General features: G+C 36.4%; 5 protein-coding genes and 5 long non-coding RNA genes across 24 annotated transcripts; 5 read left to right on the top strand and 5 right to left on the bottom strand.

Annotated features, from left to right (window-relative positions):
- Positions 1-33,764: 33,764 nt before the first annotated feature.
- LOC110906195 lies at positions 33,765-34,306 on the top strand. The gene is made up of 3 exons (XR_002573737.2): positions 33,765-33,822; positions 33,946-34,120; positions 34,227-34,306. It is a non-coding gene; the product is annotated as an uncharacterized LOC110906195 (long non-coding RNA).
- A 22,990-nt stretch (positions 34,307-57,296) lies between these two features.
- On the top strand, positions 57,297-59,140 carry LOC110906196. Its single transcript, XR_002573738.2, has 3 exons — positions 57,297-57,439; positions 58,067-58,154; positions 58,819-59,140. It is a non-coding gene; the product is annotated as an uncharacterized LOC110906196 (long non-coding RNA).
- Positions 59,141-62,382: 3,242 nt separating this feature from the next.
- LOC110904694 (disease resistance protein RUN1) lies at positions 62,383-72,951 on the bottom strand. Of its 6 annotated transcripts, none has more exons than XM_022150537.2 (8): positions 72,704-72,951; positions 67,855-68,567; positions 66,564-67,665; positions 66,166-66,468; positions 64,805-66,042; positions 64,082-64,155; positions 63,861-63,970; positions 62,383-62,597 (listed from the first exon to the last, which is right to left on the bottom strand). In XM_022150537.2, the coding sequence occupies exons 2-5, from the start codon at positions 68,334-68,336 to the stop codon at positions 65,014-65,016; spliced, it is 2,916 nt and encodes a 971-aa protein (XP_022006229.1). In that variant the 5' UTR covers positions 68,337-68,567; positions 72,704-72,951; the 3' UTR covers positions 62,383-62,597; positions 63,861-63,970; positions 64,082-64,155; positions 64,805-65,013. The 6 variants fall into 6 exon arrangements, with proteins under 6 accessions (XP_022006229.1, XP_035840748.1, XP_035840747.1 ...); XM_035984855.1 differs by lacking the exon at positions 62,383-62,597 and adding an exon at positions 63,395-63,659; XM_035984854.1 differs by lacking the exon at positions 62,383-62,597 and adding an exon at positions 68,684-68,813 and having other exon boundaries at positions 63,692-63,970.
- Positions 72,952-74,006: 1,055 nt separating this feature from the next.
- LOC110904696 lies at positions 74,007-76,217 on the bottom strand. Of its 2 annotated transcripts, XR_002572717.2 has the most exons (3): positions 75,385-76,217; positions 74,776-74,858; positions 74,007-74,322 (listed from the first exon to the last, which is right to left on the bottom strand). It is a non-coding gene; the product is annotated as an uncharacterized LOC110904696 (long non-coding RNA). The 2 variants fall into 2 exon arrangements; XR_004882923.1 differs by having other exon boundaries at positions 74,007-74,858.
- A 6,943-nt stretch (positions 76,218-83,160) lies between these two features.
- Positions 83,161-85,217, bottom strand: LOC110904697. 2 transcript variants are annotated; one of them, XR_002572721.2, is made up of 4 exons: positions 84,850-85,217; positions 84,612-84,754; positions 83,796-83,962; positions 83,161-83,589 (listed from the first exon to the last, which is right to left on the bottom strand). It is a non-coding gene; the product is annotated as an uncharacterized LOC110904697 (long non-coding RNA). The 2 variants fall into 2 exon arrangements; XR_004882922.1 differs by having other exon boundaries at positions 84,612-84,697.
- An 8,053-nt stretch (positions 85,218-93,270) lies between these two features.
- LOC110904693 (vacuolar sorting protein 3) lies at positions 93,271-104,584 on the top strand. Of its 2 annotated transcripts, none has more exons than XR_002572716.2 (14): positions 93,271-94,598; positions 95,658-95,933; positions 96,713-96,909; positions 96,995-97,136; positions 98,347-98,619; positions 98,696-98,768; positions 100,885-100,933; positions 101,028-101,292; positions 102,134-102,189; positions 102,845-102,917; positions 103,123-103,234; positions 103,420-103,509; positions 103,686-103,856; positions 104,138-104,584. XR_002572716.2 is itself a non-coding variant. In XM_022150535.2 (14 exons), the coding sequence occupies exons 1-14, from the start codon at positions 93,480-93,482 to the stop codon at positions 104,228-104,230; spliced, it is 2,985 nt and encodes a 994-aa protein (XP_022006227.1). In that variant the 5' UTR covers positions 93,274-93,479; the 3' UTR covers positions 104,231-104,584. The 2 variants fall into 2 exon arrangements, 1 of the variants encoding a protein (XP_022006227.1); XM_022150535.2 differs by having other exon boundaries at positions 93,274-94,598; positions 102,845-102,913.
- A 1,166-nt stretch (positions 104,585-105,750) lies between these two features.
- On the bottom strand, positions 105,751-109,682 carry LOC110907734 (disease resistance protein RPV1). Its single transcript, XM_022152670.2, has 4 exons — positions 109,097-109,682; positions 107,829-108,978; positions 107,447-107,737; positions 105,751-107,323 (listed from the first exon to the last, which is right to left on the bottom strand). The coding sequence occupies exons 1-4, from the start codon at positions 109,642-109,644 to the stop codon at positions 106,433-106,435; spliced, it is 2,880 nt and encodes a 959-aa protein (XP_022008362.1). The 5' UTR covers positions 109,645-109,682; the 3' UTR covers positions 105,751-106,432.
- Positions 109,683-112,492: 2,810 nt separating this feature from the next.
- LOC110906198 lies at positions 112,493-113,368 on the top strand. 2 transcript variants are annotated; one of them, XR_002573740.1, is made up of 4 exons: positions 112,493-112,539; positions 112,672-112,780; positions 113,048-113,115; positions 113,205-113,368. It is a non-coding gene; the product is annotated as an uncharacterized LOC110906198 (long non-coding RNA). The 2 variants fall into 2 exon arrangements; XR_002573739.2 differs by lacking the exon at positions 112,493-112,539 and having other exon boundaries at positions 112,550-112,780.
- Positions 113,369-131,644: 18,276 nt separating this feature from the next.
- Positions 131,645-137,603, top strand: LOC110904699 (pentatricopeptide repeat-containing protein At1g63330). Its single transcript, XM_022150541.2, has 3 exons — positions 131,645-134,559; positions 135,467-135,580; positions 137,175-137,603. The coding sequence occupies exon 1, from the start codon at positions 131,777-131,779 to the stop codon at positions 134,480-134,482; it is 2,706 nt and encodes a 901-aa protein (XP_022006233.1). The 5' UTR covers positions 131,645-131,776; the 3' UTR covers positions 134,483-134,559; positions 135,467-135,580; positions 137,175-137,603.
- LOC110904700 (probable serine/threonine-protein kinase PBL19) lies at positions 135,565-139,308 on the bottom strand. 6 transcript variants are annotated; one of them, XM_035984851.1, is made up of 6 exons: positions 139,042-139,308; positions 138,692-138,853; positions 137,888-138,352; positions 137,151-137,411; positions 136,497-136,619; positions 135,565-136,395 (listed from the first exon to the last, which is right to left on the bottom strand). In XM_035984851.1, exons 3-6 carry the CDS (start codon positions 138,281-138,283, stop codon positions 135,841-135,843), a joined length of 1,335 nt encoding a protein of 444 aa, XP_035840744.1. In that variant the 5' UTR covers positions 138,284-138,352; positions 138,692-138,853; positions 139,042-139,308; the 3' UTR covers positions 135,565-135,840. The 6 variants fall into 6 exon arrangements, with proteins under 6 accessions (XP_035840744.1, XP_022006236.1, XP_035840746.1 ...); XM_022150544.2 differs by having other exon boundaries at positions 138,723-138,853; XM_035984853.1 differs by lacking the exon at positions 139,042-139,308 and adding an exon at positions 138,939-138,986 and having other exon boundaries at positions 138,723-138,853.
- Positions 139,309-144,179: the final 4,871 nt, after the last annotated feature.

Below are 144,179 nucleotides of genomic sequence, written 5' to 3'. Positions count from 1 at the left end.
GATTGGGACACAGGACGGGTCACATCCTGTTGCATTCATTCTTTGTGCATACTTGCTGCATTGTGCTTTCTTGATTCTGTTTGTCTATTGTTAGGTGAATTGTGCCTTTTATGTATTCTGTATCTAGGTTAAAAGACTTCTACAATAAGGCTTGCGGGGGCACCTTTGAGTGATGAACCCCTGATATGGTCCCTGTTGTAGTTTCGTCATGTGTGATTACTTTTTTGGTTAACTGGTCTAGGTTTTCTATCTGTTGTTGTCTCCTGTGTTGTCCAGTTGTGTGTTTTTGTGTAAACTTGTTGTTTGCTTTTTGTAACTGTGCTTTAAAATGGGAGATACAGGTGGTCCTAGTGAAACCTTAATTACCAAGTTAGAACCTGATAGTCCTTGTGATGTCTGTCACCGAGCTAAGCAACATCGAGAACCTTTTCCACTAAGTGAACATAAAAGTTCACAATTAGGTGAACTTGTTCACTTAGATGTTTGGGGTCCTTATAGGGTTGCAAGTTATGTGATATAGAGCTTTGGTAGAAAAGGTTGTGTTTACATTGATACAGGACATGCCTTTATATAGGCCTTTACAAGATGGAGCAAAAGCATAATTAGAGGAAGCATAATTACAGGAGAAGATTAAGGTACAATTAAAGCTATACATTGACTAAATAATTTAGATCCTAAGTTTGAGCATTTTCCTTAATACGCCCCCGCAAGATGGAGGATCCATCGGAGACTCCAATCTTGGAGCGATTGTGCAGAAACGGGGACCGTGATAAAGGCTTGGTTAACATATCAGCAAGGTGATCTTTGGAATTGATGTGAAGGACACGGAGATGGCCATTTGTAACTTGTTCCCGTGCAAAATGATAGTCAAGAGCAACATGCTTCATTCGTGAGTGATAAACTGGGTTTGCACAAAGATAAGTGGCACCTGTGTTGTCGCAAAACAGAGTCGGTGTTTCAGTGATGGTTATGCCAAGTTCCTTCAGTAGGTGTTTGAGCCAGGTAAGTTCAGCAGCAGCATTGGCTAGCGCCTTGGACTCAGCCTCGGTGGATGACCTAGATACCGTCTTTTGTCGGGTGGACCTCCATGAGACGGTATTAGTGCCGAGGTATAGAAGATAAGCTGTGGTAGAGCGACCTGCGTCATTTGTACCCCCCCCCCCAATCAGAATCTGAGAAAGCCGAGAGTGTGAGAGGAGAATCACGGTTGAGAAAAAGGCCATGATGAATGGTGCCTTTGAGATAGCGAAAGACACGTTTGAGGGCTTGCCAATGGGCTTGGCGTGGGTTGTGCATGAATTGAGATAACTTGTTAATTGCAAAAGAGATGTCGGGACGGGTGAAGGCTAAATATTGGAGAGAACCAACGAGCTTGCGATACGGAGTAGCATCAACCGACGGAGAGGGATCATTTGCGCACAAAGGGTCGGATGTACTAAGAGGAGTTGTGACATCTTTTGCGCCATCCATGTGGAATTGGTGCAAGATGTCCTGAATGTATCGGTGTTGAGATAGAAAGAGCCCTTTGGGAGTGGGAATGACTTCTACACCTAAGAAATGGTGGAGCATCCCAAGGTCTTTGACCGAAAATTTGTTGCTCAAGGATCAGACGAATTGATCAAGAAACTTGGGTTGATTTCCTGTGAGCACAATGTCATCTACATAGACCATGAAATAGCAAATAGTACCATGGTGATTGTAGATAAATAAAGATGCATCGGATAAGGATTTTTGAAATCCAAGGTGAAGAAGGAAGTTTGTAAGCTCGTTGTACCAAGCTCGCGGGGCTTGTTTTAGACCGTAGAGAGATTTTTTGAGTTTGCAAACATGGTTGGGGAATTGAGGATGAACATAACCTGGTAGTTGAGACATAAAGACCTCCTCATGAAGAGTGCCATGTAGGAAGGCGTTGTTGACATCTAGTTGGCGTAGAGGCCAATTTTTCGATAAGGCAATCGAAAGGATGGTGTGAATGGTGACAGGTTTCGTGACGGGGCTAAAGGTTTCAAAGTAGTCTTTCCCGTATTGTTGATGGAACCCTTTGGCAACTAAGCGAGCTTTGTATTTGTCAATAGAGCCATCGGGATTCCTTTTGATTCGAAAGACCCATTTGCAACCGATCAGGTTTTGAGATGTATTTGGAACGAGTTCACATGTCCCATTGTGAAGGAGTGCATTAAATTCATTATCCATGGCCACCTGTCACTTTTGATCCTTGAGAGCTTGGGTGTGAGAGGTAGGTTCAAGAGTTGGTTGTAATGGGTGGATAGTGGTGGAGTTGATAATTTTGGATTGAAGTACTTGGAGTTGGGTTTGCGGTTTCTTTGTGGGCGAGTGGTGGTAGGTACGGCAGCGGGATGCGAGGTAGATTGGGTCGAGGAAGGAATTGAGGAGGAGGCTGGTGTGGGTGATGAAGTTGGTACGGTTGGGGAGGTGGTGGGAGAAGAGGGAGCGGTGTTATCGGTGGATTGTGGTATGGGAGTAGATTGAGTGGTGGAGTTATTAGAGAAGGATCGGCTAGAAGGAATTGGTGATTGGTTTGTGGTGGAGGGCACATGGGGAGGATGAGAAGGTGATGGAGTGATTGGAGTAGGCAAGTTAGAAGGTGTTGGTTGGATATGTGGAGAGGAGATATTGGGAAGGTTAGGAGAGGGTGTTGAGAGAAACGTTGTGACTGAGGGAAGGGTGGTCATGGTCATGGATGGTTGCTTAAAGGGGAAGACATGTTCAATAAATTCCACATGTCGAGAGTGATAGAGACGATGAGACATGGGATCATAGCATTTATAAGCGGATTTGGAGGCAGAGTAACCGAGAAAAATGCAATTGATGGATCGAGGATGAAGTTTGGAAGAGGCATAGGGTCGTAGCCATGGAAAGCATAGACAACCGAATGGTTTTAATTTTGTGTAAGTGGGAGGTGTGTTGTAGAGTTGATCAAGGGAGATTGATGATCGAGGATTGGTGTGGGAAGTCGATTGATGAGGTAGACGGCAGTTTGAAAAGCATGGGTCCAAAAGGAGAGAGGTAGATTGGCATGATGGAGAAGGGATAAACCGGTTTCAACAATGTGACGATGGCGTCGTTCGGCAACACCATTTTGCTCAGGAGTGTGTGGAGGGGTGGTGAAGTATGAGATTCCATTTTGTTGAAGGTATGGAATAAGAGCTGTGTATTCGCCTCCATTATCCGAAAAGAGTGAAATAAGAGGAGTGCGAAAAAACTTTTCAACCAATGTTTTAAATTGTGGGAAAAGCGTGGAAACGTCCGATTTTCGTTTCATTGGGTACAACCATGTATATTTTGAAAAATAGTCAACGAATATTATATAGTATTTGTAACCATCATTTGATTGTTGAACCGGGCCCCAAACGTCGGAATAAACTAGTTCTAAAGGTTTAGAGACTTTGAACGAGTTTGCACCAAAGGGCATTTTGTGGCTTTTATTTAGAGAACAAGAAACACAATGAAAAGGAGCATTTGACATTTTATTACAATCAAGTCCTAAATAATTGAGTAAGCGTTTTAGAACTTTGATTGAGGGGTGGCCCAACTTGTGATGCCAGGAAAGAAGCGACTCGGGTTGTTTGATACTTGAATTGATTTGCTTGGGATTGTGAGGAACGAAGCTAGGAACGTAGTACACGTCATTGATGTTCACTCCCCGCATTAGACGCGCCCCCGTGCGAAGATCCTTAACAAAAAATGGAAAGGAAAAAATTCAACCGAAACATTATTAGTTTTGCATAGCTTGGCAACGGAAACAAGATTATTACGTAGATGAGGAACAAGTAAAACATCTTGAAGTGTTAACGGACGGGTATTAGTGGGAATGGATGTGTGTCCGACATGGGAGATAGAGAGAGTATTACCGTTTCCTAACACAATTTCGTCAGGCCCGCCATATTCTGAGTGGGTGTGTAAAAATGACTGGTCATATGAAGCATGATTTGACGCCCCACTGTCAAACATTGAATGCGACGAGCTTGCCATTCAGGAGTTGATTGTCGGGTTGGCATTTGATTGCGCTGAGGCAGAGATATTGTGGTCCTGTAAGAACTGGGTGAGTTTTCTGCAATCTTTAGTGTCATGACCTGCAATGTTACAAAAATGACAAAAATAATTGTTTCTGTTAGTTCTGTGAGATGAATTATTGCTGTTGTGTTGTTGGTAGCGATTGGGTCTGGGCCCAAATGAGTTGGGCCGAAAGGAATTGCGGGCTTCAGTGGGTCCATCACGAGCAAAGTAATTTGACCTATTATAAGATGCCCTTCCCTGTTGTCTATGAGTCTGATTCACAGTGGAAATCAGGGCAGGTGGTTTCTCCTTAAGCATGGTTCGTTCATGGTCTACTAGCTTTTCGAACAAGTCAGAGAAGGAGATCAGGCTGTCTCTCATCTTCACCGCGGCTGCTACCTGTTTGTAGTCATCTCCCAGATGGGTTATGATGTGAACGATTAGGTCATCGTCATCAACAGGTTTCTATGCAAGGGCTAGCTCGTCAGCGATTGCTTTCATTTCACGAAGATAATCTGCAACATGTTTGCTTCCTTTGGTGGTTGTTGCGAGTTTGGAACGGAGTGAAATAATACGGGATCGAGACACTCCAGCGAAGCTTTCGGTGAGACGTTTGAATAGCTCGAGCGAGGTGTCAGCAGAGGACACGATGGGTAAAATGGTGGCTGAGCAACTACCGAGCAAAGCTCCCAGAAGAATCTGGTCTTGCCGGAACCATAGCCGGTAGGTGGGATTGGTTTTTCCGTCAAGGGTTTTCGGTGGAGGTTCGGTTCGGCCATCTACAACCTGTTCCAGTTCGAGGCCGGTAAGGGTTGACAGGACCTGCTTTCGCCAGGCCGTAAAATTGTCGGAGGTGAGTTGGATTGGAAAGTGGGTATGGGTAGACAGGGTAGTCACGGAAGTGGCCATGGCTAATCGGAAGTTAGGAGGTGTGGATCGGAGACGAACTCGGAGGAGCCTTTGTTAGGGCTCTGATACCATATGTGATATAGAGCTTTGGTAGAAAAGATTGTGTTTACATTGATACATAACATGCCTTTATATAGGCCTTTACAAGATGGAGCAAAAGCATAATTACAGGAAGCATAATTACAGGAGAAGATTAAGGTACAATTAAAGCTATACATTGACTAAATAATTTAGATCCTAAGTTTGAGCATTTTCCTTAATAGCAAGTAGGGAAGGGCATAAGTACTTCCTTACAATTGTTGATGACTATTCGAGGGCTGTTTGGATATGCCTAATTAAAAATAAAACAGAAGTGTTTGAAAACATACAAGATTTTGTAAATATAATTCAAACTCGGTTTAAAAAGGTGGTTAAGTGTTTCAGAAGTGATAATGGATCTGAGTTTGTTAATTCTCAAATGAATTTGTTTTGTAAGTCAAAAGGAATTATTCATCAAACTTCATGTGCTTATACCCCTCAACAAAATGGTATTGTTGAGAGGAAGCATAGACATTTATTAAATGTTACTAGGGCTTTGTTGTTTCAAAGTAATTTACCTGTTAGGTTTTGGCATGAATGTGTTCTAACCGCTGCATATCTTATTAATAGGACTCCCTCGTCTGTTCTTGCTGGAAAAACACCTTATGAGCTTGTATATGGTTTTAAACCCTTCTTGTCCCATTTAAGAGTGTTTGGGTGTCTGTGTTTTTGTACTGTGTTGAATGAAAGTGATAAGCTTAACAGTAGAGCAGAAAAGTGTGTTTTTATAGGTTATTCCCTTGAGAAGAAAGGTTATAAATTGTTTAGTCTTGACTCTAAAACAGTTATTTTTTTCAAGAGATGTTAAATCTTATGAATCTTTCTTTCCTTTCAAGGAACAATCTGTTTTTGAAACTTATGATGCTAATTTTGATAAAACTGTTAATGCTTTAAATTTTTTTGATTTGTATGAAAATGCAGTATCCAAACACCAAAATGTGAGTGATCCCGATGATGATCGAAGGGTTACAGGTGAAGTTGATGTGGGAACGCATGTAACTCAGCAACCTGGGATACATGATACACCGACTGTCATGGCTGATGTACATCAGACAAGTGAAACTCATGTATCCTCAGATAGGGCAGAGCATGTGACTACCGCAAATGAAACTACTAACACTTCTGAGGGGGACACAGTGGATACTGAAGTGTCTGATTTTCCTAGAAGGTCTTCTAGACAATCTGTATTTCCTAGAAAACTTGATGATTTTGTTGTTAATACTAAGGTCAAATATGGAATTGACAAAGTGATAAATTTTTCAAAATTGTCTAGTGATTCTAAATGCTTTGCTTCTACTTTAACTAAAAGTTTTGAACCTGACTCTTATAAAAAGGCTGCCATTGATCCTAAGTGGGTTGATGCTATGAATAATGAAGTAGAAGCACTGCATAGGAATAATACGTGGGAGGTTGTTGATAGACCTAAAGATAGAAGTGTGGTAGGTTGTAAATGGATTTTTAAGATTAAGTACAAGTCTAATGGTGAGATAGAAAGGTATAAGGCTAGACTTGTTGCAAAAGGGTATAGCCAGAAAGAGGGAATATACTATGAAGATACCTTTTCACCTGTTGTTAAGCTTGTCACTATAAGATGTGTTGTGCCCTTAGCTGTTCAAAATAATTGGACTTTATATCAGTTGGATGTGAACAATGCTTTTTATATGGGGATTTAAATGGAGATGTGTATATGAATTTACCTGAAGGATATGGTACATCTGATAGTTCTAAAGTGTGCAAACTAAAAAAGTCTTTGTACGGGCTTAAGCAAGCTCCAAGAATGTTGAATGAGAAATTAGTGAATGCTTTACTTGAATTTGGATTTGTGCAAAGTAAATGTGATACATCTTTGTTTGTCAAAAATGTTAAGGATGTTTTGTTGTGTTGTTGGTCTATGTCGATGACATAGTGTTAACTGGTAATTCATTGGCTGAAATTGACAAAGTCAAAGAATGCTTTAAATCCAAATTCATGATTAAAGATCTTGGCGTTTTACAATATTTTTTGGGTATTGAAGTTTTAGTAGTGATAAAGGTATTTGTATGTCTCAAAGAAAGTATTGCACTAATCTATTGGCTAAGTATGGAATGTTAGCTTGTAAGCCTGTTAGTTGCCCAATAGAACAGAGTCACAGTGTAAATGATGTTCTTAATAGTAATAATGGTCCGTTAGAAAATGTTACAGGATATCAACAGTTAATAGGAAAATTGATATATTTATCTCATACTAGACCAGACATTGCTTATGCAGTACATTTTTTGAGTCAATACATGCATAGCCCGACTGAAGGTCACTTAAAAATTGCCTTTCATTTGCTAAGGTATCTTAAATCTGCACCTGGTAAAGGAATTTTATTTACCAAGTCAAATGTGTTAGTTTTAACAGCCTATGTTGATGCTGACTGGGCTAAATGTTTGAGTACCAGGAGGTCTATTACTGGGTTTTGTGTATTTCTTGGTGATTGTCTTGTATCCTGGAAAAGTAAAAAACAGCCCATAGTGTCCAGATCATCAGCTGAGGCTGAATATCGGGCTATGTGTGCTGCAGCGTGTGAGGTCATCTGGTTAAAAAATTTACTAAATGAACTTAATATTGTTGTCAATGTTCCTATAAAACTGTACTGTGATAACACGGCTGCACTTTCAATTGCAGCAAATCCTGTATTCCATGATCGGACCAAACATTTCGAAATAGATTTGTTTTTCTTACGAGACTGTATAACTAAGGGAATAGTTAAGTGTTTGGGTATAGAATCTGTAAATCAACTTGCAGATATATTTACCAAAGGTCTGTTAATAAAAACACATGTTGAGTTGTGTAAAAGGTTAAAATTGTTTGATTTGATCAAATAATGAAATTGTGAGGGGGTGTTAAAAATATAAATAAATACAATTTCATTATTTGTAATTTATGTTTGTTTCTATTTTACTTGTTTTATATTTGTTGTCATACAGGTGGGCCAGAAATGGACTGAGAAGATACTGGACTAATGGGCTAAGGTGTATGGGCTGAAGACACTGGACTGAGAAGTTTTTTGCATTGCTGGGCTGTGAAGATGGTTGTTATAACAAACCGGGTAACCCGCATGTGCTTGGTATATATAGACCTAGATCTCATATCAGTCAGTGGTAGATATTTTTCCTCTCGTTTGTTCTCTCATTGGCGATCTAGGGTTTCGTTCAATCATTCTCTTCAATTTGCTGTCAAGTGTTCGATTCTTGTGTTCGTTTTGTGTTGATCATCTTGTTGATGATCATCTGAGAGTTCGAGAGTGTATCTCGGTTTAGTTTCTGAGTTGTATTTCTGAATATTCATCTTTCTAAGGTTTTTTTATAAACTTCTTGATTTGGGTATCTTGTGTTTTTATTGTCGATGCCATTATTTTTGACAGTTTTTGCTTTTAGAAATAGTAACACACATGTTTCGCTTTCTTTGTTTTTTTCCTTCAAAATTAAACAAGTCAATGTTTTTTATAATAAAATTACCTTTGATCATATTTTATTTTCTCTTGTAACTTTTTACCGTATTATATTTGTGAATATTTGAGTATGTTGTTATGTCGTTCTTATTTTTATCTATGTCTGTATATAAATTTTACTCAAAACCGACTTGTAAACTTATACGTCATCAAATTGTCTCAGAAGTTTAGATTTTTTATATATAGATTGACGTCATTTACTCTTTTCGTTATTTTAATAATATAGTTAAATATTTTATAAATTTCTAAATATAGCATTGCGACGTGCTTTCTTTTATTAATTAGGTTGGATAAAAAATTTTGTTTCTTTGTTCTTTATCGTTATGAACCGAATCGACAACGTCGGTGTCATCACAAACGAAACTGCATTTTGGCCGAATAACATCAGTGAGCGTATCTTTTTAAGGACTTTCGATTGTTGTAAAATATGTGCATATTATATCTTTTTGAATTGTTATCCGAGTGTTGTTATCATACATATGCTGTAATAAATCAAAACGATACCGACTAAATATCCGCTGAAATGCGCAACGAATCCTCCTAGTTACTTTAAACTTATATGATGATTTTTATAAGAAATGATTACAAACTAGCAAAAGTTATAAAAAGTGGTCACTAAATAAAAAAAAAAACAAACCTTATTCACCCATAGCTATTTACACATTTGGTAATTTTTTTACTCATAAAAAAGTTGAGTTGGATTCTCGAACTCAAACCTAATTTTTGGGTTGTTGATTAGATCATTAGTGGAACATCTAATACTAAAAAAGTTGCATGAAAACATATTACCAATAAAATCATTAAAATGTATAAAAGTATTATGACGAAAAAACATATTAAATATGTTAAAGGTGGTGGCTGCCAATATAGAACAAATGTAATATTTAGAATAAAATGCAATAAAAAATATAAAGGGTTTTATATAGAAATATGTTAAAGGTGGTGGCTGCCAATATAGGCCAAAATGTAATTATTATTCCATATATAAGTTTACAACTTTTTTGTGCATCATCACTTGTACATTGTGCTTTGGATGTTTTTCAAAAAAAAAAACTTGCTTTTTTACTTTTAACCCAAATGTTTTTATCTTTTACAATTTTAACCCTGCATAATTTGTTTTTTAACTTTAACCCAAAACTTTTCGTTATTTGCAATTTTACTTCACAACTTTTGTCACTTATACTTTTCATCTTTCGCAAATTTTCGTTTTACGTATAGTTCTAAATTTTTCGAGTTCATACGACGCAACGTGCATGTGTGGTTCAACGTTTTTGCCTCTATTTTTCCATGTTTGACAGGTTCGTCGCAACACGCATATCCTAGGTCGAGTCAGTGTTGGTGGTCGATGGCGGTTGTGTGATATTAGTACTATTTGACACCGTTTTACACCCCGCTACAACGCGAGGTGTGCTTTGGGGGTTTTTCAAAGAAAAAATGGTTATGCATATGATTGTCGTAACGTTGGCTTTGGGGGTTTTCCAAAAAAAAAAATATTTTTTTTTACTTTTCACCGAAAAGTATTTTATAAATTACTTTTAACCCAAAACTATTTGTTTTTTTACTTTTAACCCAAAACTTATTATCTTTTGCAGTCTATCCTCATAACTTTTTTTACTTTCAACTTTTGTCCTTTATAGTTTTCATTTTCCGCAAATTTTTCGCTTTATGCTTGGTTCTAAATTTTGTGACTTAACACATCGCAACGTGTGTCTTTGGCTTAACGTTTTTACGTTTCGTTCTAAATTTTGCGAGTTAACACGATGCAACGTGCGTGTGTGGGTGAACGTTTTTACATCATCTATTTTTTCCCCGTTTGACAGGTTTTACATAACGTGCAGGTACTAGATCGACTTAATTATAACTAAAGAATCCCCGCCGCATTACGGCAGGTCGCAATCCTAGTTTAGAATAAAATGCAATAAAAAAATATAAAGGGTTTTTTATAGAGTGGTTATTGAGTTGAAAAAATTTGTTAGGTACTTATCAACCTAGTTGAATGAATCATCAACCGGTCACATGACATGATGACGCTTGAGATGACTCACGTCCACATAATGAGGAATTTATTATTACCTACTTATTACTCACACCGGTGAGATTTTAATTTTGTTAACACATTAATACTTTCTTAGTTTGTTGAGTGGTAGGGAGATTTATATCTTTTTATGTTAAATGTATACATTTTAGTCCATCACCACTTTGGTGGGGTGGTAGAGGCTTTGTGCCTCTTGGAGAGAGACCAGGGTTCAAATCCTGGCATGGGGTAGATTTGATTTAATTTAGTAGGGGTGTGTAATCTTTGCCGTTCAAAAAAAAATATATATACATTTTAGGGTCGAATGCTTTTATCTTTTATTTGTTAATTAACATTCGATTAGTAACCTATATTTTTCAATCTATATATATTAATAAATGAGATGATGTGGGCTATGTGTCCTTGAGTGGTGAAGCCATTTTGATGATGTGGCAACCATTGGTTTAGTGGAGTTTGATTTTGGGAGGGAATTGATGTAATTCTCTATAAACAAACCAAGTTTCACAAAACACAAACCAAAAAACCAAAGATACGCGGGATCCGGAATTGAATGGGCCGGTTTTCGGGTAATCCAAATATTGAATTCGGATCCTTTAAATTGATTTCACTCAATTATTTTGCATAACATTCTTCTTGAATCATCTTCTTTCTCTCTCTGTTCTCTCTCTTCTACATACCATATTTGATTACAAACCCTAAATCAACATACCATCTCCGATCATCAAAATACTATAGCCGATCATCATCTTAGGTGACGAATCTTTCAAGAATTACAGGTAAATGTACTTCATCAAACCTATCAGTTCCACAAAATCTCACCTACCGACAATCATCTTCTATCATTTTAACCTAATGGTGTTCTTGATTCTTTGAAACATTCGACAGAGATCCAAGGTTGCAACTGTTTTATATGTTATTTAGATGTTTCTGAATCTTTCTTTTATTCGCTACTAATTATTTTGTTATTAACTTCATCTACGATTATTTTCTTTCAGATCCGAACATAAAAATTGCAGGTATGTTGTTTATTCAGATGAGAGTACAGGATGTTGATTATTTTCTTAATCAAAACGAGATTTGTTCTATTACTCTTCATTCATTCGATTTCCTTTTTTCAAACAGAACCCTAATCTACCGCCACCATAGCCATCATCAACATGGTATTCTCAATTGTTCATTGATCCAGAATTCACCATGTACGAATTAACTCTTTCAGTTTTGGTTTTTTGATTGTTAAAGTTTTGTAGGTGATAAAGGAATCCTTTTTTTTATTTCGATTCAATCTCATTTGGGAGGATTTTTTTGTTTCCTCGATTATACAAGATATTACAGTTTTGACTGTTCTTTGTTTTAGATTATCTATTCATATGTGTACCATTCTGTAATTCGATGTGGATTCGTACTATGGCGATTTGAAAATTTCTGTTTGGTTTTGGTTTCTGTTGTGCAGGAATTTTATTTTTCATTTTCATCTGGACCATCCAATTTTTATTTGCAACGATTACTTTCTAGGGTTTGAATTGACAAATCTGAATTTGGTTATCTGATTAGTTAGGGTCTAAATACTCTGTTAGGGTTTCAATGATTTTTATTCCATTATTATTTCTTTTTTTATGGATATCCGCATGTAGTTTTTTGTACGTGGGAAGATCCTTCAACAAGATATAATCAAGGTTATAGTTTTGGCATTTTCGTATCATTTTTTAATATTTTTTTGCTTATGTTGAATTATGAAGATTTCTATACTATTCGAGGATAATACTGATGCTTTTTGTTGCTTTGAGATGTTTCTAGGAAGGTGGATACGATTGAAGATCTGATTCTCTGCATACATTTTCTTTGTTCTTCAGTGATATATCCATTGTTAACACATGTATGCTCTTCCTTTTTGACGTTTGTTGTTTTCGGGTTTTGTTATGTGGTAGATCTTTGATTATTTTTTTCTGTTGTTTTCGGGTATTGTTCATCCGCTAATTATTCGACAATGATTCGCAATGGCAGCGCCATTGTCTCATCAGAGTGGGCGGTTGAAGAAGATTTTGCCAGGATTGCGTGCAAATTTAGAAGATTCAAAGCAGGCTGAGTTGTTGACGCAATTATTTTGGATGCTTTCGTGTGACACCTGTGTCACCGCGACCATCAAACAAATACCAAGCCGACGAAATATTGTATTTCATACTTGGGATCTTGTATAAATATGTGTATCTTTTGCACATATCAATTCTTGTTCAATTTCAAACTCTACATCGCTTTCTGGAGAATTATACGCAAACTGGTGCGTAAACGTACTCAGTTTAAATGCGAAAAATACTCCGGAACATCAACATAAACTCAACATACCTCAAATAACCTTTACATAACTTAGAAATAAGTTTTGAAGGCTTTGGTATTGCAAAAACAAGTTAATTCGCTTACAGGGACTAAACTTGACAAACTGCGAAAGTATGCCAATTTGAACTGTAATGAACATTCCGGAACATGTCCATAAGTTAAACATACCCTAAATATCCTTTACATAGCTTAGAAATAGGCTTTGAGGGGTTTGGTATGCTAAAATAAACTTTTGGATCATTCAGGGGCTAAAACCGTCAAAAGGTGCATAAGTTTGCACTTTCGCGCATAACTTACGTTCTGAATACATCCGGACATCCAAAAATTTATGTAAGCATCCTTATATTATGCCTTAGTGTTTGGCATGAGAAAAATCCGTTCGTCGCGTCATTTGGATCGTCTTTCGCGCTTATGCGCATTTCGTCGTAACTAAGCGAACATCGCGATCGTACGGCCAAACGAACCAACACCCGGCACATTTTTGAGCATGTTTCATGTCCACAATGTTTAGGCATCATTTTAGGGCCTTAAAGTTGGCTTTACGGGCCTTAGAAGTGTCGAAAATGGCTTAAATACGCAACAGGGACCAAAACTGCCATTTCTGAAAGTATGTGCAGATCAGACAGGCCCAGGCGGCCCGCCTGAGTTTGTGCATATCCTGATGCGGGCTGCATGGCCCCTTTAGTAACAGAAATTCTGTTTTCTAGCTAAGATTGGCCTTTCAAACACACCAAATGGCAATGCCCTTTCACAATCTCAGGAGCTAAGGGTCAAGATAAGGCACCACAACTTTGTGACAAGTGTACGCATAAGATCGTGGCACGATATTCAAGAAACGATCCTAGCGGCTTTACTTTTCCTATAAATACCCCCCCTTTTGGTGAAAACCCACAAAAATCTGATCAAAAGCTCTAAGTTGGAACCTTTGTTTCATACCTGAGCCATTTTGATCTAGATTAGCATTCGGGGACCCTTCGTAAGTGTTCTTTCGTTCTTTTATTCTCTTTTCGAGTCTGAAAGTCAATGTTTTGTTGACTTTCTACATTGACCAGCCTATGGTCAACACGAAGTTCATTGGAACTTTATAACGTGAGCGTGATCACGATGGTTATAGTCCATGGCGACTATACCTACTGATTACCACGTTATCTAGGCTCAGTGACGAGTCGTAGTTTCGACCAAAATGCGCATTCTTGCGTATTTTGTAACCAAACTACTCGTGAGCATCAAAGCCATTTGTTTTGATGCCAAACCTGTTTTCTAAATGTCACACCCCGATTTCCACGTGTATCACCGGTGGGCCCGGTGGGGGATTACCGTGACGTTGTTGGCAACAATATAGTCAAACCACACAATTATATAAATGCACAGCGGAAGCATAAAGATAAATATAATTCAACCTTTTGAATGTAATATCAAGTGTATTACAGAAGTCGAATTGTATCCACAGGGGATCATAAATAAAATAAAGTATTGTTCAGTCAGATACAACATCAAGTTTGCAAGACTATTCGTGATGCTAGGAAGCTATTACCAGCCAAATTTCGTGTAGTACCTGCACTTAATCTTTTGGGGAAAATACGTCAGTTTACACTGGTAAATACGTTCAACTGACACATTTGAAAATGTTTATTAAAATTGATTTGAATGCACGAGGCACAAACTCTTTTATAACTTGGGAAAATTATTAAAATCTTGTGAACGAATTACATGTCCTTTTATGCGTTCAGTAGCCCGGATCCTGTCCGGGTTAAAGATTAATAGACACACCACATTGCGTAAAACCATGGTGTAAAAACCAACGGCTACGTCTTTTAATAATAATAATGTCTACATAATATACCGGGTGTACGCCTACACCGGGATGTCGAGGTCGTGGCCATTTCGTAAAATGATGCCAAGGATATCCAGGACAACGGTCATTAACCCCCCAAAGGCTTTTAAGTAACAAGACTGTTTAAATGAGCCGATCACATTATTCAATTAACCACCTAAGCGATGGAAGATATGATGCTCAATCAAGCGGTATTTTATATACCGTAACCCAAGCCCGTATAAGGGAAAATAAGTTAAAAGTATTTACCTTTGCAAGTATATTCCTTAATGGATTACGTCACAGATAGCTTTTACTGGGGCTCCTATTCTGGAACGAAGGTTTTAATTAACCTATTAGAATCCTAACGGATCTTTATATTGGCCGTAGCCTAGACCGGTTGGTTCCGAATTATAAATACGGTTTAATCGCGCGAAAAGGCGAAAATCGGGAATGGAGTGTGATTCTGACCTAACAAGTTCAGAGACTTGTTTTATATGGGTTTAAAGTTCACACTCTGGATTTTAGGGTCAAAATAATATGGTTTGTCCCATATCGGCTAATTTATGAAAACTAGTTCCATAAGCCGAACCGTGCGCGAAATAGGCGAAACGGTTAACCATGAGAGTCCTACGCTTGTTTCTTAAGTCAATATGCCTTAAAGAGGTTGTGGTATCAGTAGGATACCTTCCGTGATGCCCGTAACGAGTTTTAGTTAATATATCGCCCCGTAGGGGTTTTTCGGTCATTTTAAAGACTTTTAAAGAGCTTTTCGAGTTCTACAGGAAATCTGAGTTTCCCGAACAGTTTATAGAGTCTAAAATACTTTATTTATTATTTAAAATCAGTAGCAACTGGAATCGGGTCAAAAGACCTTGTAGAACTCAAGTTTCTGCCAAAAGGGCATATTCGGTATTTACCGAACCGTAGCCATAACCGCAGGTTATGAGCAAGGTAAAAATTATTAAAAATCTTTAAAATTCCAAAAATATTATTTTACAATAGTGGGTAAAAGTTTTGGTGACGAAATCTTGGTTTAGATAGGCGTTATGCTAATTGCGCCGTTTATTACAAAAGTTTACTTTAATTGCGCTATTTAGCATAACTCCCATTCTAGACCTCGGATTGACGTGAAACTTTAAGGACATGCTTATATTTTAGTAAGCAAGGTTATGGTCCGTTCACGTGTCCGAAATACTCGTTTTATTTTAAAAAGGGCGTTACGGTCAACTTTTAGGCGTTTAACGGAAATGCGTAAAAGACTCGGAAAACAATGAACCGGTCACAGAGGGTTATACCATCATCTAACCTGGTCCTAAGAGAGTCCTAAGGCATATCTATACCTCACTAAAACGGGTCAGAACTGAAGTCAAAGCAAAAGTCAAACTTTTGCGACATTCGGCTCCGAACCGGTTCAATATAGCAAATGGTCGATTCAAACGAGCGTAAACAAGTTTATATACTTAATATCATGTTTTATGAGTGTCTAAACAGGTTGCATATCATTTATATCACAGATTATGCAAGAATCGCAAAAATAGCTTTCTGTTGACTTTTTAAGCATTCGTTTGACTCGACATTTGAGCTAGTTAGAGTGGTGATCAGAGGGAACCCTTTTAGAGGTTTATTACCCACATAAATACCAACTCATAACCACTTTTGATCCGTCATAAGACTGAGCCATTACGGATTTATTTTGAAGTCAAACCGTAGTTACGACGGTTTGGTTTTTAGCTACATTACTAAGTAAAATTGAACCACAAAGGATCTAAACGACTTACAGAAGCTTAGGCTTGCTTAGAGAACAAAGAAGAACACTTGGGAGCTTTTGAAGTGACCAGAGAAGTGTTTTTGAGTTGTGATGAACTTATGCACACAATGTGCTTATTTATAGTGAAGAAATGCTTCTAAGATCATCACACATTGGTCTATAACTGATCATGGATGATGGGCAGGTGTCCCATGGTGCTATGGGTAGAGTAGGGGGCGCCCATGACTCTGGAAGACCCATCATTTATTGTTTTGCCGCTTAAAAGTGCCAACAGCCATTTTTCTGTCGCTGGGCATCGCTTACGGACCGTATGGCTTAGGCCTTGCGGTCCGTAAGCCATAGGCGGATCACCAGCAATCATTCCCCCCCTTACGGTCCGTAAGGCATACCCTTTACGGTCCGTAAGGGGTTAAAATTGTATCTTTTTGAAATGATTACTAAATCTTAGTAATTAATATCGAATCTTTGGTAATTAATAACCTGACCCTTCGGGTTTGAAGGGGTAACTTTGCGATATGGCCCTTGATTAATTACAGTTAAGGACCTCGCGTTATTTACCCGTATCGTTAAGCCCCCGGTTAATTTATTTATTATCCGGAAAGTCTTAAATTATATTATTGACGCTTTTAACCCTTCTCATACGAATTTGATCATAACTTTCTCGTTTTAAAACGGAACTTCGCGGAATTTATACAGTATATTCTGGTGAGCGTATAATACTGTTACAAAGCCTCGGGAACGTTAAAGGGTCACTCAGAGGTATAATTTAAACATGTTGACACGGTTAACCCCTGTAGCTCGTAATCTCTCACTTTCTTCCGCGTTTCGCTTCCGTACGATCCATGATTTATTCGTTTGAAGGTACGAGCATCATTTAGGGTTACTATGCAGTATATTTACCCTTTGTTGACATTTATAACCCTCGAATTTACGTACTTTCAAGGCTTGTCAAAATTAGTCCTTTATTTAATATCAATGCCACGTGTAATCAAATGACACGTGTTAACACATCATTGGACACAAAAATTCGAGGTGTTACATCCTCACCCCCTTAAAATAAATCTCGACCCGAGATTTACTCAAATAAATAGGGGTACTTTTCTTTCATCGTGGCTTCGACTTCCCACGTGTATTCGGGACCTCTACGAGCATCCCATTTGACCTTCACAATTGGTACGTGCTTTCTTCGAAGCTTTTTCACCTGTCGATCTTCAATCGACAAAGGCTTCTCTACAAACTTTAAGCTCTCATCTATATGCACATCTGTGTGTGGGATCACCAATGATTCATCGGCGAAGCACTTCTTGAGATTGCAGATGTGGAACACATTGTGAATTCCATTGAGCTCTTCAGGCAAGTTCAACTTATAGGCAACTGACCCGACACGTTCTGTGACCTCAAAAGGTCCTATGTATCTCGGACTCAGCTTGCCCTTTTTGCCGAAACGCATCACCCCCTTCCAGGGTGACACTTTAAGCAACACCTTTTCACCTACTTCGAAGTGAAAGTCCTTACGCTTTGGATCAGCGTAGCTCTTCTGCCTATCGCGGGCAGCCTTGAGACGTTCCCGAATCTGAACAATCTTGTCTGTTGTCTGGAAAACTATCTCTGGTCCTGATAATTGGACCTCTCCTACTTCCGCCCAACAAACAGGCGATCTACACTTCCTACCGTATAATGCCTCGAAAGGCGCAGCCTTTATGCTGGTATGGTAGCTGTTATTGTAGGAGAATTCGATTAGGGGTAGATTCTTATCCCAGTTACCACCTAAATCGATCGCACATGCACGAAGCATGTTTTCTAGCGTTTGAATGGTACGCTCACTCTGACCGTCCGTCTGTGGATGGTAAGCCGTACTGAAGTTCAAACGCGTGCCCAAAGATTGCTGGAAACTTTTCCAGAAATGAGACGTGTACCTAGTATCCCTGTCGGAGATAATAGACACAGGTATGCCGTGTAAGGCTACAATCTTATCAACATAAAGTTGGGCTAACATATCGGAGCTATACGTCTCCTTGATGGGTAGGAAATGAGCTGATTTAGTCAGCCTATCGACTATGACCCATATTGTGTCGTTTCCTTTCCTTGTTTTGGGTAACTTGGTAATGAAATCCATAGTTACACACTCCCACTTCCATTCGGGAAGTTCAGGATGTTGTAGCAAGCCAGACGGCTTTTGGTGCTCAGCTTTGACTTGAGCACAAGTTAAGCACTTTGCTACATGGGCGGCTACAGACTTTTTCAAGCCTATCCACCAATAATTTGCCTTTAAGTCCTGATACATTTTGTCTGCTCCAGGATGGACAGAATATTTGGAACTATGGGCTTCCTGGAGGATAACATCCCGTAGTCCTCCATAAATCGGAACCCATATTCGTCCGTTCAATCTAAGGATTCCATCCTTGCTAAGAGTTAACTGCTCTTCGGTTACTCCTAACTTTTCCTTAGGATAATTAGCTTCCAACACAGCCTCTCGCTGTGCAGCTAAGATCCTTTCAATCAAGTTATTCCTGACTTCAATGCTCTTGGCATTGATCCGAATAGGTTTCACCCTTTCCTTTCTGCTCAGGGCATCAGCGACTACATTCGCTTTGCCGGGATGGTACCTGATCTCACAATCATAATCATTCAAGGTTTCCATCCAACGGCGTTGCCTCATGTTCAACTCCTTCTGGTTGAACAGATGTTGAAGGCTTTTGTGATCAGAATAAATCACAAATTTAATACCATAGAGGTAATGCCTCCACAATTTTAGTGCAAATACAACGGCACCCAATTCCAAGTCGTGGGTGGTGTAATTCTTCTCGTGCACCTTTAATTGTCTTGAAGCATAGGCAATCACCTTGCCTTTCTGCATAAGTACACACCCCATGCCAGTGTGTGACGCATCGCAGTAAACTACGAATTCTTCTGTACCTTCCGGTAGTGTCAACACAGGTGCGTTGCTTAGCTTCTGCTTCAGAATTTCGAAAGATTCTTGCTGCTTTGGGCCCCAAATGAACTTTTCTTTCTTCTTGGTTAGGGAAGTCAAGGGCGCAGCAATCCTTGAAAAATTCTCAATAAATCTCCTGTAGTATCCTGCTAACCCCAGGAAACTACGAATTTCGGTAGGCGTCTTTGGCTCTTGCCAGTTCATGACTGCCTCTACCTTAGCGGGATCCACCTAGATACCACGCTCACTTACAACGTGACCCAAAAATTGAACCTCTCGTAGCCAAAATTCGCATTTAGAGAATTTGGCGTAGAGTTTCTCACGCTGTAGCAATTCGAGAATACAACGGAGGTGTTTCTCGTGGTCAGCTTGGTTCTTTGAATATATAAGGATATCGTCGATGAAGACGATGACAAATTTGTCCAAGTACGGCTTGCAGACGCGATTCATGAGATCCATGAACGCAGCCGGTGCATTCGTGAGCCCAAAAGGCATCACTAGGAACTCATAGTGACCGTAGCGAGTCCTAAATGCTGTCTTATGCACATCTTCATCTCTGACCTTTAGCTGATGATAGCCCGACCTCAAGTCGATCTTTGAGAAGTAGCTCGCTCCTTGCAGCTGATCGAACAGGTCGTCGATCCTTGGCAAAGGATATCTATTCTTTATGGTAACTTTGTTCAGCTCACGATAATCGATGCACAAGCGCATCGATCCATCCTTCTTCTTCGCAAATGGGACAGGTGCTCCCCAGGGAGACGAACTAGGTCTGATAAAACCTTTTGCCAACAGTTCATCCAACTGGGTCCTTAATTCCTTCATTTCAGTCGGAGCTAGCCTGTAGGGCGCTCTAGCTATGGGAGCTGCTCCAGGAATGATATCTATTCTGAATTCCACTTGCCTATCTGGGGGTAACCCAGGTAGTTCTTCAGGGAAAACCTCGGGATATTCAGAAATGACAGGAAGATCTTCTATCTTCGGCTTGGGCTCTTCAATTATCACCTGAGCCATGTAAATGACACAGCCCCTTTTTAAACATCTAGAAGCCTTGAGCATAGATACGTCCTCGGGTAATCCATACGGCGTATCTCCTCGAATGGTAAGCGATTCACCACTCGGAGTCTTTAGCACTATATGCCTTTTGTTGCAAATGATTTGGGCCTGATTACGGGATAACCAGTCCATGCCTAGAACTATGTCGAAACCCGCTAGTTTGAAAGGAAGTAGAGATAGAGGAAAAGAATGGTTCTTAATGGACATTTCACATCCCTCTAGAACAGTGGAGACGGTTTCTATCGTGCCGTCTGCTAACTCTACCTCGTATTTTACGTCTAGGGTTTTGATAGGCATATTCAATAATTTGCAAAATTTTTGGTCTACAAAGGATTTATCAGCGCCTGAATCGAAAAGTACTCTTGCAAATATATTATTTACGAGAAAAGTACCTGTAAGTACATTGTCATTCAGCACAGCCTCCTTTGCATCCATACGGAAGACTCTCGCATTCGTCTTCTTGTTCTCTTCTGGTTTCCTGGCATTCTTGGGACAGTTACTCTTGATATGCCCCTTTTCATTGCAACCATAGCATGTTGCATCCTTGATTTTCTTGCAGTCCACCGTCTTATGGTCCTTGGACTTGCATAGTCCACAGGCAAAAGACTTTGGCTGGGACTGTGAATTTGACTCAAACCTGCATTTTCCAGAGTGGGGTTTCTGGCAGATTTTGCACTTGGGTCTCTCTCCTGACTGTTGCCCGTCTTTCTTTGCTTCAGCCCCTCTCTTGCCATCACCGTTTCCACGGTGTTTCTTTCCTGACCTTCGTGAGGTATCATCCTCACGTTTCCTCTTCTCTGCCTCCTTGCTCCTTAGCGTCCTCAGATGGACAGCATCTAAAGTGAGAGACAAGGAGAGGTAAATCACTGACCTGAAGGTCGTCGGCCGAGAGGCCTTCACACTAGCCTTTATCGCGGGTTCTAATCCCCCAATGAAACAAGCGATTCTTCTGGACTCTGGCGTCACAAGGTACGGAACCAGGCGAGACATCGTATTGAAGCTCGTCAAGTAGGCCTGGCAGTCCAGGTTTGTCATTACCAATGACACAAAATCAAACTCGATGTTCTCAACCTCGTGCTGAGGACAGTAGTTTTCTTTAATGAGAGAAATAAATTCCTCCCATGTCATCTTGTATAGAGCAGACTTACCTGACGCTTGTACCAACGCTCTCCACCATGCTAGGGCCTCGCCCTTAAACGACTGTGACACAAACTTCACCACATCCTTCTCCGCACACCCACTGATGTCCACAATAGTGTCCATCTCATCCAGCCAGGTGATACAATCAGCAGCACCCTTTTCCCCTGTGAATTCTCGGGGTTTACAAGACACGAAGTACTTGTAGGTGCAGCCCTTGGCACCGGATGCATCAGTATATTCTCGATCACGACGAATACTATTCTCAGCGGACGAGTGATTATCGTCATCTTTCTTGGGTTTGGAGAGTGGTTTGGATTGTGACTTTGGTTTGGAGGGTGGTTTTGATACGGTTCTGCTATGAGACTCGGTGTATTGACGATCAAGAGCTGCCTGAACAGCGTTGTCAATCAGAGCCTTTAACTGTGCGCCTGTCAGATGCACTTACGCATTATCGTAGTCATCTTCGTTTGTATGGCTGTTTTCTCCGTTGGGATCCGCCATTGTAACTTCAAGACGTTCAACTCGGCTAAGCCATCAAAGTTTTCTGGGTCTCAAGGAGCGACTACACTTCTGCAATGGTTCGAGAGTTTAGAGAACACCTTCAGACATGTCCAGTGTCCAAACGGGCGAAAGGTAGAATTCGCATCTAGCGTCTTTGAGAAACGAGCTTTGACATGGTGGAATGGTGTGATGAGAGATAGGGGTGCCGATGTGGCACTGGCTCAAACATGGCAAGAGCTTCGAGCTCTGATGATGAAGGAATTCTGTCCTCGTCACGAGATCAGGGCCTTGGAAACGGAGTTCGACAATCTTAAGCAAGTTAGCGGTGAGCATCGAGCCTACACGGATCGTTATGAGGAGCTAAGTTTGTTATGCCCGTATATGGTTACACCTTTGGATAAAGCAATCGAAAAGTACATTGATGGCCTCCCTGACTCAATACAAGACATTGTGACTGGTAGCAACCCTACTACAGTTAGACAGGCCATTGAGCTATCTGCAACCTTGACTGAATCAAAGATCAGGAAAGGTAAACTTTTCCGAAAAGGTGACAAGAAACCGGTAGGGGATTCGAACCCAATCGAGGAATCAAAGACCATGGATGAACAGACTGAATCCCCTAAGAAGTCAAAGAAGCGGAAGGCTTCTCAGAACTTCGCCGTGGTCGCTCACAATGGTCAAGCCGTCCCCAACCAACCAGCTCAACCCCCTGTTAGAAAACCATACAATGGAACTGCACCCTTGTGCAACCAATGTAGCCTCCATCATCACGCCAATGTACAGTGCCACAAATGCCAAACTTGTGGGCTTATAGGCCACACCGCAAGAGTCTGCCCAACTGCAGCTACGCCAAACCAAGCTGCTCTAGGTTGTTTTCTACCAGGCTCTTGTTTCAACTGCGACGAGATGGGTCATTTCCGAAGAAATTGCCCAAGGCTTGCTAATGCAAATCCAGCACAGGGATAAGCACCTGACTGACTAGAAGACAACATCGTTTAGAAATAATCACGTCTTATGTATTATTTCCTTTTGTTGTCAAGGTCCAAGAAACAGTTATTACCGTTGTTTTTAAATAAGTCTTTTATTTACATTGCAATATATTTCTGTGATTGCATGTATAAACGACATATCCCTTACAATACCGACAATCAAAGAAACCGTATTCCTTGAAGAGCAAACTACCCCCAAAATTCTCCCATTCTATGATCTCTTGCGTCTTCCACGAAATTCCTAAGTACCCGTTTCTTCTAAAGAAAGCGAAGTACAAGGCGCAAGTTACAACACATGACGAATACCCAAAGTACCACTATAAATCCTTGATAGGGTACCTAAGGATTTCCCGTAAGTCCTTAATTGTGTATGCCTTAATTCGAATGTGGTGATTCCTTGTAAACAAAAATCAAATTTTGGGAGATCTTCCTACCTTCTCAGATAGATCCCAGTGGACATTGTAGCCCATCGACTGGTTTCCATATCCGTATTCAATCAATAACAAGGTAATAACAAATTATGATCAAGTTAAACAATTATGTGACTTTGTGCTTATGTGTTCCCTTATGTGTTGTTGTGTGATCCAAATTATGTTATCCAAATCTTCGTAGAGTCTTACATATCCTTGTACAAGAGATTTATAGTAGGATACCCAAAGGTATTACTTAAAATCCTCAATGGACTTCTATGTTATAGTTAAGTCCCTTGGATTATTAAGTACTACTTCAAAATTAGACCCCTTGAGTGGTCTAGTTAAGCAGATTGATCCAAAAATCTGGTTAGGGATATCATGTGATGATAAAGCTGAAAGGACTCCTTGGTGGCCTAACTAAGAAGATCCCCTGTCGATCTAATTAAAAGGACCCGATGGAAGTCACCCTCATCACAAGTTTGATATCCTTCCCCAAAACATTACAAAACAAACTGTGCGGACTGTGCAAGGGATTACGTAATTATGGATGCATACATAATTATGGAATTTAGTGCACAGAAACCACAGCAAGTGATGTCATGTGTCTAGAGTTAACCCTATTCATTTCCAACTCTGATGAAGCAACCGTTGAAAATGACTCCGTTAGTTCATTTTCGTTTCTGAAGATTTACCCGTTGAGGAAATGAATATCCGTTGTGTAATCCTTCATTTCCAACTCTGATGAAGCAACCGTTGAAAATGACTCCGTTAGTGCATTTTCATTTCTGAAGATTATCCGTTGGGGAAAATGAATATCCGTGGTGTAATCTTTCATTTCCAACTCTGATGAAGCAACCGTTGAAAATGACTCCGTTAGTGCATTTTCGTTTCTGAAGATTATCCGTTGGGGAAATGAATATCCGTTGTGTAATCCTTCATTTCCAACTCTGAGGAAGCAACCGTTGAAAATGACTCCGTTAGTTCATTTTCGTTTCTGACGATTTATCCGTTGGGGAAATGAATATCCGTTGTGTAATCCTTCATTTCCAACTCTGATGAAGCAACCGTTGAAAATGACTCCGTTAGTTCATTTTCGTTTCTGACGATTTATCCGTTGGGGAAATGAATATACGTTGTGTAATCCTTCATTTCCAACTCTGATGAAGCAACCGCTGAAAATGACTCCGTTAGTTCATTTTCGTTTCTGACGATTTATCCATTGGGAAAATGAATATCCGTTGTGTAATCCTTCATTTCCAACTCTGATGAAGCAACCGTTGAAAATGACTCTATTAGTTCATTTTCGTTTCTGGCGATTTATCCGTTGGGGAAATGAATATCCGTTGTGTAATCCTTCATTTCCAACTCTGATGAAGCAACCGTTGAAAATGACTCCGTTAGTTCATTTTCGTTTCTGACGATTTATCCGTTAGGGAAATGAATATCCGTTGTGTAATCCTTCATTTCCAACTCTGATGAAGCAACCGTTGAAAATAACTCCGTTAGTTCATTTTCGTTTATGAGGATTTATCCGTTGAGGAAATCAATATCCGTTGTGTAATCCCTCATTTCCATTTCTGAAGAATACTCGCTGAGGAAAATGACTCCGTCTGTTCATTTTTCATTTCTGAAGATTTGTCCGTTGAGGAAATGAACATCCGTTTGCTAACGTCATTTCCATTTCTAAAGAATACTCGTTGAGGAAAATGATTCTGTCTGTTCATTTTCGTTTCTGAAGAATGACTGTTAAGGAAATGACAGGATATTGCCTTGCATATCGCTGGTGGGTATTTGGCAAAGTCACAAATAGACTCCTACGAATAAATTTCGGGACGAAATTTCCTAAAGTAGGGGAGACTGTGACACCTGTGTCACCGCGACCATCAAACAAATACCAAGCCGACGAAATATTGTATTTCATACTTGGGATCTTGTATAAATATGTGTATCTTTTGCACATATCAATTCTTGTTCAATTTCAAACTCTACATCGCTTTCTGGAGAATTATACGCAAACTGGTGCGTAAACGTACTCAGTTTAAATGCGACAAATACTTCGGAACATCAACATAAACTCAACATACCTCAAATAACCTTTACATAACTTAGAAATAAGTTTGGAAGGCTTTGGTATGGCAAAAACAAGTTAATTCGCTTACAGGGACTAAACTTGACAAACCGCGAAAGTATGCCAATTTGAACTGTAACGAACATTCCGGAACATGTCCATAAGTTAAACATACCCTAAATATCCTTTACATAGCTTAGAAATAGGCTTTGAGGGGTTTGGTATGCTAAAATAAACTTTTGGATCATTCAGGGGCTAAAACCGTCAAAAGGTGCATAAGTTTGCACTTTCGCGCATAACTTACGTTCTGAATACATCCGGACATCCAAAAATTTATGTAAGCATCCTTATATTATGCCTTAGTGTTTGGCATGAGAAAAATCCGTTCGTCGCGTCATTTGGATCGTCTTTCGCGCTTATGCGCATTTCGTCGTAACTAAGCGAACATCGCGATCGTACGGCCAAACGAACCAACATCCGGCACATTTTTGAGCATGTTTCATGTCCACAATGTTTAGGCATCATTTTAGGGCCTTAAAGTTGGCTTTACGGGCCTTAGAAGTGTCGGAAATGGCTTAAATACGCAACAGGGACCAAAACTGCCATTTCTGAAAGTATGTGCAGATCAGACAGGCCCAGGCGGCCCGCCTGAGTTTGTGCATATCCTGATGTGGGCCGCATGGCCCCTTCAGTAACAGAAATTTTGTTTTCTAGCTAAGATTGGCCTTTCAAACACACCAAAGGGCAATGCCCTTTCACAATCTCAGGAGCTAAGGGTCAAGATAAGGCACCACAACTTTGTGACAAGTGTACGCATAAGATCGTGGCACGATATTCAAGAAACGATCCTAACGGCTTTACTTTTCCTATAAATACCCCCCCCCTTTTGGTGAAAACCCACAAAAATCTGATCAAAAGCTCTAAGTTGGAACCTTTGTTTCATACCTGAGCCATTTTGATCTAGATTAGCATTCGGGGACCCTTCGTAAGTGTTCTTTCGTTTTTTTATTCGCTTTTTGAGTCCGAAAGTCAACGTTTTGTTGACTTTCTGCATTGACCAGCCTATGGTCAACACGAAGTTCATTGGAACTTCATAACGTGAGCGTGATCACGATGGTTATAGTCCATGGCGACTATACCTACTGATTACCACGTTATCTAGGCTCAGTGACGACTCGTAGTTTTGGCCAAAATGCGCATTCTTGCGTATTTTGTAACCAAACTACTCGTGAGCATCAAAGCCATTTGTTTTGATGCCAAACCTGTTTTCTAAACTTAGTTAAGCATGTCCTAACATGCTTAGCTCGTCACTTTTAGTTTAGTGCATATATAGGGTCGTAAGTTAAGCGATCTAAACAATCGCTTATACTTTCGAACCCGACCCATTTGGTCGATCATTAGGATCCGACCAAACACATTAGGTGACCATAGCTGTAACCTTCCGAGGTTATACCTTGTGGTCACGATGTTAGGCGTTCCAAACGCGTTCTACGCGAATGACGCGTTAAGGTAGCATAATGTCACGGAGTTAGTCTTTCAACTCGCGTGCGGCCTTAGAACACGGTCTAAGTAAGCCTAGCCGACTTAGTGTCGTTGGGTTTTGGTTATGAAAGTTGCAAAAAGGGAACGTTGGATCGCAAGAAAGTTGCTTGTAATACTTGAACACAAGTATACAAGAGAAATGCTTTGTATTATACAAAGGAAGCTTACAAGAGTGTGATGTTTACAAGTGTTTGGGGATGTCTCAAATGAGACCCCAAATCAGCTATTTATACTACATTGGGGCCTATCTAGAGTGTTCTTGTTCTAGATTATTCTTTACAAAATATCATGCCTAAATATCTAAGATATTTGTTACTAAATATCATGATATTATGTTGGATTCTAGAAAGTTCTTTGGGCAGATTTTTATGGCTGTTTTGACCAGCTTTCTCCAGCGTTTTCTAGACCCTTCTTGGCTGTATTTTGGTCCTCATAGTATCCCCATGTTGCTGGAAAAATACGGGCTGTTCCGGAACCTTCCGGGCAGCTCCAAACGCGACTAGATGGCCCTGGAAATGTCTAGAATGTTGAAATTTTGGGCTGAATTTATGCGGGGCGTGACATCCTCCCCCACCTAAATTCGCAACGTCCTCGTTGCGATGCCCGAATGCCTCATGTGTTTTCATGAGTTGTATTGTGGATAACGTTTTGCCTCGGTTCCTTGTGTTGGACTCCAAGGGTGTGGCATACACTTTATCTCCTTTGAGGATGTAAAGTGTATTTAGAAATGGTGCTGGGAAGGCATTTTCTTTCTCAAAGAAATCCAACCCGAGTATGATGTCGTAGTTGTCAATTGGTACAATCGAGAAGTGTAACTTGCCTGCCCATTCCCCAATCTTGGCCTTTACACCCCATGCAATACCTTCGATCAGTATGGGTTCTCCATCAGCGGCTTTAATCCAACCTTCTTGTGGGGTGATCCTTAAGCCGAGTCTTTTTGCTTCGCTTAGTGACATAATGTTGTGGCTGGCACCGGTGTCCACCAACGCCTTAAGGGTTTCTCCTTTTATTTCTATGCTCACAAAGCGAAGACCTTGTCTCTTTGTGTTGCCCTCGATGGTTGTCGGGTTAGTTTGTTTTGCCATCTCCAAGGGTTTTCCCGTTAGTTGGGTTAATGCATTGAGAACTTGAAGTTGCATTGCGCCTAGGCGAACCTCTTCGGTTTCCTCAGGTTCATCATCGCCGGTCCTTATAAGGGCCGTTAGTCTGGCTTTCCTTGGGCAGTCTCGTGCATCATGAGGCCCATCGCAAAGGAAGCAGCCTTTGTTTACGGCTTTTCCTTTGTTATATAATGTTAATGCTCGGTCATCATTCTTCCGGTATTGATTTTGGTTGGTGGATTTTGCTCCCCCACCTTTTGCATCGCCAGTCTCTGTAGTTGCTGATCTTGTCGAACGGTTTTCATTACGGTCGTGCAAGTTTTCAGCAACAGAGATTGCTGAGATAAGTCTTGAACATTTCGTCGTTCAAGTTCAGTTTTGGCCCATTGTTGCAAGCCATCTACAAAGTATATGAGAGCATCCTTGGGCGACAAGTCCGGAATCTCAAGCACAAGGGTAGTGAATTCATTGATATAATCTTTGATGCTACCCCTTTGCCTTAGGTTTCGTAGCCGAATCTTTGCATCGTGTTCGGCATTTTCCGGATAGAATTGCTTTTTAATTTCTTTTACAAAATCAGCCCAAGTGTTGATGGTGCGCATACCTTTTTCGATCTCCATGTGCTTCCGTCGCCACCATAGAGCCGCGGTTTCCTTTAAGTATAAGGTCACCGTCTTGATTTTCTTGCCATCGTCAACGATGTCTATAGCTTCAAAGTACTGCTCGATCTCCCAAATGAAGTCGTCAACGGCTCGTGCCTCCTGTTTTCCAACAAACGGAGATGGCTTTGGGACTTCAGTCTTTGAAGTAGTGATGGTGTCGCCTCGGTTTGCTAGTGCTTGTTTGCAAATGTTTAGTTCCATTTGCAATTCCTTGAATTTTTCAGCAAACTTGCTCTCTATATTGCTTTGTACCTGCCCCAGCTCCTTCATAAACATCTGTTTTAATTCAGCTTGCATGACTTGCATAGCAAGTTTGATGTCGTCTCTTAACTCGCCGAGCTCGCTACCTATTTGTTCCAGCGACTCGTTAGTGTTTGTCTGGAAGATATCGACTTCGGCCTTGAATTCTTCAACTTGTGTCTTGAATTCAGCTATCGATGTCTCCACGTCTTCCACACGTTTGTCTAAGCTTGCGACCAAATCCTTGGACATGTCTCGATTCTTTCTTCCTCCTTTGCGAGTGTCATCGCGCCCACGGGTCTCTTCTCCACCAGCCGTGGTTATAAGTTGAGTCTTATCATCAGCCATCTTAGATGGATCGAAACGTCGCTCTGATACCACTTGTCACGGAGTTAGTCTTTCAACTCGCGTGCAGCCTTAGAACACGGTCTAAGTAAGCCTAGCCGACTTAGTGTCGTTGGGTTTTGGTTATGAAAGTTGCAAAAAGGGAACGTTGGATCGCAAGAAAGTTGCTTGTAATACTTGAACACAAGTATACAAGAGAAATGCTTTGTATTATACAAAGGAAGCTTACAAGAGTGTGATGTTTACAAGTGTTTGGGGATGTCTCAAATGAGACCCCAAATCAGCTATTTATACTACATTGGGGCCTATCTAGAGTGTTCTTGTTCTAGATTATTCTTTACAAAATATCATGCCTAAATATCTAAGATATTTGTTACTAAATATCATGATATTATGTTGGATTCTAGAAAGTTCTTTGGGCAGATTTTTATGGCTGTTTTGACCAGCTTTCTCCAGCGTTTTCTAGACCCTTCTTGGCTGTATTTTGGTCCTCATAGTATCCCCATGTTGCTGGAAAAATACGGGCTGTTCCGGAACCTTCCGGGCAGCTCCAAACGCGACTAGATGGCCTTGGAAATGTCTAGAATGTTGAAATTTTGGGCTGAATTTATGCGGGGCGTGACAATAAGCTACCTAAAGGGTCGTAATGGGCCGTAAGCACTTAGGTTAGGTTTCATTTTAGTATGTAGGCTTTGTTAAACCATATTACACGAGTCTCCATACTCGTTTGGTTTACGAACCCGCATACTATCCGATCCTTCCGATTTTGGTCTGGTATATTAATATAGCTACCTATTAGGTGCCGTTTGATATCCCGTGATCTCTAGCATTGTGTGATTATTGCACAAGGAACTACAAAGCAATCTCAGGTGAGTACATTGAACCCCTCTTTTACTGTTTTCCAAACTGTTTTGGGGTGAAACACATGTGCCTACTTGTTACTTTCATGCTTTCCATGTTTTCACATCATATACCTGCTATGTTCGTTAGTACATTATAGTACATGATTACATTACATTTCATGCTTTGTAAGCCCATTGTGTGCGTACATAGTACATGGTTTTACATTACATTTCATGCTATGTATGCCCATTGTGTGCGTACTTAGTACATTGTTTTACATTACATTTCATGCTATGTATGCCCATTGTGTGCGTACTTAGTACATTGTTTCACATTACATTTCATGCTATTTTTTCCCATTGTGTGCATACTTAGTACATCACTTTACAATACATTCTATGCTATGTATGCCCATTGTGTGCGTACTTAGTACATCGTCTTACATTACATTCTATGCTATGTATGCCCATTGTGTGCGCACTTAGTACATTGTTATACATTACATTTCATGCTATATATGCCCATTGTGTGCATACTTAGTACATGGTTTTACATTGCATTTCTATTGCATATGCTCATCCAGCATATGAACACATTATGCTACATTTTGAACCGTTGTAACCATTTGACTATGTGAACCGTCTTACCCCTTTGATTACACGAACCGTCTGTAACCATTGAACCGTGTGAACCAGTTGTATCTGTTGACATGATTTACATTTGACAATAGACATTTGACTATACATGAACATTTCTACAATTGTTAAACACTTGATCTTGATGGTTTGGTTTGAGTAAGTGATTAAGTAACGAGGCGTGTGTAATATGATACAAGCATGGTGGATACGCCGCTGGTACTTCCTATATATAAGTGTTTGTATGGTATTACATATCGTAGCGTTATTTGAATCATTTCAATTTGAGACATATGACATTTTATACAAATAACACACTTTTCACGAGACATTGTTTTACAAACGACTTATCTTATAGAAACTCATTTTACATGGTTATCCGTTTAACCATACAGTGTTCTCTTATTTATACATATCATCTGATCTTATCGTTTTTCAAATGATTTACAAGACAAAGCAAATTACAAGGTTCATGACTAAACATTTTCTCAAACATAAGTCATGAATTCCGTTTTCACAAAACCAATGTATCTCACAGGCATTTTTATGCTGACGTACCTATTTTCACATGTGTTTTCAGGAGATGATGCATAGGACTTATCAAGACATACTTAGGCGGACTTGTGCCTTAGTGACTTAAAACGAGACAAGAACTAGTTAAATTATGTTATGTACTCTTTGGTTCTTGTATAAAACAATGTACACTTTCATATTTGATTAATAAAACGAAACTTCATTTGCCATGGATTTGAAACAATTGATTCTGTTACAACACTCCCCGACGTTTCCGCCACGTTTTGTATGTTCTACGTGGTCGGGGTGTGACATTTCGATTGAATGGAAAATTCACTAAGTTCCTTTTGGTTACATTTGCGTTCCTTTGCTTATCTCATGTATGGTATATCCGACTGATTTTTTAGATTTTGTTTTACCAAAAGGGATGTACTTTGATTTATATGCTCAAATCTTGAATATTAGTTTGTAATTGCTGGTGTCAAAAGAGTGTAGAATGGCCACTTTTTATTATTGTTTTCAAATGATGCATTTTATTGTTGCAAATAGCTTATCTCTTACAAAAACATTTATGTCAAAAAGTGCAGTTTCTGGTGCATTTTCTTGCTGTCAAAAGATGCAATTCTTTATGGTTTTAATGGTTGTCAAACTTTCCGCAAACTTAGACCATTCCTCAGGCCAGAAAAGACAACTTTCCAGGTCCACAGGTATGCTACAACACTATACACAATAGTCTTATGTTATCCTAAATTTGAATCTGTACAATGACTTTACTGCTGGAATGCAAGGACCGTGACTTAATATCTTGCATCTATAGATGACCAGCCCTACAGATCAGATCATATATGGTTTTCTATTAATTACGGCCTCTTTTTGTTATCTTAAAGGGTATTAGCTACTTCTTTATTGTAACAACTCTCCATGAATATATTTTTGTAAAATATATATACATTTATATAATAAAATTTAAATATCCTACCAGTGAATATTCACGGGTGATAACCTATAATCATATATTTAAAATTAATACACGATCAATATGAATAATAATTTCATACTTTATCGTCAGTTATGAACTTCTAAAATTAACTTCTATATATTTAGTACTTATATTGTATTGACAATTTTTTCAAAACTTTCTAATTAATCGTTAATATAATTAATGTGAACTTTAAGGTGGTTAAATTCAAAATATTTAATTAGGAAACTTTTGACAATTGTAATACATAATATACCGTGTATTATTTTTTTTAATTTACTTTTCTTAAATCAACATTTTGTATACTTTCCTTTATTAGTTCATTAAAAATAAAAAAATACGTAATATATTTTAGCAAGTATGATGTTTTTAAAAAAAAAACATTTAGTCAACCTTCATATTAATTTATTTGTATCTCATTCTTTATTTCCGCTTTTTATTGTTGACATAATATTTATTCATATATCTGGAGAAATAGCTATATATTCTTAAAATAAATTTCCCTCCATTTTAATATATATTAGATGTTCCTTTTTCAGTAACCTGCATTACTTCATTTTCACAAACCAGTTTACAAATTGCTTTTTTACATAATATACATCGTTTATTTTTTCTATTAGCATTTCGTTAATTGTATTTTGTTAATGACACTTCCTTCAAGTTTTATCCCATCTTTCATATAACTACTTCTTTGTTGCAGAAGTTTTGATCGAGTGCAGTTTCGCAAGATCAGTCTGGTGGATAGTTGAAAAGAAGCAACGTCTCGGGCCTCAGCATGGAGCATGGAGAAATGCAGAAGTATGATGTTTTACGTAATGTTGTTAATCTTAAAATTATTTTCTTATATGCTATTGTATAGATGTTCAGGTTGATTTAACTCTTTGGGATGATTATGCTAAGGACATGTGTTCTTACATGGTTAGTAAAGATCGTGAAGCGCATGTTGTCATTGTTGTCCGTTTTGGTGCTGTTAAGAAATACAGAGGTATCTTATTAATTCTACGATTTACTTTATACAATACGTACATATATATATATATATGTTATTTTTTATACAAGAATTTTTCTATTTTGATATATGATTTGTTGTTTATTTATGTTACCTAAAAATAGGTAAATAGGGGATTTCTAATAATTTTGATGGTTCACGGCTTTTCATTAACGACAATTTTGATTAGATGCTAACATTCAAGAAAAAGTGAGCAAAATTATTTATTTTTATTTTTGTAATTGTATCAACTATATTTTTTCTTTGTAAATTTTTGTTCATTTCACATTATGGTTTCCTCAAATAAATTTTTGTAGGTTTCTTGCAAAACTTGCTGCTTCAACCGAGTCAAGTAGCCATGTTGGGTCATATGTGATATGTTCTGTTGAAGATGAATTTTTGAACAATGACGTTTTTTCACCAATTGCTTATCTTGGCTCAATCATACAGGTTCTTTAAAACATTTTATATTTTATATTTTATATTTTAACTACTAACAAAATTTTAATAAGCTTTCATTTCTTTAATTAATTAAACAGCCAAAAAAAGTTGTTATTGTTGGAACTATTGCAGCAATCGTTTCTGATAAGATGTGGTATTATGATGGGTGTAACCATTGCAAGTCCAAAGTTGAGCAAAAGTTTGAAACTTATGATAAGAAGGATGGAACAAGTGATGTTAGAGATGAGAAGGTGTATCAATGTTCGAACAAGGATTGTCAAGGAAAAGATGTTTTCCCGTTGTCCAGGTAAAGTATCTGTTATTCATAATTCTATTATTGTTGATTCAACAAGTAACGTTGTTCGTATTATCTATTTGTCTATGTTTCTTAACTATGTAAATACGCTTTTAAGGTTTAAAATACCAATTCGGGTTCAAGATTCAACCGGTACGGTGACACTTATATTGTTTGGTCATGAGGCGTTGAAGTTTGCTGGGAAAACTACAAAGGAACTTTTATAAATTCAGGACGAGGTAAATATAATAGTATGTTATAGTTAATTAAATTAGATTTAGATATATAGATTTTGATCACACATGAGATATTGTCAATATATATACTCAAGACAAATGAGGTTCCCAGAGAATATCTGAATATCCTGTTGAATTTGAGACGTTGGTTAACCTCAAGTGTGCTTTCGTGATTAGAGTAACAGACTTTAATATTGTCAATGCTGTTGAGAATTATGGAATATCAATTGTTACCAATGATGTTGACATATTGGATGAGCTAAACAAAAAATGGAAAATTGATCAAGTAAGGGATTCTTATATTAAAATATTTTCACTTATTTATTCCTTTAAATGAGGCTTATATAAAGTGTCTTATGATTTCGAATTTTTTACAGCTTGATGTCTCTGATTCGTTTGCTATGAGTCAGTCTGATTTCCAATTTGCTGGTGGTGAAAGTGCAAAGGTTTGACCTTTAAAAACTATAATGATATAGACTTAAAAATTCTTTGGTTTTCATTTTTGTTCCGTTTAAAGGATGGTGTTTCTTACATCGGTGATAACTCTACACCTATTTCAAAGGATTATGTGGCTGACTTGAAGCAATCATCAGCCGATCTGAAGCGTAACCTTGGTGATTTGTATGCGATTGAAGAGGGACTGGGGTCGTCAGCAAGTAAACCTCGCATAAGTGTTGATAGCATTTGTCTTGATGAAGATGTTGCCAAGAATTGATAAACGAGAGAAGTGATTGTTACAATAAAAAACATTTGGTTTGTTATTGGAGTGTTTGTTTTGAGTTTTTTATTTTGTCTTTAAAACATTTATATGGTTTCCCTATTTACTATGACATTTTGAGTTATCTATTTTGACGTTTGGTTCGAAATGATGTTTACTTATGCTTCTTATTTTATGAGATTACATTTTTTTATTTACTAATCTAATCATACGATAAAAAAACGAAAATTACAAATTACATTTTACTCTTATCCTTAGTTACTTTTCATGAAAGTAACACAAATTATTAATTTTAAATTCTTTGTACAAATAAGTTACAATTTTATATTTAGTTTATAAAATATCATGATTATAGAAATTAGATTGTAGTATTGACTAATTTATAAAATTTCGTAATCTTTCTAAATTTAACACCCTTTCTATAATTAAGCTCATTAATTTGATTGTAATTAATTTCTAATGATGTCATTATTTATTCCTTAAATAGGTTATGTCTATAAATAGAAAAAAAATACATACTTCTTCATTTCATCTTCAAGTTTCTTTGAATCTTGATTCAGACTTCTTCTACGTTGTCATATTTTTTCCATCACTCTTTAAATCTTCAGTAAGTTTTCATGTATTATACTATCATTTCTACGTATTTTCATGTTTTCCATTGATGATAAACCTATGTTAGTTTTAATTATTTTTTTAGAAGATAAAAGTGTTGATTCTATAATTATAACCGTGTGTTATGATGTTTTATTTTAGCTTTCTGCTGGTGTTTAGAAAATGCATAATGCGTTCAAACAACTATATTCATCTTCTTCTGACCTTCCAATGAATGTCGTCGCTAATGATTGTAAGTGTGCTTCTTATTTTGTTTTATCATATATTATTGTTTAAAACATTGAAGAGACTAATGAAATTCTTTTTACCCAAAATCTTTCAGATTTCAGATGTTGGTTCTCTTACGTTATGAAAGGTAATTCAATATTGTTCTTAATTTTACATGTATTCTTACGTTTTAAAACTGAATCTATATTGATTTTTAATTTTTTGTTACTCCTTACTTTACCTCTTTAACTTTTTTGGAATTGAGTTAGAACTTATATAATAATGCAAAACACATATAAACAACACATCTTAATTTCTAAATATATATTTGAACATCGATAATCAACAAGCATTTAGATTCGATACCACTGTTAGATATATTCAAAAATATGGTATCTGTCATGATGATATACCACTAATTGTCTTTAAGCTTAAACTACCAACGACCAAAATAAAACATGATAAGAAGAGAACTTGCATGTCCAAAAAAAGATACATAAAAGCAGTAGCACAAAAGAGTCATGATTTCGTCTTCACAAACACCTTCAACATTATATTATAAGACTACCTGTTAACCTACATTAACTGCATCCACGTGTGATAAGATCAGGAGATTTCCTGAACTTACAAATGTGAAATGCATTGTGTCGCCCGAACGAAGGCCATTCTCCTTCATGAACATCGGCCAACCTTCGATTGCATACCTTACAGCATCTCCATTCTTCTGCCGCCTAAGATTCATATCGATGGTTTTTCCATTCATGTTCTTCACTTTCAACTCATGCACACGGCCGTGAAGGGAGTGTTTAGTTCTTGCAACAGAGATGATGAAGATTGGTGAGTTGATGGATGTGTTGATAAATGTAGAATGTAATGATGAAATATCTATTACCTATAAAGTTAACATATATTTATTTATTTTATAATCTTCTAATACAAACGATTGCATTATTTTTTTTACTTTTGTTGTTTTTTAATTATAGTATTTATTTACATTTACTTATTAATGATAATTCCATGATAGATTTGTATCTCTATATTTAAAGAAAGTTGTTAAATATGTGTAATAAAAGTTTTAGAATTTTCACTAGATATGGAAAATAGAATAACCATGTTATTACATAATATCTGTCTTTAAATAACTTTCTCTTATAAATATAGATAATACCTAAACAATCTTCATCCAATTCAAACTTTGATTATCAGTCAAGATGCTTAACTATTTTTTTACGTTTGATATCAAACAACAAGATGAATTCTTGGGTATGTTGATGTTATAATCATTTTTGTTTCTTTATTATATGTTTGTATTAATTCTTACTTTGCATACAGATTTTACCGATGAGTTACCACAATTGGGTAGCTGATTTCAAGTTAGCTCCTGATTGTATGGTTTGAATCATTACGATGGAGGATGGAAGAACTTTTACTGTCAAAATTAGGAAAGTAGGTTCTTCGTACTTTTTCCACGACGGATGGTCCAATATGATTGACTCACTAATATTACCAAAGAATTCATTGCTTTTGTTTCAATACGAAGGTAGTCTAACTCTAAGATTGATATACTTTTATCAAGATTTGTCACTTGCTCAAGGTGATTTCTTATACTGCCAAACCTCTCGGTTGTCTGAACATAGAGATCATTTGGTAATTATTTTATTTGTTATTTTTAAGTTCGTTCTATAGTAGTATTTGACAAATTTTATAAAACTTTCTTTAATATAAAATATTTTTTTTGTACTTGCAGCTTTTCGATAGATTTTTTGTTCATCATAAGTTGAAGAACATACTACCTACGAAACATGTTGCTATAACCGCTTTTCCTAACCGTACATGGTTGGTTGTTATGGAAAAACATGGTCAAAATTTTTATATGACTACTGGATGGAATTAAATTAAAGAAGACATGAAAATTGAAGATTAATACTTTATTATCTTCGACATGATTTCGGAGTCAAAATTTGATATGATGGTTTTTAGAGGCACAGAAGATTTGGTCCATATTCCTGAATGACATCTTGCACGTGTTAAAGTAGAAGTTAAAGAAGAAGTTAATGAAGAAGTTGTTGCTTAAAGTGTTTAGTATTAGGGTTTATAAATGTTTCTCTCAGTATTACATTTTATAAATGTTTACTTCTACAGACGTTCGTATCATTGATTAATCTACCCTATTCATCATGAAATTTTCATTTATTCATATATATGTATATATTTATTTTTTTAGAAACATAGATTAACAACCCGGGAGTATTCCTGGGTTATAACCTAGTATAATATAAAAAAGACAAAAAAAAAATAAAGATTGAAAAAAGGAAAATTAGGGAATCAAGACAACTCTAGAAAATCAAGTCGTCGTGGTGTCCAAAAGATTTCTTGCTTTCTCTTTAGATTTGGAGCACGTGATCATCATCAAATTCATCCACGTCTTATGATTTGTTTCCCTACGGTTTTGACCTCTTAATATTGGTATTAAAGTCGGTCCGGTTTTTAACTGAAACGGTTATTTTTGTGTGGGAAAAAACTAGTTTAAAAAATCCGGTTCGCTTCAGTTTATAACCGTTTTTTGCCAAAAAAAAAAAAAAGAAAACCGTTTTTTGCCAAAAAAAAAAAAAAAAAAACCGGTTTTTAACCGGTTTAAACCGGTTTCGAAGATCAAGATCCCTACCCGTATACTAACCGGAGGTTCGGTGCGGTCCTAAAACCGGTTTTAAAAAAAGGTTAAAAAAACCGGTTCCGGTTTTTTCCGGTTTCGATTCTAAAATCGGTTTTTTTGTACACCTCTACATCCTCGTGTCATGATTTGTTTCCCTGCGGTTTTGACCTCTTACTATTGGTATTAACTCACAAAACTTATATACAAATCAATAAACAATATAAATTATAAAACTAGTAGTATGGTGTTTGTCTCTTATAAAGGTGATATGAGTTTCAATTATTGCAAGTGTAATGTTAGGTGTTACGTGTAATATCAATGATGTGCAAATGCAAAATATCACTTGTATGTGTTTTTGTTGGTTTATTTAAGTTGTATTTTATGCTTTAACTAGGTTAAACCCTCGCGCGTTGCGGCGGGTTCTCTTAGTGAACATGTTCCAACCTATACGTTGCGGCAGAGACGTGACGGGAGTACAGTTTTATACCGAATGTTAACGACACACTATAACAACCTAAAAATCCAAAAACCAAAGTTGAAATAATACGGTGCGGCAGAGAGATTACGGAAAAATAATTTATACCGGATGTTCTTTAAGTTCACTTGATAACATGTAGTCTTCTTCTGTAGCCTTTGAGATTATCAGCCAATTAATATACTTGTATCCAACCCACTAATATACCCACTAATATGTGATTAGTTGATGTGATTTGTTATTCATGATCCAATTAATCCTTGAATAAAATTATAGTAAAATCAGATGTGTTTTTTTTCTTGGTTAATGAAACGTCACCTTTTCATTAACCTTGAAATCAATTTTTAAAACATATTTATTTTACCAAAACCGTTTGTTCTTTCCAGCCACTAAACACATAAAACCATTTCTTATTCTTGAGAAAACTTTGACAATTCATATTTCATTGATGTATTAGGTTTTTTTTTAAAAAAAAAATATTAACCCTAACAATATTATCGCAGCGGACAACCAAACCATTACTCCTTCACTGTTCAATCGAACTTACAAATCAACTCAACCATAATTCTATATACAACAACAAAGCGCCGCACACTATAACAATTTTCTCCGTTTTCTTTTTCACTTCAAAACCCCAAAACCTAAAATTCTAATATCATGCCGCAACTTTTCTTCCTTTTCTCAAATCATAAAACTAAAACAAAGGGCAAAATCAAAAATAAAAATGGGAAGAGCAAACGTTTCAGAATTAATATTCAGGGTTCAGATGAGGCTTGCCCATCATCATCACCACACCTTTATTAATCTCAGATGATTTTCCATCATCGTCATCGACTTGGCAACCAAAAAAGGCCTTAGATGAACCCGCGCCATCATCAATTAGGGCTCAAGAACTGCTACCGTCATCGAACCGATTTCACACCGGCTCAGACAACTATAATTCAAAGCCATAGCACCGAAACTACACAAATAATCAGGCCGAACAACCATCATTATCAACAGGGGCGGACCTACAGCCATGCTTGGGTGGGCGGCCGCACCCCTTGAAAAAAAAGTTTTAGTTTTAAACGCCGGTTAAAATTTCGAGCGCCCCCCATAAAATTTTGCAATCGCACCCCTTGAACTTTGAGCTCCATCATGATGAAGAGGATGTGAAGAAAAAGAATAGAAGGAGTTGCCGGAAAACTTGTTTTTACAGAGGGAGACTTCAGACTAGAACATAAGTTATGGAGAAGATGATGATTTTAATTAAATCTTTAATGTATTTAAATATTGGTGAATGGGTAAAGAAAGTTTCTCTGATATGTCAGTACTAGTAGTACAAGTTTTTATTCTTTTAATATTAACCATTAGACTGATATGTATGTCCACCTTAGGTACAAGCAAATAATGCACCATGCTTCAAACCAAAAAAATTTCAACCATTATCAATATTATAAAATTAAGATGTTATATTATATTTAGAGATTTTTTTCTTTTCGAATCGCATGTACTTTGTAGTTTAAGTATTTTGTCTACTTTTAGAAAAACATCTTATTTCTTATTTTATTACTTATTGTTTAAATTTTATTATTACTTATTGTTTAAATTTTAAATCAGTGAAGAAGTTATCATTCTATAGTATAATATACATATAAAAATTTAAATGTGAAGAAATTATCATTCATATATATTTTTTAACAGCGAAACTTATATTAAAAAAAGGGTCCAGTAAGAAACCGGCAGAACGAGTCACAATTATAAATTGATTCAAGAAAACAACCCTCAAACGGATTCGCAATTACAAATTCTAGTGACAATGTTTTTCTTCTATTATTGTATCGTATATATTTATTGTCTAGTTTATGACAATAACAATGTTTCTTTATTTATTGTATCGTATATATTTATTGTGTAGCATATGACAATAACAATGTTTCTTTATTACTGTATCACATACTTTTTTTATTATAAAGTAGTTAATTAATGTGGATTAGAAGTTTTAAACATTGAATATATTAATACATGTGAGTTATAAGTTATGATTGACTCTAATTAGCAATATGATTATGTGAAATCCATGTTAATAACAATCATGGTAAGAATTTTTGCCATTGAACTGACCCGACCCGACACGAATTGAACTGATTATTATATAGCAGTAGACAAATTAACGAAAAAAATTTCCGCACCCCATGAAAAAATTTCCTGGGTCCGCCACTGATTATCAAACCAACATAAACCGGTGGCCACACAGAGGCTACCACCTAGGGTTTACACGAAGAACATCTGTTGTAGTTCATATGATACGCAACCATGAATTCAACTTTACACCAAAGAAAGCTAAACACAAAAGATAGATAGAGGGTCGCACAGGTCCGCTGCTGCCATAGGCGGCCGCCAGCAACAGCGGGGCAACACCCCTCTCTCGATTTCTATCTCTAGAAACCACTTCTCTGTCTATAAAATAAGACCACCGAGGGTGCGTAAATGGCCGGTAATCGGCAAAAGGAGCCGATAAACCATTGACCTTAGCTAGAAAGGAAGGAGGAAGAGAGAGATCAGAGAATTCTCTCTCTTATGCATGTTAAACCCCAAAGAAACGTGGCATATAACTGGCAAAGGACAGATGTCTCACGTATTGGAAGGGTGGAAAGTGTTACAGCTGTCAAACGAAACACCAAACCATCCTAAGGTTTTCTAAACTGGTTTTCAAAGTACACATGGTTAAGTACAGAGCACAAACCCAGAAGCACGCTAATTCATAATAGTTAATACATATACAGTCAACTTAGTTAGAATACCGTTAGTTGACGCTTAGGTTTAGTTGTTTTACCGTCACGTAGTTATGTGGTTTTTAGTTTGTACTGAGATAAATAGTAGGCTAATCAATGGAGAAAACACTTTTCCCTAAATTCATTTCTCTGATCATCGTCCCAAATTACATGGTATTAGAGCAAATTCTTTGATTCTGCTCACGATTATCACTGATTCTTCATTGATTCTTCATTGATTCTTCATTGATTCTTCATCTGTTCTTCATCAATCATCTTCTTCATCATTGTCTCTTCATCCGTTTCTTTTTTTCATCTAAAATGGCTGACACACAACCTAATACAACAATTGATGCTTCAACTCCTCTAAATCTTCATCCATCGGATCATCCTGGTATGATTCTTGTTTTTAAACAGTTTGATGGATTTGGATTCGGATCATGGGAGAGAGCAATGTCTATTGCTCTTTCAGCGAAAAAAAAAGTTCGGATTTGTTGATGGATTTGTTACATCTGTTTCTAACCCTAATCTTTGGAAAAGATGCAATGATATGGTTATCTCCTGGATAACCAATACTTTATCAAAGGATATTAGTGAAAGTGTGCTATATGTTCAAACTGTGAATCAACTTTGGAAGGCATTGAGTGATAAGTATGCTCAAGTTAATGGTGCAAAACATTATCAATTGCTGAAAAGTCTTTCTGAAATTTCACAAGGAAGCAACGGTATTGCAACTTATTTTACTAAAATTAAAGGTATCTGGGATAAATTAAGCTCTTTATCAACAGTTCCGTTGTGTTCATGTGGTGCTTATACTGAAATTGCTAAGAAAGAAGAAGAACAAAGACCGATTCAATTTCTCATGGGATTAAATTCTAGTTATGAAAATATAAGAGGAAGTATCTTGATGATGCAGCCTTTGCCATCAATCAGCAAGGCTTATTGTATATTGATACAAGATGAAAAACAAAAGGAAATTCATCCTAATGTTCAGATTTTCCTGATGTGTTTTCAATGAATGTTCAAGCTAGGTATCAAGGAGAGTATAAGAAACATGTTTGTAATCATTGTAAGAAGCCTGGTCATACTGCAAATAAGTGCTACAGATTGATTGGATTTCCAAAAGATTTTAAGTTCACAAAATCTAAGCATGTTGTTGCAAATGCTTGTACTAGTAACACTGATAATTCTCCTACACATGTTATGAGTTCCGGAACTAGTCTTACACCAGAACAGTGTCAAAAACTGATTGATTTTCTTCATCAAACTCAACTTGGAAATACCTCTGATGGAAATTCTTCTTCTAATGAAATCAGATATGCCAACTTTGCAGGTATAATGTCGTGTTCTTTCTCAGCTCATTCTGTTTTAACATAGATCACAGATACAGGAGCGAATGATCATATGTGCTTTGATGAAAGTTTATTCATAGATATTAAACCACTTATCAAAACCAATTTCTGTTTTGCTTCCTAATAGAAATATTATCAAAGCAACAAAGATTGGAACTATAAACTTGTTACTAGATTTATCTCTACAGGATGTTCTGTTTGTGCCAGATTTCAAACATAATCTGTTATTAATACCAAAATTATGTGTTCAAACAAAAGGTCTGGCATGTTTCTCTGATAAAGCATGCTTGTTGCAGGCCCCTTCTCTGAAGAGGACAGTGGTTCTTGGTAGACTACTTGATGGGTTGTACATTTTCAAGAAGAATGAATTAGTATATCCTACCAGTTCTGTTTCTGATTTTAAATCCATTTTTAGTAATGTTGTTTCTTGTAAGACATGGCATAATAGGCTTGGACATTTGCCTTTGTACAAGCTTAAATAATTATCTGTCTTTTCTCCTGTTAATGTTGATCAAGTTGAGTGTTGTGACGTTTGCCCAAAGGCCAGACAACATAGATTACCCTTTCCTCATAGCACAAGGGAATCTGATCAAATCTTTGGTCTTATTCATGTGGATGTATGGGGACCATATCACACTTCTACCTATAATTGTTTTAGATATATTTTAACCATTGTAGATGACCATAGCAGAGTTACTTGGACACATCTTCTTTCCACCAAAAGCAATGCTTTTCATATATTACAAAATTTCATTCAAATGGTTGAAACACAATTTCATAAGAAAACAAAATGTTTAAGATCAAATAATGCTCTTGAGTTAGGGTCAGCTCATACTCAATATTTACTTTCTAAGGGCATTATACACCAAAAAAGTTGTGTTGCCACTCCACAACAGAATGGTGTTTGTGGAGAGAAAGCATAAACATTTGCTTGAAACATCAAGACCTCTTTTATTTCAATCCAATTTACCTTTAAAATTTTGGGGTGAATGTGTTCTTACTTTTACTCATCTAATCAATTTGTTTCCTACAACTCTTTTGAATGGAAAAAGTCCACATGAGGTGTTATTTGGGAAACCTCTTTCTTATTCACATCTGAAAGCTTTTGGTTGCCTTTGCTATGCTTCCACTTTGAAACAAGGAAGAGATAAGTTCCAAGCTAGAGCTAGCCCTTGTTTATTTCTAGGATATCCAATGGGTAAAAAGGGTTACAAACTTTACAATCTGCACACTCATCAACTTTTTATTTCTAGAGATGTTTTTTTTTTGAAACATTGTTTCCTTCTATTCCTGTTAACTCTTCTATCTTTCCTACACTTCAAGTTTCAGATGATTTTTTTTATCATGTTTCTTATTACTCTCCATCTACTACTCAAAATTCATCTATTGGTTCATCAAATCCTTCTTATACTGTTAGTTCTTCAACTGATACTTCTGTTGGTTTTAGAAGATTCACAAAACAAATTATCACTCCTGCATATCTTGTTGATTATCATTGTAATTCTGCTTCTTCTTGTCCTCATACCATTACCACTCTTCAAGCTAGTCATCATGTTAATCCATTTGCATTCTCAGTCTGCAGTCAAGTTCTTTCTCAAAATCTTACAAATATTCCTGAACCATCTTCTTATAAAGTTATTGTTGTTTCTCCTGAATTGCAACATGCAATGCAGTTGGAACTTGATGCTTTGGCTAAAAACAACACCTGGATACTTACTTCTTTACCCTCTCACAAGAAACCAATCAAATGCAAATGGGTATATAAGGTTAAGTACAAGGCCAATGGTGCTATCTAATGGTATAAAGCAAGGCTTATGGTTAGAGGGGATACACAAGAGGCTAGAATTGATTGTCATCAAACTTTTTCTCCTGTAGTTAAGATGACAGCAGTTAGAAGTCTTGTTGCTACTGCCACAAAAATGTGTTGGCAAATGTACCAGCTAGATGTAAATAGTGCATTCTTGCATGGAGATTTAGATGAAGAAATATACATGGTTCCTCCTCCTGGTATGGTTTTACAAGATCCAACTCAAGTTCTTAAACTTCAAAAATCATTATATGGTCTTAAGCAGGCTTCGCGGCAGTGGATGGGAAACTTTCAGAGGCTTTAAAATCCAGAGGTTATCTTAGGTCCCAAAATGATCATTCTTTGTTTTCGAAAAGCATGAGGTCTTCTATGTTGATGATCTTGGTTACTGGTAAAAGTGAACAAGAAATCTCAGATTTAAAGTCTTTTCTTGATAATACTTTCAAAATCAAGGACTTAGGTCATCTCAATTATTTTTTGGGAATAGAAGTTTTGAAAGTTGATAATGGAATTATATTGACACATAGAAAATTCGCTGGTGATCTTTTACAAGAACTCAAGGAATTTCTTTTTCCACAACCTTCTCTTTGTCCTCTTCTTGCAAGTTTACAACTTTCTACTAATGAAGGGCTTCCCTATCATGATCCTTTACAATACCGACGTTTAGTGGGTAAACTCAGTTACTTAACACATACAAGACCGGATCTTTGCTTTGCTGTTCAATTTCTTAGTCAATTCATGGCTAATCCTCATTTACCACATTGGCAAGCAGCTCTCCATACTTTGAATTATGTTCAGGGGACTTCTACTCAAGGTTTATTCTTTAATAATTCTTCAAACTTCAAACTTGAAGCATTTTGTGACTCTAATTGGGGCCTCTTGTCCCAACACTTGGAGATCAGTCACATGATATTTCATTCTTCTGGGTGGCAGTCCTATTTCTTGGAAGTCAAAGATTCAAGCTACTGTTTCGTTAAGTTCTGCTGAAGCAGAATATAGATCCATGAGACGGGTTACTGCAGAACTTACATGGTTAACCAGATTACTTCATGAGTTTTCTGTCCCATCAATTGTTCCTATTCCTCTTAAATGCGATAGTCAAGTTGCGATCCATATTGCAAAAAACCCCGGTATATTATGAGAGAACAAAGCACATTGATTTAGTGTCATGGCCCCCGCACCCGGTTTGACCCGATCCAGGAGCCACGGGACAGAAACCTGTGGTACAGCGGAAGTCTAGCAGGATCGTTTAAACTTAAAAATGCCCGAGTATTATTTATTTCATAATTCGGGATAACCCCGTAATTTACAGTAGAGAAATTTCATAGGAATTCCCTTATTTTACAAAACATGTTTATTTATTTATTTATTTGAGCCACTACTTCAAGCTTGGGAGTGCTCCGTAGCACTTGTTCTTGATTCACAGTAGGTCACCTGAAACATGTTAAAAAAATATTTTTGTCAGCGGGGAAATACTGAGTGAATCATTCATTTTGATAAAATGACACATAGTTATAAATTACAGCATAAGAGCGATTACAATGACATTTATCTTATTTTTATCTGGCGCCGGTGTCACCTCCTGGTGACGATGGTCATGCCACTATTGGGTCCTTCCCCAAGTAGTGACGATTATCACAGTTAGGATTTAATAGCCTAACCGTGAGAAAATTAGTAATGTGCACAATACCCCACTAGCCAGTGATTCAAGATAACCACAACTTAATCCTTGTAATTATAACGTCTGAAAATAATTTGAGGTATTGTAAAACAGTTGATAAAAAGAGAATGACTCACATTGCAAGTTTATACGGGCAGGGTTTAGCCTACTGATAAGCCGAATAACCTAGTTTGAACAACAATGCACACGAACCAGGTTAGTAACTAATACAGCATTTACGATCACTCACGAGATACAACCCTCACAACGAATGACAAAGTGCCATACTAAACATCCATCGAATTAACGACGAATGACAAAGTATAACCCTAATGTGGGCAGCACTTAAACATCCATTGGATAGTTTCAATCGACCGGATATTGAATCGTAGCAGCGATCGAGTTAATACCCGGTATCGAGGCAGCATCTCACTATATGAAATTATAGATTTGGACAGTATATCTTCTTTTTTATCGAAATTTTGATCACAGATGAACTGCTCGTAGCCTAGCCATTTATAGGAAAATTTTGGGTTTTACGCGGCCCGCGTAAACCCATATGCAAGTCTTACGCGGCCCGTGAGGCCGCCTAGTCTAGGCGTAGGTCTGGTTGGTCACAAGTAGGGTCACCCGGTAGTCGACACGTGGTCCCGGAATACTTATCCGGTCAAATATAAGTTTACGCGGACCGCGTAAACATCCCCTATGGTTTACGCGGCCCGCCTGGAACCCTAAAACTTATCCGGTGATTCATTAAGTTGTAGCGGCCCGCGTAAGGTTAAGCTATCCCTTACGTCGCCCGCCTAAAACCCAATTTTCTTGTTTTTCTTGGTTTTTCATGCACAGTAGGGTTTCAGGGGTCCGGGTTTACATCTATAGGTTGGTTAGGGACATTTTTGAAGGTCCTTACATTTAGATTGCCATTTTAATTTGAGTTTTATATCATGAAAAAAATACTAGATTATTGCAGAACTTACATGGTTAACCAGATTACTTCATGAGTTTTATATCATGAAAAAATACAAGACGGACTTATTGCTTTGTCTCATATCTCCACTAAAAGTCAACCTGCTGATTTGTTTACCAAGAGTTTACCACATCACAAACATTCTGTTTTGATGTCACAACCCCCGATCCCTTTTCCCCGGGAGCGGGCGGCCACGAGTCTCAGAGCGGTGGTATCGGTGTTTATTAATTTGGCAGCGGAAATTTCATCAGGACCGTAGTTAGGAAATAGTTTATCAGAGTAAAACACCACACTTTTATAATTAATAATTATATGGGAAAAAACCCAAGTTTCCATTACAAACATGTTTATAGGGATAAACCCTAATTTATTGAAATAAAACTTCTTCTTTATTTAGGTAACTTTTATAGCCACTTTTCCAAGCCTTCAGTGCTCTACAGCTGGCTGTTTGGTTTTAACATTTTGTTACCTGGAACGCGTTTTAAAAAGTTTTATCAGCAAGAAATACTTGCGAGTGAATCCCAGTTTAATCAAAACAGGTTTTATCATTTTACAGCATTGAGGGCATCCGCAATTACATTTGTTTACATCTATCAATTTACCACCCATGGTAGTGTCAATCCTGACTTGTGGAAATGTTACTACTCACAGTGTAGTAACAAGTTATGTATACAAAACCCATCATACCGACAGTAATTGTAGAATCACAAATACTCAATCACTGTTAAATATAATTTAAAATAATTGAGGTTTTGTAAAAATAGTTTACAAAAAGAGGAATTACTCACTTTGCTGTTTTAGGTATTTCCTGGTGACTTCCTGGTTATAATCTATTAAAATTAAACAATGCACACGTGTTAGTATAATAACTCAATTTACATTAGCTATACCCTCCCCCCAGGACAGAACTCCAACGACTGAGTCGGGCAGAGCCTAGACATGCATTACGGAGCTCTAGATCAATCGGGTAGAGTAACTAATACGTAACCGGGGGTTATAATACTTACAACGAGGCAGAGCTTCGCTAATTAGTGGGTATTATGCCCGAAAATAATTTCTAATATTCAGAAATTGAGAGAGAGTTGCGAGAAATGAACGATTTTCAACTGAACGCCGAACTCTCTATTTATAGGGCTGGAAATGGGGGCTCTCGCTTCCCGTGAGAGAAACAAGAGGGGCCTTCGCGGCCCGTGAGGCCTTCTAGGGTAGGCCCTAGCTTTGCTGAGTTGACGGCTAGCTTCGACACGACTGGGATACGTGGCGGCACCGGGTTGCGTCTGGTGACATGGGATCGCGGCCCGCGATGGACACACTTAAGTGTGTCGCGCCCTGCGAGTGCCCCCTATTTCTTGTTTTATTTGATTTTTAATGAAATAAAAGTATTTCGTGGTCGTTTTTCGTATACGGGGCGTATTTTAAGACATATAGGGGTGTTGTAAGGATTTTAGGAGAGTTGTTATATTTGATTTCCAAGTTGGTGGATATGGGGTGTTGGTTTATTTAAATTGTATTTTATGCTTTAATACTTGTACAGTCAACTTAGTTAGAATACCGTTAGTTGACGGTTAGGTTCACTTGTTTTACCGTTACGTACTTAGGTGGTTGTTAGTTTGTAGTGAGATAAATAGTTGGCTAATCAATGGAGAAAACACTTTTTCCCAAATTCATTTCTCTGATCTTCTTCCCAAATTACAGTTTTATATCCACGTCACACACATAAATACGAAAAGAAAGTCTATTATTAATTTACATAAAATTTATATCTAAGGTTTTAGAAATTTTTTATATGGATAACATTTGTTTATCTGGTCATAATTAACTCACAAACATAAAGGCTCCATTAGGGGTGTGCAATAACCAAACCATTAACCGAAAACGAACTGAAAACCGACAAAACCGAACCGAAATTAACCGAAAGTCGGTTAACGGATATTTTTTTTACCATCGGTTAACCGAAATTAACCGAACTGAACCGAATCATTTATTTTTTTATATATTTCTAGCTTTTATACCTCTTATTCATGTATTTCATGTTTCATACTTTCATTTCATGTAATAATACCTCTATAACTCTATTTCATTAATTTATGCCTTCATTTCATTTATTTATACATTCATTTCATTTATTTATACCTCCAACTAGTCTAAGTACCCGTGTGTTACACGGGTGGCTAATAAGAAAAATAACTACTTTAACATTGTTGACGTAAATATTTTAATTATATGTACGTTGAGTTGAAATATTAACGGAAATGATAGAGAGTACACTAAATAATTGAAATACATGAATACAAACAAAATAAATATTAATATCATAAACATATTAATACTGAATTCATATGGATTTGTTGATGCATCGTTTAACACCTAGCATTACAAATGGAAAAATGGAAACACTCAAGAGCACCGAACCGGCGTAGCCTCTTAAAAAAGACCTGCATTGCATCCAAATGCCTCCTTATACCTGTGAGCTTCATCAACTATCACATACCTGGTTCATAAGTGATAAGTTTAGTATTAGGCCATATTTAGAAAAAGGGAAAAAAATGAGAAAGTTCTAGCCAATCTGTATAAAGACATTATTTGTAAAATTGTATAACACCAGCATGCATGCATTAGAATAACCACATACCCTTTGTCCACATCATGATAGCCATGTCTATTACAACTTTAAGTTACGCACCAGAACGCATTAAAAGTAATTCCACAACCGATTGGAGAAGTTCTTTTCTGAATTTACACTCGCGTTGATGCCTTAATTAGGCTACTAATTTCCATCAAAGCACAAAAAGCAGCACAAGTTGGAAGATTTTATGGCACTTACAATGAGCAAAAATAGTGACAATAATATTATAGTAAATAAACTTAACAGAGTAATAAAATAAAACAAAAAAATAGCATATACAAAGTTATTTGGTTTAAAGAGCTCAAAGTAGACTTCTCTCACTTCAATGGTAAGCAACTTACGTATATGCTCACATAGCCTTAGCAACTGCATTCCTATGGATAAATAAATAGAATGCTAGAATTTACCGGAGACATCATAGACAACCGGTCATACGCCAAACATCTTGAGATCAATCGGCAATCGGATCTGTTGGACTTCAAATCTGAAGCGCAAGAATCGCAGCTCAAAGAACACCACAAAAAGCCTCAAATATTTTTAATTGTATAAAAAGCCTCAAGTGATGCGTTGTATTAACAGTTTTTCATTTATTTTCATTGATGCGTCACAAATGTGATAATTTTATTCAAGAACCAGATTATAAAGTTTAAAAGGAAATGGGTTATATGGATTGGAAGTTCCTTATTTAATCATTTATTCAAAAAATTAGATTACTATCTAATAGTGTCGATATTGTATTAATCAATCGTCCATTTTTCTTTTAAATGGGAAAAGGTGTTTGGGGTTATCCCAACCTACACTAAAAGCAATTGCTCTGACTCGTTACTTGACTCCCTTGACCCCAACCATTTTTCATGACTACTATTTTTCAGGTTTCAACTAAAGCAAACCTTATATTCAAAACTTTTGAAGAACCACATACCTAAAACGCAACCTGCTCAACAATGGTTGCCACGCAAGAGAAAGGTCATGAGACCATTACAGATAATTTGTAGTAAAAAATAATGAAACATAGACAGACAAATAATGAGCGTATACGAACAACTCACTACCAATATTTATATTTAATATCATCAGTTCTAAAATAGCTTTACATGGACTTAGTAAAGATGAAACAGGCTAAAATCATTGTACAAATTTTATCATATTAGAAAGTCTAGAATGTCAGCCTAGTCTTTTTTTACGCTTTTTTTGTCTCGTCGAGGGCCCAAAATAATTTTAACATCCATGGAGACGGGGTTGAGGCTGGCGTTTGACCAAGTTAAACAACTTTTTCAAAACATGAAACCAAGTTATGCGTAGCATAAAAGTCGAGCAAGCAAAATTTGGAACCAAAAAACTAAGTTAAGTGGTAAACCCAACAGCAACAATTCTGCACCAAACAAAAATTTTCAACTCTCTAATTCATTATTCACAACTCAAGAAAGCCTAATATTGGAAGCCCAAAATCAAAATGAAAAGTAAAAGGCGTAATAGTATTGCCATGTGGTAAGTCCTTATTTAAGAGCGCCTCGCACTTTTCATAACACCTCGCTCTTTTGAAACTGATATTTAAAAACTGAATAGAGTTTACCTTGGTATATTTTGTCATAGTATTCCAGGTGGTAGGTACTTATTTAAGAGCTCTTAGGCAATCTTTGTTGGAAGATCAGAAACCGCTCCGTGAACCTGAAAAAACAAATAAATGTAATAAAATATTGCAAAAGTTAAAAAAAATTACATAGCTCACAAGTATGAATAGTGAATACACACCCTTTCATCTGCAATAATATGTATTTTTCCCAGTTCAAAAGCCGCAGTTGCATAAACATCAGCTAAGAATCCCATAATGGTTCTAGCTGACATGAATCCTCTTCATAGAGCAGGATCCCTAATCAATTGTAATGTGGTCCATTCCTGTGATGCAATTATGAGGAAATAAGATCAACATATAGATAAAATATGATACTTTCTCATTTCGAAGTGATAAAAAAGTCGATATCTTATAATAGCATTATTTAATGAATAAAATAAGCAAAAAATCATGCACTGAGGGTTGAGACGATTCACACTAATATCGTTGTTTCCTATGTATGCATTTAGTTAGCCGTTATTATGGTATTATTGTATTTACTATACCAAAGTCAAATACAAGATCAATCCATTTACGTTAACCTGAAGATTGTGACATGTAATCAATCCATTTTATTTTCCAAACTTGAATATGAAACAAATCCATTAATATATATTATTATACACCAGGTGCCAGTAGTACTGTACTGATACCATTGCAACGTGTAGGGTAAAATATCAAAGTTATCAACAACAATTAAAACTGAATTTCTTACCAGTCTAACTACAACTTATTCTCATAGTTAAATCTGTTATTCCACAAATTCATGCTACATCTGATCCGCCAGCAGCCTTTGCAAACACCTCATCTAGAAACATTAATATGACTTCCGTAGAAACAAAACTATTCAAATTTAAAGAGAGTTGGATCAAAAACTAAAACCAGATGGAACAGTGGATCAAAGTCATAATTAGATTTAAAATTGGAAGTCAAAATTCAGGTTGTCAACTTATTACTCATTCCATAAGATGAAGTACAATACATAGCATGATTAAACAAAACTTATGAAGACTTTTAGCAGCCCATTTAACAACCCAAATAAACTGACCAATTCGTTAAACCCGAACACCGATTGAACAGAGCTTATTTGGGTCGGTGTTCGATTACATTTTCGAAACCCCAAAACCCAACTAACTCGACCCGATTAAGACCCCTAGCATCAACCCAGTAAACATTTAATGCGTAAGTATTATAAACGAATGAAACATACCTATTAATAACTTCTACTATAGTTTCAACTTGATACAAAGGTTACTGGGCCAATCTGCCACTTTAGGCTTAGGGAGTTACCTTCAACAATGCATTGACTTCATAAATGCCTTTTATAAGTCCTACTTAAGTAAGATGACACCACGACGTTGCACAATATTCTGCCCTGACTCGTGACAACTTCTTCAAGTAGAATATCCTAAAATTCAACAAATATGCAGTAGAATATTTCTTATGAGAGGAAAGAATGTGCACCATGTTGGTAAGCGACAACGGTGTGCATTCCAGTGCACTGAGGACCTTCTGACCCATGAGCCAAAAATAATAATACTGAAAGGAAGAAGAATGATTTGCATATAAGTTCAAAACATGTAACCTATGTGTGCGATAATCAACTTAAGTTTATTTCGCTTACAAATGTCTAATACTTTGTCAGAATTCAAAAGTAGTTATAATGCATTATTATCCGAAACTGAACAATAGAGGTTGCAAAATAGGGAGGTTGAGTAACGACTCAACACCGAAAACTTTATATTTTTCTGGCACAGGTTGAAACAGACCGGACCATGTTTGGTTGACCCAAAAAGCTTAACCATTTTTATAAGCAATCAATAATAATATAACTTATCAAATAACTTGGTTTAGAAAAAGGTTTGTCTAAATATTTTTTATTTTATACGTTTGACCCGTTAGAGATACCAGTTGAAATTGCCACCTCTCCAATAAAATCTTGAAAGTAGAAATCTGACTGCGAATTCAAAGAAAACACTAACTTCTTATATCTTGATTAAAAAGCTTCATGCATAGTCCAAAAGCGACAAAACCAGGTCAACTTACATACTACGGATACCTGTATTGACCTTGACCAGCAAAATACTCCATCCTATGGTGTCGGCCCACCAACACCACTTTCCTTCCCTTACCCAAATCACCACCATTGACAACCACACCGTGACCACCATGTAACCACCACTTGTCATCCGGCTTCCAGCAGTTCTGTCGATGGAAACAGCACCTGTCAAACATCACCACTCCAACCATCGTGTAAACCTCTTTTGGTCTCCATCATCCAAGCTAGTCAACCCATCAACAACAACCACCCCATTAACCATCGCAGTTCATTCCAACATCCATCACCACTGTTATCCAACAACCATCACCACTGTGCACTACCGCAGGTCCACCACCTTAAACCTCACCGTAAAACACCATGGCCAACGGCCTGCTTTGCCACCAGCAGTCACCTCCTAACTACTGAATCACCATCATACTTGCTACCAGGAGGTTTATTCATATCCACCGCAAAGACATACATAATGCAGGGCCAGCTTGATTAGTGATGTTAATTATATGAAATACGTTATCATTTCAGAATTCTATTTAGACAACAACATCAAATATATGTAGAAATTCTTTACATATGTGAAATAGTGAGCAAATTAGTGAACCAAAGTGGAGTTAGTTAAAACGTACCATCTATGATAAGGCATAAGAATTGAAGAATGTAGAAGATGCCCAACCACACTATTATTGTTTGGATTGTTGGAGAAGCTTCCATGGCCACTGCAAATCAATACAGCATAATCAAGATCAAAAATTGAAAAATTCAACCATGCCCCTTTTGACTTTTGTAGTCAAAACAATATTCTGGTTGAATCCAAAACTAATGAGCATTCGTTTTTTATCTAATTTGGTCGTTATACTTCAAGTGGTGAATAAAATTTGTAACTCTACAATAAATAGCAAGTTAGCAACACACTCACGTCATCTCTAATTTGGTCATTAATTGATATAAACTTGTTTAATTTCCAAAAAGAACTCCATAACGACAAACGTATCTTTTATCCGGTAAGCGTCACGACCGAAAAATCAAGAAGGGTTTGGAGGTTTACCTCTACAATCTACCTTCTTTAATTTACACACATAGTCACATTCATATTACTGGCAACAAAGTAAAATAACAATGAAATTAAGCAAAACTTCTACTAAACCAAACACATAAAGAAGATTTATAGAGAAATTGGGAAAATTACATACCTAGAAGTGTTTAATAAAGCTTTCGTTCCCCTTCTCTGCACAAACCATAAGATGATTACTTCTCCTTTCTGCGCTGGAAACTCTATTGCTTTCTTCTTCTTTCACTGCAGAAATTAACAACAAAACTTGAAAACCCTTAAAAAATTGGGGGCCTTTAGTATGCACAAAAAAATTGAAAATATTCAGAACATAAACACTAAATCCCAATCGTTTCCATCACTATTTACCATTGGAAGTAATTTTGAGTACTACCGTAAAAGAAAAGCATGGGTTACTTCGATATCACAGACTACTTAACTTCTCAGCAAACCAAAATCGTTTAGAAAATTATGTACAATAGAACTTCATATTTATTTCTCCATGTTCTTAACAACAACTTTGACCATAGATTACAAAAAGCCATGAAACCACACAACCACCAATAAAAAAAATATTGGCACTGTACTACAAATATATACCCAACCATAACCAAACAAAGAATGCAAAACAACATTTTTATTGAACATTCCTAAAAAAAGAAGACTGTAAACATGTGAGCAAACCAAAAAACAAAAGATGTGTACCAACACAATAACTAAATCGAACATAATAGACATCATCTACACAAAATCCCATCGTAAACAACCTCAAAACTATAGTAACATCATCATTCAAGTTGAAAATTAAATCTAAAAAAACAAAGGAAATGTACCTGCAGAAGAAATGCAAAGACACACAGTTGAACCTTCATACAGCAACAAACACACACCAAAATATATCTTTTAGCCTAATCCTCTTGAATTTTCTACTTTTAAAGCTATTTTCCTATCAATTAAAAACAAACCACAAACTATACATAACATTATAACAAAAAAAAGCTGCATATTTGCTAATCGCTTTAAAAGAATGCAATACCTTTGGTGTGTATGCATATCCATACATAGCAATCGAAAGGTGCAGATTAATATCTAGCGCTCAATTAAGCGATCGCGAAACCTCTAGGTAGTTAATTGTACACAAAAATAATTAGATTCAACAATTACATACCGATGATGTTGACGATACTACATACCGATAAAGTAAAACTTTTTGCCCCAGAACAATCCTGCACCGGTATGAGAATCCTGAATCTACAAAGATTTAAAAATGATTATTAAAACACAAAACTTCCTAATAAGAATTATAATAAATCATCTAAATTTATATATGAAATATAAAATCATCACCACATACATCGCAACTGCAGTAACTTCCTCAACTTTACAGTCTTCATTGTTACAAATCAACACTTGTTTCAAATCACCATCAACACTTCCATCAGTATCTTCAGGCGTTAAGTGAAGAACATTGGTCATGAATATGAAGAACGAACGCATCATCAGATATCATTTAAAAACTCTTGATGCATCATCGTATATCACAATCTTGATGTTAATATTGGGATTTATGAAACCCAAATCGGAAAAAAAAATGGTTTTATTCAATATCATGGTGAAAAAGAAATGCAAAATCGAAACAACCAGATCTAAAATAAAACACAAATGAGAAATCAAATTAACCTAAAATTGAAATCAAACCTGAGAGCTTTAACGAAGCTGATACTCGGCTCCATTCACGGCTCGTTGAACGTCATTGCTTGATTTGACTGGAATCAGGAATCCTCTCGTGTAGCCGCTATTGAAGGGATTGTTGAGAGCATAGCGGCGTGGAATCAAAATAATGGTTTTGAGAAGCCATGTGAATAATCTGGACTTCATCATCCATGGGGAAGGCAAGAAGAAAAATAGAGAGTGGTAGAGGCAGTGATGAAAGTGAAATTAGGGTTTTAAGGATTGATTGAAGAGACGACGTGTTGGAGAAGATTTCAACTGATTGAGAATTGAAGAGGGTTTCCATATAGAAGATCATATTTAGGCGGTTTCACAAATGGTGGAGGAATGAGGAAAAAAGATTTGCCGCTCAATCACTGAATTCTCTGGCCAAAGACATATGCCACATCAAGGTCAATTGGTCAACACTTATTTTGCTTTAATATAAGAGATAGATGTATGAATTTGTAACACCCCAAAAATGGGTTTGGTAATTTAAAACCCGGTTATTCCCTTGTGCTAGGGTATGATATGAGATAACCAAGTTGCTTAATTTAGTTAAATGTAACTTCAATTACATGGAATGAATTTCCTTGTGACCAAACAAGATAATGAACAAAACTATAGGGGTTAAATATGAACAAGTTGAAAGATGTTTAATTAAAAACATGAGGGAAAAAGGAAAAACCCAATTCTGGGTTTTGTGTATGTCGACCAGGAACAAGGAAAGGAGGGAAGAACCCTAACTCCTCAAAAATCTTCAAAATTGGAAGGGGAATTCAGCTCAAACCCGATGCATGAACCCTAATATATGATCATCAAGGCTTGCTGAACATGTGGTAAGTCATAGCTTTTGATTTAATGATCTTGCAAGTATGGGTATGTGATATATCTTTGATTTCATACGAAATTAGGCATGTGGGAGTGTTAGAATCAGCAAATAAAACTTAGATTATGAACGATTTTGAGTAATTTGATGTTTGGAAGTGAAACCCACCATTGATGGTGAAGATGGCGACATGGATATGTCACCCATGTCCAATCTTTGTTCAAATTGCTGATATATTGTGTTGCATGTGATTAATCCTTGCTAGTTAGGTTGAACTTGGTATGAAATTTAAGTGCTAATTGTATTTTGGATGATTGGAAACAAGAACTAGGAAGAAAAGCATGAAATACTTGTACATTATGCTTAGGAAGTAGTACGCACACCAAGTGTTTGATGAAATGTCTAAAAGACAATAATAAGTGAAATTGTATGCAAATAATGGGTGAATAGATATAGTTCATATGAAGATTATCTAGGGATGACGTCGAGTATGTTTCATCCTTGTTTAAATGAATTAATTAATGATGTTGAGTATGCTTTATGTAGGTCGTATGTTAAATGTGAATTTGATATGGTTGTTCATATGTATGAGCATATATGCTAATAAGAATATGAATGTAATGACATGAGTGTATAGGAATCATGTCAAGATGGATGGGAGCGTTGAAGTCCAACGGGCTAAGAAGACTCAATCAAGTAAGCGAACGCAAATACGGATACGCAAGGTAAGTGAATCCCGGACTTACACTTTAGATGTAAAATGTATTGTAGTATGATGATTATTGTGAAACGTGTGAGAAAGTATGAGACAATGGAAGTAATAAGGTAAGTTTACGGTAAATGAGTCGAAAGTAGTTAAGAAATAGTTTCTATTAAGTGTAGGTAAGAAAGAATCTTACGTGATGATATTATGCATAAAGATGAAATAAGTAGTTATACGCGTAGGTATGGGTATAATTGTAAGTAAGCAATTGGGACTCATAGGAGAGTATGACTATGAACACGTAAGTGTGGATAATTATGTGTATACAATTTACATGTATAGATGGGTGTGTTTAGGATTTACAAGTAATATGTGTAGAATGTAAATTTGTAAGTTCATATGAGCTTTGTTTATCTTAAATGTAATTTTACGAGTAGTGGTATTTGGTACTATGGATTGTTGTAAATGTTCATAACGGGTCAAAGGATGTAAATATATTGGAAAGCATGTTATGTAGCGATTCATTACGAATGGGTCGAAAGGTGATAAGTTGGATGTTTCAAATGGAAGTAAAGATGCTAATAAGGTAACATGTTATGTTAACGGGTCGAACAATGATAGGTAATTTAAAGGATTTTAAATTACTATGTATTATGAACTAACAATGTTGTTGTTATGAATGTTAGGTAAATCTATTGCTTGATGCGGCGCACCCGGACCGAGCACACACGACGTTGACCTTAATACGCTTCCGGTTCAAGTTGTTTCTTTTGAATGGGTCGAAACGTCCTTTTGTGTAGCAAATGTTAAACTAGTTATTAGGATGATGGTAGTAGTTTGAGGTTAAACTTTATTTTGAATAGTGTCATAGAATGTATCTTGAATGGTTTCGTTAAAAAGCAGGAAAATGTTCACTTTTCGAATGGGTCATGTCAAAATTTTTTCCAAACATTTGTATGAACTTTATGTTATTGTCAAAAGTAAAAAGTGGGCGTTTCAGAATTTAAACATCTATTCATGCATTTATACCTTTATTTCATTTATTTATACATACATTTCATGTATTTATAAATCTATTTCATGCAATGTTTTTAAAACCGGACCGGGCATTGAACCGGACATCCCGCCGGTCCACTGGTCAGACCGGTCGAATCGATCGGACCGGATTTGAGAACCAGGTAATATTTTTAATAGAACAAAAAAAATATAATATCTAAAAATATTAGAAAAAAATAAATATAAATATAATTTTTTTTTGTAAAGGAGAATCTTGATAAGATTTCAAAAGATTTTATCATACTTTTCAATTTATTTTCCTTACAGGTGTTCAAAAAACTCGCGGCTCGGAGCTCGCTCGAAGCTCGTTCGGATTTAGCTCGGAAAAAAGCTCGCTCGATTTGGCTCGGTTTAAAAGTGAGCCGAGCCGGCTCGGCTCGGTTAGAAAGTGAGCCTAGCTCGGCTCGGCTCGTAACGAGACGAGCTGGCTCGGTTCGGTTTGCTTTGTAGCTTGGCTCGGTTTAGCTCGAATTATTTACTTATAATAAGTTTTAATTTTATATACATTATATCATATTACAAAAAAAAAAACTGATTATTATTTACATGTGTATAGGTTTGTAATTTGATATTTATGGCATATTTGAAGACTGATTACTATACTAATGAACTAATATTGTATTTTATTGAAATTAAAACTTATTTTGCGTTGTTAAACTTGATTTTGGTTTGAATTATATTAGGTTGAACTTATTTTGAATATATTCTTTTAAATTATTGAATAATATTTTAGGCTATTAAATTTTAAGAGGTATATATTAGTTTTTTTTTTTATAAAATCGAGCCAAACCAAGCCGAACCGAGCTAGCTCGGTTTAAAACCAAGCCGAGCCCGAGCTTAGATTTTCAGCTCGGTTTCAAATCCGAGCCGAGCCGAGCCAGCTCGGTTTATAATCGAGCCGAGCCCGAGCTTGGCCTAGCTCGCCTTGGCTCGGCTCATTAACAGCCTAAGTCCCTAACTTTCCTGCACCTTTCTACCATATTCATTCCCAAGAAACCCATTTTTAGTTTTCTACTTTTCTTCTATACATGGAGTACCTACATTAAGTTTTCTAGTATATTACATCTGGATTTCTCTCTTTAAACGTATTGAAGTGTGCTTACATGGAAGCAGTCGCCGACCGGAAACACGAAGCATGGAAGCATGGAGTACCTACATTTTCAGTTTTCTACTTTTCTTCTATACATGGAAGCAGTCGCCGACTGAAAACACGAAAATTGTTCGGATCATCACCACCTCCCCTCATCTCCGACTCTCTTCCGGCGAAGACCAAGCTTAGCATCGTTATTCTCATCATCTCCGGCTTGATCGCCTAGTCAGGTTCCGCGGTTCGACCGCCGGCCACCGGTCCGGCCGGCCGGTTGCTGCACAAACGGATTAAAGGGCATGACCGGACCGCCAGCACCACCGGTCTCCGGTTAAATCGGCCGGACCGGCCGGTCCGGTCCGGTTTTCAAAACGTTGATTTCATGTTTTTTATATCTCCATTACATATATTTCTAAGCAAAAAATTTAGCCTTGTTTGAATTGGTTATTAACCGAAAATTAACCGAACCGAACCGAAACCCGACAAATTAACCGAATTAACCGAACCGATTAACCGATGACTTCGGTTACGGATAACGCTAATAACCGAACCGAACCGTGCACACCCCTAGGCTATATATACCATTGGTTTTTTTTTTAACTCGCAAACATAACGGCTCCATGTACCATTGGTTTTTTTAATGACAAATTTATTGTTTCTTATTAGACTTGAGCCTAAAACCTCACACTTTTTGCCTTGTCAGTGGACACCAACCCCAATGGCATGTACCCATTGGTAAACACTTGATTTCCACCCACGAGCTCTCACGTTCAAATCTTGCTTCTATTGGTCCTACCTTTTAACCCCTAAAAGAGAGCTACATATAGAATTGAAAACCAAACCAAGCAAATCACGTTTAAAATTGAACCGAATTGCATGTTCATTTTGACTTTAAACCAAATCTGAAATGGGTTTTCGGTTCCAAAAAATCTGAATTTAGTTCAAACCGAATAAGAAATACATTTATTTAAGTTTTGTCTTTTAGCGCAATTCAGTTACAAGATTATTCTAATTTTATTTAGCCAATTAGCTCAACCCAATCCAACAACAAATAATTATTATATTGTTAAAATTCAAATGAACAAAATTCGAATTCGGTTTTGGTTTGGTATTGAACTACCTGAATCGGTTTTCAGTTTCCATTGAAAAAACCTTCAAACCAAAGTACCGAACCGATGAACACCCCTTTACATCGATAGCAATCAACTTTAGAATTCATTTTGATAAACGAAATATGCAGAATATTTATATCTTACCACATGATAATAACCTATAAACTGAGAGCAGTTGATTATTTTCCAGTTCTGTGATTCTGCCAACAGGTTTATTTGTCATTAGCGATAAAGAAACAAAACTTTTATTTGAATGGTTTCTAAAGTTATTTTAATATTTGGGCCTTTTGTACATATGAGTGGGCTTTTACATGCATCGTCACTTGTTTTGTAGGGCCGGAAAAACCCATGAATAATGTGTGTGTTATATAATTAATACAAAGAGAGAACATGCTGGTTGTTTAAGATAATATACAAGGGTCTTGTAGTAGATATTCCATGTAGAAAAGAACGAGCGTCACAAGCTAACTCGGTTTTGGTTTAGTATTAATCCAAATACACTTGCGTCTATCATACTCATAGCATGACCATCGACCTCCCCTTCAATGAGTTTGGGAGCAGATTTAGTCACAACTGACCTCTCAATCGACGTCCAGACTTCCCGTTGACTTGCTTTGTTGCTAATGTGTTCTTCACTCATCAATAGCGAGAACCATAACAATTAACAATCTGTTTAAACTCAAAACTGCTTTTCCAATATTCAGAATTGTTCTAGAATAACCTTTTGAATTCAGTTTCAAATAAACACTTTCTTATTTTAACAAACAATCTCTGTAGTGAAAATTACATTCTATCTCATCATGAAACTAATTATCCTAAAGCAACATCAAATGGATCGACAATGTTAAGTGGCACCCACAAAATTCCTGTCTTTATAGAAAATTATCAATCAACTTTTTTAAAAGAATTATAAAATCAAAACGTCAATTATATGTACACATTTTCCAAAAGGAAATCACATGAATGAAATTGTTTTGAGAAATAATGCAATTTAGTGAAAGAACTGGTTATTCAATGTGATTTGAACAACCAACAAATCTACAAAGCTTTTGTTGTGCTATCTCTTGTGTACATATTCCCATAACATAGGTTTGTTATAATCCTTGATAACCAGCGATAGCATCTAGTAGCATATGTTCAGGTTTTCCAGTAGTCATACCAACAGCAACTATTCCGGCTCTATTGGTTTCTTCAATTCCAGAAAAGAATCCTAGGCAACAAAACACATAAAAGATTACATGAACTACAAAAAAAAAAGGTTACATCGGAAAAAATCACATGAAAAAGGAAGAAACTTTGAAGGATTGTGGTTGTTTATCTTTTTCATTTCTGCACATAGAAAGGTGATTCTGTTGCATGAACTTTGACTTTTGGGGTCAAATTTCTCACATTCTCATATTAAACAAAGTGGACTTGTCTTATTCCATTTTGTATTAATACAGTGATGACGCTTAAAACTAGTTGACCTTACAAGTCAACATGTACATTATCTGGCAACACGAATATTAGACTATTAGTAGAGGTGCTAGTTTTTACTCATCAACTTATGAACAAGTCAAATGGTGTTGTGTTGTGGTACATCATATAGGTTTAGATGGGTCAAATAAAAACATATATAAAAGGGAAACGGGTCAAATTGGCAGAAAAGGTCTAAATAGTTGAAAGTCAAAAAAACACGTCTATTTAACGCATACAATCTCCTAAACTATTTTATTTGATGATTTAGATTAATATTGTAATAGAACTGTTTTTGTAATCATATATAAAATACTGATTATTTTAAATAGAGAAAATTACGTTTTTGGCCCCTGTGGTTATATCACTTTTACTATATTAGCCCAAAATAAGAATTTTTAACATATTTGCTCCCATGGTCTCTATAACTAACCATTTTGCCCCCTAAGTCTAGAGATCATGGGGGCCAAAATGGTTAGTTATAGAGACCATGGGGGCCAAAATGGTTAGACTTAGGGGCCAAAATGGTTAGTTATAGAGACCATGGGGGCAGATATGTTAAAAATTCTTATTTTGGATTAATATAGTAAAAATGATATAACCACAGGGGCCAAAAACGTAATTTACTCTTTTAAATAAGTGGAGAAAAACGTGTTTGCTGGTTAACACAAGCTAGCCACATTTCAAACCGTACTAAACCTGAGTACCGTACCATTAAAGGGTGGGCCGGTCTCATTTTTGTCGGGTTGGTTGGGCGCTTGAATTGGACACTTGTATGTTTGATTAGCCCAGAAGTCCGTAAGTATCCTGCTTATGACTTTAATACAAATCAATTTTATAAGCAAAAACAAAACGAACATATGTATAACATTTCAGTAGCCCCAATCTCAAATCTGACAATCTAGAATAGGAAGGAAAACTGAGTACACTACATATGGATTCTAGATTTAGAGAGTAATATTTGACCTCAAAAGTCAAAGAGGTGATAAAATAGCGTTTACATCATGACGCAAATTACCTTCTAAACAAAGCTTCCTGGTCAACTATGAATTTCATGGCCTTTTCAAGCTCCCAATCAGAAAGAAGAGCACTCCAAAGCTCTTCATTATGCTTGCCGTTAAACCCTATCTATAAAAACGAAAATCAAATGCTCTCTAAGTATGATCATTCAAGATATTTGTATACTTTAATAAGATTTTCAAAATGATAAAACAGAAACCAAATGGTTGAAGAAAATACCTCTTGGAGCATATCACAGAAGGCATAGTGAGTCCTATGGAGAGGATCTGAGTCACAAAGAGTTTCATCAATATCTGCATGAAAAAAATCACATTTTCTAGTAAAGAACAAAAAGCTGACTTCAGCTGCATTAATTTAAACATTGAATTATGTGATTTATGTATGTTTTGAGAAATATGTGAACACCACAAACGTCTGTAACATGCATATTGGAGCGTGCAAGGTGCCAAACTTGCAAGAAAACGGAGATAAATCGCAGACTTAAATGCAATACCTTTTGACCAGTAGCAATATTAGGGTGAATCGGGTTAGGGATTTACATGATGAAATTCAGTGCTAAAATTTGTTTCATGGTTACATTTCATAGTTTTATAATTCTGAAAATGAAAGAACAAAAATATTCTTGACTTACAAGGCCAAACATCTTGATGTCCAAATTAAAATTTGATATATGATGAAACCCTAAAACTGGGACTGAAATCATACCGAATAAGAATCTATACTAATAAAACAACATAATAATTAGGAATTCAGGGGTCCAATTGGTATACATAAAGATGAAACCTTGAAAATCACGCCCAAATGGAACAAAATGATCAACACAGCTACAATCAAATTACACTATTTACATTCAAAAAACCCTCAACAGTTTCACTAATCAATGTAAAAAAAGAAAACAGATTCAACAATTGTGATTTTGGAGTAATTAGTGAAGAAACATACCTGTAGCGGGGGCTGGGATTGTGGATTTCCAAACCTTCCACTGAATAAATGCTATGTGGAAGGTGAGTTATGCCAGTACCCCAAACACTTAATAATTGTAAACTTAACACCCAATTGGGGAAGACGTGAAGCCAGTGTGAGCTTCACTCTTCAATTGCCCTCTGCCACTTCTTCTTCCAACGTAAATTATCTCTCAATTTTCAAACCTTTCAATTAAGGATTTCCAAACCTTTCACTGAATAAATGCTCTGTGGAAGAAGCTTAGATATGCCGGTCTCCCTAACATCTAAGAATTGTAAACATTTTAAGTTTCCTAGTTCGTCCGGGAGTTTTTCAAGCCACCAACATCCAAAAAGATTCAACTCTTTGAGACATTTCAACTTACAAATGCTGTTGGGAATTTCTCGTAACTTACGGCAATGTTTTAGATCTAAGAATTGTAAACATTTTAAGTTCCCTAGTTCGTCTGGGAGTTTTTTAAGCTCCCAACATCCAAAAAGATCCAACTCTCTAAGACATTTCAACTTACAAATGCTGTTGGGAATTTTTCTTAAATTATGGCAAAATGTTAGATTTAATATCTCCAAAGATTCTAATTGGCCAACATCCTCAGGTAACTTCTCAAGATCATCACATACTCCAAGAATTAGGGTTTTGAGATGTTTCAACATACAAATGCTACTAGGGATATGTTTAACTTTTGTACTACTTAAATAAAGGTATTCTAAACATTCCAGTTGGCCAAGGTCCTCTGGCAATTCCTCTATAGCAGTGAATCCAAGGTGAAGAGTTGTCAAATGTTGTAACCTACAAATGCTTCCTGGAACACTCCTAAGTTTACTACACCAACCGAGATTTAGGGAGACAAGCTGATGAAGATTTCCAATTGATGAGGGTACTTCTTTTATATCTTCATTATGTGAAAGATTCAACTCTAGCAAAGTATTGCGGGTGTGCCTTGTGACTATATAATCCGGGAATTCCTTCAGATCTAAATGACATAGATGAAGAACCTCAAGAGATTCCATCTGCTTGATAAAAGATATAGACTCCAAACCCTTGCACTCAGTTAGGTTTAAATAGACAAGGCTTTTTAGACATCCATCGTGCACGTCAAGTGCTACCAATTTATAACAACATTTAAGATGTAACCTCTCAAGATTGGGTGTCAGCCCCAGGTCAAGGCTCCTTAACTCTTTTGCATAACTCAAGTTAAGGAATTTGAGCTTCTTCATAACCTATTATTATAAGATGTAAAGAGAACAAAAAAAAAATAAAAAAATAAAAAAGTATGTTGGTGCGATAACTGGCCAATATATACATATAACGAATCATACAAAACAATCGATCAACCATATTACCTTTTCTCCTTTCCAAAGTTGTTTGATATTGCTCCAAGGCATTTCAAGTGCAACAAGATTATTTGCTTCAAATGTTTTGGGTAAACACCGATTAGGGTACTCGTACCAATATAGATATTGTAACGAGTTTGGAAAATACGAGCGACCTTTGTCATGTTTCCACAAGTGGTTCACAAGGTCATGAGAAACTTTGTGCTTTCCATGGTTCACAATAAGGCATCTAAGTTTCTTCATATTTCCAAAACCTTTCAAATAAATACCACGAGTGATATTTAGGTCTATACATTTTGCTGCTTCGTTATCCTGGAATTCAAGAAAAACGATGATAAAAGTTGTGTTATAACCAATGAAAAATTTGTCAGTTTCATCTCTACCTTACTAATAAAATGGATTCTTACCGAGTTACCAGCCAAGACATGTTCGATTTCCTCTTGAATCCATAACCGGCTATGTTTGTTGGGCTCATCCGGATGCTCTCGGCGGACAATATCCTTGCCAAGTTCTATTAAATGGTCATGCATTTGTATGAATGAACCAGAACTTTTATTTAAAGTTAATAGAGATTTTTTCTCAAGAACTCTTAAATCATTTCTAGGATGAAATCCGCAGCTTTCAAGCATTCGTATTGCATCATCTTCTTCCCAATCTTTGAGGAAGCATGCCACGTCTAGGAATATATTCTTGTAATCATCCTCAAGGCTTTCGTAGCTTACTTTTAGTATTTCAAGAGTTTTCTTCAATGGAATTTTTTCAAGTCTGGCTAGTGCATCACTCCATTCAGACTTCTTTTTACCACGAAGAAATGAACCCAAAACTTTTATTGTTAAGGGGAGACCAGCAGCATAACGTACAACTTCGTGTGATTGGCTTTCATACTCTTGAGTTGGAATATTTTTCCCAAATGCATGCCTACTAAAGAGGCGAATCGCTTCCTTAGTAGATAACAGGTTGACATCATAGATCCACTTCTCTGTGTATATATTGAGCACATGCTCATCTCTAGTTGTAATTATAATTCTACTTCCCGGCTTGAACCAATTAGGATCACCGGCTAATTCCTCAAGTTGCCCTTCATGATCCACATCATCAAGAGCAACAAGAACTTTTGTACCACACAACCTCTTTCTCATTAAATTTTTTCCCTCATGAACATTTTGTACACTAATGCATTTATCCTTTAATACATCTCTAAGGACTTGTTCTTGCAACTTCTCCAAACCGAACTTAGAGGTTTTTTCCCTCACATTCTCTACAAAGCTTTTACCTTCAAAATTAATGGATATTTTATCAAAAATAGCCCGGGCTAGAGTTGTCTTCCCTATACCTCCCATGCCCTTGATGCCTATCATGCGAATATCACTTAAACCAATCTCTAACCTTCTATCGAGATCTTGCATCCTTTGTTCCATGCCTACTAAATTCTCATCGACATAACTATTAGTGGGCCATAACTCGAGTGAAACCTTTTCAACAATTAATTTAATGACTTGAGCTTCATGCCTGTAGATCAGAGAAGAAGATTCAATTAACATGCTCACGAAGCCACATGAATAACTATTCTCAGGTCCATAATGCACAAACTGTGAAATAAGTGTACATATTTCATGTTTAATTGTTCATCCTTCCACAAGACTAAATATTACTTTAATAATTGGACAATAGAACATGAGATATAATAAAGGTAATTACCCGTTAGCAGTCTTCCTCACATCCCATCCAGACAAATTGGTTGCTGCTTTAAGAGCCTCTCTCCATTTTCCAATCTCTTCACTCTTGTTTTTATGTACGATAAGTGCTTCTCCAACAGATCCAGTTTGTTTTCGGACATCAGAGGGATCCACATCATAGAACACGGGGAAAGCCGTCTGCCCGTTCGTCTTGTGACACTCCATGATCTTTAAAAGCTCGTTTAAGCACCATGATGAAGACGCATAGCGTTTGGAGAAAACAATAATGTAGCATCTGGAGTCTTGAATAGATTGTAAGAGCTCATCATTTATCTCTTTTCCTTTCTGGAGTTTCTGATCGTCCTTGAACGTGCAAATACCATGTCGATCAAGAGCATCATAGAGATGATCAACGAAGGTCTTGCGAGTGTCTTCACCACAGAAGCTAAGAAACACATCGTACACGTAGTTCTTGTTGTGAGCGTGTGAACTTGAAGAAGCCATTGAAGGTATGCTTATGCTTGACAGATGCTAAAAAATTATATGTTTTCTATAGAAGCTTTCACCGGATGGTTGCAAAGAACTTTTTAAAGTGGGAAGAAATGAAAGATAATTGGGAAATATGTGAACCACACACAAGGAGTCAAGGAGGTCGCAAACTCAATAAAATGTCGACATTATGTACTTTCACAATCTTTTACTTTGTTGAATTAACCACCTATTTGATTCTCTTAGCTGCAAATGAATTTAAATCATAAATAAGATTGTTTACCAAGTTTTGATACTACTAACCTCTTAAAAAAACAAATAATTGTGGCTATTAGACATTATCCTATTATTAAAACACAAACCTTATGAATAGTACCAGCAAATGAGCAAATGTCTGGTAGCTATTCATTAGGCCGCATCTATTGATGCACACGTGTATCCTCATCACATATTCCCCATTACACCTCTACACCATTTTCTTCAATCAACCCCCTGACACGAACTCCATCTAAAATGTCAGTTAAGTAGAAAGGTTTTTAGTAATTTACACTCAAAAGTAAGGGTATTTTGGTAAATTCATATATAAACTATTATTAGCATATATAAGTATACACACACTTATACAGGGAAAGGATAATAAGAAAACCTTATTGAGTTGAGACAACTTTGAAAACTCAATCTCCACCATTCATCAAAAAAATTTATGGTTGAGATCCAATGTTACATAAAGTAATTTTTCTGAACATGTAACAGACTGACCAAAGTACACGTAACAACTCTTGCTTTTTTAGATTCTGAACGTGTAACAGACTGACCAAAGTACATGTAACAACTCTTGCTTTTTTAGATTCTGACCGACACACTGACATGTAACAAGTTTGTCTGTTACACTAATTTTACATGTAACATGGCTCTGTTGTTAAAAGCGATCGCCTGGTCCGCCTAGGCGACTAAACTACGCTTTTGTCTCCTAGATAAAAAAAAAGCAACGTGTTTTTTTTAAAAAAACCCTATCTTTTAAAAACAAGATTATATTTACAGCTAATTTAAAATCTTTTAGAATCATATCTCAGCAATTCTATATATATTTTTAAAAGATATTTTGAATTTCAAAAAGTTAGGAGATATATTATCTTTGTATTCAATATTCATTCATGTTCTCTATATAACAAACTAAGACGTATCCACAGCATTCAGTTCTGCTTTTCTTTTTGCCGGCAAAAAATACTACAGGTATGTGTATCGATTCTATTAAAGTATTTTTGCCGGCAATTGCAGTGGATGACGACTCCGACTCCAATAATTTTTAAAGTTGAAGAACATTTGGTTTTGAATTTTATTTACTTTTTGAAATCTGAACTTTATTGTTTTCAAGTCTTTAACAGTTTTGGTTTTGGGATATTTTGGTGATTCATAATTATGTTGGTTTTATTTTTAAGGTTTATGATATTTGAAAACTTTTGGAATTTGAGGATTTGGCTTTTTTCGGTTCTTAACTTTGTTTTTTAATGTTTTTATTTGATTGCGTTTTTTTTTCCTCAGGCCCTCGCTTTTTTTGCGCTTCTCGCCTAGGCGACAGGCGGGCCCTATGCGCCTAGCGTATTTAATAACTATGTAACATGGTGTAAAATGTGATGTTACATCTACATAAACACGGGCGAAAGAGGTGTAACATATCAACTTTCTCTTTCCTAACAATGTTGTTACATGTCAGAAAAAAAGTGATGTCACATGTGGCAACTTGTGGTCTATTCATTGAGTTTCTTGAGTTTTCTCAACTCAAAGGGGTTTTTCCTCTGCCCCATTTATACGACCCACAAACATTTACATATATAAGGATGTTTTTTCTAGTTGGTTTAATTTATGGTTAGTAAATTCTTTTTCAGTTCCCATATAAAAGCCTAAATGATTTTACTGAAAATTGTGAATATTGGTTTTTAATATTTTTTAGTATTAAAAAAAAATAACCCAAGTAATGAAAGTAAATAATAGCATAATTTCCTTGAAAGCCACGGGCAACAACTTGGGTCCTAAATGGACTTTCTTTTTGATAGCTTAGGTGGATTGGTAGAGGTGTATGGATATAAGGTGTAGATGTAACAGTGGCGGACTCAATATTTAGAGTAAATTACAAGTTGTCTTTTATGTTTACACCAATTTGTAGACATTGTCCTTTGGCGCAAAACTTGACAAGTTTTGTACTTAATGTTTCAAAATCTTGCACGTTATGTCCTTTTGGCCAAACCCAATTAGATTTTTTTGGTTAAATCAGGCCTTGAAAGCTAAGCAGTTAATCTCGGCGATATATCGGTGCTATATCACCGATATATCTCGGTTATCGGCCCTAGCTCAAAATATTGGTGTGTCATCTCGGTTATATCTCGGTCACCGATAATATATATCACCGATATTTTGTATATGTTATATCGGTCGTCTCGCCAAGAATCTCGGTTGGGCCAACTAAGAAGTGAAAATTGACAAATAAGCTGAAAACAGAAGAAGAAACATATTGGTTGGCACTTATCGACCACATATCGACCGTATAGCGACCTCCGGCGGCTAATTCCGACGCCTCTGCCGGAATTTCTGCTGTAAACAGCGAGACGGGGAGAAGGAGAAAGTAGCGGCTGCGTGTGTGTGTGTTAGACTTTTAGGGTTTAATAAGTTTAAGTATTTCAACATTTAACCCCTCTATCTTTCACTAGTTTATATTTAGTCCTTTAAACTTGTAATTTTTTTACATAAAAAGCATATTATTAGTTTGTGTATATAAACATTTAACCCCTCTATCTTCACTAGTTTACATTTGGTCCTTAAACTTACAAATCTATGCATAAAAAATATAAACTTAACATTATATATATAAATTTATATAGGTTCTATATGTATATATATATGCACCATATTATAAATTACCGATATCCCACCGCAATAACCGAAATCTCATATATCGGTCCTTGACCGATATCCGATATTTTTCCACATTAACTGCATAGCTTGAAAGGGGATTTTAGTCTTTTATAAATGTTTATAATAAAAAACTAATTTCAAAAAAATAATATATTAAATAAATACATTTATGTATAAGCATTTCTCAAACACCCTAAACACCCATTTTCTTCACAGTTCCTAAACACCAACTTTACTTTCTTCCAAATGGTTTTCAACGGTGGACTTGAATAACCAGAGGCCGGAGCTCCCGCAAAGACCAGGGCAACCCTCAACTTCAACCGTCGCCGACGATGGTCAACATATTTTGATGATGTTCACCACCGTTCACCAAATCATGCTGGTTCAGGTGCCGGCGACGCTAGGTATCACCACCACTGACTAATAAAATGTTGTTGATGGATGTGAAATGTTGGATGATCGATGATGATTGATGCCCGGATGTTGTCCGATGAAACGCCGGTTCAGGTGCTGGTGACGCTAGGTGATGGTCAATTTCCCTCAACTCACCTGCAAAACAGTTAAACATAACCTCAATCTGTTAACGGAATCAACGACGTCGTTTCCTCCCCAAAATTCAGCTCAAAAACCCCACACTCCATCTCTAATTCGGATTCTTTCCGTTCCACTGCGTGTGGCGTCGGCGGCGAAGTCGGTGGCGGTGGTGATAACTTTCCCAACGGTGCCGGTTGAGTACGGAAGTGTGTCGATAGCCATTTCGTTCTCATGTAGTCTAATTTCCGCCACTGCGGTTTTCACTTCATCTTCTTTAGGGTTTGTTCACTGTTTGTTCTTGATTAATCGAACAATCTGTTAACCGATCGATGGAGAAGATGATTACAGATGAGTGGGATGATGAAGACGATCAGAACATGATGATCGGATCGTCGTCTAGTGATGGCAAGATGGTGATAAAACTCAAGATTCCGATTTGGTGATCTGGTTTGGTGGATTGTTTTGGGGAGGCAGGAGAAGGCATACCCTCATGTGCATTGCACATGATAGTTTTTAACTAAGATTTCTAACCAGGTTTGGACTAAAGGACAAAACGTACAAGATTTTGAAAGATTAAGGACCGCCTGTAAACTTTTGGCCAAAAGGACAGCCCTCAGTTTGACGTTTGACGTAAACATAAAGGACAAAACTTGTAATTTACTCCAATATTTATTTATAGAGACGGTAACAGGAGGGATTAACCATACTTTGGGGGAGAGGGGGGGCATGGTTTTTGCCTAAATATACACTATTTTTTTACGAGAGGCAGCCGCCCCACAAGCTTGGTTGGAAAGATTTAAACCTGTACACATATTAGAAAATGGGCTTCCCACCTTTCTTTTGTTTTTTTTTTTTTTTTTCATAAAAAGCCCTAGAAAAATCATACCAAACATCATCTTCCGTGATAAAAATAAAAATCAGAAAGTCAGATTACTTACCTTTCGAAGTCCAAGTGAAAATGCATCCAGTATTCAATTCCGATGGTCTCCAAAGCATGGAAATCTTGTAGGTCGGAACTGGAATTTCAACAAATCGATATCTAAATTGATTCAATAAACGATTTGAGTAAGTGGCTTACGATCGACGCCATTAATGACTGAAATATACAGAAAGTGGGTGCAGATTTGGTGAAGGGTGGGAGGTGGACTGTATGACGGTGATGGTGGGTTTTGTGGGTGTGAGATGATGGGGTTGGGTTTGGTCAACCTAACTTATTTGGGTCCACAAATTTATATTTTATTAAGTAAACTACGTTTTTAGCCCCTTTGTTATATCACTTTTACTATATTAGTTTAAAATAAGAATTTTTAACATATCTGCCCCTATGGTCTCTATAACTAACCATTTTGGCCCCTAAGTCTAGAGATCATGGGGGCCAAATTTTGGTTAGTTATAGAGACCATAGGGACCGAAATGGTTAGACTTATGGGCCAAAATGGTTAGTTATAGAGACCATGGGGGCAGATATGTTAAAAATTCTTATTTTGGACTAATATAGTAAAAGTGTTATAACCACAAGGGCCAAAAACGTAATTTACTCTATTTTATTTAGAGTGAATTTCAAGAATTGTTCTTTATCTTTATACCTAATTTCAGGCAGTGTCCTTTACCTTTAAAATTGATGAGTTTTGTACTTTATGTTTCCAAATGCTACACGGTTTGTCCTTTTGGCCTAACTCAGTTAGTTTTTTTCATTAAATCACATCACACAAGGGTAATTTAGTCTTTTTACCTGTTTATTTAAAAATATTTTAACAATTAAAACAAAAAAAAATTTAAAAAGTAATAATATATTATTATAACTAGTTTAAGATCCCGCGAGTTTCGCGGGTGGCTTAACACAAACATATAATATCTACCGGCATTGAAGTTCATGTATGAACTATAATATCCTCTCAATCCGACAGAGCCATATCCGACACATCGCCTTCATAAAGATCGGTTTTTATAACCTACTTTAATCTTTTCGACCCGTCAACCCCGCAAGCATGTTGCAACACGTTTTTTGCAGAATAAAAAGAGACAGGGGCTGGAACTTCTATCCAACTGCAAACTCGCCTCTAAACTTCCTTCGCAAATTCGCATTCAGCCAAAAGATGGTCTGAAGTCTCTTGCGTGTTTGCCCGTTCATTTGAAGTCGGAAACACTTAATGTAATGAAAATACATGAAATGCATATAATTGTAATACTTAGAATATAGCATTACTCCAAAACCTCTTACCAAGTATTGTGTCATCTTCATTCACTAAGCATGGTCCAATCTACCATTAAAGATTAGGAAAAAGAACAAAACAATCTAACTGCAGAAACAACAGAGCACGTAGCCGACACCGATCCCTAAATCGCTGCTCAACGCTTCAATTCAAGACTCCAAAACTGCCATCGTTATCGGTTGCCACTCACCATCGCCCAAACTCGTCTGGTTCAATTCCTCCGCTACCACTCACCGTCATCGTCACCAACCGACCACTCTACTACCACAACATTCTCTTCCTTATCTCGACTCTCGTTCCTCCCTTCTACGTCTTCATCGAACTCTTCTTCTCTACATACTTTACTGCATATTCAACTAAAAGTCAAATTTTCTCATGCTAATAATCGCAATTGCTACTTCGAGGTAATGCACAAGTCACATATTAAAACACAATAGGTAGAACATGATTGCTGAACATAACATGTTGCGAGCAAACCTGATGAAAATAAGCTTGCTTCATTAATGCCATCCCAAAACATGACCTTTATCTCTCAAGGTTATTAAATAAAAAAGGATTTTTAACAACAAAAATTTTTTTATTGATTTTTATACTGGGTGTATTAGAAAAATTGATTGACTGATGACCTATTGATCAAACTTTGTTTGCTTTGAAAATCCATTTCTTATAGATTTGAATGGCAAAAAAACTATAAAAAGAAATTTAGCACAAGAAAGTGGTTTTTGTTCTTGATGTTTCTATGATAAGTTTTAAAAGTGGTCATAAATAACTAAAATCAAATGTGATAAAATTCATACCTGGCAGGAAATGACCACACTTAAATGAATATGACCAACACGAAACTAACCAGCTTCAACACGTCGCTCCGGTTATCTCATCACTGTTAGTTTTAAATATAAACATGTAAAGGGATCCAGAATACTTAAAGATATGTCTACTCATCATCTACCTTGAACAATAAACATGCAAAAAACACTCACGATTGAATAATTCCATATGGCTTTTAATTTTGTTGATATTTTATAGGATTATTTTAACTTTTTTATTAGTCAATACTATAGTGTTAACAACGTTGTTCCTGCTAGATAAGCATAAGATGGAGTGATGGACTAATGTATAGTGTTGCAAGAATCAGGTTCATGTAGTTTTCTGCGTTAGAATTGCTAACTGAAAAATAGAACAAATTTTATCACATCTGTTAAACTAATAGCAATTATGAAAGGTTCAAAATTAAAATTACAAAAGCAAAAATAGTGGCAAGCTGACTTTCAGATTAGTAGAGTTTATACAATTAAATTTCGTAAAACGGTCGGGACCGAGGTCGTAAGAGGCAACTTTTTAAGTGGATTACAGATTCAAAATGGACACTAATTTCAGTTAAAAATACGCAAAAGAATCAAACATACCTGTATGAGAAGATTAGATAGCAGACGTTGATCAACTCCATTAGTTGCGTAAATGAAAAAGATGCGACTTCAAATTTAAAAACTGCAAATTTCACCATACTAACCTCCGATATAAGTTGCGTAGGCACGACCATTGCAAATCGTTACCAATCACAACCCGATTCAAGCACCACAGCGCTATAAAAAATACGGCATCAATTGTCTTGTTTATCACTGCATCGTTGTTGTCGTTGTCTGTTGGTCGTCTCTTTATGACAAAGGCACATATATCCGAAAAAAATAAGGCGGGTCTGCAAAATTTAACGGATCCTTACACCATGGGATCCAGAGGCAACCAGTGATCTTGAATTTGTAATATGAGACTCAATTAATAACAAAGTTCATACCAATACTTTCTAGTGGCTGCAAGGATTTTCATTAGGTGCCTTACTCCCTCTTCTTATTCAACAATGTAAGGATAGTTCCGGCAAAGACCTTCATAGGCTTCAAGATATGCATCATTGTCATGTTCGGATAATTATCAAAACAAAAACCTGGATAAAAGCAAATATCATGAAATAACACGATTTTGTAATTAAAGTAGAAACTACATGTTATATATAAAAGTTATGGGTCAACCAAACCTGACCCGACCAGTTTTGACCCATTACCCAACTTTCCCCCAGCTCGCACACTTTGCAACCCAGCTCGCACACTTTGCACCCTATACCAAAACACAACATTCGCAAATGAAGTGTCATCGGTGATCATTGCGTTAATGCAGTATATGTGGGCATAAATAAGTCAGTAAGTGCATCTTCTTTTAGATTGTGTACAATTTGTTACTTTCTTTTATACACTTATTTATTGGAAAAGGTGAATCACAGTTGAGGTAAACTTAGTATTCTATATTTCTATTTAAGCCCATACAAACATTATATTCAAAGAACGTCTTTTAATCAGTTAAAGATTGAATTAGCAGCAAAGGGTTTTCATACAAAATCTCTCTATACCACCTTTATTTGTAGAATATGTAATATTAAAAAGGTAATATTACTATATGTTAGGTTCAACACCCCATGTGACAGTGGGCTCAAAAACTATGATCAAACCTTGTTTGTACAAACAGTAGAAGTGGCTATTGTGCAGGTCTCAGTGTTTTTCGATGCCAATCGCTACCGAAAATACCCAGTATGGTACTGGTATTTGAAGGTAAAACTGGTACCAAAAAATCAAAATGTCGGTGCCAAACCGGTACCGAAAATCAAGTCGGTACCGGTTCCGAATAGGTATCCGATACCATTTGCTCATCCCTACATAACACAAAACTTAAGGCGTGTAAAGATGTAGTCACTCCAAATTCACGAATATAGATTCAAAGATATAAGATAAATGACAGGATTTATGCATTGAACCGCTTTCATTCTAGCAACTATGATTGTGATTCGAGTTCTTTTTTTTACTAAAAAAGATAAGATAAAATTCATATTAAATGTATCAATTTGAAGGAACTCTTATAGCTTTTTGTATATATTTTTTGATTAAACTGATTCCTAAATATCACTTCTGAATGATGTGGAGTAAGAGTAATTATATTTAAGAATTAAGATTTTCATACAAAATGTAGGTCACATAATACACATCCAAACACCCTGCAACACTTTTGGAAATAACATAAAAAGAACCCCAAATCAGAGGTTAACATAGCCATCAGAAAACAAAAACAAATTTAACATTGGCTTCACTCCTAAGTCCTAACACATTTACCATTTCATCAAAAACCTAGAAGACCTCACACAAAGTATATATATTTTTGAAACAAATAAACATCATATCAATTTTATATTTTGCTAGTTCTCAATCAAATATTGGAGTAGAGACCGCAAATCATAAAGAAACACACCTTATTCATATAAATAGTTTAACCTTGACTTGTACATTGGCAACAATAAGCAACATAAACCTAATAAGAACAAATATAAACACACCAGTAAACATAGATGAAAAAAAAACCCCGAATAATCAGATTAAAAACAAAACAACAACAATCTCATCATAAACGAAAATATCTAAATCGAATCACAACACCAGTAATCTACAATTGCGGTGGAAACATGAAAATATGGAATTTCAATCGAAATAAGAAAACGTATTCATTTAACTGAAACCCTATATCTGAAAGGATATTAAAATTGAAATAAAAAAAACCACAGTCAATACAAATCGTACCTATGATTTGAAAAACGAATAACGAACATGAAAATTTATGAGCGTACCTTTTTCTTGAATGATAAGAAGAGTCTGCGGTGGAATTGAAACTGACAAAAGGAAAAAAAGTAGATGAAGAGATTGTTGATTGTCATCAAAGATAGATCTCTAAATCGTCGATTTGAATATTGCAGAGGAAAACGGCTCAACCATTTAGGGTTTGAAGAGAGAAATTAGAAACTAATTTGTCGCCATCATCCTCATCACATTGCCATCCTCAAAATCAGATGAGCACGTGATTTACTATCCTCTATTGAAAAGTATTCATCATCGATATGAGATGAATCGCTGATGTCCATATGGCTAAGATTTAGGGTTTTGTGTGAGATTGATTGAGAGAAAATATGGAAAGCTTAAAGATTAGAAGAAAAAAAATACCTTTTGCTTGTTGCTTTAGACTGAGATCTAGGTTGTGATGGAAGAGATAGATACAGCGATGGATGTAGAAGATGATGGGCATAGGAAAGATGAATAAAAATTATGAATCGTACCATGGAAGGAAGAAGGAGGCGTTGTTGTGTGAGATAAGAGAAAAGTTTTTCCCTCCTAAACCAAAAAAAGATGGTTTAAGCAAATGCCAGGTGGCAATTAGAGGATTAAAATAAGGCCAAGTGGCACCAAATTGTTTTGTTTTAATATAGATAATAGATATAATAGAGAGTCTCTACCCCCTCCTCTCTACTTCTTTCCACTGCCGGCACCACCCTCCAATACTCTCACACCGCCACCACCACCACCACCACCCTCTACTATTATCAACTTCCATCTGTGGGCATAAAGCCCTAATTTCCGTCAATCCCATAAACACGAGTTCACAAATTCAATCAAACCACAAATAACTCAGATTGAAGGACAACAAATCATCGACAATGGGGGGTTTGGATCTGTTCAATCAAACCACAAAATAACTCAGATTGAAGGACAACAAATCATCGACAACATGGGGGGGGAGGGGGGGCTGATTTTTCAATTAAACAACAAATAACCCTAATTTCATCACTGTAGTGGTGGTGCTAACGGGGGCTCCGATCTGTTCGATCTCCACATATCGTCGACGATGTAGTGGTGGGGGGGTTCCGATCTGTTCAGTCACTGTAGTGGTGGTGGTGGTGTTATTAGGTTTTAGCAGTGATTAGCAGGTCGTAGTGCAGGTTTCAGGTGGCGGTGGTTATGGAGGTGGTAGGTATGCGGTTGTTATGGAGGCGACAGGTGCAGCTGGCGGTGGTTATGGGGCGACAGGTTTCAGTCACTCTCTTTGATTTCAGGTTGTCGCACTGTGATTTCAGATTGTATGTAGGATTTGGGCTGGACTTTTGGCAAAAGTGTCTTTGGTTCTGACCTCCTGCGAAGCCTTTCCTTTTTACCTTGAGATTGAATTTTTTGACATTTGGTTCCCCAGTGGGTCTGCTAAACTATATGAAGAAAATAAATGAGAAGGAGATGTTGACTTCAATCAGTAGTTAAGTAATCATCGATCATCATTTTTAAGTTATTTGCACAATTAGTCCCTACAAAGTAAAATGACAAAATTGTCTTCATGTGCAAGGCCCATGACAATATTTAACAAAAAAAAAACTAACTGGGTTAGGACAAAAGGACAAACGTGCAGCATTTGGAAACATAAAGTACAAAACTCATCAATTTTAAAGGCAAAGGACACCGCCTGAAATTGGGTATAAAGATAAATGACAATTCTTGAAATTCACTCTTTTATTTATTATTTTTAATTAATATTAAGTGTTTAATCATCATTTCATATCGATATCTAGATTTTTTTGACCGGTGAACTTCATAAAACAAACCGAAAACCAACTACCAGCAAGGAGCTGGCAGAGGCTGGACACCGGAGAACAACAACAAACAACCGGAACATTACAATATAAAGCCTTTCGACTCTTTTCAATCCATACTAATCGATTTTACCCTGTTACTAACCCAACAATAGCTAACTGATTTCACCTCTTCCAATATGCTTCTGACCTTCACTGGAACATTAGAGAAAATGTATTTGTTTCTCGCCAGCCATAAACTCCAGCAAGTAGCAAGAACAACGACTTGGACTGCCTTTTTCTTGATGCTACTACCTGAAATCAGTTTATGCAACCCAAGCAGATCTTTTATAGAAAAGGCATAAAAGGGAGCGATCTGGCGCCATACACTAATATGCTGCCAAACCACAGCCGCAACGATACACTCTGTGAAGATATGGTCTGCCGATTCCTCTGCAGATTGGCACAAACAGCATCCATTCGGACCCCAGCGAATTCTTCTTGAAGGGAATCCGGGGTATAATTTTTTTTAACCCGGTTCATATATATATATATATAGGGGAAGGTTCATTTGAGAAGAAAATTTAATTGAGAAGAAAAAGAACAAAGGGTAATTTTGTAAAACATTAAATAGTTTTTTCACTTATCTCATTTATTATCATTTTTTACTAATTAATTAGTCATAAAGACTATTATCCTCCACACTGACTTTTTTTGTCTACACACATCAAAAGTTATCCTACATATTTCAAAATTCATCCTACACGTTGAAATTTATCCTACACAACTCGTAATTTATCCTACACAACTCGCAATTTATCATACACTTTAAATTATTTTATTTTATTTTTTTTGAAAAAATATATATTTTGAAGATAAGTTACAAAAAATTTAATCTAGTTAGCTATTAAAGAGGAAGATTATAAATTAATAACCTATGTAGATTTACCAATGTACCCTTATAGTAACATTAAACACTTATATTAAATAAAGTAAAATAAAGCATTCTTATTGGTTGAAATTTCTTCTTTTTTCTTCTTACAAAAAATTTATTCTCATTTGAACTCTCCACTATATATATATATATAAGTATATATATATATATATGTGTGTGTATTTGTGTTAGCTAAAATTAACTTTAACTAGTGAAAAATATATATATACATTTTTAAGCAATGGAAGCATAGGTAACAATATATAAATAATATGAACACTTTTATACCAACGAGTACCCGCAATGGAACAAGGTCACCGACATGCAAACACGAAATAAAAACGCAAACCATAGGGGGTTTAGGTATACCTTCGGTTAGTAATTAACCGGTTGAGACACCGAGGTTCAACGAACACGTGCTAGTTATACAAACTAACGAAACGCAAGTATAGGCCGGGTAGCGGCGACGAAAGGGTTTTATGAGAGTTCTTTTATGCAAGTTGTCTAACCCCTAATCCAACCTTATGCATCCATATATATATATAGAGATGGTATGGAGATGCATGCATGCTTGCCAAGTGGCGGACATGCATGCACAAGTTGGACAAGTGGCTAGAAGTTCATGCATGTGCGACAAGTGACGATGCAAGAGTGCATGCGCGACAAGTGGCTAGGAGTTCATGCATGTGCAACAAGTGGCAATGCAAGGGTACATGTGCGACAAGTGACGTAGGATGGGTGCATGTGCGTCAAGTGGTAAGATTAGTATACGAGTCTCACCTGGTCCATGTATCCGTTTTTCAGTTAATACCCGCAACAAGTTTATTAGTTAAGATAAACAATTAACTATATATTAAAGATAAAGGTCGGTGGCTACAGTGCCACCAACCCTAATCTCATATTCTTTTGTCTTACTCTTGAAGCTAAATTGGGTTTTCAACTACTTTTGTGTTTTTTTCTAAAGACATGTATGTTTATGGTGATGATGACAGGTTTTTATTTATTTATCTTTTTTTTTCATCCTTATTCAACACTATTTCATAACCTGATGTACTCGAAAAGGTTTTTGTTGAATACACTTTAATGTAATTTTATTTGGAAACAAGGCGAGTCAACAATATAAATTTTACTTTTATGTACGTTTTGAGTTGCACTTTGTTTTGTCGTAAATTTTGATTAGAACAAATCGGACGAAATATAATATGTTTTCATTCGACGGTATAAATGAGTTACCATACGTTTCGACGTAAGTTTAGTTCAGAAAGGAGTAGGGTCGATTATAGCCTAGAGTTATGACGGCGCGTACAACGCCAACCCACTTATATAATTTGTGTGCATTTTGAGTTGGTCTACGTTTCAACGTAAATTTTGTTTGGAAACAAATCGTGTCAGATATAATACATTTTACTCAATGGTATGAATTTGGATTACTCTACGCTTCAACATAAATTTAGTTTGAAAACGAGTCGCGTTGATTATAATCTATAATTTATCAGGCCACGTACAGCGGTACCGCCGCAACGCGCGACAAGTGAAAAACTAGTTATATTATTAATAACGATTATTAATAACATAAACCCGCTCGTGATCATAAATATAATTATGATCCGTTTTGCATATCGTTCGTAATTACCGGTTAAACCAGTTAAGTGGATTTCAGTTCGTTGCCCACGGTGTAACTCTTACGGGTCAAGACTCGGTCGGTAGCGTTGACTTATCGAACCAGATATAAATATCCAACAGCTCCCACTTGGACGGTCTCCGATAAGATCTCAACGCAGGCAGCCAACGGTGCTCTAGCTACACATAGCTACCCCCAATAGGTTATGACACTTTAAAGTCACTAACCAAGGCATCTTCCCTTTAGCAACGGCTTGCTACTTGAAGACAGTAGACTTATGGCAATCGTTGTCATATATCCTTTCTGTAAAAGACATCAATTTGAAACTATGAGACATGGATCAATTCATTCTCATATTGTGTTTCAATTATTCTTGTTCTCGATCCAGATTCATAGTGGTCCAATCAAACACACAGTCATTTTGGGTAAGGCCTTACACTTCTCCAGTATGAATCAACGAGGGTGCCTTGATGCCTAGTTGTTACATTTTAATGTAAGAGTATAGGATTCCCTATTGATTACATACAACTCCCACTGAACTTAAGATCCATTCCCAACTAAAGCCTTTATGACTGGCAGTTACGCGACAACGGTTGACAGTAATCAAAGAATGGTTCTTTGTAAACGGAAGTTCTAATATATATCTCAGGTCAGAGGATACCAGATGAGTATGCCTTTGTCAAAAGTCAAAACATCTTATGACTGAATCCATGTAGATGATTTGACGCGAGTTACATCCAGCGTCATTCACAAGAGGCCTGTGAATTTGTAAGTCAACCACTTGAGTCCAAACGAGATTAAATTATAAAAATAAAAGTCTAAACCACCGCTACTTTGACGCATTCAAACCCGTGACCCGACTTTATATTTGACTCTACGACCTGCTGACCTGTGACCCATAATCAGTGACTAAACCCCACGTCATTCACAATTCCATTTTACCATTAACGAAAGCTGTCAATTTTAATTATATGTTTTACCAATTTGTTTTTTCTGCACTGCCAAAGAAAGTGACTTGGTTGTTTGTTAGAAAATTAACTTCAAATCAAATCAAGTTGAGAATTAAAATAAAGTCAAGGTAAGACTTTTATCCATAGTTTGTTCATACATACATATATTTTTAACTAAAACAAAACAACAAATACACTATGGCATTAATATGATTTTTCTCAACAATGTTTAGGCCTTGGTTGCACACACAAACAAACTCAAGGACACACCAACAATGTATATTTCCATGATTGATTAAGAAGAGTTAAAAACAATACAAACCTCACAGCTGAAAATCACCAGCTACTTTGACCCGTTCAAACTCGAAACCCGCCTATATATTTGACTCTATGACCTACTGCCCTTGACCTATAACCAGTACATCAGACAATTTTTCCCTAAAATTACTGGCTCCACCTCTTCAATGAATATGCAAAAACGAAGCAGTAGGCCCAAAAAAGAAGGAAAAACTGGATTCAGCATCTTCATGGTGGTTAGAAACATGAAGTTACCATTTTTTTGTGAGCTGTCAAAATGGCAAATCTTGAAGCATGATTTTCGTTAACTTTTTGTTACAAATCCCAGATGCCATTTTGATTCTTATCGAACAATTGATCCAAGATTACCAAAAAAAACCGCTATGTCTGTACATTTAAGCATAATATTAAAAAAATGTCTTTAACATACTTCTACACCATGATCATAAGTTCATAGCTTTAGTCCAACATAACATCTAGCTTATTCATGCCTTGTTTTATTCCTTTCTTCATTTTTGATCATTTTAAGAAAGATGACCAGCCATACGCAAAATGTAACCAAATCAGAAGAACATAGAAGAGTATATTGTTACCTTAGGCGATATCGGTGGCATGGAGTCTAAATCAACGACAAAACAGCAATACATCCACAATTTCATTGAAGACTGTCAAATCTTCCTCAAGATTAGTCAAGGCAAGACTAAATACCACCAAGGACAACATCACATACAAGTCGTACACAACATCAACAAACCCAAAACTACAGAGAAGAACATATTGTTACCTTACGCGAAACCAAAGGCTAAGAAGCCTAGCACAATAGAGTAAGTCACCCCCCTTAACGATTCTCATATTTTACGCGTACTTCATGATCAAGAACTTGAATCACTCCATCTCTTAGAAATTTAAAATCTCTCTACATTAATTTTTTTTTTTTGCTGAAAATGTATTGTCGTTTAAAAAAAGAAGCTATAGGTAAAATCTAGATTAACCAAAACAGAGATATCTCTGGATGTGGAAACATGGGAGATTGAAATTCACAGAAAAAAACATATCAAAACATATTTGTCTCAAATTAAATATGAGTGAAATTTTTTTACATAAACCCGAACTTACTGTGCAGGGAATGGAATATGGGTGGGAAATGGTGGCGTGGTTTCTTCTATAGGTTTCTTCAAGTGGTTAAAACCACTAAAACACATGGGCTCAAAAAGTAATTTACTCTTTTTATATTGTTTGTCTTGCTTAAAAAAAACCCTCACTTTTGAGTGCCTAGTCCCAAGGCTCACCCTTTGCGCCTTGAGTGCGTCTAACGCTTTCGACTACTTAGGTTTAATCTAAGCAGTACCAAACACCCTCTAAAGCCAATCTGTTGCAATCACTTTCATCTAAGTAAATTTAATGTTTACCTCAAAATCTCTTGTAAGTTCCTTGTCTAGTGCTTTAAGGGGATCTTCATTGTAACTTTGCGCATAAGTTTCGCAGTTCCTCGTTTCTATAAGACAAAATCTCAATTATCAAACCTTCATGTGTTCCCCATCCTTCAACAGAACTAAAGTTTAAAATTCATAGAAAACAATGACTTATGATTCAAAACATATGTCAATTAGTCAGATTGAACCTTTCAACAATTAATAAGAAGTATACCTTCCTGTTCATCCAGATGTGATCCTGATCAAATTACTCAATTAGGGGATTATGCATCACTATGAAAACCTAATTAACCTAAAACTGTTTGCAACCTCCCAAGATCGTAGTTTGTACTTCATGTGTTGTTGATGTGCATTTCAACAAAGGTCTCTCTCTCCTTGGTGGTTATACGGGGAAACTTCTATGTACTAGACCACGCACATACGATCAACAATACGAAGACGTCTCTCAAACGGTTCATGGTGATGCAAGTATGTGAAGTGCAAAACAAAGTGTGCCATCAAAGCGCCACATTGCAACTAATTCGCCCATGTCACGCGCGCATGGGTTTGCGAGTGCGAGTTAAGGGTTCACACCTTAGTGAATCCACTGGTGTGGGTTTCTAGGAAACAATAAGGATATAAGACTTCCATATATAAGTCACTTCATTTTCCTTTCCTCATCCTATGTGGGCCAAATTCCCACTCTTTTCCATTCCCTTTTTCGGCTTTCCTATCTTCAAGTCCAACTTTGAGCATCAATTCTCATTCATCCTAGTTTTGATTTGAGCGTGGGTTGGTTCGTTGTAAAACCCTTACGGCATATATAACAAAAAAAATAATACTTACAATAACCAAGATATAATATAAATATATTTGTCTAAAGTTTAGAAAAATACACATCTTCACCTATTTTTCCAACAAATTCAAGGTTTTGGAGACTCCTCTAATGTGGACTTATCTTTATGGTATAAAATTTATGGTAAAATGTAAAGATGATTAAAATGTTTTTAGTCATTTTTACTAATTATTACGGATGCATGTCATGTAAGTAAGATAATCGAAGAGTGGTGGTGGTGGTGGTGGTGACGGTAGGACAAGTGGTGACGAGGTAAGGAAGAAGATGAAGGTGGACTGGTGGAGTGCTTGTTTCAAGTAGGGCCATCATGTTTAATTATTTTTTTTAATTACCGAGGGTAGTTTGGTCATTTGATAAGGTAGTTTGGTCATTTGATAAGAAATAATAGAACAAAATTAACTGAGTTAGTGAATTAGACTATAAGCTTTAAAACTTAAAACGTCAAGGATAAACAGTCTTAAAAGTGAACAAAACTTGATGTTTAAAACAAAAGTTAGAGACGAAACCTACATTTACTCTAAATGTATTATAAAATCTTTGTTAATGTTGTTGAATTCAATGAAATTTTTGAATCAATACCAAAGTTTACTTTGGTTATCAACAACAAATGATTATAGTTTTTTTATGTTTCTTAGTATTATGATAAACTAATTTAGTTGTAAGAGATTATCAACTATTGGATTTGATCCTTAATATTTGTGGATAATAAGGCTGGTGGGTGTGGTATAGCGTCCTCTACCACCTCACCTTCTTTAGCGCCGCTCCCCCATTTCCTTGGCGCTATGGGGTGTTATGGGTAATTTCCTTACCCCAATGGCGAGCGCTATAGAGTATGCATGTGAGACCCATTCCATTTCCACCAATTAGATTTCCCCCTTTTTGATTTCCCTTTTTTATATATTGTTTAAGGGGGTGTCTGGCTTAGCTTTTTGAAACAACTTATCGACTTATTGACTTTTTAAAAAAGCCAATAAGTTAAAATAATGTTTGAATAAGTGAAAATGACTTTTTGAAACAACGTTTTGTATAAGGTGGAAAAGTTAGGGGTGAGCAAGTTTAGGTCCGGACCGAAAATAACCGAGAACCGAACCGAAAAATACCCAATCCGACCCGAACCCAAGTACCTAGGTATTTAAATTGGTTCCAATTTTTCATATAAAATAGGGTCGGGTCGGGTCGGTTCTCTGTTCTTTTTCATGGTGAAACCCGATTTGGACCTATGACCGGAACCGACCTTATATTTAGAGTAGTGAATCGGTTCTGTATTTTATGTTTGATCGGTTCTCAGGTCGGGTCGGGTAATGGTCGGGTCGGGTTTTCCCTTTTACTCACCCCTAGGAAAAGTCATTTTGAAAAGCTAGGAAACATTTGCTTTTTGAAACTTCTTTTAACTTTTCATGAAATATTACATTTTCTCACCTCATAAGCTCATCCAAACACTTATTTAAAACAACTTATTGACTTTTCTCACCTCATAAGCTTATCCAAACATTTTTTTAAAAAACTCCTTTTAGATAAGTCATAAGTCAATAAGTCCTTTTGCTAAAAAGTTTTTTTTTTGTGTTAAATAAGCAATCCTAAACACCACCTAAAAGGGACTTTAAACCATTGCAAGGATGTTAAAGGAAAGGGCTTTAAAGCCCCCATATGAGGTGGCGCCTAGGTGGCATTGACTTGGCATAATAAAGCCCCTAGGAGTTTTAAACCACACCCACTAGCCTAACTATGATTATACAAAATTGAGGGTGAGGTGATTTGGAAATGGCGTTTAAGAAACTGCAATTGGATTAAGAAGTAGAGGATCTACATAAGTGTATCAACTTATTTACCCGATCTGAATGGAATTTTTTCAGTCGCATCAATAAAAAATTCAGTGAAAAGCAATCTTTACAGCTGCTCCATTTGTGCCTAAGTGGAATAATTAGGTTCCAAAGAAAGCTAATATTTTGATGTGGCGAGCCGAAACGAAGAAAATCCCTACGAAGGATGCTTTGCAACCCAAAAATGTTCTAGATTCGAATATATGTAGCATGTGTGGAGATAACAAGGAAACGACAACTCATCTATTGTTCTTTTGCTTGTCGAATATGGCATGGAGTTGGTAAATGGTCACCGGTTCAACCGTTATATGTGTTTGAGGTGCAAGATTTATGCTCATTGCATAAGCATTTAAAATCGAGTAAGCGCAAAGACAAGGTGGTGCATGGGATAATTCTTACTGCTTGTTGGTGCATTTGGAAGAAGAGGAATTGAGTTATTTTTTTATGACAAGAAGGCAGATAGTCATCACTTTGGTTTCACAACCAATTATAAAAAAATTTCGGCTGGTCAGCTCAAGAATTTAAAAACCTTATTGAACTATTTAGTTTACTGTTTATACTCGTATACAGTCGAAAAGATAAGAAAAGTTAACAAATCGTAAGATTTTACACTATGTAACTTAACATAATTTTCATTTAGCCTTGCGTTTGTGGTATGCTTTACGCTGAGTTGGTTGATTTATGATATGGAAAACATATTAGGTGTTAATCGATTGGTTAATTTGGAGTTAATCCTTTGTTGAGAAATTCGGTCTTAATCGATTGGTAAATCTGTGTAGGTCAGCGGTGGTCCGATAATGATGATGGTGGTGTTAACGGTGACGGTGGCAGTTGGGTTAGATACTAAATTTTGTTTATTTAACAAATGGTATTCTTAATCAAGCTAGATACGAGTGTAGATGTGTTTTCGTTGGATGATGATCCAGAAAAGTGGATTCAAAATGAAGTTGAAATGCTGTTATAACATAAGTCTCAAATTTCTAAATTTACTACAAGGAATGTATATGAGAATTTAGTGTAAAAAATGCATATATGTGGAGACGAACGTGCGTATTTAAAAAGCTGCACCAAGGATCGGAACAGAGACGAACTCTGGCTGAAACTGAAGGAAAAAGGAAGATGAGATACCTGTTCATTCAGACGCAGGAAAGATGGTGCAGCAGGGAATCTGTATAATAGTAGAAGAAGTGTCTTATGTACAGGGGCCAACCAAAAATCTCCAACCCAAATTGAACTCCAAAGTCCAAACATAATTTTAACTTGAATGCAACTCATTTCCTGAAATCTAGACTTCAGGCTCAAGGTGCAGGCGTAACAACAGCTGCAGCAGTGTCAGAAGCCAGTGCAGTCACCACAGCAGCTGCTCTGCACCAGCTAGGCCACAGCCATGGTCAACCCTCGCATCTCCACCGCCCTGTGTGCATTAATTGTCTTCTCCCATTTAGAACCCTAAAGTCGTCTACCTGATGGGAGAACGATGGTGATGATGTTAGTACATCTGTTCTCATCGGAGAAAAAAAGGGGACGGCGACTTAAGGTATAATTTTAAACAAATTTGCAATGTTTTAAACAGACATGAACAATTTTCTTAGCTGTTTACTTGGAATTTTCTATCAGGTTTGTTAGATGCATAATATTTTTAGTAGTATGTTAATCGGTTCATGAATCATGAATTTTTATGAAGTCTCCATTGTTAGTAAGCATATATAGAACACAACTTGACCTTCCCATTTCGTGATCAAAACCTTACAGAACTTCAATCAAGTTTAAAACAAAAGATTAGGAATAAATTCTAAACTTAATGCGGGTCATCTTCTAGAATAATCATTAACATGGAAGCATTAGTGTTTATAGAATTTAACAAATATTTCACAAAAACTAAAAGATTCAAATAATAGAATGATATCAAATTTGAATAAAAGTTTTGAGGATTGTTTATTAAGGTTCATAGTCATACACCCAAAACATATTATCTAAAACCTTAAATCATGTTGATTGCTCACTACTGGTATTGGGTTGTGATGTGTTGTAGCCTTACGCTTATTGTAGAACCTATGAACGTGTTTGTTGTAGGTTTTTGTTATTCGTTGTTACATCACTTACATTGTTTGTGCTAAAAAGTTAGGCCTGCTTAGTAATATTTTTTAGGTTTTTAGTTTCGATATTTACTCTTCTGCATCTGTTTTCCGTCTGTTTGTGATGATGATCACCTTGCGCTATCAGTTCTTGAAATTAGTTAGATTTGCATCGGTTACGCTTTGAACAGTGAATTGCCTATTTCCATACAGAAGATGGTGTTTGTCCCTATTTATGTGTAGATAACAAAGTTTGCAGACTTTGAAAGTAGTTAAATATGCACCAGTTTAGATTTGAACAGTCCATTGCCTATTTCCATATAGAAGATTGTGTTTGTCACTTTTTGTTTGTGCGTGGTAATCTCGTTAGTCTTTAGACGTATAACTTAAAAACTACGCCCCAACTTTGTGATATTTATTTCTTTCATTAATCAAGTTTTTTACATACCATACACTTTTTAATAATTTCTGAAAATGGACATGATATTAGAACTGGTAGTCAATTGTTTGTTTTAGAAGTTTACCTTGCATTTCATTCTTTTAAATTTTTTATAAGAAGAGTTGCCCAATGCTTAAATAACTGCTGATCATTACTGTTTTTTCTTACATTGGAAACAAACTGATGATGGGGCATTCGAGCCCAAGGAAGAGGATCCGATCGACCCAAGACCGACGGGTCAGGTCGGGTCGAGGTACATGGAGATATCGGATGTGCTTGAAGATATCAGATGGGATGTTTTGATTTCAAATTCAAATTTCAAGTCTTTAAATTTAATCTATTTTACAGTACTTATTATTAGTTGGTGTTTATCTTTTTTTTAGTATAGCATTATTTGTGGTTTTGAAAACACCCAAGTATTTTTGCTTTGAAAGTTTATGGGATTCATTGATTTTTTTTAATTAAACTTCTTGCTCTACCACCGGTTATAATTTGGTAAGTTGCATAATCCATTTATCATACACATTGTAGTAGTTGTATGCACAATAGGTATTATGATTGTTGGTTGAATTTAGTGCTTTATATTCATTCCTTTTGTAAATATGGGTTAACGAATTGCTCTGATTGGCCGTGTAAAAAGGGTGTTTAGGGTAGAGATTGCCGTAAACTTTCAGCTGAACTGCTAAATATAGTTGCGAAATTGAGTAATCAAACCAGTAAGTTATACCGATTTGGCACTTTAAAATTTGACTGTTTGAGCTAATTTTTTCAAAGTTATTAATTTGTATTTTTTAAATGGATTTATGGTTGTAGTATTGAGAATCGAACCGCCACAACTGTTGTCAAAATTATTAATTTGTATTTTTAAACGGGTTACATTCAAGGTTGTTAACGTTAGAGCGTAACATGTAAAAACTATAACTTAACTAGGCCACGGACATGGTGAGCCCTTTCGATAAGTGGTATCTAATGTTCCACCGCTTCAACGAAAACATAAACGCCTTTCGTGCAACGCGCGATATCAAAAAACTAGTGATTATAGTTTTTTATGTTTCTTATTATTATGGTAAACTAATTTAGTTGTAAGAGGTTATCAACTATTGGATTTGATCCTTAACAATATTCGTGGATAATAACTACTATATAAAATGGAGTGTGAGGTGTTTTGGAAGGTGGCGTCGGAAGAAACTGCAATTGGATTAAGAAGTATCATTATCATCATACTCAGTAAATCCCATTAATAGCAAAGCTAAGGTAGGGTCTGAGGAGGGTAGATGTAGACAGTCTTACCTCTACCCCGTGAGAATAGAGGGGATGCTTCCAGAGAGACCCCGGCTCAATGGATTAATAAGTAAGAGGATCTATATAACTGTATGAGTTTAGTTAGAGGGGTGAGTGTATCTGTTAGCCTTGACTGTTGGGTTTAGTTACCCGATCCGAATGGATTTTTTTCATTCACATCAATAAGAAAATATATGTGAAAAACAATCTTTACAGTTGCTCCGTTTGTGCCTAAGTGAAATAGTTAGGTTCCAAAAAAGCTAATCTTTTGATGTGGCGAGCCGAAACGAAGAAAATCCTTATGAAGGATGGTTTGCAAGGTAGAAATGTTCAAGTAGATTCGGATGTATGTAGCATGTGTGGAGATAACAAGGAAACGACAACTCATCTATTGTTCTTTTGCTTGTTGAATATGATTGGAGTTAGTAAATGGTCACGGGTTCAACCGATATATGCGTTTGAGGTGCAAGATTTATGCTCATTGTATAAGCATTTAAAATTGGGTAAGCGCAAAGACAAGCTGGTTCACGGGATATTGTTACTGCTTGTTGGTGTATTTGAAAGAAGAGGATGTTATTTTTTCTGACAAGAAGGCAAATGTTGTTAAAGTTTTGGAAGAGATTAAAACTTTAGCGTATCTATGAATTAAAAATAGATCTTCGTTTAACAATCTTTCTTGGAAAGATTGATGTAAGTTTGAATTGTAACTTCGAAGATGTTTGTGTTTTTCTAGCTTCTTGTTAGTTGTTTTAATGAAAGTCATTGTTCTAAAAAAAACTATGATTTTATAATTCATCTGACACCCTCATATATTAAATACATAAATTATCTAAAATTTACATTTTATTTGAATGGCTAAATTATCCCAAATCTAAAACATATATAAAAAAGGTTTAGTTTAAATCATGTATGGATAGTTGACTATAATTAATTGCCATGTAAAATCACCCTCATCAGTTTGGGTTCACAACCAATTATAAAAAAATCGATGGATCAGTTCAAGAATTCAAAAACCTTATTGAACGATTTAGTTTACGGTTTATACTTGTAAACAGTCAAAAAGAAAACTTAACAAATCATAAGATTTTTTCTATGTAACATTATCACGTTTTTCATAGATTTTACCATATTTTATTTTATGACTTTTTAATATTGTGAAAACTTAATGGTGCAAATGAGCCGAGCCGAGCCTGAACTCGACTAGGCTCGAGTTTGAGCTCGTTTAAATTACGAGAGCTCGAGCTCAACTCATATCAAGCTTTGTTTTTAAACCTCAAGCTCGGCTCGTGGGTAGGTTTTTAAGCTCAGATTTGACTTGTTTATTATTTATTAATTCTTATTTTATATACATTTAGTTATTTTACCATAAATTTATAAATAAATTATTATAATTGTTATTATAAATATATATTTAGTATATTAACCAAAAATTATATTAAGAGTAAACTTCCGTTTTGCTCCTTATGGTTTGGTCATTTTAACGGTTTTGCTCCAATAGTTTAAAAATAGCCATTTTCCTCCCCGATCTTTCGAGTTTGTCGCCAGTTTGCTCCCTAATCTTTCGAGTTTGTCGCCAGTTTCCTCCCTGATGGAGTTAGGGCCGGGAGCAAAATGAAGATAAGTTAGAAAAATTAGGGAGGAAAATTTTAAACTATTGAAGCAAAACCGTTAAAATGACCAAACCACATGAATCAAAACGAAAGTTTACTCTTATATTAATACTAGGCTAACGAGTCGGCTCAAACTCAACAAGTGAAACTCGGGTTCAAGCTCGGACTCGAGTTCTTAGTTTTAAACTTTTTTTTGAGCCCGATGCAGCTGGATTCGTTTACCCCTATGAAAACGCAAACCTATTTTAAGCTAAATTTAATCTTGAACGCCCCTGCTTCTGGTTGCAGTTAGGGGGTGTTTGGCCTAGCTTTTATTTTTTGGCTTATGCTTATATTTAAAAGTAGCTTATAGCTTATTTTCTATTATTTGATAAGCTTTTTTTTAAGTGTTTGGATTTGCTTATAGCTTATTTTCTATCATTCTTCAAATAAGCTTAAAAACCATGTTCAAATAAGCTTATTAAAATTAGCTTATATAAGCTAATAAGCATAAGTTTAAAAAGCTAAAACAAACACCAAATGAAGCTTATTTTGTAAAAAAAGCTAAAAAAGCTATAAGCTTTGTTAAAAAAAGCTAGGCCAAACACCCCCTTGCTGTTGTTCTTTTTGTATTTTTTGGGGGCGTATCATAATTTGCAACTGGAGTCAATCATCAATCGTCTTTGATCATAGTCATCACTAATCTGCATCGCATCGATAAACACCACCATCAGTCCATCATCTTCTTCATCTTCCTCCACATCAATGGCGGAAATTTCGAAGCTTTAACCCCAAAGACTCATCCATGGCTAAACCCCACCTCAAATCTCGCACAATCCTTGAACCCTTTGCAGAATTCAACCCATCTTCAGCCTCAATTCGATCTTTAGCTCTGTTTTCCCCCAATTCTTCAGAAACCCTAATTTACATCGGCACTGTTTCTGGTAAACTCCTTTTACTTAATCTTCAACATCCCAGTTCTGATTTTAGTAGTAGTAGTGATAACGGGAATGTTGGTGATGAGGGTAGTCATCAAAATCTTAAATTTGTGAGGCATATTGTGGTTAGTGATTTTGCAGTAGAATCTATACATGTGTTTGGTGAAATTGAGAAAGTTTTGGTGGTGTCAGATGGGTTTATACATTTTGTTGATTTAGAGTTAGTAAAGCCTGTGAAAAAGATTGGTGCTTTGAGAGGTGTTAGTGTGGTTGCTAGGAGGTTAAGGAGTAATGTAGATGCGTCTTTTTCGAAGTTAACTGTGGGAGGTGGAGGTGATCCGATTGGGGGTTCGAGTTTCTTGCAGAGGTTAGGTGGCAGCGGTAGGGTAAACGGTGGTGGCGGAGCGAATGATTTGCCGATTGATGATAACTGTGTTTTCGCTGCGGCTGTTGGGAAGAAACTGATCTTGGTGGGGCTTGTTGGTAGGAGTAGCGAGAGTTACGATAGCGTTGCGGGTTCACTCGTGACTTTGAGAGAAATCCCGTGTGTTGATTTGGTTAAGGATATGGTTTGGATTGACGATTCGATTATCGTGGGTTGTTCGAGTGGTTATTATCTATGTTCATGTGTTACGGGTCAATGTGGGTTAATATTTTCATTTCCTGATACGTCGAGTACACCACGGCTTAAGGTTTTGAAAAAGGATTATAAGATTTTTATGTTGGTTGATAATGTCGGGATTATTGTCAATTCTCACGGGCAACCCGTGGGTGGAAGTTTGGTATTTCAAGGCTCCCCAGACGGTATCGGAGAGATGGGATCTTGCGTGGTTCCTATTCAAAGCGGCAAAATGGAGTTGTATGGTAAGAAATCCGGAAATTGCGTTCAGAAAGTTGTGTTTGGAGGAGAGGGGCGCGGTAATCACGTTATAACCGATGATGAAGATGGAACCGGCAAGGTGGTGGTTGTAGCAACACCAACCAAGGTATGGTTAACTCTATAATCAACCGAAGTTTTGTTGTGGCAGGCATATGTATATTCATGTCTATTTAAGTTGTTAAAAGATTGTTGATAGGATGCACATTTCTCTAATAACCAATAATTAAGCAAACGGCACTGCTTCAATTAGTTTAAGCCACTAAATCAGCTGCCTAGCTGAGTATGTTTTTTACCGATTGGTGACAGTTAAGCAGATTTTAATATTTTTTATACAGGTAGCAAAGATGGGCAGATTGGGTGTCTCGGTTCCGTTAGAACGGGTCGTATTTTAGTACAAGTCAAAACAGGCCATGCCTGTTTTGTTTGACCTGCTGCAAACACTTTTTTGTCCTTTTTTTTGTAAATACATAATGTGTTAAATCATTATGACAAATGCAATATTATTCACAGTCATAATATACATCATGAATAGAACGATTTAGGATATTGTATGCAATAGAAATAGGGTTTTAGGCTACTTTCGACCCGTTTGACTGCCCCCCTTCTGTTTAATCCTTTTGATTATGACCCATTTGAGATAAAACACGACGAATCCACTCATTTTTAAGTAAACGGGTCATAGCTGCTACTTCTAATATGTCTATATGTGTCTCAAAGTTTGTTCATAAAGAGTTTAACCTGAAGGCTGAAGATAGTTTTCCTGTCATATATGACTAACTGCATCATTAGAACAATAAAATTAGTCATTCAAAAAATTAGAAATTTAATTATATGAAAATAATAAGGTATCAGCATTTTAATGCTCATATGTTCACATAGGGGCTCACTCGGTTCAAAACCAAATTTAAAGTAGAGAACCACGAGAGTCGCATTAACACTTGTATGTAGTGCTGGCCAGATATTGTGTCAATAACATAACCGTCTTATGTGTCACCGTTAAATCAGCAAGTACATTTGTTTATGCAGTTCTTCCGAGCTTTGGGCAATGGGTTCCCCATATTATACTATTATAGTGATGATTTGACCAATTTCTTGCTCCTTTGACTTCTACTTTTGACTTTCCATGTATTTTGTTTTGTATAACGCTCATTTTGTAATTCTATAGGTTATTTGCTACTTAAAAGTACCTTCTGAAGAACAAATCAAAGATCTATTAAAAAAGAAGGATTTCAAGGAGGCCGTTTCGTTAGCCGAGGAGCTTTACGATGATGGTGAAATTACAAAAGAAACCCTCTCACTAGTTCACGCTCAAGTGGGATTCTTGTTAATGTTTGACTTGCATTTCGAGGAAGCAGTCAACCATTTTCTACTATCTGAAACAATGCAGCCTTCTGAAATATTTCCGTTCATCATGCCCGATCCAAATCGCTGGTCTTTACTGGTATACTTACATATAATCTCGTTCGTCATCTATTAGTTGATTTTAGGGCCAATCGCACATAAAAATTACTGACTTTGGTCTGATTTTTTTTTGGTAACTAACTTACGTTAGGCCAGAAAAACCATCAAAGTTCCATATCTTTTGATTCAAAGAAATTACCTAAGAGGCAAAGATGCCTTTCAAGCACCATGTCAGGAAAAAGTCAACGTCGTGTCATTATTTTGACCCGTTAGGATCAGATTACCTTAAATCTACAGTTTTGATGGTTTTCTCTGTCCTGAAAGAGTAAAATGCCATTTTCGTCTCTGAGGTTTGGCCAGTTTTGCGACTTTCGTCCAAAGGTTTGTTTTTCTGCTTCTGGATTCAAAAGGTTTAAAATCTTGCCATTTTCATCCGGCTTGTTAACTCCATCCATTTTTCTCTGTTAATTCAGGGGCATTTCCGTCTTTTTTGTTAACTTAAAGGGGATTCGGTTAGGGGTATTTTAAATGCTTGTACCTAAAGTGAAAAAGACCGAATTGCCCTTTAAGTTAACAAAAAAGACGGAAATACCCCTGACTCAACAGAGAAAAATGGACGGAGTTAACGAGCCGGATGAAAATGACAAGATTTCCAACCTTTTGAATCTAGATGCGGAAAAACAAACCTTTGGACGAAAGGCGCAAAACTGACTAAACCTCAGGGACGAAAATGGCATTTTACTCGTCCTGGAAAGTTTTGCTAACTTCGTATGCAATTAGCTGTTATTGTTGTTATTTTGATAAGAAACTGTTTCTTAGGTACCGAAGAACCGTTACTGGGGGTTACACCCTCCACCTGCCCCACTAGAGAGCGTTATCGACAACGGATTAATAGCAATTCAAAGAGCAATCTTTCTTAAAAAAGCCGGTTTGGAGACTGCGGTGGATGATGAGTTTCTTTTAAATACGCCAAATAGAGACGACTTATTAGACTCTGCGATAAAAAACTTAATCAGGTTAATATGCTTTTTTACCACGTTGGTTCTTATTGGAAGTTTATCTTTTTCGGTTTATCCAATGTTTTTATAACAAATTTTGTAGGTATTTAAAAGTTTCGCGTGAGAAAGATCTTACATCATCTGTGAGGGAGGGAGTCGACACGCTATTAATGTATCTGTATAGAGCTTTGAGTTTTGTTGATGAAATGGAGAGTCTTGCATCGTCTGAAAACTGGTGTATAGTGGTATGAGTGGTTTTACTTTTTCCTTTTCTCATTCTTTTTTATTATTTTTTAAATATGATCACTATAATTTTTTGACGTTTGAACTAGAGGTGTCAGTTTTGATAATATACTTATGAATAAATGGTTGGGTCGATTTGGGTGTGTTTTTATCTCAAATGGGTCAAAATGGGTCTGGTGGGTCAAGTGGGTTGAAAATAGGGGTGCAAACGAGCGGAGTGAGATCGGCTCGAGAAAAAGATCGAAATGAGCCGAGCCTTGTCGAGCCCGAGCCGAGCTTGAGCATAAAGCTCGTTTATTTATCGAGCCTGAGCTCGAGCCTGGCATGTGAAACTTGTCAGGCTAAGTAGTTAATGCGGTAAAATATCGGATATCGGTCAAGGACCGATATTTGAGATATCGGTTATCGCGGTGGGATATCGGTAATTTTAATATCATGCTAAATTTATATATATAGCAATTTAACACTAACAATTGTAATAAGTAAGAACTGACTAAGACTTAAAACACTAACATTTAACAGTAACAACTAACAATCAAGACTTAAAACACTAATAGTAGGAATAAGAAGAAAAATGAACGGTAGAAATAAGAAGAATGGTACTGATATCGGGGAAATCGGTGATTTATCGATCAAATATCGGTCCTATATCGGTCAAATATCAGACAATATCGATCATATTATCGGTACTGATATTCTAACCAATATTTTGTACCGCTATCTCGGCAGGGGACCGATAACAGATATATCACTGATATATCGGTTGATATATCGGGATATTAACTACATAGTCGTTAGGCTCGCCGAGCCTTGGTGTAATATTAGTTTTGATTCATATTTAATAACATTGCCCCTTATTTAATGTTGTTTAGTAAACGAGCCGAACCCAGCTTATTTAAACTTGTTTACGAGGCGAGCCCGAGTCTAAAAATAAGCTTGTTTAGTAAACGAGCCCGAGCTTCACTTATCGAGCTTGCGAGCCTAAACGAGTCTATTTTGAATACTATTTTTATTAATAAGTTGATTAATAGATAATAAACGAGCTGAGCCCGAGCTCGAGCACTCGAGCTCGGGCTCGGCTCGTTTGCACCCCTAGTTGAAAGTCACCTAAAGTCTATTTTAGATGCATACTATTTCCTCAATTCTTTTATTCAAAGATATGGATTAATATTATATAAATATAGGAGAAATAAATATTTGAGTATTACGCAGGAGGAGTTGGAAACGCTACTGAATGATTCAGGGCATTTAAGGACACTTGCTTTTCTCTGTGAAAGCAAAGGAATGAGCTCCAAGGCTCTTGTCATTTGGCGAATATTGGCAAGAAACTATTCATCTGGCTACTGGATGGACCCCGCAAAAACAGTTGAAAAAGACGATTTAGGTCTAAATATTCTTTCTGGCAAAGAAAATGCAGCAACTGAAGCTACAAGGATTCTTGAGGAATTATCTGATCAAGATCTCATACTACAACATCTTGGATGGGTATGGCTGTTTATTATTTTTATCAGACGTTTACTATTTATTTTTATCTCATGGAAAACGGCTCTTTTTCAATTAGATTGCAGATATCAACAATATGCTTGCCGTTCGAGTATTGACGTCTGAAAAAAGGAGTCAACAACTTCCTCCAGGTAAGGGTAGATATTTCATGTCTTTAGATGTGGAAATTTTGAACGGGTTGAATGGTTGATTTGGTTTACCGGTTTACGTTTTATCTTCATGGAACACATCAAAGGGGCCGGAAGTCGCCCAACAATATTTTTTAATGCTTAGAACCTTATAAATTGTTTTAGTTATATTAGATTATTATTGTAAGAGTTAACTGCTATTTTCGTCCCTGTGGTTTGTTCAATTATACCAGTCCAGGCCAAATTTCAAATTTGTACCATTTCTATCCCTAACATCTTGAAACATGCCAATTCCATCCAAAAAACGAATGTCTGTTAAAACCTGCTGTTAAAAAGAGGAAAATGACGTTTTTACCCTTCATGGCATGTTTTAATAGACGTCAGTTTTTGGACGGAACTGGCATGTTTCAAGAATGTTAGGGACGGAAATAATACAAATTTGAAATTTGGCCTGGACTAGCATAATTGAACAAACCACAGGGACGAAAATGGCAGTTACATGCTTTCTGTAATCATATGCATTTATCATCATTTATAATGAGTGGGCAAAATTATTTGTGGGTCATCCAGACCCATTTTTCCACTTGCTATAAAATTACTTCTTATGAGCCGAACTCATTTTGACCCATTACCCAACCCGTCTGATCCGCCCCTTTTGCCACCTCTATTTTCGGTTTCTCATTGCAAACATGAATTTAATCACTTACGCAAAGGCCATAAGAATACGGTAGTTTGCAATAATGAGTATCTTTAGACAGATTATGCATATTAATTGACATAAAATAGAGAGAACAATGCCCGGATAGTCCCTGTGCTTTTGTGAAATTTCACCTATAGTCCCCATCTTTCTAAAATTATAGCTATAGTCGCCAACTTTTGAGCACTCGTTTCCTAGATAGTCCCTAACATGGATGAGGGTTAGTTTTTCCAGTTAGGTGGGTATGAAATGACTAAACTACCCTTATCATTAAAAAACTAATTAAAAATACATTAATTAATAAAGAAGGGACTCACCTACTGATTAAATATATTTTATTAACCCAATCAACACCAACTTCATCTTCAACCTCCACCCACCACCATCACCTCCACCGTCTGAGTTCGTTTAACGGAGAATTGTTTATAGAACCGTTGTTCATTGTCGGTTTCGTTAGTTTGTAACTTATCGGAGTATAACATCGCCGGAGCAGGTTTATGGTCCCCGGAGCTGTTAACTCTCGACTGTGTTTTTTTTAGGCAGAGGCAATTTTATTCATTCACACCCAAAATTTGTTCAATACAAAAACTAGCCAGTGGCTAGCCTGCATCAAATGCAGCAAACCCATTATTTACAAACCAAACCCGAAGGAAACTAACATATTAAAACCAAACTAACCCCCTGCCATATTAAATCGACACCATTAGTTGTCAATAGCGGCTATAGCGATCGCTATAGCGTGCTATGTAGCGAATCGCGTTTACCGGACTCTTTGACGGTGGTTGAATGTTAATGGTCGTCAGAGAAAAATATGGGAAAAGGGTGGGGTAGGCCACATGTATTTTTAGTGTTCTTAATGTTTTATTTATTGATTAGTTTTTTTTAATTTTTAATATAAAGGGTATTTTTGTCATTTCATACTCACTTGACTGAGAAAACTAACCCCCAACCACGTTAAGGACTATCCGAGTAACAAGTGTGCAAAAGTTGGGGACTATAGTTGTAATTTTAGAAAGATGGGGACTATAGGTGAAATTTCATCAAAGCACAGGGACTATTCGGCCATTTTTCTCTAAAATAGAACTATTTCGAATCGTAGTATTTCTTTTTAAAGTTTTAACATTTTTATTTTTGTAGAGCACAGGGACTATCCGGGCATTTTTCTCTTGAATAGAACTATTTCGAATCGTAGTATTTCTGTTTTAAAGTTTTAACATTTTTTTTTTGTAGATGAAGTAATTGCTGCAATTGATCCATTTCTCTTGAATAGAACTATTTCGAATCGTAGTATTTCTGTTTTAAAGTTTTAACATTTTTTTTTTGTAGATGAAGTAATTGCTGCAATTGATCCATTTCTCTTGAATAGAACTATTTCGAATCGTAGTATTTCTGTTTTAAAGTTTTAACATTTTTTTTTTGTAGATGAAGTAATTGCTGCAATTGATCCAAAGAAAACCGAAATTATTCAGAGGTAAATCCGGAAATTCTAGCTCATTGTCTGATTTATAATTATAATTTATTCATGCATATGTTCATTTTCGTAACGTTTACTTACACCTTTGCAGATATCTTCAATGGTTGATTGAAGATCAAGGCTCTGATGAACCTCAGTTCCATACCTCATATGCTCTGTTACTCACCAAATCAGCACTTGAAACTTACGGAACAGAAAGTCAGTCGGAGCAGATTAACGGGCCAGAGCCCGGAAATCATTCAATATTTCAAAGTCCCGTGAGAGAGAGATTACAAGTCTTCTTGCAGTCTTCAGACTTGTATGATCGTGAAGAGGTCCTTGATTTGATAGAAGAATCAGAGTTATGGTTGGAAAAGGTCTGTTATAACGGGTCACATTGGGTTGAAATGAAAATGGGCCGGGTTGGGTTGACTTTAGACACATAAGCTATTTTTTTTCCATTTTACCAATTTGACTGATTAGTGATATAAAACATAACCCAAATCGACTCATTCATAAGTAAATGGGTCGAAATTGACACAATAGTTGGGGGTTACATGAAACCATAGTTGTTGATAGCGAATAGCGACAAGGCATGGCTAGGCTACGTAGCGAATAGCGACAGCTATTTTATAAATAGCGATTACACTAGAAAAAGAATTTTGAAAATTTTTATATGTATATTACATCAAAATACCCTTGTATATATGCTATTTTACATGTATATTTAACAAAAACCTATAAATCTAGCTATTTTATAGCTATAACCCTTTATAACATTAAAAAAAATAATAATAACTGTCGCTAAATTCGATAGTCGTTGCTATGAACCAAATAGCGACAGTACGCCGCATCGCTATAAATCGCGCTATAGCGACCGCTATGGTCGCAATTAACAACTATGCATGAAACTTGCAACATTTGTCTGCACCCATAGTTTAAGATAAATGTTTGGCTATAACTATTACCAAATATCTTGAATGCCCTTCAAAAGTGTCGATATCTGTTTCTTTTAACCAAATGTCCAAATATCTTAAGTACCCTTACGAAGTGACTGACAGGAATCATTATACCAAAGTAAGTTGTGCTCGATGATCATGGCAATAGGCAAATATGTAATTTTAGATTAAAATATTACCTAAAATAGGAAATGTTGTTTTATTGGTTGAATATTATGGACTTTGTATTGAAAATCTGCTTTATTGGTCTTTTTTGCAGGCTATTCTTTATAGAAAACTTGGACAAGAAACATTAGTGCTCCAAATCTTGGCCGTGTAAGTTTACTATTTCAAAATAGGCAGTTAAAAATATATGAACTCCTTTGAGCTATAAGACTACAAGTTATTGCGAGAACAAAACTAACCATTCGTTTTTCAATCTTAATTTTTTTTTTTTAAAAAGAAAATGTTCTTAGATGTAATGGTTAATGTTTCTCGCTCTCTCCTAAAAAACGAAAAAAAAAAAAAGAAAAGAAAATATGAACATGAACAAATTTGTTTGATTGTTCGTATATGTATATAACCTGCACATGTGTATGTAGACACAATTTTAAAAATATGAACCATTGATCAAACAATTAAACGATTTAGATTTGTTCTTTTTGATCTTGCAATAATATAGTGTTTTATAATGATCCTCGCCCTATATATGTATGTGTGTGAAGAATGTTATAAAGGTTGCAGTGGGAAAATGGAAAATATTATTATAATAATCCTAATTATCTTACTAAATGCATTTACAAAATACTGACCTTAATTGAATCTGAATCTGATTGTAATACGTTGATTTACTTCAAACTGAAATTACGACCAAACATTAAAATAGGCGTCCGATTATTCTTATAGGCTTAAACTTTATCATTTTAAATACAATATCTTTCCATATTTTTTTTTTCTAAAGTTCACAATTTATGTAATGTAATTTGTTCAGGAAACTAGAGGATAGTGATGCTGCTGAACACTATTGTGCTGAAATTGGTAGACCAGATGCCTATATGCAGTTGGTTCTCTCTCTCTCTCTCTCTCTCTCTCTCTCTCTCTCATTCTCTCCCCCCCTCATTCTCTCTGTCTCTCTCTCTCTCTCTCATTCTCTCTCCCCCTCATTCTCTCTGTCTCTGTCTCTGTCTCTCTCTCTCTCTCACACACACACACACTCTTCCCAGAAATGAGTTGGATAACTTGTATATTTATATGGATTTATATTTTCAGGTTGCTTGATATTTATCTAAACCCCGCAGATGGCAAGACGCCCATGTTTAAAGCTGCTGTTCGGCTTCTTCATAATCATGGAGAATCACTTGATCCTCTCCAAGTTCTTGAGGTTTCAACTCTCGTATTTCCTTGATGTTCCAATCCCGACAAAACACAATTTCTATTAAACTTTGTCACACATTGTTTAAACTTAATATGCAAACACAAAATTTCACCAAATAACGCAATAATGGCCTCCAATTAGTAAATAGCCACGAAGCTATTCATTCTAAAGCTTTTAGATTTTATTTGCAGAGATTATCCCCGAACATGCCTTTACATCTTGCTTCTGATACGATATTAAGAATGCTAAGAGCTCGGCTTCATCATCATTATCAAGGACAGGCATGTTCTTCATATGATTTCCTCACATGTTTTATAAAGCCTTCAAGCTATTTATGTTTAGAATCGAAATTACTACATGTTGCTCGGAATCACCTGTTCTTGTTAAAGAGGGTGCCTTTTTTTGGGAATTTTCAGAAAAAAAAAAACAATAAATTTGAAAGTTGTCAACTTTGTAGGTGGTTCATAATTTATCTCGGGCTGTTAACCTTGATGCAAAATTAGCAAGATTAGAGGAAAGGTCTCGACTTGTACAAATTAATGATGAGAGTCTATGTGATTCTTGTCACGCGAGACTTGGAACAAAATTATTTGCAATGTATCCTGATGACACCATAGTTTGCTACAAGGTACGTCTTATATAGTTTTTGGTTTTCTTTTGTTATTTTTGTGGCGTTCATCAATAAGAAAACATATAATGATGTAGTCAAATTTTGGCCTCGTTGGCCCAAACTAATTTTTTAGAGTTAAAAGAGAACATGTACATGTTCATCAAAATCTGAGCGACAAGTTTAGCCTATTGATATGTTCTTGATGGCAAAATTGATCTCGATAACATTGTTTGGTTGCAAATAAAGGCATTTGCAAGGATTGGTGAAGAAGTTCACATCTTTAATTTATTACGTTTCAGTGTTTCCGACGCCAAGGGGAGTCTACATCTGTAACAGGTCGCGACTTTACTAACGACCCTCTATTCAAACCCGGCTGGCTAGTTACAGAGTGATTGCAAATATCCACCATTTTCCAGGGGTATTTGGTTTTTTGAAGCTGAAAACCATGTCGGAATAGTAAAAGATCTGTTGGATTATTAATACCATTGTCATGGTTTTGGATGAGAGTCAACACTGGTCAAAGCAGTATATACTTGAGACGGTTAAACCCATATGAAGGCGCGCGGGATGGTTAAAAATGTGTGGTGAAATGTTACACAGTAGACATGTCTAGTTTTACACTGATGTAAGACCCTAGCTTTTTGTATCATGTCATTCAAGAGGTGTAAAGTATTCGAATGGTTGTGTTGTATTTTTTGAGTTAATTTGATGATGAGTTGAGATGATTAAACGGCCGTATAATGAAATATGAACATTGAGTAGGTATTTATGATTAATCAAAACATTTAGGTACTAGTAATAGTGAAAAATGCATATGATTTCTTGTATTGACATAAACATAATATAACTTTTTGCAATTGTGGTTTAGTCTAATATCTGTTCAGCTGAGTTTTGGGTAGAACTAAAACTTCCACTGAATATAATGTTGTAGCTTAGATTGAATAATAATTTTATGTATATAAGGAGGTGATTCCGATTTCATTAGTCCCTTGAGATTTTAGGGAGTATATGTAGACGCTTTGAAAACACATAAATCCGGTTTAATTTCAGGTTTACATGTTCATGTATTGACAGTTGACCTTTGGTCAAACTATGATATCAGAGCTCAGATGTAGAAACAGTCAATGCATCCTTCATATTTTCGAGCAACTTAACAGCAATACATCACCAGTTTATCAGATCAATCCATAGATCAGATTGGCATCATCTACGAGCAGTTGATCAGTGATCCGTCAAGCAAAATCAGATCGGAATACACCAGATGCACAAGTAACATGTTACACTTTCAGATCTGATATCAAATGTACTAATTGCAATATGTGGACTCTCAAAGTCAAAATTCTGTTTATTATTAATTAATGTTTACACCAGCTTTATTTGTATTCATAACATGTTTCATTTTCTCGTGTAGTTATTTATTTGCAATCAAATCATTTTCAGGTGTCAAACACAAAGTAAGATAAGGGCATAAGGCATAGTAATGGAGAGGATCTGATTATCAAAGAATTACATCAATATCTGCATGAACAAATCACATTTTCTAGTAAAGAACAAAAGGTTGACTTGGAGGTCAGATGCATTGATTTCCAAACATGGATTTATGTATATTTTGAGAAATAACAGACCACCACATAAACGTCTATAACAAAGAGTATATGCATACACCCGCAAGGTGTCAAATTTGCAAGAAAATAGACATAAGTCACAGAGTTAAATGTAATACCTTTTGCCAGTAGCGACATTAGGGTGAATCCAGTTAGGCCTTTACATGAATCATGTTATAAAACATAGAAATTCAGTGCTAGAATTCATTTTGGAATCACATTTAGTAATTTCATAATTGCTACAATGAAAGAACAAGAATATTCTTGACTTATAAGGCCACATCTAAACTAATAAAACAACATAATAATTAGGAAGTCAGGGGTCCAATGGTTCATCTAATTAATATAATTTCCCACTGACTTGGTATACATAAAGATGAAACCCTGAAAATCGCGCCCAAATGGAGCAAAATTATCTCAAAAACAACACAGCTACAATCAAATTACACTATTTACATTCTCAAAAACAATCAGAATCAAGAATTGAGATATTGGTGTAATCAGTGAAGAAACATACCTGTTAATTGGGAAGGAAGTTGATGAAGCGGATGGGATTGTTGTCGAAAACAATGGGAAATTAGGTTTTGTGGGTAAAATTGGATTGCTGACATTTTTGTTTATCAATATGTAAATCTTCGCTCATCAATTGCCCAAGGGCCTCCTACATTTCTTCTAAGCTCCCTCACTGTGTGTAAACCTCATCACAACAATTTATCGCGTTTGTAGATTTTCAAACCTTTCACTGAATAAATGCTCTGTGAAAGGTGAGTTATGCCAGTTTAACATCTAAGAATTGTAAACATTTTAAGTTTCCTAGTTCGTCTGGCAGTTTTTCAAGCCCCCAACATCCTCCAAGCTTCAACTCTTTGAGACATTTCAACTTATAAATGCTGTTGGGAATTTCTCTTAACTCATAGCAATACTGTAGATTTAATTCCTCCAAAGATTCTAATTGGCCAACATCATCAGGTGCTGTTTTAACCTCAACCATTAATTTTCGGGTTTGTAGATTGTCAAATCTTTCACTGAATAAATGCTCTGTGGAAGGTGAGTTATGCCAGTATCCCTAACATCTAAGAATTGTAAACATTTTAAATTTCCTAGTTCTTCTGGCAGTTTTTCAAGCCTCGAACAACTTCTAAGATCCAACTTTTTGAGACCTTTCAACTTACAAATGCTGTTGGGAATTTCTCTTAAATTAGAGCAACCATCTAGGTCTAATTTCTCCAAAGATTCTAATTGGCCAACATCCTTAGGTAACTTCTTAAGAAGCTGACAATGGTAAAAAATTAGGGTTTTGAGATGTTTCAACATACAAATGCTACCAGGGAGATGTTTAACTTTTGTACCACTACACTTAAGGTATTCTAAACATTCCAGTTGGCCAAGGTCCTCTGGCAATTCCTCTATGTCACTATAAGAAAGGTTAAGAGTTGTCAAATGTTGTAAACTACAAATGCTTCCTGGAATACTCTTGAGTTTACTGCACCACACGATATGTAGAGAGACAAGCTTATGAAGATTTCCAATTGATGAGGGTACTTCTTTTATATCTTCATTAAATGAAAGTTTCAGCTCTAGCAAACTATTGCTGGAGTGCCCTGTGAATATATAATCAGGGAGTTCCCTCAAATCTAACCAACTTAGATCAAGAACTTCAAGAGATTCAAACTGCTCGATAAAAGATATAGATTTCAACCCCTGGCAATGACATAGGTTTAAATAGACAAGGGTTTTTAGACATCCGCCGTGCACGTCAAGTGCTACCAATTTCTTACACCTTTCAAGATTTAACCTCTCAAGATTGGGTGTCAGCCCAAGGTCAAGACTCCTTAACTCTTCTGAATAACTCAAATCAAGGAATTTGAGCCTTTTCATAATCTATTATAAGATGAAAAATAAACAAAAAAAAAGTAAATATATGTTAGTCACGATAAAAGCTAATAGATAAATAGACATATATATACATTAGAAAATAAAAGAACAACCAATCAACCACATTACCTTTCCCTCTTCCCAAAGTTTGATTTTGCTGAAAGGCATTTCAAGTGCAACAAGATTATTTGCTTCAAATGTTTTGGGAAAACACCGATGATGGTACCCGTACCAATATAGATATCGTAACGAATTTGGAAAGTATCCGCGAGCTTCATTAATCTTCACACAGTCATCAGAAATATTATTGACCTTACGCTTGTGCACAATAAGGCATTCAAGTTTCTTCATGTTTCGAAGACTTTCCAAAACAATTCCAGGAGTGATTTTAAGTTTTATACATCTTGTTGCTTCAGTACCCTGTAATTCAAGAGAGCAGCCACTAGTTTGTCATAACTAATGAAAATTATGTGATCTTGATTTCCATCTTACAAGTAGAATGGATTCTTACCAAGTCATTTGCCAAGACATATTCAATTTCCTCCTGAACCCATAGCCGGCTATGTTTAGTGGGATCATTTCGATGCTCACGGCGTACAATATTCTTGCCCATTTCTTCAATATGGTCATGCATGTGTATTAGGTTCCATTCCTTGTCAACTGTTATGAGACATTTTTGGTGAAGAACTCTTAAACCATTTCTAGCTTTAAATCCACGGCTTTCAAGCATTCTTATTACCTTGTTACTCACTAGCAGATTCATTTGCTGCAGCCTCAGTGGCGCCCAACTCAATCGAAGATGTCTATAGAAGCATGCCACATCTAAGAATATTTTCTTGTAATCATCCTCTAGGTTTTCATAGCTTAGTTCCAATTTTGTAAGAGTTTCCTGTAAGGGAATTGTTTTGAGTCTTGCTAGTGCTTCGATCCACTCAGGCTTGCTTTTACCACAGAGAAAGGAACCCAAAACTTTGATTGTTAGGGGAAGGCCAGCAGCATAATGTATAACTTCGAGTGATTGTTTATCGTACTCTTCAGTTGGAATATCTTCTCGAAAAGCATGCCTACGGAAGAGGCGAATTGCTTCCTCATTCAACAACAGATTGACATCATGGATGTATTTCACTCCATGTGCTATGAGCACATGCTCGTCTCTAGTTGTAATTATAATTCTACTTCCCAACTTGAACCAATTATGATTACCAACTAATCTCTCAAGTTGGTCTCTGTGATCCACATCATCGAGAACAATAAGAACTTTCTTACCACACAACATCGTTTTCATTAAGTTTGTCCCCTCATGAACACTACTAATGGTAATGCTTTTGTCCCCTAATACATCTCTAAGGACTTGTTCTTGCAACTTCTTCAAACCCAACAAAGGAGCTTTCGAATGTTCCCTCACATCCTCAACAAAGCTTTTAGCTTCGAAATTAATGGATATTTTATCAAAAATAGCTCGCGCCAAAGTTGTCTTCCCAGCACCTCCCATGCCCTTGATCCCTACCATACGAACATCATTCGAACCACTCTCTAAATAAGGATCGAGAGCTTTCATCCTCTGTTCCATGCCTACTAAGTTCTCATCAACACCCATATTAACGGATCGCAACTCGAGTGAAACCCTCTCAACAATTAATTTGATTACTTTTGCTTCATGTCTGTGGATCAAAGAAGAATATACAAACAGTTAGCTTTCATGTCCATTTCATACAAACATATTACGCTTGCTACAATTAAAGAAAGAAAACAGAAGAATATGAGAGAGATGATATATACCCATCAGCGGTGTTCTTCAACTCCCATCCGGACAAATTGGCTGCATCTTTCAAAGCCTTTCTCCATTTTCCCAACTTTTCATTGGTATGTCTCGCAAGTGCGTGTTCAAAAACTTTCTTGAGAAGGGGTGTCAAGACGACCACCTTATTCGTATGTTTGGCAAATGCTTCTCCAACCGACCCGCTTTGTTTGCGGACTTCTGTTGGTTCTACATCATAGAACACAGGGAAAGCAGTTTGATCGGTTGTCTTCTGGCACTTCATAATCTTTACGAGCTCATCCAAACACCAAGATGAAGATGCGTACTTCTTAGAGAAAACAATAATGCAGAACCTGGAGTCTTCAATAGACTTCAAGAGCGCGTCTTTGATCTCTTTACCTTTTTGGAGTCTCTCGTCGTCTTTGAAAGTGCGAATACCGTACCCCTGAAGAGCATTGTTTAGATGATCGACGAAGCTTCTACGGGTGTCTTCACCGCTGAAGCTTAAGAATACATCATACTGATACTTCTTGTTATGATCGCTTGAAGTTGCAGAAGAAGAAGCCATTGGCAGATCTTACAAAGATGAATCTTTTTAGCAAAATTTTCACCAAACGGTCGCAATGAAAGTTGGGATATGATGAAACAAATTATTGAAAGGGGGTATTATTATAAATCAATATAACGACGACTTTCGAAACCTTTACCTTATAATAAATATATCGATTTAAATATTCTTGTATTTGGTATGTTAAGCCAACGCACACAAGATGACTTTGAATGGCCAATCAATTCTCCTTACATCTTTACAAATTTCCACTACATCGCTTTTCAACTTGAAAAAGAAAAAAGAAATTAAAATCAAGATTACATCTTCACAAATCTCCACTACATCTCTTTTTAACTTCACCCCTATAATGTCTCATATACCACATATCACTTCATGCGAAGGGCATTATGTCACTTCCTCATTACATATGGTCTTATCATATATTTTTTTTTTCTTTTTTTGTTTAAATGTACCCCTTGCTTACAGCTGTCCAAAAAGCTCGCGGCTCGGAGCTCATTCGGAGCTCGTTCGAATTTAGTTCGGAAAAAGCTCGCTCGATATGGCTCGTTTTGAAATTGAGCCGAACCGGCTCGATAAGAAAGTGAGCCTAGCTCGGCTCGGCTCGTAACGAGCCAAATTGGCTCGGTTTGGCTCACTTTTTAACTCAGCTTGACTTAGCTAAGATTATTTTACTTTTAATGTATTTTATTTTTATCTACTTTATAATATATTTACAAAAAATTTATTATTATTTACATGTATTTATGAGTGTAATTGTATATCTATAACATATTTGAAGGTGGATTACCATTCTAATAAACTTATATTGTATTTCGTTGAGTTTGAAACTTATTTTGTATTGTTGAACTTGATTTTTTGCTTGTAATATATAAGGTTGAACTCATTTTGGGTATGCTCTTTTAAACTATGGAATAATATTTTAGACTATTGAACTTTGAGAGCTACGTATTAATTTTTCTTTTTGAAGTCGAACCAAACCAAACCGAGCCGAGCCCGAGCTTAGATTTGCAGCTCGGTTTTAAATCCAAGCCGAGCCGAGCCGGCTCGGTTTATAATCGAGCCAAGCCCGAGCTTGCCCTAGCTCGGCTCGGCTCGGCTCATGAACAGCCCTAGTTGCTAAACAAACTGATCTGAGAGCAAGGACCAAAGGTGTGGTGTATCTATTGGTAAATACAAAATCTTTAAAAACCTAAATTTGAGAGGGAAGTCTTGGGTTTAACTCCCACAGACAACAAGATTTAAAAGAAATTTGTCAATAAAAAATGTATATTTATTAACATCCTTTTTAAGAGCCGAACATTTTATTATATTACATTGATAACTTTATAAAGTTGGTATAACGCTTAAAATCTATCTATATGATAAAAAGTTTCTCAATGATAATGAAAGATTAATTTACAAAAAAAATATATAAGTCCTTATATTTGTAATAATTTAATATTTACTTGAATTTGTTTTTTACGAAATGATTCTATGTTGCATTTCTTGTAATATGCTCCTTGTTATAACGCATTCAGTTACTTAGGTTTTCAGAAGACTTGATAATAGTTATCAAGACATAAACAGTTAGTTTATATAAAAGTGTATGGTATGAAAGAGTAGGTAGTTTCTTATTTTCTATTAATTTATGTTTAATATTTGATTGATACCCTTTTAATAAACCGACTTTGAACGTTCTGAAAGAGTTGATTATGCCCTCGACAAGGAGATATTGTCAACCGTGTTTTAAAATTGTTTTGATTGCTTCCGTATAATATAATTTATATATGAATATGGACGTCAGTGCGTGCGTCTCTTTATCTTTTTAGTTATTTCACTACTAGAAAACTACTACTATTCCTACCAAAATTTCCTACACATTTCCTACGAACAAAAATGCCGACAATTTTCCCACGAAATTCCGACGAACAAGAAAGGATCTTAGTTTTGTGACAAAAAAAGCGACAAAAAAGCCACAAATTGTTATGCGTAGGAAAATTGTCAGAAATTTCCCACAGATTCCCTACGGAATTCGTTTTCATTTTAACTATTAGTCGGAACTTCGTAGGAATCGGTATGCGTAAGAAATGTGTCGGAAATTTTCGACGGAATTCTGACGGAATTCGTTTTTATTTGAACAATTTGTAGGAAATGCGTAGGAATCTAATTTATCGTAAAAAAATATTCATAATAAACAAAATTAATGATACTAAAATATAAATTTTATTATTTAAAAACAATATATGTTATTTCTAAATTGATTCCGTAGGATGTTTGTTGGAAATTCCGACAGATTACTCACGGAATGGATAATTTTTTGTAATACACATATATGTTATTTTTAAAACACATTTATGTATATATCCGTAGGAAATGTGTAGAAAAATACTGACGCAGTTCCTACGAAACCCGTTTTCATTTTAATCATTAGTAGGAAATGCGTATGAATTCAGTTTATCATAAAAAAATATTTATAAAAAATAAAATTTTATGATTCTATAATATAAAGTTTTATTATTTAATAAAAAAATATGTTATTTCTAAATTAATTCCGTAGGAAGTACGTTGGAAATTCCGACAGATTACTCACGGAATGGATATTTTTTTTTGTAATACACATATATGTTATTTTTAAAACAAATTTATATATATCTGTAGGAAATGTGTAGGAAAATACTGACACAATTCCTACGAAACACGTTTCCTTTTAACAATTCGTCAAAAATCCGTGGAAATAATGAATGTAATAGTTCCGTAGAAAAATCGTAGGAATCCATACAGGCCTTAATACGGTCTATTAGAGCATGTATGACTCGTATTCTTGGCAACCATATAATAGCACTCAATACAACGTGATCGTAATTCGATATGCGGGTGTTTGTTGAGACAATTCAACATGACTTTATTTGTATTGTAAGTGGTTTCCTTATATCTAAAAAATCAACTTTTCAATTTATTTGTACACATTTAGATACTTTGTTTTCAGTTATGGAATACAAATACATTTAGATACTTTGTTTGTTTTCAATTATGGAATACAAAAAGACTTTGCATTTGGAAATTGAAATTATGGTCAATGACTCAATGGAGCACTGGATTTAGGAGGTGTTTGGTGTTTGAGGGCTGGACACGAACTCTGTAAAGGTGTCTCAAGGTTAGCTCTAATTCTATTAAATTATGATCATTTGTATCTAACCGGTCAACTACAAACTTGCTTATACATGAGTATGTAGTATAAAAATATGTATATATGTATGGTTCAACTGAACCAAGATATTCGTAGCTCGTTAACTTTGATCATCGCATAAGGTATGTATATCTTTGCATTAGATGAATGCTTTTTGTATGGTTTGATAAATGTTTTTGTATGGTTTGTGATCTATGATTTTCTAGATTTATTGGTTGATTGTAGCATTGGCAGACTTGTAGGTCGTGGATTTTGATCTTCATGTCTTATGAAGGGTAGATTTGGAACTACTTGCCTTCTTTGTATGTATGATAGGATTTTAATATTTAAATATAAAGATTGCATTTTATTCATATGTACATTTTATTTATGTAACCTTATGTTTTGTTAGGCAATTTCTACGGTCCCGGTTGCAAGTATGAATTGAAGACGTCTGTTTTGGGTCGCAAGTATGAAGTTTTTGTAATTTAAATGTGCTTCGAATTTATGTTATTTGTTTTTGTTAAATTTATGTTCCAAATCGTATTTATCATTATGCATTTTTTAGTAAGAAAAAGCAGGTATTTTTTGTTATTTTTTTTATTTTTTTAAATGTATTCGTAGGAAACATGTAGGAAAAAGAATAAACAGGTTTCATCACATTCCGTTAGAATGTGTAGGAAACAAAGATAAATTCGTAGGAAATGTGTGGGAAAAAATAATACATTCTGTTGGAATTGTGTAGGAAAAAATATTTCCGTAGGAACTATGTAGAAAAAACGAATACATTCCGTTGGAATTGTGTGGGAAGAAAAAAAATTTCCGTAGGAATTGTGTAAGAAAATTAAAATATATATAATAAAAATAAATATAATTGATTTAAACAGAAAATTTTAAAAAAGTAATGTTTCGTGGGAAATGCGTCGGAAAATTAAGAAAATTAATTCCGTGAGAAATGTGTAGGAGAATTCTAACGAAACATTTGTGTGTGAAATGAGTAGGAGAATTTGTAGGAAATGCGTCAGAAAAAAATTACCCACGAGCAAAATTCCTACAACCCATTTTCGTGGGAAATCCGTGGGTAAACGCAGTTACCCACGGATTTCCCACGGAAATTGACGTGGGAATAACAACAGTTTTCTAGTAGTGTTTATCCACTTAATAATATTGTAAATTCATGTTTATATACTTAATAATACGATAAATTTGAGAATTTTAGAAAAAGAAAAAAATAAAAAAAATTAGTTACTTGTATCGTCTACAAAATATTATCGTCTAATAATTCAACTTTTTTCTCGAACTGTCCTAGTATTGTTTTTTTGGTATTTAATATAATTTATGAAATCTAATTTTTGTTTGATGATCATCACCACTCTCTTTGAATCTCTCTTTGAATGGTTAAAAAATTAATTAAACCACAAAAATATTTGTTGGGATGTATTTGTCATGCTTGTAATACTTTGAATCGGCCATTTCTTTCCTCTGTAGAATGAAAAGCTTCATGGCTCTTTGATTGGTTCTCTAGTATGTTTTATTTGCTTGCTTTGAAAAAATATATTCATATATGCTTTGTGGGTACGGTGGGCATAGGCCCACCCTAATATATGGGTGAATCCACCACTACATGTAGCACCACGTAGTGTTCACCCACCATTCTCCATCCAAATCAGCTTTGTTACCAACTCCATCCTTAGACCGCCCGTAGTAGGGCGTTTTTTTTTTTTTTAAATTGCCCGAAAACGCCCGAAAACGCCCAACCCCCCATTACAGGGGGCATTTACCGGCGTTATTTTTTGAAAATTTGGACGAGGGCGTTTAAATTAAAACGCTGAGAGAGATGGGGGATCATGCTTGTGTCCAATGAGATATTTGCATGTGGACATGGGACTGACATGGGACTCTTTGCTTTTTTCGACCAACCACTCACCATCCACTTGTTTGTTTGTTTTTTTTTTTTTTTTTTTTTTTTTGTTAATGATTGAATGGGGCATTATGGAGCATTATACCCACTACACCACTTTTGCTATAATGCCCCCTTGCTGACTAGGACGCCACGTGTCGTATAATGCCCCATGGTGGGGCATTATAACCTTCTACCACTACGCATGGTCTTACAATCCTCATTTTCTTCTTTGTTGATGGTCCCACGCGATGCCAATGTCCCGCTATGCTAGTGCCACATCATTGCTATCTAGCTATCCGCTATGCCAGTTCCACATTGTCGCCATCTAGCCACGCCGACGTCCCATTGTGCCAATGCCACATCATTTCCACCTAGCTATCCCGCACACTTCCGAAGAGATAAAATATATGGTATATATATTCCCCCCTCCACACATGAAACCTATATAAGATCTCACTGAAATAATAAATTCTAATTTTAATATTTTCTAGTATTGTAAATAAGATCTTTTTAAAATACAAATAATTAAATAATGGTTAAATTTCCTGAAACGCCGTGTGCAACAACTTGCATCTTAGATAGGGCCTGTCACTTTAATTTTGTTTGTATTGGTATCATATTCTGGAAAGTGATATGTGACATGTTATTTCTTATATTTGTTATTCCTTGAAGATCAATAAATTGGATTTACAATTTTTTATGCCGATCCATACAACACCACCACTAGAACAGACGCTGCCTTTCGATCTTCATGTCAAAGTTTCATCATCGAAACCACCACCGACGCATTGACTACAATATGTGTTGACAATTGTCTTGTTTGGTCGGATATTTTTTTTCTCATTTCAAAATTATAAATTTTAAATATTATGTAAGATACATACTTAAAAATACTAACTAAATTAATATAGGTGAGCTCCTTCAATCTAAATAAATAGACCGGATCACAATCATATTCCTTGTTATTAGAGAAAAGTCGGCTAGACTTAACGAAAGTAACGGGGATTTTATAAGATATATTATATAAGTTTTTAGCTATTAAGTTTTTTCTAATTTAATTTCCTTCAATAACTTCTATTCGCAAATTTCTTTTGCATATTTCTATCGTTCCTTTACTTTAAAAAGATTAATTTTTTACGTGAATATTTTTATGTACGTGTCGGTATAAATTCGAGTTGGTTTACGTTTCGATATAAACTTTTTCTGGAAATAGATCATGTCAAATATAATACATTTTTGTTTAAAAAACCATTTTTATATGCATGTCCGTATAAATTCGAATTGGTTGGGAACCGAGTCATGTCAAATATAATACGTTTTCATGCTTATTTTGTACGTTTTGTAAATTTTGTTCCGAACCAAGTGGAGTCAAATTGTGATTTTTTTTCTTTTTTTAAATGCATTAATTAAGCAACTTTTTACATTTACTATGTACGGGTCGGGTCATATATACTATGTTATGAATGTACGGTATAAATTTGATTTACTTTACGTTTTGATCCAATCGCGTTGCTATTGAGTTTAATTGGTTACGTCCAAACACGCATTTTCATATGGTTAACGCATCACATAACCCTAGGATAAATCTATTCATGGTTTCCAATGAACTAGCGCCGCAACGCGTGCGAGTCTTATTTCTAGTTAGTATTAAAATTCAAACGAACATAAACGAACGTTCATGAATATAACATGTATTCATGGTCATTCATTTATTAAATAAACAAACTTCTGCGGTTCATTAAATGCTTGATTCATTTACATGCCTACCACCAACCGACGAACACAACCAATTCAAATCAATATAACATGCAATGAACAAAATGTGATGGAAAAACCCCAAAAAATCGTAATTGCCGCCAAACTATGAAATTATAAGGAGTAAATTGCTTGGATGGTTCCTATGGTTTGTCATTTTTTCACCTTTAGTTTCTAACTTTTTAAAATAACATGTTTGTTCTTTGTGGTTTAGGGGTGAGCATATTTAGGGTCGATGTAAGGCCCTTTCAACGATTTAATAGTTTATATATATTATATATATATAGTGCATTCAAATGCCGTTTTTCAAAAATCTTAATATAACGACATTTACGTAATTTCCACAATCTTTAAACCAAGTTTACAACGTTTTAGAACATTCTATTGTACTAATACATACTTAACTTGCAAAGTATTAGTTCCATAATCACAAAGTTGGACAAAACAACTTCAAAGAGTTTAGTAACAAAAGTTGTGATTTAGTTGCGGAAGCTTTGATTATATGTGTATTTGGTTCTTTCCTTTGCTTGATCGCCATCCGTCTATTACATAAAGTTACCTACAATCAAAAACACCCACAATGGTTAGTTTATGATAGTTAAGGCTTAGTTTAATGAGTTCATGAGGTCAAAACACACAACAACAGCAAATTTAGCAGGTTAACCAGTCGCGTGCGGCGACGAGACGAACGATTTGGTGTCGACAAGGGTCGCGGGCCACGACGGTGTGGCCGATTAGCGTCGCGTGACGTGAGCACGCTATTTCGACAGAATGTTCAGTTCCGAGACCTGCATATTTCCAGCTCAACTAAACTTTACGAAAACGATCATAACTTCTTCGTTATTGATTCGAATTGGGTCACGTTTCTTCCTACGTGATCGTAATTCGATATTCTATAACATAGAATTAAAATCCAACATTCACATGAACAAGTTTCTTGAATTTAATCCCTCGACTTATAGGAATTTTCATGTTATTTTGACCCGCTTGTGTTTTAATAACAAGAACTTGATTTTAGCCTTCAAAACTTTTATACGACTAACACATATAACATATCCAAAACAACGGGGCGTTATTCATGCATATTATGCGCTCTTATTTATATGGATAAGTTTATTTGACCCGTTTAACTATAACTAGTTAAACAAAATTAACAACAATCATATATTAGACTTTCATGCATAATTTAGTCATACTCAATCCCGAGTTTATGACTTATTTTCAACGTTACCCTTCTTCGGCTAACTACCATAATATATATAAATTCAAAATCCGGTATCATTTCGACGTCTTTATTCATGTAACCTTTCCGGTTTACATCAAGACATCCTATTGATCCGTTCAGCTTTCTTAGCGAAATCCATCGCTTCATTTCACCAAAGTTTCATTACTTTGGTTGTTTTGACCCGTTTGGTTTCCTTAACGACATCCGTCGCTTTATATTACCAAACAATCACCATTTGGGTCAAATTGACCTGTTTGACTATTATAATGAAATCCCTCACTTTTATTATCTTATCATAACTTCAAACTCTTATTAAATTTGCTCGGTTTGTCTACACGAAATTCACCGTTTTAACACTCTTCGAACTTCATAACGATACATTTATCATTCAATGGAATTGGAAGTAAATAACTAAAAATTTCTACGAAGCATATAGCCACGTACCTTTTATAGCTTTCCTTTCAACCGACTATCCGTTCCTCCTTGATTACTAGACGGTCCACCCAAATCGCCTATAATTCCAATTCGGACACATCGCTTAGCATTTATATTTCCATATTCATCATACAATACATCTAGTTAATTAAATTAAGTAACTCTTTCATGCTTATCACTTAATTTAAGTTCATCTAGACATTTTATCGAACATCTTATGTGCGGAATTAATATCCTAACACTATCATGTTCATGATTTATGTCTTTAACCATGTTAAAGCATAATATTTCAATTCATATGTCAGGAACACTATAACCAACACTAGAACTTGCATCATAACTATAAATTAACATCAAGTATCACAAGGATTCAAGTATTCATCACAAAACCCATATAACCCTTTATGATAAACATTGAAACCAATAGGTTATGACATGAATTGATCAAATTATTGTCGAAGACTTGTTCCTAGACTTATATCCATCATAATTTAGCCACAACATCAATCAATTCTCCACTAATTTCAGTTAAGAAATCATGTAAATTCAAAATATCACCAAATCTAAGAATTTGACATACTTTGTGATCTATTAACTTGTGTGATCACAATTCTAGCTTGGAATTGATTTTTAATTCAATTCCTCCTTTGATTTTGAGAGTTTGATGATTCTAGGGTTTTTTTATAGAAGTTCTTCTGGCTCCTGTGGTTTTGATCGACTGAACACACACATAGGTGTGTTTTTATGTTTATCTCATATTTTTAAAAACATGAGTTTCACTTAGATGCATTTTAGTCCCTCTAGTTTCTAGATTTTATAAAATGGTTAGAATTCTGTGATTTCCCATCTTTTATAACAAGATTTTAACTAGGTTAGTTATTCCTAGTTCTGAATCTTACTATTTTACTTTCGATATATATGCAATTATACATGTATTCCCACATATATTAGTTAATATTTTTAGGGGTGTTACAGTCGACCCGAAAAGAACCGAGAACCGACCTTATAAAAACATAACCCGACCTGTAATGATTCATGTAGGTTAGTATGTTGGTTCCGAATTTTCACATATTTTCAGGTCGGGTTGGTTCCAATCCAAAAAAGAAATGAAACCCGACTGGACCCAATGGACCGAAATAACAAGGTAATAATGTATGATATAATTTCATCGATTGGGGTATGTCCCATTAGTGACTATCTCAACTAATTGGTTAACCTACTTAACATGTAAGCTATTCTCCTTTTTTTATTTCAAATTCCTTTTTTATTTACAACTCCCCAGAAGCATTGAATTTTCATTCGATTTCTTGATTTCTTGGTTGCTTGTTTTGTGCTTCATATGTATTACTGAAATTGAAGCTTAAATCCACATGTATCACCGTGAAACGGACGGCCCTGTGATGTTGGAGTAAATTGTTTAGTAGGCTGTGAAGTGTGAACATGGAAAAATCGACTACGGGTTATGAGTGGGAACCGAGAGCAAAAAGAACACATGGAACTGAGACCCGATAAAATAAGTAAGTACAAGGATCGGGTCCTAATTTTATGTTAAGTCGGGTATCGGGTTGGGTCGGATAGTAGTCGAGTCAAGTCGGTTCTTTGCTTATGCTCACCCCTACTGTGGTTTGGTCACTGGTTACTCGGATAGTCCCTAGACTTGATGGAAGTTAGTTTCTTTAGTTAAGTTCATATGAAATGACATAAATGCTCTTTATTGTTTAAATAAGTATTTAAAATATATTAAATAAAGATATAAATTGTGGGACCCACACATGTATAAAAATAAAAAAACATAACTATCAACACCTCCGCCCCACCCCATCCCCTTCAACCTCCTCGACCATTGCCGGTGAAGAATTCCGGTCACAACCGCCGGCCACCAATTCCAAACACCAAACCAGTGAATGCAAAGCTCTCACTCGGTCCTGTTTAGTCTTTTGGGTGTTATCGATCGAAGAACAAACATGAAATGCAGGAGAACAAAATGTCGGTGGGCTCTTATAATAACCCTCAAAAAGTCTAATCGAAGCCCCAATGCTCACGATGAAAACTGGAACGAAAAATAAATAAAATTAATTTCGCTCCTCGTCGCGTGGCACGATGGAGTTCCTAAAACTCGTTGCATGGCGCGGTAGGGTCAAAAGTGTCCAGGTGACACATGTCACCACGTGACAAGCCTACATGGTGACTAAGCTGCCCTAGCGCACCCCGTCGCGTGTCGTGACAAGAATGGCTGGAGCTGTCGCGTGGTGCGACGGCATCAAAAATTAGGTATAAATAGAGCAGTTCATGGGCATTTCAAACTGCTGACTTCGATTTCTAAATCTCGACTTCTAAACTCTCGTTTTGCTAAACCACTTGGGGTGTCCCAGTGGCCAGCCTCACCCACCTCTTCCCAGAGGACCCGGGTTCGAATCCTGGCAGGCACACCCTCTAGGCTTTCGCTTCCGGTTGGGGAGTAACCGCCAGGCAGCTATGGGGCTAAGCTAGCTTGTGGAGTGAGATCACTCCAGCGGTTGGGAGGACCGTGCAATATCCCCCCCCCTAACTCTCGTTTTGCTATTCGTAAACGTGTATCAAACCCTAATCACCGATACGATACGATACGATACGATACTATGTCCGATCGATCAGCAAATCAACCAATGAACGCCAAAGCTCTGCCTGAATAAGGTGAGTTTTGTTAACCTAAGTTGTGGTTTAGATCTCGTGATTATCTTTAGGCTTGATTTGGTTTTACACTAATACGTGTTACATTATGTGTATTTAGGATCTAAACCTAGGGGGCTTGAAAACCCTAAATTTATAAGGTAAGACGTTCACTTTTTCCTCACTACATTGTGAGACTCAACAGTTTTAAAACCCTAAATGTTTTTTTCAGTTTTACTTGCGTTTACAGTTATTAAGTCTTTATATTCTTACGGAAAAACTATCGCCCGTATGTGGGATTTTGTATACATTACTTTGATAATCTCTGTTATTGGACGTATGAGCCAATAGTGATACGGCCACAATCACAGATCCGGTCGAGTGACAAATACCAATGGGTAGTTATAAGATATAAACAAATGTAAAAATTCTTAATGTTGTAATTGTAAGACTATGTCATTTTATACAAATGAATGTACTTACCACTATCTCTATCTCTTGCTGATCAAATGTTTTTAAACGCGTTTCAGGTGAATTAATGTGAAAGGAAGGAAAAGTGCTACGAGGCACAAAAGGCTTAAATAAGTGGCTATGTCACCAGGATAAAGAGACGTGTTTTATAATTAAGGGTTTATCCTTACGAAAACCTTTTATATAATTATGGGTTTTATCCTACAAATTATGAAATGAAAACTTCTGTGTTTGAAAACTCAGATATTTTTACACACGATCTTGATAAAATTTCCGCTGCCAAGATTTTAATAAACACCGCTACCACTTGAACTCTTCATGGCTCCCGTCCAGGGTAGGGGCGGGGGTTTTGACAGCTCTGGTCTGCAAGTTTGGTGTTGCCGGAGATGACCTATGTTCTCTCTATTAATTCTCAATGATATTACTTTCATAATTTTAAACGTACAGATTACAACATATTATATACAATAATTGCTAAACTGTAATCCTAATTCTCAATGGTATTTCTTTGATAATTCAAATTATTTCAAAACGTACAGATTACAACATATGTTATACAATAATCGCTAAACTATAATCCTAGATGATAGGCATTAATAAAGTAGAACAATTCAAATTAATTTAAACATATGAGTCACCAACTGTTAGGAAGATTACACCCGTTTGATCTTTTAGAAGACTGAATTTATAGTTGCATAAGACACCATTTGCATAATCTTGTCTATAAACTGCAGCTAAATATAATAATGTAAGTCCAACTCATGTAACTATTACAAAATGAGCAACCTAATTTGTGCGGTAGAAGCAAGGTAATACATATTATCCTAATTTGAGACTCTCTGTTGTGCTCTGTTTTATTTTTCAAGTGTGAACTTTCTTCAGGGGTAACTACCTTATGTTAATAGATGTATTATTAGGCTGGTTGTTTAGAGTCCAAAACCTTCGTCCTCTCCATTATTTTTCGGACCGAAACTCGCCGGAGTTATTTTTCTTGTTCGCATCGGCCAAAAATTGTGGGTACCAAAACCACCTTAAAAAATGAACTCAATCATCATCGCAGGTAGTTGTTTTTCTGGTTCGCATCAATGGATGGTCGGAAACTCGTTTTTGGCAACCAACCCACCCCACCTTTACAACGTTGGTTCGCATCAGTTGGACCACCACTCACCAGCTTTGCTACCAACCGTCGGAAGTTGCAGATCGTTGGAGTTGATGCCTCCAAAGTTTCACGCCGGAAGCTGGCAAGCTGCAAATCGTTGAAGGTGGTGATTGTCTAGGATGTTGGGGTGGCCCATTTGAATTTAATTGAATGATTAGTTATATATTTCTTTGAGTAAAATGCCCGCATAGTCCGTTTGGTTTGGTGAAATTTCACCTTTAGTCCCCAACTTTTAGAAATTACACCCGTGCTCCTCGTGGTTTGTCAAGTTGTTACTCGGATAGTCCCTAGAGTGGATGGCCGTTAGTTTTCGCCGTTAAGTCCATGTAAAATTACTAAAATACCCTTACTCAAGAAAAACAATAATCTTTTTATTTATTTGTGGGACCCACCCACCACCTACTTTTCTTCAACCTCCACCCTCAGTCACCTATTTTATCTTCAACCTCCACCCACCTCCATCAACACCCTCCACCGACACCTCTAATCATCCCCCCTCCCCCCTTTACTTTTAGCTCCGGCCAAAACAATCCACCATCATCGCCACCGTCGCACCACCAAAAACACACAAAAGCACAACTCCGGTATCCGCACGAATCATCTGCCCAATTTGTGGCATTAATTAGAAAACGAAGAACCGGGTTTGCGGGTGTGAGATGTCTATGTGAAGTTTTTAGCAGTAGAAATTGAAAGACGGTGACATACTAGTCTACTAGATGCTGTCTGGGTTACAATTTCTTGTTGCCATATCAATCACCAAACATCACGATGATACCCCGGTTTAAAATTGTATCAGAAACAAGCAGCTCACGGCTGAAATCGATGTTCCTAAACCACCGTCAAAATCGTCAGTGTTGGGTTTTCAGTTACATATTCATTTGTGGTGGTGGCGATCTCATGGCGATGGTAAGGTGTGGAGTTGGTGGTGGATTGGTGGTGCGACGGTGGCGGTGACGGTGGATTGTTTTGGCCGGATATAAAGTAAAGGGGAGGAGATGATTAGAGGTGTCGGCGGAGGGTGTTGACGGGGTGAGTGAAGGTTGAAAATGAAGTAGGTGGTTGAGGGTGGAGGTTGAAGATAAGTAGGTGGTGGGTGGGTCCTACAAATAAATAAAAAAGATTATTGTTTTTCTTTAGTTAGGGCATTTTAGTAATTTTACATGGACTTAACTTAACGGCGAAAACTAACGGCCATCCACTCTAGGGACTATCCGAGTAACAACTTGACAAACCACAGGGAGCATGAGTGTAATTTCCAAAAGTTGGGGACTAAAGGTGAAATTTCACCAAATCACAGGGACTATGCGGGCATTTTACTCGGAAAAAAAATTACGTCAAAACATAAACCAACTGAAAACATACATAAAAATAAGCACGGAAACGTATTATATTTGATTTGACATATTTTCGAATAAAATTTATGCGAAACATAAACCAACTTGAATTTATACCGACACGTACATAAAAATAAGCACGTAAGAAAATAGTGTTTTTTTTTTTAAGTTAAAGAATGGTACGGTTGTGGCTGTGTCGAAACGTAAAGTGGCTCGGATTTATACCGTCTAATGAAAATGTATTAAATTTTGACCCAACTCGTTTCCGAACAAAATTTAAGTCAAAACGTAGACCAACTGAAAACCTAATGTATTTAACCAGACTCATTTCCAGGGAAAAAATAAAATTTACGTCAAAACGTAACTTGAATTTATACCACACGTAACTAAAGCTAAACACATAAAACTCGATTACAAAAGTATTTAGAAAGTTAAAAGGGAATAGTGTGAAGGATCCTGGTTAATCACCCATTCCAGTTGCATCGTTCCCCCTATCTCGGCCGGAGTTTCTCGCTGCGTATTGAGGTGACATCTGTTTTCTCATTCTTGATAAATAGCATCTTTCTCCTGGCCTCCTTTCCCGCAGAATTTTTTACGGTTGCCGGAGGGCTTAGCGGGTCTGATACCGGTCGCGGCTATCTGAGAATAGTTAAGCTAGACTGGTTCGAATCCCATTAACACCTCTAGGGCTGTTCTTGTTCTGTTCATTTGTTTCTTCGGAGTAGCCATGGAGAGAGAGAGTAGAGAGGAAGGCGAGATAGAATCGGAGTATAATGGGGAACCTAGTAAGGAAAAAGCAGTAACCTTTTATGTCTCAAACCTGCATCCCCACATTACAGATGGTGAATTGTGGATGGAATGTAAGAATTACGGACACATAGTGGATGCCTATATAGCAAGAAAATTGGATAAATGGAAGAATCGCTTTGGTTTTTTGAGATTTGTTAAGGTCAAGGATGTTGACAAGATGGTGAAGGCTCTAAATCAGATGTCATTTTACGGTTGGAAGGTAAAAACAAACGTGGCCAGGTTCGTTAAACCAATGAAGAAATCACAAAATCTGAAGAAGGTGTGGACGGAGAAAAGCAAAGAACCAGAACTATTGGCAACTGACAAACCGGAGTCATCAAAAAACGGACGTGTGAAACAGGGTGTCTCATGGGCTGACGTGGCAGCAGGGAAAAAGATACAAAATGAAGAGGAGAACTGGTTAACTTTTGCAAATGAATCAAAACCCTATGTCAAATGGAAGGGTCGGGCTATAGTCGGCGAACTGCACAACATCAAGGCGCTTAGGGAAGTTAGCACAATGAAAAGGAAGTTGGGCCTAAAAAATGCTCAAGTAAGGTACCTGGGAGGATTGAAGTTACTAATAATTTTTGAGACAGAAGAAGATATGAATGTGAAGATGTCAAAGGATAATGAGTCATGGAACGAATGGTTTAACAAAATAAAGATATGGAAAGGTGAACATATTCAGTATGAGAGAATCGCATGGTTGAGAATCAGAGGAGTACCACTTCAACTGTGGATCAACGCAGTTTTCGACTGCATTGGAGAAAAATTTGGCAGAGTCGTAATGAATTCGGACGCAGACGATAAGGATGTTTGTTTCAACGACGACATAATCGGAGTAATTGTTAACAATGGTTCCATGATAGATGAGAAAATCACCATAAGATGGAAAGACGTGTTGTTCGACGTATGGATATCGGAGGTCAATCAATTATGGTTACCGGAGTTCGTTAAGGAGATGGATTCTTTCGAGGACGTAGAAACACAGGTGAACGGTTCACCAATGAAAGATGGGGATGATAGTGCAATACCGGAGAAATCGGATCCTCAAGAAAAAGTAACTGAAGAAGCAGCACCGGTACCGGAGCCAAACCAACCGGAAAAAATTCCGGCGGAAAATGAAAAGGCGGGAAACGAAAGGTCGGGGGAAGAAACCGAAGAGGTGAGAGACGATGCAAACAAGGAGATTCCAATAAATGCACATGTTAATGTTAATTCGGAGGAAGATGACGTCAACATGGAGCCGCCTAATTCGTTTGGGTCCCCAAGATTTTGCCAAAGAGATAAGGCTGATCCACTAGTAACCCCAGTAACAGTTGGGCCTAGCGATACAGCCCAAAAGAAAAGAAAGAGACTATCTATTGCTGAGGCCCGATCCATGCATCTAAAACCACAGTCGGTGGTAGGTAAAAGTAGAATCCCGGATCTAAATATCGATGTGTCAGATGACTCTAGAAACAGACCAAAGAAAAAATTACTTTTTAAAAAAAGGAAAGCATTCAGAAGGAGGAACAAAAACAAAATTAAAATTACAGAGGAAGTGTTTAACGGCGAAGAATATAATGGCGGTAGTCTAGATGATGAGGTGGAATCGGAGTGGGAAGTAGAATCCGGGGGAGTATCAGAGCAACAAGAGGAAAACTCGGCGGAAAATACTGAAGGTATCGAAGATATCGGGATCGATGTACTGGAAGCGAATAGCGAAACAGAGAAGACGATTGAAATTGGGCAAAAAATTGGTGTGGATCTATCAAGGTTCGAGTCACTGGTAAAGACCACAGTCGTTGAAGAAAAGGAGGAAGGTGGATCAAAATGAATTTTGGAACGATTAATATAAAAGGTGCGGGAGGAGCTGGGAAAGCAACTGAGGTCAGATGCATGTTGAGTAAGTATAACTTATCTTTTCTAGCCATACAAGAAACACAATTTAGAGATTTACCTTTATCTAAAATTAGAAGATTCTGGGATAGTTCGAGTTTTGAATTTTCAAAGGTTGACGCGGATGGAAGGTCTGGGGGTTTATTATCACTATGGAATCCAAGAGTGTTTAAGAAAGAGTTAGAAGTAAAAAATCAGAATTTCATATTATTAAAAGGTAGCATTATTGGGGATGGTGTAGAATTGGTCATTGTAAACATCTATGGTTCAACGCAAAAAACTAATAGGAGGCGAATGTGGGAAGAATTGTTGGAAGCAAAAAACATGATCAGTGGGAATTGGATAATGCTGGGAGACTTTAATGAGGTTAGATTTCCGGAGGAAAGGTTCAACTCTCAGTTCGATGCGAATAGTGCCATGTGTTTCAATAGTTTTATAAGCAGAGGGGGACTTCAGGAGTATAATATGGGGGGAATGAGATTCACTTTTATGTCCGGTGATGGATCAAACCTTAGCAAAATTGATCGGGTTTTGGTTTGCGATAATTTTATGGGGAAATGGCCGAATGCGTCTCTCTTAGCGCTCAACAGGAATATTTCCGATCATAGCCCATTGATTTTAACTACGGTCAACAATACTTTTGGACCAACTCCATTTAGACTCTTTAATAGTTGGTTCAGTTTTGATGGCTTCGATCAGGCAGTAAAGAGGGGTTTAAACAAGTTCTGTGATTCTCGGTTCAAAGATGAGGTTATGGCAGTTAAACTCAAGGCTATTAAAGATGAACTAAAAACATGGAGGAAGAATAACAAAGAGGAGGAGGAGAGAGAATTGACGGAAGCCCAAAACAAGCTAAAGCAGTTGGATGACGTAGCGGAAAATAGAATATTATCCGACTCGGAAATAGTAGTATGGCAAGACTGTAAAGAAAAAATTAAGAATTGGCACAACAAGGTGGCAGCGGATTTGTACCAAAAGGCGAAGATAAGGTGGATCGGTATGGGAGATGAGAATACAACTTACTTTCATAATATAGTAAATAACCACATTGCAAGAAACAGAATCAGTGGCCTATGGATTGGTGGGGTATGGACATCAGATCCAAATGAAATTAAATCACAATTCCTGTCGGCCTTTCAATCGAAATTTAAGGAGCCAATAGAAGTCAGACCCAGAATCGGAGCTGCTGGGTTTAAAAGATTAAACGAAGCTCAAGCCGCAAGTTTGGTTACACCATTCTCCATCAACGAAGTACGTAATGCGGTTTGGGAATGTGGATCAAACAAGTCACCGGGCCCAGACGGGATAACTTTCAAGCTTATAAAATCATATTGGGTGGATATTAAGGGGTTACTCATGGAAGTAATGGATCAATTCTATGTTCATGGTTCAATTCATCCTACTTGTAGCGCTTCGTTCATCGCCTTGATCCCAAAGGTAATTGACCCTATTACATTCTCCGATTTCCGACCAATCTCATTAATTGGTATAGTAAATAAAATTATATCGAAAGTTTTAGCAATCAGAATGAAAAGTATTATAAAGGAGGTTGTGTCAGATGTTCAGTCTGCATTTATGTCGGGTAGGAATATTATCGATGGTCCCTTAATAATAAATGAAGTGGTGGGTTGGGGTAAAAAAACGGGCAAAAGTATGTTCATTTTTAAAGCTGATATTGAGAAGGCCTATGATACGTTGAATTGGAAATTCTTGATATCCGTCTTAGCAAACATGGGATTTCCTCCGAAATGGAGGAACTGGGTTATGGGGATTTTATACGCAGGGAGAGGATCAGTACTAGTGAATGGTTCCCCAACGGGTGAGTTCCAATATAAAAGAGGCCTAAGACAAGGTGACCCCCTATCACCGTTCCTTTTTATTACTGCCATGGAAGCTCTACACGTGATGATGGTGAATGCAAAAGAGAAAGAGATTTTTCACGGGGTAAAATTACCGAGGGACGGCCCATATTTAACTCACATGTTATATGCAGACGATTCAGTTTTCATCGGGGAGTGGGGTGAAGAAAATGCAAAGAATTTAAAAAGAATCCTCCGAATTTTCTATTTGATATCTGGTTTGAAAGTAAATCCACGAAAGAGTCAGTTATTCGGTGTAGGAACAAATGACGGGGAAGTGATAAATACGGCTAAGTTCTTCAATTGCAAGGTTGGGAAATTTCCATTTGTGTACTTAGGTTTGAAAGTGGGGGCAAATATGAATAGAGCAATAAACTGGAAGGAAGTGATCGACATGTTCAACAAAAGACTTTCAAATTGGAAGGCAAAGAACCTATCATTCGCAGGGAGGGTAATTCTAATAAAAGCAGTTCTTGGTAGTTTGCCAAACTATTATCTTTCGCTCTACAAATGCCCGTGTGGAGTGCTAAAAGTATTAGAAGGGATACGTAGGAAATTTTTGTGGGGAGGCAACACCACTAATAATAAGATAAGGTGGGTAAAATGGGAGAAAGTGGTAGCCTCGAAAAACTTCGGAGGTCTTGGCATCGGTAACTTAAAAGATACAAACCTGGCATTATTAGCAAAATGGTGGTGGAGAATAAAAATGGAAGCGGAAAGTCTATGGGCAAAAGTAATATGTGCGATTCACGTGAGGCCGAGAAAGGTAGAGGCTATACCGTTCAACAAATCGTTACCGGGTGTCTGGAAAAATATTGGGGAAATAACAAAAGGTTTTATGAAAAAAAATATCAATATTAATACAAATTTAAAAAGCAGAGTGGGCAGGGGTGACAAAACATTATTCTGGGTTGACGTGTGGATCGGAAATGATTCGTTAAGAACACAATTTCCTAACTTGTATCAGTTGTCATCAAAGAAAAAAGCAATGATCTGTGAAGTTCATAGATCAATAAATGGGGGCACATTATGGGATTGGGGTTGGATAAGGTTACCGTACAGCGAAGAAGAAAAGCAACAAATGGAGACACTAAAGGAACGTCTGCAACAACAAAGATTGACAGAGTCGGGTGACGTTTGGGTATGGAAGAACTATGAAGACCAAGAGTTTTGTGTAAAAAATGTAAAACGTACTTTAAGTCAGAATTTAGATCTAAATGCAGAACCGAGCAATTTTTACTGGAATAATTGGGCGACCGGAAAAAGTGTAGCTTTTGTATGGAGAGCGATAGATGAAAGGATCCCATCAGCAGCGGCTTTAAGGAACCGAGGCATGAACATACAAGATGTTAGGTGCAAGATATGCGGCGTTGAAGACGAAACTGCAGGTCATTTATTAATAAGCTGTAATCTTGCCAAGAGAATCTGGGATGCGGTTTCGATGTGGACAAGATTTCCGATGTATAATACGGCTGCCAGTGTATCGGAACTTCTAAAGGGGATTTCGGAATGCAATAGGAGCCGTTCAGTTAGAAAACTACTTCACGCGATTGCTATTCAATCTATGTGGATCATGTGGAAGAATAGAAACGAAAGGGTTTTCACAGGAAGACAAAGGGCGTGCCAGTTGATCGTTGAAGACATCAAAGATACAACTTATCAAGGGGTTAAGTACCGATCGAAGTTCAGCACAATGACAAAACAAGAATGGTGGGATTTTAATTTTAATCTGTTATAGAGTTATGTTTCTGTTTTTTCGACTTTTTTTCTACCCGTTTGTTGTTGTTTTATGTTCAGCTGCTGGCTGAGTTGTTTTTGTATTCGGATTTCGGTTTCCTGGGAATGAAAGTTCGTTTTGCTATTCAAAAAAAAATTTAGAAAGTTAAAGGGTTGTCAGTGTCAATGCTGAAAATTGAGAAAACAAAAAAAATATGTCGAAATGTAAATCAACTTAAGTTTATATCGACACGTAAATAAAGAAAAAGACGTAAAACTCGATTAAAAAATAATTAGAAAATTAAGGGGTTGGACCACCACTCACCAGCTTTGCTGCCAACCGTCGGAAGTTGCAGATCGTTGGAGTTGATGCCTCCAAAGTTTCACGCTGGAAGCTGGCAAGCTGCAGATCATTGAAGGTGGTGATTGTTGAGGATGTTGGGGTGGCCCATTTGAAAAACAACTTCGGGCTCGATGGGGACTATCTGCAGGCGCTCGAACGCTCAAATGTCTCTCTTCCAGACTTTGATATCGACGGTTTCTCTAACAAGGACACCGCCCCCTCGAAGCCACAAAAAACTTTGGTGAATGCTCTGTTTAGCAAAATCGCTCAAAGCCTGGGAGAAATTTTTGATTTGTCATCTCGCCGGAAGGCGGTGTGGGAGTGCCTGAAGGGTCCCCATGCTCAGGATTTTTTAATCGTTATCCCAATTGAGAGGCTGGGATAATGTATGTCAGCAATAGAATACAGAGCCATCCTTAAATACCGACTGATGATCCCTATGTACCCAGAAGATGAAACCTGCCCGATATGTCGTAAAGCTTGTATGGATAAATACGGAGAGCACACAGTGCATTGTAAAGAGCTCCCTGGGTTCAAATATCGGCATGACTGGGTGCGAGATGTTTTGTGGGACATCCTGAGAAGAGCTGGGATTTCGGCTAAGAAAGAGGCTCCTGTGAATTTCCTTACGGACCATATGGAAGGGAGATCTACTCTACGACCAACGGATCTGCTCGTCTTTGGTTGGGTTAGGGGGAAACATGCTTGTGTGGACCTAACGGGGGTTTCCCCTCTGGTTGGTATAAGGGAAAACGAGTTTGTAGCTGGAAAAGTAGTAAGAAAGGCAGAATCAAAGAAAGTTGATAAGCACGCTAAAGCTTGTGCAGAGAACCATCATGTTTTTGTCCCTTTTTCCTTTGACATATTTGGCTCTCTGGCGCCAGAAGCTATCCAATTCTTGACCAGGGTCCAACGGGTCATCCACAACAATTGCTCAGCCTTAGGGGGATCAGGTTTTATCTTTAGTAGATTAGGGTTTGCAATTCAGAAAGAAGTGGTGGCGCAACTTGTTGCCCGTCTACCTTCTGTTTTGATGTAACTTGACAAGTATGAATAAAAAGATATTGAATATAAAAAAGTTATTTTCTATACTGGTAAGGGTAAATAAGAAATCTCATATATAATTAACAGAAAAATCTAACTACTCTAAGGACCACTTAAATAACCAGTAATCAAACCACAAAGAACATACATGTAATTTTAAAAAGTTGAGGACTAAACAAACATATAATTTTAAAAAGTTGAGGACTAAAGATGAAAAACTGCAAACCACATGGATTATCCAAACATCTTACTCAAACTATAAACTTATGCCTGCTCAAACTTCAAAACATAGGGTTAAGTTTGAAAACTCACTTCTCCCTTTCACCTTCATTTGAGTTCTCTATCATTCCGCCACTCTACACATCGGCTCCGGTGACATCACAACACGCCGGAACCCAACTTTCCGGCCAATCGCCGGATGTCTGCTGCCGCGAGCCACCGCTCGCGAACCACTCTCATTCAGGTCTGTAACTCTCTAATTTTCACAACTCATTTCACTCTTCTCCCAAAACCCCCAATTATTATTCAATGCTCACACTTCACAAAAACCTCACATTCATCCACTAAAAACTATGATCCTCTTAACGATTTCTCACCATTTAAGCACTCACACAACGAAGAAGCCGTTATTAATCCGATTGAGCGGCGGTTACTCGTGCTAGGGTTAGGTAAAATAGTTAAAACTTACCAAGGTTGTTTCGTGTTGAACAAGTTTTCTCATGAGTTTTGCCCTTTTTTGTTAGTGAAGATCATGAAACTGTTTGGAAACAGAGAATGTGCATTTGCTTTTTTTAAGTTAGTGTTTCGGGATGAGTCGGAGAACATAGTTAGGGCATGTTGCGTCGCGTGTCATGTTTTGGCTATGCAGGGGTTTAGGATTGTAGCACAGGATGTGTTGGCATGGATGATGTGGAGGATTGGAGTGTGTAGAGGTGAAGAAGTTGTGGAGCTTATGTGGCGAGGGCATTTTGGGTATGAGTCGGATTTTTCAGTTCTTGATTCGGTTATGCGTGCGTTTGTGAAGGTTGACATGCATTCGCAGGCGTTGGAGGTTTTGGGGAGGATGAGAAGGGTAGGAGTGCAGCCGTGTTTGTCTGCGCTTTCGGGGCTCTTTAGGTTGTTGATTAGAGTTGGGGATTACGGAAGCGTTTGGAAGTTGTTTAGAGATATGGTTAAAGAAGGGCCCCGGCCTTCGAGTATTACGTTTAATGTGTTGATCCATGGGTTCTGTAAGAAAGGGGAAATTCAAACCGGGGAGAGTTTGTTATATCTGATGAGTAAGTTTTTTTGTGAAGCGGATGTTTATACGTATAACATTTTGATTAATGCGTATTGCATCCGTGGACAAACTTTGAATGCTTTAAGTTGGGTTCATTTGATGGTTGAAAGTGGTTGTACTCCGAGTACTGCCACGTTTAGCACGATTATAAATGCCTTAAGCAAAGAGGGAAACATTGTAGAAGCAAGAAGCGTTTTTGATCAAATGCAAGATATGGGCGTGTCCCCAAATACAATCGTCTACAATGCGTTAATGGATGGTTTTGTTAAAGCTAGAGAAATTGATCAGGCGACAATGCTTTTCGAGGAAATGCGAAACAATAATGTTAAAGCCGATGGTGTGACGTTTAACATCTTGGTTGCAGGGTTTTATAAGTATGGGAAAGATGAGAATGTCGACCATTTGTTAAGAGATTTATCCATGCCTGATTTGCTTCCAGATTATTCGTTACCCGATGTATCAGTAGCAAGATTGTGCTGGGTGGGCCGACCTGATGAAGCCACTGAACTTGTAGAAGACATGCTGAAAAAGGGTTTACCCCTTACAGTAATTGCTTTCAATTCTATAATTTCCGCTTACAGTAAACAAGGATTAGAAAAGAAAGCATTTGACGTGTATCATACGATGATTAAATATGGCGTAACCCCTTCATTTTCCACATGTAATTCGTTGCTTATGTGTTTGTCACGAAACGGCAAGTTGCAAGAAGCCGAAGAGTTAATGTGGTATATGAGAGAGCGAGAGTTTTCGGTTAATAGAGTTGCTCTTACTGTGCTTATAGATGGGTATTTCAAAATCGGGGATGTAACGGGTGCTCAAAGATTATGGCATTATATGAATAATAACAATACGGCTGCAGATGCTATTGCGTTTTCGGCATTTATTGACGGATTATCGAAAGCTGGTCTTGTTGAGGAGGCGTATAATGTGTTTTTAGCAATGAAAAATAAAGGTCTTGTGCCGAATAATTTCGCTTACAATTCTTTAATTGCGGGATTTTGCAACGGTTGGAAATTAAACGAGGCGTTGAAATTGGAGAAGGAGATGAGACAAAGGGGTCTTCTTCCTGATTTGTTCACTAATAACATAATCATTAACGGGTACTGTAAACAAGGTAGGATGAAGGCTGCGATTAATACGTTCATGGACATGCATAATATCGGGTTGGTACCCGACATTGTTACTTACAACACGTTAATAAGTGGATACTGCAAGGGATTTGACATGGTCAACGCTGATAATCTTGTTTACAAGATGTATAATAGCGGGTGGGACCCGGATATTACTACGTATAACATTCGGATTCATGGTTTTTGCGGCAGTCGAAGGGTAAATCGAGCTGTATTGGTGTTTAATGAGCTTCTTTCGTCTGGAGTTATTCCGAATACGGTAACTTATAACACAATGTTGAATGCCATTTGTAATGATATACTCGACCGTGCTATGATTTTGACTGCAAAACTGCTTAAAATGGCTTTTGTTCCTAATATTGTGACAACCAATCTGTTATTGTCGCATCTGCGTAAGCAAGGGTTGCCGGAAAGGACGTTGATGTGGGGCCATCATTTGAAACAGATATGTCATGAATTTGATGAGATAACTTATAAGATTTTGGAACAAGCTGAGCGCGACGTAAAAGAAGATGTTGTATATTTAAGAGGGACATCGGGAAAAAGCCTTTTTCTAGACTTCCTTATGTACCTTACTTATGATTATTTATACAGAAATAGGGTTTACGGTGAAACTGATATTTCTGCTATAAGAATGCTCGACGATGGATCTAGTAAGCCTTTAGAGGCAACTACTCATGTTTATCAACAGTCGGTGTTAGAAGTCAACAAGTGAATTGACGGCAAAGAGAAAGATTCTGTTCGAATTAACAAAAGGCTCCGTTGATGCTGAGTACATGAAACTTCATATTGGTATCTGTCATCCCTTATTCTTGTCTAAGATTTGGTTTATCTTTTGGTAATGTATCTTGTGTTTGGTGATATCATCTTGTTCATATGCGTGCATTACATGGTATGATCTGTATCGAATTAGTATTTAAGCTCTGCCATCTCTAATTTGATGTAAAAAAAGTTTTCCGTTGTCACTGATAAAGTACATTATGGCTACTAGTTCAATATTTATACATATGTACTGGAAAAATTAGATTTATCAGTGTAAATAAAGGGCATCAGTATAGATATAATATAATAGACATGGCTGGAAAGATCTTTGGCTACTTAGAAGTAAAATTAAGGGTGTGAATTTTTGACACGACACGAACCTAACACGAAATTCGCGGGTTTGGGTTTAGTCTAAACGGGTTCGGGTCAGTTTCAGGTTGAACCTGTGAACCGTTTAGCTAAACAGGTTGGGTTCGTGTCAACGGTCGGGCTGGCGGTTTGACCCATTTAACCCATTTATATTATATTTTATTTTTACAATATGTTCTATGTCATAAATTAAATTAGGTGGGTATATTATGCAATAACTATAACGTAAATAGAGAAATTGACATAATTTTTTATAATTAAAATGTAATTGTACTAAATACGTTTGTGTTTTTGTAGTAAAAAATTTAATTTTAATATATGAATTTGCAAAAAGAATAAAAAAATTGAGTTGAACAGGTCGTGCTTGGGTCGACCCGTGAATATTCAGGTCGTGTTCGGGTTCATATGTATGACACGATTTTTGGGTTCGAGTTGGACCCACCAACCCGTAAACACGACCCATTTAGCATCTCTAAGTAAAATGCTTGTTTTTTGATTCATTCTAGATTCTGCTTCTATAGTGTTGTCATCTAGTTTGCATTTTGTGATATTTATGTAAACTTTGCAGGGTGGTCAAGGATATGAGCGAGATTTGCAGGTCAAAACTAAATTCATGCATATGGATCATATGGTTGATCTCAAGAAAAGAAGATGGAAACCGTCATGTCAATGAACAATCCAGGTCTTATAATTTTATTCACTCCAATTACTAGCTAATACACATTTTCCATACTTGCGATCTAAACATGTAATTGAATCATGAAATCTACATCTCATATATTTCGTCATCCTGACACTATTTAGAGTGTAAATAGATATTTGATTATACAAAATTTGGGGCTATAATCGATATTTGATCCGTTTTCCCTCCTACTGCCATCGATCTTCTCCACATCCTGTTATTATTATTATTATTGTTTTTTATCAAATGGATAACGTCTTTTAAGACACTTTAGCTCTATGCATTATCATGAACCCTTTCTTACTAACTCCCCCTACATGTTCACTTAGCTTAGCTAACTGAGCCAACCTCCTCTTTGACGACTCCGATACTTCCTTTGACTTTGACTTTGACTTTATGGTCAACTCCTCTGATTCGTCTTCATCTCTTTCAAAACTCTTACTCAATGGGCTTCCTTGTGTTGATTCTTCTAAAATTTGCCTCAGGGACTCCACAACTTGACTCATTTTAGGTCGGTCTTTTGCGTTCTTTAGCAAACAACTGTCTGCCAGCTTGGCAATCTTCCTTGCAGCAGTGAGTGAGTATCGGCCTTCTAGTCTCGGGTCCATGATAAGCCCGAACTTTTTACTGTCTATTGGATACCGTCTTACCCAATCTAGTAATCTTTGGTCTTCTTTAGGTCGGTTTCTTTCTAATGACTTTCGACCCGTTAGGATCTCGTATAAAACAATACCAAAACTCCACACGTCGCTTTTTGCTGTTAGATGACCTGTCTCGATGTAATCTGGAGCCGCATAACCATGTGTACCCATAACCTAGAATCATAACGCAAACATAATGTTGATATCAATCAATATGATACAAATTCAACAAGGTTATGTTTTATAATGATCTTAAAACTAATATAAGTACACACCGCAGTTGAGACATGCGTGTTACCCTCTGTGGGCCCCTCTCTAGCAAGCCCGAAATCCGAGAGTTTTGGGTTAAAATCTTCATCCAAAAGAATATTTGATGTCTTAAAATCTCGAAATATGACCTGAAATCATTTACAATCACAAAAGGGTTACTTTTAAGATATGTATGTCAGAGGTTTATTGTTGATTTTTTTTTGAGTAAAATGTCATTTTCATCCCTTAGGTTTGGTCAGTTTTGCGACTTTCGTCCAAAGGTTTGTTTTTTCGTATCTGGATCCAAAAGGTTTCAATCTTGCCATTTTCATCCGGCTCGTTAACTCCATCCACTTTTCTCAGTTAAGTCATGGATATTTCCGTCTTTTTGTTAACTTAAAGGGCAATTCGGTCTTTTTCACTTTTAGCATAATGTACAAGTACTCAAAAGACCGAATTTCCCTTTAAGTTAACAAAAAAGACGAAAATACCCCTGATTTAACAGAGAAAAATGGATGGAGCTAAACGAGACATATGAAAATGGTAAGATTTCCAACCTTTTGGATCCAGATGCGAAAAAACAAACCTTTGGACGGAAGTCGCAGATCTGATCAAACCTCAGGGACGAAAATAGCCTTTTACTCTATTTTTTTAAATTTAACTGTTTATGAGGATTACACCTGAGCTTCTAATTCCTCATGCAGATACGCGAGTCCTTGTGCTGCACCAAGCATGATTTGCAGTCTTCTTTGCCATGGAAGAGCTGTATGAGAGTTCCTGAAGAGATGATCTTCTAAGCTTTTATTTGGCATGAACTCGTAAACTAACAGCCGTTGGATCCCTCGTTCGCCGTCTATTGCGCAGTATCCGATTAGTTTGACCAAATTTGGGTGGTCAACTACACCCAGAAATTGTACTTCAGCGACCCACTGTTTGTGACCCTACATTTCATATCAAGATTGAACACAAAATGGAGAAAAGGATCTGCACAATATGTACAACTTGCAAAGCACAATTACTCTTTTGTTGTACATTCAAGCATTTTGTGTACCGAACAAATAGTGATTATTTCAATAGACTTTTGTACATTCAAGGACATTGATACATAATATTTGAAGAACTGTGGTTATGTATGATTGCTGTCAATCACTACAGGCTCAAATGGGTGAAAGAACCCGATGAGTAATGTAGTCATAGTGAAAGCGGCTCGGTTTAGGGTTGATATCCTTACTTCAAATCAGTGGATTGGTTTGGTTGATTCTATTTTGCGGATGCTTGTAAACAAAACTGAACCGAAGAATCGGTTAATAAAAGTTTATAACCGAACCATCTGTTAATTGGTTAACCTCAAAACCGAGTTAATAATAACAATACAATCAAAGGCAAATAAAAATCATAAAAAACTCACAAGTCATACCTGAAAACCATCTCTGTTTAGTTTCTTAACAGCAACTGCAATGGGATCACCATTGCCATCAACAGGCTTAATAGAACCTTTATAAACACATCCAAAACCACCTTCTCCAATCTTTCTCAACCTCGTAAAATCATTAGTCGCTTGTCTAAGTTCCACATACGTAAAAACCCTCAATTTCCCAGCCTTCTCCTCGTACAATTCTACGATGCCACGCGGCGAATTAGCTGATCCAGATGACTTGGTCACTCGATCTTTACTTGAAGCATCCTCTGATACTTTCGAATTGCTTTCGTCTTTTAGTATTGGCTCTGATCTTTGACCTCTGCTTCTGGTTTTATCTTTGAAATAATAAAAACACTTCATCTTGTTCTTAAAAGCTTTGTACATGCACTGCATATAGTTTTGGAAATCTGGTTTTCAAAGAACTGTTATCTATGTTGGTATCAAGATACCCATATCAGCAATCTGCAAATTTAAGTGGAAAAATTGTTAATTTGGTGGGACTCATAAGATATGCATGAATGTTTTAGAAAGTTGGTAATATTTCTTTTTTTTCTTGAGTTGTTTGTCTAATGCAAGTAGCTTTCTTATGATAGTTACATGTATTGAAATCAAATCTCACAAGTAAGTAAAAAATATTAGTTTTCTTGTGACTTTCTAAAAGTAAGTTGACTTTTACAAAGTTAATGAACATAAAGAAGCAGGTTATACCAAGAGATTGATGACTATTACAGTCAAAGTTGAAATTTTTTTCATCAAGTCAAAGTTAGGTGATAACCAACAGAGCAAACACCAAGTACAAACCTCCATGGTTAAGAAAGAGACAGAACACAACCTAAAGATGGGGGGGGGGGGGGGTGGTTGGTATTTCATCAAAGTTCAGAAACTTTATTGATCTCCACATAAAGATTTGGGAACACCAAGTTCAAAGTGGCAAAGTTTCAAGATTTGGGAAGAACAAGAAACCTAAGCAAAACCCACAAGAGATTATAAATATTTTAAACAACTAATGATCAAGAAACAACATATTAACAGATATTTCAAATCAAACCTCAGATGTTGACCTAAGTAGTAAAGACAAGAAACCAGAAAAAAAAAAAACAAAACAAAAAGAACAAGAACACCTCATAAAAGAAGAGAGAGATAGAGAGTACCTTGAAAGAGAGGGAACTAAAATGGATAAAGATAAAGATTCAACAAAGGTGTGCTATCTATGAACAAAACTATTCAAATACCCACATGAGGCTTCCATCTTTGCTTTTGTTTTGGTGGTTGGTTGAACATCTTGAATATGTAATTAATGTGTGCAAGATGCCCGTATTTCAACACCTTTGCATGCTTAAAACATTTTCAATTTTCATTTTTTTAAAGTTTTGTGTTATGCACTATTCGATGCAATTTTTCTATGCAAGATCCCAATTTATTTGGAAGTTTGTGGTGGTGTAGCAATCACATGATTTTAATAATTGTCGCTACCATTCACACAAACATATGTGTGTGGAGATAAAGTTGATACAAATACAGACTTGAGAATCATATATGGATTTGGATCTATATAGGAGCTATATATTGACCACTTTGACTTACCACCGTCATGTTCTGATTTATAACATCATCACCGTAATAATAATAATAATAATAATAATAATAATAATAATAATAATAATAATAATAATAATAATAATCAGAGCCGGCCCTATAGGCTATTCATACTAGGCTTGGACCTAGGGCCTCCAAAATATAGGGCCTCCAATTTTGAAAAATAATAATTATAGCAATTATTGTTTTTTCTAATAAATACATACCATTCAACGTTAACAGAATTGCAGCACAACTTGTTATAGTCCTTTACTTTTAAACAAGAGGTCAAACGTTCGATTCCACTATTTTATTTTGTGTTGTTTACTTTATTTTATTTTATTGCGTCATATGTGTAACTGCAAACTTGCTTTTATTGCATCATATATATACCTCTGATTTCTTTTATATGCCTTTGGTTAGGAATTTAAATTTACAAAACTAAAAAATTTTTGGCAGTTCTTAATAATAATAGTAAAAAAAAAACATTTTATATAGCTTCTATAATATTTAGAATATGGTTATTAAACTTATGCAATATAACACAACTTTAGTAAATTAAAAAAAGTAATTTTATAAATTGATTTTAAATTCCTATTATATATATTGGTAAACTCGTAGGCCGTCACAGCTTCACTATTCATGTCAAATCAATATTTGTATATTATAAACAACATACACCTTTCACTCGTTTAATTTTAACGAATTTGATTATTTCAAATAAAACGTAGGTTCGGCCTAAAATTGGATCGTCATCTCGTCGACGCCTACCTTCATTTACCTCGTGAATTGTAATGTCGACAGGGCCCCGATGTTTTCTTTATACCAATTAGGGCTAAATTATATGAGTGCAACTCACATAAAAACCTAGATAACAACTCTCGAATCGATGTTTTCTTTATACAGTTTTAAAGGACCCCGACTTTGTTGTTCGCTTAGGGCCTCCAAAAACGTTGGAACGGTTCTGATAATAATAATAATAGTAATAATAGTAATAGTAATAATAATAATAATAATAATAATAATAATAATAATAATAATAATAATAATAATAATAATAATAATAATAATAATAATAATAATAATAATAATAATAATAATAATAATAATAATGAGAAAAGGCATGTTGCAAGTATTAGTAGTGAGTGGATTAGACATGTTTTTTATCCTTCCGTAGTTGAGCTTCATATATCGTCAACCCACACAAAACACCCCATAGCGTTAGGGCATGCCGCCCCCCTGAGGCGTTATGAATTCAAAATCGAGTTGCTCATGAAACCTATAATAGGTCGATGTTGAAGATTTCAAGAAACTAAACCGTTGAATAACGGTCAAAAAGAATTAAAAACAAATTCTCTCTCTCTCTCTCTCTCTATATATATATATATATATATAGGACAAAGATCCGTTAGGAACCACCCTTTATTGCGAGAACCGCGAGAACCAGTGTGAACACAAACAGTAATGCCTAAAAAAATCTAAAAAACACCCAAAATTTTTTTTTTTATTTTTTTACTATTTTTATATAAAAATCGCTACTTTTAGTATCCAAAAAAAAATTTTTTTTTTTAAATTTTAAAAAAAAAAAAAAAAAAAAATTTTTTTTTTAAAAAAAAAAAAAATTTTTTTTGGCTACTAAAAGTAGCGATTTGAACATAAAAAATAGTAAAAAAATAAAAAAAAAATTTTAGATTTTTTTTTGATTTTTTTAGATTTTTTAGGTTTTTTGGGGGTTTTAGTTTTTAGCATTTTAGCTTGGGGGGGGTGGGGGGGGGGGGTTTAGGTTTTTTGGGGGGGGGGGTTTAGGTTTTGGGGGGGGGGGTTAGGTTTTTTTTTGGGGGGGGGGGGTGGGGGGGTTTAGGTTTTTGGGGGGTGGGGGTTAGGTTTTTTTTAGGGTTTTTTAGGTTTTTTTTAGCTATTTTAGCTTGTGTTCACATTGGTTCTCGCGGTTCTCGCAATAAAGGTGGTTCTCGCATGAACCTTACCCTATATATATATATATATATATATATATATATATATAGGAGAATGCTATGCAAAAAACACCATTTACTTAGAAAACTTAGGAAACCTTACTTGTGGCCTATATTAATCCACGTTGCCATAGTCCCTTGTTAATCCTTTTTGCTCTCAAGGTTATATCAGTAATTTCCCAACCCAAGTTATTTTCCCAATCTGACATGATCATTTAATGCCAATCAACTCATGTGTTCAAATCAGCCACCCCATATTTCTTTTACCCTATTTCATTTCATTTTAATTTATATCTTCTTTTAACAGAAAGAGAAAGTGCATATTTCATCTTCTCCTCCAAATTATCATTTCTCCATTAATGGCCATGGAGACGATGAAGAACGAAAATCAGATCGATCAATCCCTGATGAAGAACGTGGTTTTGTGATGAAGATGTTAATATATGAAGTCAGATCCACGTGGAAACCCCTTCCAGATCTTGTTCCATTCCTTTTAGATCTCCTTTGTCCACATGTTTCGTAATGTTGTTACCGATTTGGATATTTGTGAGTTTTTTACACTTTTTTTGTTTATATAAAATATGATTTGTATATGTTGTTTCAGATCTTGATATTTGTGAGTTTTTTACACTCTTTTAGTTTTATGCAACATATGTTTTCATATATGTTTGATTCTGGGTATTTCGTATGGATTTTCTGATTTTGTGGAGTTTATGTTAGTTGATAACTTGAGCATGTAGGTATGAACTTTTGAAAGATGATTATAATTTACGGTTCTACTATTTTACACTTAAATATTGAACCAATAAAATATTGAATTTAAAATTGATATAGGTATGGACTTTATAAGATGATATTCAACGTCTGGCTCCATTTTTTACACTTAAAATATCAAAAATTATTCATAAAACCTGGTTGTTAATAGGTTTTTGTGTAATGGCTGTTTTAGAGATGAAACATGATTTTTTTTGTTAAAATGGTTCTTAAAAGGGGTAAATGTTTATGTAATTTACAGGTTTTTATTTTTGTGTTACAGCACAACACAAATAACACGTGTTATAGCAAACGTTGGTTTCGTCAAACGTGGATCAGATGCTCAAGGATCATGACCATGTTTATGTTACAGCACAACACAACTAACACGTGTTATAGTTTGAACTTCTCAGACATGCATGTGTTACATGTGACATGAAACCCATGTACAACATAACACGTGTTACGTGAGACATGAAAACACATTTTTATAACTTCCATGGCATATGCACACCCACATGTTTACAAACCGTTTCAAGACCGACCCAAACAATAAAGCAAGGGTAGCCGCTGAAAAGCTAAGGCAGCAAAGGTAGCCGCTGAAAAGCTAAGGCAGCAAAGGTAGCCGCTGAAAAGCTAAGGCAGACTGTCAAAGGAAGCTCCACCATTTTTCTTAGTGCTATGTATTTTCGTTTACTAGTAATATGTATTTTGAGATTCTTATTGTTTTGTCTAGTACATGATGTTAAAACGCTATGGACTTAACACATTATGGAAGCCTTAACACACGTTATAAAAGAGACTTAACATACGTTATATCAGGTATACTATGTTGTTATTAAGTTACTATTGGAGTTTATGCATCCATTCTAGAAGTTTTAACACATATTACTATTGGAGTTTACTATTGGACTTAACACATTCTGGAAGTCTTAACACACTATTGGAGTTTATGCATCCATTCTGGAAGTCTTAAAACATGTTATAATAGAGGCTTAACACACGTTATATCAGGTTTACTCTGTTGTTATTAAGTTACTATTGGAGTTTATGCATCTATTATGGAAGTCTTAACACATGTTATAATAGATGCTTAACACATGTTATATATTTCAGTCGCTTAATACAGGCCAATTGGATTTTAACACCTTTAACTTTGAAGAATTAGCCGATAACACCCGCAACTAACAATTTGATCTGTGACACCCCAAACTTTTAATTTCGTTTGTCATTTCACCACTCAGTTAAAAAATCAGTAACTGAGTTAGTTTTCAATCCTAGGTGGCATCCACGTGTCTTGTTTTTGATGAGGTGTCGTTATGAGGTGGAAATATATAAAAATATGTAAATCATCAGTGAAGATTCTGTCTCCCCATATAAACCTCTAAATCAACCAACATTTACACATGAGTCCTGCTTCTTCTTCTATCCATAAACGCTCAAAGTCCTGCTGCAGCTCCTACTCCTTCAAACGACGGTAACTTCTTCATCTTTCTAGATCTGTCATTAACCAACCAGTTGCACAAATCTGATTGAATTCATTTCGACTTAATAACTTTTGTACGTTCTGATTGAATAGCTAGGTGTTTCTTAGAGTGAAATTGATGATTGATTTTGGGGTTCTTTGTGATTTATAGGAGCAGCGATTGATGGAGCCACGGTAACTTCCGCCGTCACCGCCGTAGACTCCGCCGTGGTGTTCAATGTCTCTTCCGCCATGAGCAACAAGAATATATTTCACTGAAAAATGATGAAAATCGAAGTTAGGGTTTTTAGGATTTGGTGAGTTGTGAGTGATGGTGCTGAGTGGTGGAGTGGGGGGTGCCGGAACCGGCGGTGGAGGAGGAGTTGAGGCTGAGGCGTTGAAGGTCGTCAGAGATATCATTCGAATCTGGCATCGCCGGTGATGAAGATGAAGAACAGAGGAAGATGATGATGATTTGATTTTGTGTATTGATAAGGGGCCTTTTCTTAATTCAGGTTTTGAT

Source organism: Helianthus annuus, chromosome 16, assembly GCF_002127325.2.
Source record: "Helianthus annuus cultivar XRQ/B chromosome 16, HanXRQr2.0-SUNRISE, whole genome shotgun sequence".
Taxonomy (NCBI): domain Eukaryota; kingdom Viridiplantae; phylum Streptophyta; class Magnoliopsida; order Asterales; family Asteraceae; genus Helianthus; species Helianthus annuus.
This window is presented reverse-complemented; position numbering and strand designations above follow the sequence as displayed.

Excerpts from the sequence above, each read along its gene's own strand:
- LOC110904700 (XM_035984851.1), bottom strand. The coding sequence starts at position 138,283 with ATGCAGTGCATGTACAAAGCTTTTAAGAACAAGATGAAGTGTTTTTAT. Across the intron at positions 137,412-137,887 it reads TAAACAGAGATGGTTTTCAG|GGTCACAAACAGTGGGTCGC; the intron begins GTATGACTTGTG and ends TATGAAATGTAG. Across the intron at positions 136,396-136,496 it reads ACACGCATGTCTCAACTGCG|GTTATGGGTACACATGGTTA; the intron begins GTGTGTACTTAT and ends TTATGATTCTAG.
- LOC110904694 (XM_022150537.2), bottom strand. The coding sequence starts at position 68,336 with ATGGCTTCTTCAAGTTCACACGCTCACAACAAGAACTACGTGTACGAT. Across the intron at positions 66,469-66,563 it reads ATGTCTTGGCTGGTAACTCG|GATAACGAAGCAGCAAAATG; the intron begins GTAAGAATCCAT and ends CTTGAATTCCAG. Across the intron at positions 66,043-66,165 it reads AACTTTGGAAAGGAGAAAAG|GTTATGAAGAAGCTCAAATT; the intron begins GTAATATGGTTG and ends TTATAATAATAG.
- LOC110907734 (XM_022152670.2), bottom strand. The coding sequence starts at position 109,644 with ATGGCTTCTTCTTCTGCAACTTCAAGCGATCATAACAAGAAGTATCAG. Across the intron at positions 108,979-109,096 it reads TTGAAGAACACCGCTGATGG|ACATGAAGCAAAAGTAATCA; the intron begins GTATATATCATC and ends TTTGATCCACAG. Across the intron at positions 107,324-107,446 it reads AACTTTGGGAAGAGGGAAAG|ATTATGAAAAGGCTCAAATT; the intron begins GTAATGTGGTTG and ends ATCTTATAATAG.
- LOC110904693 (XM_022150535.2), top strand. The coding sequence starts at position 93,480 with ATGGCTAAACCCCACCTCAAATCTCGCACAATCCTTGAACCCTTTGCA. Across the intron at positions 95,934-96,712 it reads CAAATCGCTGGTCTTTACTG|GTACCGAAGAACCGTTACTG; the intron begins GTATACTTACAT and ends ACTGTTTCTTAG. Across the intron at positions 102,190-102,844 it reads GTGCTCCAAATCTTGGCCGT|GAAACTAGAGGATAGTGATG; the intron begins GTAAGTTTACTA and ends TAATTTGTTCAG.
- LOC110904699 (XM_022150541.2), top strand. The coding sequence starts at position 131,777 with ATGTCTGCTGCCGCGAGCCACCGCTCGCGAACCACTCTCATTCAGGTC.